General features: G+C 36.4%; 2 protein-coding genes, 1 non-coding gene and 1 pseudogene across 3 annotated transcripts; all 4 read left to right on the forward strand.

The window, feature by feature from the left end:
• Positions 1 to 12,342: 12,342 nt before the first annotated feature.
• On the forward strand, positions 12,343 to 15,103 carry LOC143645228 (putative monooxygenase p33MONOX pseudogene; annotated as a pseudogene).
• Positions 15,104 to 52,327: 37,224 nt separating this feature from the next.
• LOC143643651 (zinc transporter ZIP1-like) lies at positions 52,328 to 52,776 on the forward strand. The gene is made up of 2 exons (XM_077112253.1): positions 52,328 to 52,523; positions 52,652 to 52,776. The coding sequence occupies exons 1-2, from the start codon at positions 52,328 to 52,330 to the stop codon at positions 52,774 to 52,776; spliced, it is 321 nt and encodes a 106-aa protein (XP_076968368.1).
• An 8,420-nt stretch (positions 52,777 to 61,196) lies between these two features.
• On the forward strand, positions 61,197 to 118,228 carry IPO7 (importin 7). Its single transcript, XM_077113957.1, has 25 exons — positions 61,197 to 61,446; positions 75,686 to 75,767; positions 79,604 to 79,757; positions 80,354 to 80,512; positions 83,865 to 84,021; positions 85,520 to 85,609; positions 88,193 to 88,287; positions 88,398 to 88,482; positions 90,895 to 91,029; positions 91,671 to 91,770; positions 92,374 to 92,450; positions 92,635 to 92,751; positions 97,568 to 97,657; positions 98,067 to 98,232; positions 98,433 to 98,593; positions 99,746 to 99,874; positions 101,934 to 102,000; positions 102,084 to 102,209; positions 103,467 to 103,564; positions 104,862 to 104,957; positions 105,486 to 105,706; positions 105,816 to 106,021; positions 110,828 to 111,034; positions 112,460 to 112,576; positions 115,242 to 118,228. Exons 1-25 carry the CDS (start codon positions 61,363 to 61,365, stop codon positions 115,337 to 115,339), a joined length of 3,117 nt encoding a protein of 1,038 aa, XP_076970072.1. The 5' UTR covers positions 61,197 to 61,362; the 3' UTR covers positions 115,340 to 118,228.
• On the forward strand, positions 97,807 to 97,988 carry LOC143645408 (small nucleolar RNA SNORA23). Its single transcript, XR_013157117.1, has one exon. It is a non-coding gene; the product is annotated as a small nucleolar RNA SNORA23 (small nucleolar RNA).
• Positions 118,229 to 121,896: the final 3,668 nt, after the last annotated feature.

Here is a 121,896-nt window from a genome sequence, read left to right on the forward strand (position 1 = left end):
TCAGGGACTGTTGTGGCTTAGCTTTATGGGGCCTCCTGAGTTCCTGTTGTTGCTGAAGAGATCAGGAAGTGAGGGTGAGGAGGGTAAGGGGACTTCAGGAGGAAGAGAGAATACACCAGAGTGCTTCTGTGCCCCAAAAGACTTTTATCAAAGACCAGCTTGTTCCTTGCCTGTTTTTATTGTGCAATGATTGGAAGCACCCCAAGCTCTCACTCCTCTTGGTTATGCACTATTTACTGAACTGGTGTGCTGAAAGAACACAAAAGGTATTTGCTAGCGATTTTAATTGGGCAAATACACAAATAGAAGGTCAAGGCCTAAAAAGAAACACACCAAAGCAAAATTAGGAATGTTAGGGTAGTGGTATTATGAGTAACTTTTTCCTTGAAAATTTTAAAATTTAGGGCCAGGGTGGCTCAGTGGCAGAGTTCTTGCCTGCCATGCCAGAGACCTGGGTTTGATTCCCGGTGCCTGCCCATGCAAAAAAAAAAAAAAATTAATTTAATATTATTAACTCATCTTTTAAATATTCATCAAGAGAAAAGAGGCAGGGAGAAGGGGATAATCCTGCATCCTTGAAATCTAAATTTCTAGGACCAAGTGTACTGGAATGTATATCTCATAAAAACCCACCTTAGTCCATGAGTCACCAGGGAGCTTGGCAGAATACACTCATGGAATTAGTTATAAAAGTTCCCTTCAATGTACCCTAAAGATAATCTAGTCAAATTCTTTTTATAGACGAGAAAACTGAGACCCACTGAGTTCAAGTAGTTTTACATAAACACACAGCAAATTTGTGGCAGAGTGGAAACGAGAACTCAGGCTTATTTCCTTTTTTATCAAAGCAAGGAACTATTTAATTCTAACTACAGCTTTTCAAGCCCACTCAGTCAACTCTCTCTTTCTAGCCCCTTACACTACCATCTTTGTCATCCTCCAGCCAGCTTCTCACCTAACTCTCAGGTGAGATAAGACTAATGTGTCTCTACCCGCCGATTCCAAAGTACACAAGTCAGATTGTCCCAAGAACTCTCTTGCCACACTCTGCTCTAGTTCCTGGCAGCTGCAGGGCATTTCTTTCATTTGGCAAACATCCACCACTCATGTTAGTCTCCCTCCTAACAGGTTCTCACTCTATTTTCCCTTGCCCAGAAAGTGAGGAAACCACTGTCCTCTGACAGCTCTCTTCAAAGAAATGCTCATGTTTCAAATTTGATTTCCTTTTCTCAGCTTAAGTGAGGAACAGGCTACAGATTTTAAAACCAATTTGGGGGCCATCCTTTCAGTAAGTCCTGACATTTCTTCCAAAATGGGAGTACTTGCCCCTTGTTCCAAATTTTGGGGGCCTCATCTGAGACAGAGAAAACAGGAAAATCTCATTGAACTTTTATAATCACATCAAATTTCCCCCTAGTTTTCATTGTTTCTTAACATATTCCAGCTGAATTGGGGGGGAGAGTATTTAGTTTTTTATTAGGTTATATATTCTAACTAGAGAATGCATGCCCCATATGTTTTTTAGTTTGTTAGACCTTACTGTTGGACCAGCCTCTGTCTCCCTCCTTCTCTTTAACTGAGGCCATTCAATACCACCTGTAGGCTCAGTTCTGATCTAGTCACTGGACCTCATCCTGCCCAGAGGCAGGAGAGTTTATGGCACTTCAGTCCCACACTCTGGGGTTTCCTATCAAGACTATTGCTATTCTGAACTTATGTCCCCATTCTATCAGATAACTGACCTTCAGTCTCAATGTTGAAACTCAGCCCTGCCTTGGACTCCAAACCCAGTACATGGATTTCAGCCTCGTGCTTAGATACAGTCCTGCTACCTTGCACAGTGTCTTTATGTCCCTGTAACTTAGGCCTGTCTTGCTCCTTTCAATTCTCCATTCCTTGGGACAGGAATGTCCTGAGTTTTAACCTACTGGCTAGGGACCTACTATCTGCTGGCCAGACTTATTTGTCTGTCTGAAATCCTGTCAATGTCCTGTCTCAGAATTCTCTGTCTTCCATCAAGACAGCATAATATTTTCTGTTTGACCCCAGATGCCAACTGCTTGCCTATGCTACTGTTTGCTGTTTGTCATTGTGATACCAGATCCCAGCCTCTTTCTCTCAGTCTGCCCTAGGCTATCATAAGACTCAAGCTAAGTATGGACCATTTCCTATGAGTGGAATATTTTATTATGTAACTGCTCTGAAGAACAGCGCAACCCTTGGGACAAACCGGGAAAAGCAGAGCCCTCTGTAGAGAGCCCTTTGAGGACAGTATTCATGAGCAAGAGATCATAGACCCAGGGGTATAAGCCTCTCTGGCAACATGGGACAGAACTCCCAGGATGAACCAGGACCCAGCATCAAGGGATGAAGAAAGGCTTCTTGACCAAAAGGCGGAAGAGAGAAATGACACAAAATAAAGTGTCAGCAGCTGAGAGATTTCAGAGCTGAGAAGTTATCCTGGAGGTTATTCATATGCATTATTAGATATCCCCTTTTTTATGGTGTATTAAGAGTGGCTAGAGGGAAATGCCTGAAACTAATGAGCTGTGTTCCAAGAGCCTTCATTCTGAAGATGATCGTATAATGATATAACTTCTACAATGTGACTGTGTGATTGTAAAACCTTGTGTCTGTTGCTCTTTTTATCCAGGATATGGGCAGATGAATAAAATATATAGATAAAAATAAATAAATAATGGGGTGTGACAAAGGGAAAAATGAAGTGGGTAGATGGAAATCTTAGTGGTCAATGAGAGGGAGAGGTAAGGGGTATGGTATGTGTGAATTTTTTCTTTTTTCTTTTTATTTCTTTTTTGGAGTGATCCAAATGTTCGAAAAAATGATTATGGTGATGAATGCACCACTATGTGGTGATGTTGTGAGCCATTGATCGTACACCATGTATAGAATGTATATGTGTGAAGATTTCTCAACATACATACATTTATTTATTTATCGTTGAAAGGATATTTCTTGGCTGGTCAATAAACCAGAAGTCTGTTGCATTAAATCATCAGTCAATTGGTTGCATGTGTGGCTGATTACATTTGCAATCAACTAAGGCATGTCTGCCACCAATGAGATAATCCCACCAATTGAAGGCATTTAAGGAAGAAGAGATCTTCATATATAGATACATATATATATATATAAAGATATATATATATATATATATATATATATATATATATATATAAAAGAGATCATGGAGTCACCTGTAGAATATACTCAGGAATAGTCAACCTAGACAGAGACTATAAACTCCTGGGTGCTTATTCAGTGAAAGTATGTGTGGCAGACATTTGATTGCCCAGAATCCATGTCCCTTCTTCTGGTCTGACACCATAAATCTTTCTTCCCCATTCTCAATCCATAGAGCTCTGGTAAGGTTAATCCAAACACCAGCTTTAGCTCTGTTCAATTAGAACCACACAACCCCCCTTCAACACTGTATTGTTTCCGGGTTGTACACATGACACAACTGGGCCAATGACAGTCTTACCTGGGGATTTTTCCAGAGCTATCAAGAAAAGAGACACTTTTTGCTTGGGTTACTGAGTTGTTAGAATGTAAACTGTAGCTGTCTGGTGTCCATCTTTGTCACATACAATGCTGCCTGAGAATGAAGTCAACTCGGAGGAAAACAAAACTGAGAGAGGCAAATTCATTACAACATTGATCCAAGCTGAAAGCCAGCAACCCACCTGTAAACTAGTTGGTTCATTAACCAACATATTTACTTTTATTGTGTAAGTAGGTCTGAGTTGTGTTTCTATTTCTTGCAACAGAGAGTTCTGACTAATACAGCTGGTGAGAGAAACTGACTGGTATTTCCTTCTGCTTTCCCAGATGGGCATGCTTCTAGGGAGAAAGGACACCAGTGAAAAGCAAGACTGGAAAAAAATGCATCCAAGAACATACTGTTTCATTCATTCAACCTCACTTAAGAGAGGCAGTATAATATAATGAAAACTACTCAAGCATCAGAGCCTATCAAAGTCCTGTTCAAATCTTAAATAACTATTTTCTAGTTATGTATACTGGGCTATTTCTTAATACCTCTTATCCTCTATTTCTTCTTTTTTTAATATGGGGATAACATTATCCACCTCTTAGGATGTATTAGTCAGGGTTCTGTAGAGAAACAGAACCAACAGAAGAGATCTGTAAATATGAGATTTACAAAGGTGCCTCATGCAACCATGGGGACGGAAGAGTCCAAAAACTGCAGGGCAGGCTGTGAACCTGGCAACTCTGATAAGGGTCTAGATGAACTCCACAGGAGAGGTTGCTGACTGAAGAAGCAGTGAAAAAGTTTCTCTTCTTCCTTAAATGCCTTCAACTGGTAGGATTATCTCATTGGTGGGAGACATGCCTTAGTTGATTGCAAATGTAATCAGCCACACAGGCAACCAACTGACTGATGATTTAATACACCAGACTTCTGGTTTATTGACCAGCCAAGAAATATCCTTTCAGCAATAATCAGGCTAGTGCTTGCCTGACCAGACAACTGGGCCTCATAACTTGGCCAAGTTGATACCAGAACCTAACCATCATCCATTCCTTGTAAACTTGGCAGCTATACACATCACCTTGAAATATACTTCATTTCCAAATAGAACACAATAAGAAATGAATGTTTCCCCTAACAATACTCAACTGTCCTGTGTATAACTGGAAATGCACTACATTTCTCCAGAATAGAATACAAGTCCTTAGGTAACATTCACTCTTAAACCTCATATCCTATGATTTAAATACTATAACATGAACAATACAACTTAAATCACATGATAAAGAAGAAAACAAGATATTTGCTTCTGTACAAATGCAAACATATCCACAACAAAACAGGGAGGAAATATTCATTCAATCACAGTCCTCCTTTCTGTAACTGGTCACATGGTTGTAGTCCATATTTATCACTACCTTCTTCTGTTACCCATTCCATGTTCCCTTTACCCTCAACAAGCACTTCAGCTGGCCGAGGTTCTTTGCCAGGTGGGGCGACCCAAACTTTCGTTCCTGAAGATTATGTGTCAATGGTAATCCTACCCGGATTGGGTTGTTGCAGTTTTCCATTGACTTTAATCACAGGACATGGTAGTACTAAGAGATGCCCTAGGGGATCTCCTGTATTCCAGGAAAACTTCCTTTACCTCCATTGTATTGTTGAAGTCCTATTTCCCTTTGATAGTCAGGATCAATCACCCCAGACAGAACAGTGATTCCCTTTTGTGCCTTTTGACTCAGTAGCATGAGAAGCCCAAAGTGGCCAGGGGGTAGTCTTAACTTCTAGTTCAATGGAATCACTGTTGGGTCTCCAAGCATTCTTCCTTTTGGAACTAAGACCTGTAGACAGCAGAGCTGGTTTGAGGCACGGAAGGCAAACATTTTCCTAGTGGATCACTAGGTGTGATAATGAGTGGTGCCACTCCCATTTCTACCCCTTGATTCCTGAACCCATGAATCCTGGCTGCGGGAGAAACACCATAGAATGGATAATGGATGCTGACTCAGAGCATTTACAGCATCCGGGAGAAAACTGTCCCACCCCTGCAAGGTACTGTCACCTAGTTGGCACCATAATTGGGTCTTCAAAAGGCCATTCCACCGTTCTGTCAACCCAGCTGCCTCTGGATGATGGGGAACGTGGCAAGATCAGAGAATTTCATGAGCATGTGACCATTCCCACACTTCATTTGCTGTAAAGTGGGTTCCTTGATCAGAAGCAATGCTGTGTGGAATACCATGATGATGGATAAGGCATTCCATAACTCCAAGGAGGGTAGTTGCTGCAGAAGCGTTGCATGCAGGAAAGGCAAGCCCATATCCAGAGTATGTGTTTATTCCAGTTAGAACAAATCGCTGCCCTTTCCATGATGGAAGTGGTCCAGTATAATCAACTTCACCATGTAACAGACTGATCAACTTGGGGAGTGGTGCCATATCGAGGACTGAGCGTGAGTCTCTGCTGCTGGCAGATTGAGCACTCAGCAATTGCCATAGCCAGGTCAGTCTTGGTGAGCGGAAATCCATGTTGCTGAGCCCATGCATAACCTCCATCCCTACCACCATGCCCACTTTGTTCATGAGCCCATTGGGCAACAGCAGGAGTGGCTGAGGAAAGAGGATGACTTGTATCCACAGGACGGGTCATCTTATCCACTTGATTATTAAAACTTTCTACTGCTGAAGTCACCCTCTGGTGAGCATTCACATGAGAAACAAATATCTTCATGTTATTTGCCCACTCAGAAAGGTCTATCCACATATCTCTTCACTAGACTTCGTCACCAATTTTTCAATCATGTTCCTTCCAAGTTCCTGACCATCCAGACAAACCATTAGCAACAGCCCGTGAGTTAGTATACAAACACACCTCTGGCCAATTCTCCTTCCAAGCAAAATGAACAATCAGATGCACTGCTCAAAGTTCCACCCACTGGGAGGATTTCCCCTCATCACTGCCCTTTAAGGACATTCCAGAATGGGGTTATAGTGCTGCAGCTGTCCACTTCTGGGTGGTCCCTGCATATCGTGCAGAACCAACTGTAATCCAGGCCTGAGTTTTCTTTTCCTCAGTCAACTGACTGTAAGGAACTCCCTAAGAGGTCATAGCTCAGGCTGGGAAAGAGAGGTAATGTGGCAGGAAGGGGGCCATGGGCATTTGGGCCATTTCCTCATGTAACTTACTTGTTCCTTCAGGACCTGCTCAAGCCCTCTCTCTTATATACCATTTCCATTTTATGATGGCATGCTGCTTCACATGCTCAAATTTATGGCTTGGTGGGTTAGATAACACCCAACTCATGATAGGCAACTTAGGTCTCATGGTAATTGTGCCCATGGTTAAGTGTTAAGTCTCTAATAAGACCCAGTAGCCAGCTAAAAGCTGTTTCTCAAAAGGAGAGTAATTATCTGCAGCAGATCATAAGGCTTTGCTCTAAAATCCTAAGGGTCTGCATTGTGATTCTCCTACAGGGGCCTGCCAAAGACTTCAGAAAGCATCCCTATTTGCCACTGACACTTCCAGCATCATTGGATCTTCTAGATCATATGGCCGAAGCAGCAGAGCAGTTTGCACAGCAACCTGGACATGTTGCAAAGCCTCCTTTTGTTCCAGTCCCCACTCAAAAACTAGCAGCCTTTCTGGTCACTCAGAAATAGGCTGGAGTAGCATACCCAAAATGAGGAATATACTGTCTCCAAAATCCAAAGAGGCCAACTAGGCGTTGTGCCTCGTTTTTGGTTGTAGGAGGGGCCAGATGCACCATCTTATCCTTTACCTTTGAAGGGATATCTCAACATGCCCCATACCACTGAACACCTAGAAATTTCATTGAAGTAGAAGTCCCCTGTATTTCTGTTGGATTTATCTTCCATCCCCTGACATGCAAATGCCTTACCAATAAGTGTGGAGTAGTTGCTACTTCTTGCTCACTAGGTCCAATCAGCATGATATGATCAATATAATGGACCAGCATGATGTCTTGTGGAAGAGAGAAACGATCAAGGTCCCCATGGACAAGATTATGACATAGGGCTGGAAAGCTGATATACCTCTGAAGCAGGATAATAAAGGTATACTGCTGGCTTTGCCAGCTGAATGCAAACTGTTTCTGGTGGTCTTTATAGAAGCTATTGAGAAAAAAAAGCATTTGCCAGATCAATTGGTGCATACCAAGTACCAGGTGATGTTTTGATTTGCTCAAGTACTAATACCACATCTGGAAGAGCATTTGCAATTACAAGTCACCATCTGGTTAAGTTTATGACAATCCATGGTAATCCTCCAAGACCCATCTGTTTTCTGCCCATGTCAAATAGGAGAACAGCATGGTACTGGCACAAAGATAGAAGTATTGACGAATGGAATCAGATCAAGAGTGCAAAAATAGACCAGCAAAAAAAAAGAAAAAGAAATAGGCCACCAAATCTATGTTCAGCAAGGCTCCCAAATCCACTGAAGTGGGACAAAATAGCTTTTTCAATAAATGGGCATGGGAGGACTGGATATCAACAGCTAAAAGAATGAAAGAGGACCCTTACCTTACACCCTATACAAACATTAACTCAAATTGGATCAAATACCTAAATATAAGAATGAGTACCACCAGGCTCCTAGAAGAAAATGTAGGGAAACATCACCAAGGCCTAGTAATAGGAGGTAGCTTCCTAAACTTTACACCCAAAGCACAAACAACAAAAGAAAAAAATAGATAAATGGGAACCCCTCAAAATCAAATGCTTTTGTGCCTCAAAAGACTTTGTCAAAGAGGTGAAGAGGCAGCCAACTCAATGGGAGAAAATATTTGTAAATAATATATTGGATAAAGGTTTGATATCCTATATACATAAAGAAATATACAACTCAACAACAAAAGAACAAGCAACCCAATTAGAAAATGGACTAAGATATGAATAGGCATTTTTCTGAAAAGCAAATACAGATGGTTAAAAAGCATATGAAGAGATGCTCGTTTTCATTAGCTATAAGGGAAATGCAGATCAAGACTACAATGAGATACTATCTCAAACTTGTAAGAATAACTGTTAATACCAGTTCCATCTCCCTACCCCATATTATTGACAGCCCCTTCCAACATGAAAAAAGTAGAATGGGCATAGCCCAAATACCCTAAAGAGTGGGAGAAAGATCAAAGGTGATGGTGGTGTTATACAGAGAAGGTAGGGTTTAACAAACGAGTATGATTGCTGAATCATTATATTGATATTTCTTTTAGTCGCCAGTATCTTAGAGAAGCTAGAAGTAAAAACCTAAAATAGGAGAATTGAAACCCATAACAAATTCTGAAATCTGTTCTACAACTAATTATTGTGCTGTGCTTTGAAATTTATTGCTTTTTTGAATATATGTTATTTTTCACAAAAAAGAAAAAAAAGTCCATTGTGATTATAAAAAATACATATTCCTTCTAGCCTTCAGAAGGAAAAATCTGAGGCGATTGCATCGCAACTCATGACAAACTCTGGGATCTGTCCTGTATCTACTTGTTGAAGGGTGCTTTGAAAACTATTGCTTTTTCTTTCTTTGCTTTGTATATATGTTATATTATACAATTTAAAAAAAGAATGGCTGCTATTAAACAAACAGGAAACTACAAATGTTGGAGAGGATGTGGAGAAATTGGGACACTAATGCTGTATAATGGTACAGCCACTATGGAAGATAGTCTGTCAGTTCCTGAGAAAATTAAATGTCAAGTTACCCTATGAAACAGCCATACCACTACTCGTATATACCCAGAAGAGCTAAAAGCAGTGACACAAACATACATTTGCACACACATACATTTGCACACCGATGTTCATAGCAGCATTATTCACAATTGCCAAAAGATGGAAACAATCCAAGTGTCCATCAACAGACGAGTGAATTAACAAAATGTGGTATAGGGGTTGTGAGGGTAGTTGAGCAGTAGAATTCTCACTTGCCATGCGAGAGACCCAGGTTTGATTCCCAGTCTATGCACTTCCCAAAACAAACAAATAAAAGAAACCAACAAAAACAACCAAAGAAAAAATTCAACAAATGGTGCTGCAATAAGAGGATACTTACATGGAAAAAGAATGAAATGTGACCCTGTCATACAGCATACAAAAAAAAAAGTGGCATATACATACGATGGAATATTGTGTAATGTATAAATGATGTCCTGAAGCACATGACAAGATGGATGAGCCTTGGGGACATAATGCTGAGTGAAATAAGCCAGACACAAAAGGGTAGATATTGTCTGATTCCACTTTTATGACCAAGTAAAGGCAAAATCAGAGGCTTATAATACAGAATATAGGGGACTTAAAGATACACGGAAGCTGGAGATGCGAGAACAGTCAACTAATGAGTTGAACTTAAATGTAAGGGAATAGATAGAAGTGAAAGCAGTTCACTAGTGGTCTATAAGTAATATTATCATATTGAAGATGAGCATGATTGAAATGGGTTGTATAGAGACATGTGTCCCATCAATTAAACATTACAAATATAAATAAGCTCTTGCATGAACTACTTCAAAGGTATGAATCTTCTACAAAGAGTATTTCACAATATAGGGAAGGCTGCTGTTGCATGCCATGGCTATTTTTAGCAGGAAAACATCAACAGTACCACAGTAATACCAGGGGTAAATAATGGGGGGAGGGGAGTTGTTAAAGGGAGGTTTGGATTTTCTATTTGGTGAGGGTGTGTTTATCAGTTATTTTTCTCTTAAGAACAATGAAATTATCTAAAATTGAGAGCGTTGATGGACTGTTGATTTTTGGACATTATACATGATGCCCAATTAAAGGAGGTAGCTGAGGGATGCACTGAGAAGTAGAACAAAAAAGAGTGAAGTTGTGAGGCATGCAACTTTGTGAATAAACCTGTGGGACATATGGTAAAGCAAAATAAGCCAGAAAGAAAACAGCAAATATTGTGTGGTCTCATTTAGAAAATACTTATAAGAAAATTGGGGCCTATATTGTAAGCTCTTAAAGCAGTCACATTTAATCTGGAGCAGTGATTGTTATTTCTGCTTTTGGAGAAGCTGTTTTATATTTGTATAACCTGGTATTTAGAGATAAAAATGAAGTTGACCACGTTGGATTTAAGGTAATTCAGAACACAGGGGTAAGGAAGACATTATCTGTATTTTAGAACTTCACCTACTAAGTGAGATCAAAGAAAGGAAGGTTTATTTTGTTCAGTATCCAAATTTTCTGTAGCACATTATCTAACTCAACCTGTCTGGATAAATCATTTAAACAACACAAACACAGGGAACCCAGAATAAGAATGAGGGCCTTTAATCCTGTATATCTTAATGTAATGCCTGGATACATCCCAGCGTATATTAAGCAGATATTAAGCAGATAACCAAAAGGTACGGCAAAGTCCCTTGAGGGTTGGGAGAAAAAATATGGAACTACTAAACTTTAACACCAGGGAAACCCCTGATACTGTGTCAAACATTAGGGGCACCCAAATCAATAGGCCAATCCCTTGCTCTTGAGGCTTGCTCTTACAAAGCTTATGTATGTAGCGGAGAAGCTTAGCCTACCTATAGGTATCCCTAAGAGTTACCTCCAGAAGACCTCTTTTGTTGCTCAGATGTGGTCTCTCTCCCTCTAAGCCCATTGCAAGTGAAACCATTGCCCTTCCCACTATGTGGGACATGACCCAGAGGTGAAAATCTCCCTGGTGGTGTGAGATATGACTCCCAGGGATGAGCCTAGCCCTGGCACCTTGGGATCAACAATGCCATCCTGAACAAAAAAGGGAAAAGATGTGACAAATAAGGTATCAGTGGTTGAGAGAATTCAAAAAGAATCAAGAGGCTACTCTGGAGGCCACTTTAACGCAAACTTCAGTTAGACATTGCTACCTATTATAGCTTGCCAAACCCCAACCAAAACCATTCCTGCCAACCCTAAAGAGCACCTAGGGAGCTATATGAGATTCTACAAAGCTTCCATGCACTAGGGTAACTTTTCAGAAAACTACAACCTCCAGATAGGTCCCTAGACGAGATAAATCCTGAAATCCAGTTTCTCCAGAACATCAACTAGTTCTATTCCCTCATCCCATATTATTGACAAACCCTCCCAATATGAAAAAGTTAGAATGGGTGTAGCCCAAATACCCCTAAAGAGCGGGAGAAAGATCAAAAGTGGATGGAGGAGTTATACAGAGAAGGTAGGGCTTAACAAACAAATATGATTACTGAATCATTATATTGATATTTCTTTTAGTCTCCAGTATCTTAGAGTAACTAGAAGTAAAAACCTAAATTTGTGGCATTGTAACTCATCCCAAACTCTGAAATCTGTTGTACAACTAATTGTTGCAGTGTGCTTTCAAATTTACTGCTTTTTTGTATATGTTATTTTTCATTAAAAAGAAAAAAGGTCAATTGTGATGATAAATGCAAGCTATATGATAATATTTTGAACCACTGATTATACACTTTGGATGATTACACAGCATGTGAATATATAATATATGTCAATTTAAAAATTAATAGAAGGCACCAGAGAAGCTTTATCACTAAGGTTGCCAGCCACAGCCCATAAGCCTGTGCTCTACAGTCAGTACCCAAGACCTTCAATATTGCTGCTAGCACAGGGCTGCCCACAACATAGATTGGGTCCAGACAGTGTCTTGGGAGGCGTGGGCCCTTGGAGCCTCTTCAGTGTCGGAGGCAGTAAAGAAACAGAACTTCTGGATGGACTCTTCTCATGAAGCTTTGCTAATTTGCAGGAGCTGGACAGTATTCCTTATTACTAGCTGTCAGCATAATTGTCACATCATTTCACTGTGCACTTAAGCCTCGTGGGCCTCTAGGAGAGATGTTCCTGCCCATCAAGATGTACAGCTGCACTGCTGAGCATTCAGCTAGGATGATGCCACTGAGAACCTTATGACCGTGACTCCTCCATCAGACATGGGCAGCATTCCCTGGAAGCTAGCGATTCCAAAGTGCAAGTATCAGCTCCTTGCCACAACGGATGAAGGAAAGAAGGCCGGTGAGTCCTCCCCTGCCACGACCCTATCACTGGCCACTGAGATTATGGACAAGCTCCAGATGGTAAAGGCAAAAGCTCTGCACATCATCACGGAATTTTCTGATCATGAAACAGACGCAGGAGAGCACTCCACGTTTTGAGCAACAAGCAAGCCTGAGAGGTGCCAGCTACACACTCCACAAAGGTCCTGCCACCGAGGACACCAAGTACCTTCGAATGCCAGAAGCATTCCACAAACTAAAGTTCAGCATGGAGAAATAAGAAAAGAGAAGTAGACTGCACCTGCCTGTGCTACTCCAAGCAACACTCCCCATTCTTCCCCCTAAGCAGAAATCCGGACCTGAGTTCACTTGTGCTTCTTCCTCAGCTCTACCTGGCCGAAATTTCAAGCACCATGCTGAACACTGCATGCCTTTTTTATGCTGTTCGTTTTGCCTGGAATGCTACCCCACATTCCACTTCTTATCTGACCTAATCTTTTCATCCTTAAAGGCTTAGTTCAGTTGCCCTGCCCGGTCCCTTCCTCTCTCCTACCTTGCCTTTCACAATGTTTCTCCATTATGAAATCCCATAGAACTTTACCTATACCTTTCTTCAAACATGCAACATTTGCTTTTCATTTCAAATCCCGTGATTGATTACCCTAAAAAATCAAAATTTAAAATACAAGATGGCACAATGAATAAAATAATGGTCACATATATTCCCACCACCCAGAAACACCAACCCTCTTTTTTAACGGAAAACTTTAACTGCCTAAAGCAAAGGTGCAAGTAAACATTTCAGGTTATCATATAATACTACAATAAAAAATTCCAACAGTAAAATGAAATGCATTATAACTTTGCTTCTCTATAATATCTCTATGTTTCAGAATCACCGACTTTTAGCAGTTTACATTTACTTCCATAATTTTTAAAGAAGTGAAACAAAACAGATAAAGTTCTATGTAACCACACATTCTTCCAATCAGTCTTATTTCCCTTTTCAATATCCAGCGGCAACTGCACTGAGCCTAGTGTGTCTTTCCACTCCATTCTCTAAAATTTTATATGCATACACACATATATCAATGGTTTATATGTTGCTTCAAAATTTACATTAACAGTATCTTAATGTAGATATTATTTTTCATCTTCCTGTTATCACCCAAAAATATGCTTTTGATACCAAGTCAGGTTGATATATGAATATGTTACATTTTATTTATACGATCCTCTGTGATGAAAATTTAGGTGACTTCCACTTTTTTGCCATCACAAACAATGTTGCAGAAGACATCCTCATACTTGTTTCTTCGTACATGTGGGTGACAGTTTTGTTGAGGTACATATCCAAAAGTGTATTCACTGGGTCATGAGGTATGTTTCTCATCAGGTGCTTTTCATTTTTAAATCAAAGTTGGACTTCTTATAGTACTTCTGGATCCAAGAAAATCAAGGGATGTGGCTGGATATTTATAGAAGTGTCCTCAAACATTTTGTGATGACAACAGGACAGAATAAAAGGTGACTTCCAGGTTCTACACCAACCAGGACACTGTGATACATATACACAATTCTGGCAAACTCCTACTCAACCACCAAACCCTGCCACTCTCCCCCTCTAAAAAACAGAACTTACATGTAGGCTTCTTTGTGAAGTCTTTCCTCTTCCCTATATACTCACTTAGGTGCTCCCTCTCCTGTTCATTCCCCCCACTGGAGCTCTGGCAGGCAAGAACCCATGTATTACAATGCAAGGTACAGGGGTAGACATAAAATATTGAGGAAAGGGCATTCAGATGAGCCAGACGATGCTTAGCATTAAAAAGCAGGAGAAGGACTCAAACCAAAACGCAACTGGGAGGTGTTAGATATTCTTACCTATGGGAATGGCTTGAAGAACATAATCTGTAGTAAAAAATTTACCTAGTCATTGCGTAGAGGATTGAGCCGCAATGTGGCAAAACACGTCAATCACCGCAGTGACATGTTCAGAACTGAGTCCAAGATAGTTACACCGGTCACGGATAGAAAGAACTGTATTTCTTAAAGAATAGTAACAGCACCTGAGATTTGTTGGGCCTTTGTTCTAGACTACGCCACCACCACCACCGACATGTGGAATTTTCCCCATTTCGCTGCTGTGCAAGAGACTTAGCCAGAGTAAGTGAGTCTCTGGAGGTCACACACCAGGGCAGCGGCAGTGCTGAGCTTCCAAAGTTAGATCTCTAAAGCCCGGGGCTGCCCAGCGGATCTCGCTTCCCTGGTCCGAGGATATTCCCTTCTCTTGCAAGGCGGGGCAGGAATAGTTCCCTGTCCCGAGGCCTCAACTCAACTTACTGGAGTTCATAGACCCTTTATCAGGCTGCCGACCCCTTCCAGGGCAATCAGTTAGGGCCCCTAAGGGCGGAAGAAGGCGCGTGGCGGCGGCCCTGAGGGCAATGGGAACGCGGCTGGGAGTCGCGGGCGGCGGCCGGAGCCCAGCTGAACCTGGAGTGGAAGCGGCTGAGTCACGGCGGGGGCAGGAACGCGGCCAGTTTGGAGAGGCCCGGGGGACAACAGCGGCCCCTCCCCATTAGTGAGCAGTGACGCTGGGCGACCCGCGTCTTTAGGGCGGTCGGGAACCACAGCAGAAGACCGTGACCGGAAGAGCTGAGTCAGCGCAGGGGACGCGGGCGAGGCCAGCCGGGGGGTGGCGACGAGCTGCGGACGTCCGCTCCGAGCTGCGGGGCGCCGATCCCAGACTGTGCGATGACCGCCCGCCCTGGAGAGATGGGATTAGGCTCCTGGTTTCGGTGCTGAAATTGTATTTTGGAATCATGAAATGGCCCCAAACAGCAAATGCTATAGGGAAGCTTCAGTGGAAGCTCCTGACCTTGGAGTTTGAAGATCAGAGACTTGCCTAAAACCAAAAAAGATTTGCTTCAGTTCCAAGGTGCAGTAAATAACAGTTAAAACACTCGCGTGTACAATTATTCCTAATGTAAAAGCATGACTTTCTGAATTCCAAGAGAATTTCTGACGCAAAAAGGTCCAGTGAGATGGGTGCTTTTAGGGAACTCTCCAGAGCTCCCTGGTAATTTTGCTCTGAAAGGGACATGGACTGAATAGTTTCTCTCTCATTCAAATCCTGTTCCCTTCTTCTGTTTCTTTCCCCAGTTGCTTACCCTCTTCTACACTGAAGCCAGAATCCATTTTTGAATAATTATGCTTTCTTGTTTTTGTTGAGATTTCTTCTTTAGTCAACAAGCACTTAACTGAAAAAGAGATAAAGCTTCAATCATACATAAGACAGAAGCCAATCTGGTTAGGACTAAATACGGCTTAAAGAATGACAGTGTCTGTATTTTAGAACTTCACCTACTGTATGAGAGCAATGGAAGAGAGTTTTATTTTGTCCAAAACCTAAAGTTTCTGTAGCACACGATCTAACTCAACCTGTCTGGATAGTTCGTTTAAACAACCAAAATACTTGAAGCCCAGAATGGGAACAATACATCCCAGAGTGTGTTAGGTAGATAATTAAAAAGTATTGGCTTCGCTTCCGGGTGCCTGCCCATGCAAAAAATAAATGGGATGGAAGAAAAAAATGAAACTATTAGTTTTTCCCACCTGGGAAACCCAAAATAATCTCTCAGACACTAGGGAATTCCAAGTCAATAGGCCAAACCCTTGATCTTGATCTTGAGGTTGGCTCTTATGAAACTTAATTCTGTAGTGGAGAAGATAAGACTACCTATAATTATGCTTATGAGTTACTTCCAGAGAACCTCTTTTGTTGCTCAGATGTGGCCTCTCTCTCTCTCTCTCTCTCTAGGCCCAACTCTGCAAGGAAAACCACCACCCTCCCTACTACATATGATGTGAGTCTCCCTGGCAACGTGGGACATGATTCCCAGGCATGAGCTGGGTCCTGGCACGTGGGATTGACAATGCCTTCCAGACCAAAAGAGGGGAAAAAGTAACAAAATAAGGTGGACAAGAGAGTTCAAATAGAGGCCAGAGGCTATTCTGGAGGCTATTTTTATGCAAGCTTCAGCAGGATATTGCTAATTGCTACAGTTTTCCAAAGCCCAACCAACATCATCACACCCTAAAGAACACCCACAGTTCTGAGATCCTACAAAAGTTGCATGCACTAAGTTTACTTTTAAGAGATTGAAAACCTACAGATGGTTCCTAGGCCAATTAAGTCCTGAACTTCGAGGGGACACTTCTCCATGTACATCAGCCAGTCCCATCCCCCTATCCCATATTGTCGACACCCCCTTCTAAACAAGAAAAAAGTTAGAATGGACATAATCCAAATATCTCTAAGGATTGGAAGAAAGATCAAAGGAGAAGGAGGAGTTAAGGAAGTTAGGATTTAACAAATGACCATGACTACTGACTATTGATATTTCTTTTTAATCTCCAGTGTCTTGGAACAAGTAGAAGGAAAAACCTGAAATTGTGGAACTGTAACTCATGCCAAACTTTGAAATCTATTCTATAACTAATTGTTAAAATGTACTTTGAGGTATGGGCGGGAGTGCAGCTCTTGTGTCCTCTGAGACACTCAGAGGAGACATTTGCTTGGCTGGCCCTCATTCATTCACTTATTAGGAGACCTGCAGCCTGCGGTGTTCCGGTGTTCTGCATGACCTATGTGACCTAGTGTTCCGGGTCACCATCTCAAGGTTTAGCCTGAAGGTCAAAAGGTCTGTTTCCCACACTAGACTGTGAATAATAATGACACCTAACCTCTAATGCTGACTGGATCCCAGGTACTGTTGTAAGAGCTTTGACATACATGAGCTCACTTAATTAAATGCCCACAACCACTGTGTGAGACATGAAAACTGAAGCTCTGGCAGTCAGTAAGAGGACAAGGAGGCAGATTCTCACCATAGAGACAGAAGGTTCCTAGATTCCTGATGACTTCATAGAACCACCTCTTCTATGGACATTCTGCCTCTCAGCTTTTTTTTTTTTTCTGCAAAAGTAAAAGAATCCCTTTTTAAGCCACTCTTTGGTAGGGTCTTTGTTGCTTGTAACAATACAGTTCTTAATTGGGACACAAGCACTACCCGTGAGAAGCTCAAAGTGGGGAGAAAGGAGAGAGATTTTTTTCAAAAGACAATGAATAATCAATGGTTGCCTGGGGCTCAGAGCCAGTGTGGGAGGGATGAATGGTTGGAGGATGGGAAATTTGGGGGGTAGTGATACTGTTCTGTAATGGTAGATACATGACATTATGCAATTGTCAAAACCCGTAGACCTAATGTAAACTATGGACTTTAGTTAATAATAATGTATCAATAATGGTTCATTAATTGCAATAAATGTACCACACTAATGCAGGAGGTCAATAACAGAGGAAATACTGTGCAAGAGGACAGCGAATATATGGGAATTCTCTGTACCCATTGTTCAATATTTTTGTAAACCAAAGCTGCTCTAAAAATAGTCTGTTAATTTTTTAAAGGCATATATACAATGAGGAAAGTAGCATTAGTGTGATATTCTTCCCTAGCAGGTGCAACCTATAAATAAGTTAAACAGCACAAACCCAGTGAGGCAATTGGTAGCAGTGGAGATGTGGATGCTATTTGACAGAGGACCACTTCAGAGTAACGGGGAGAGACTGTGCAAGTGACACTCTGTAGAATTTTATTTTCTTGTTAAAATTTGGAGCGGTCCATAAAACCCTACTCATTGTGGCATTCCTGCATCTTAGTGGGCTCCCCCTGGGTATTCACAGGTGATCTCTTTGCAGAGTCAGGGACAGTTGTTCTTTTAAAATTTTTTTATTAATTAAAAAAAATTTTTTTAAACATAACAACAAACAAACGCAAGCATTCTTACCATATGATCGTTCCATTCTGCATACGTAATCAGTGGTTCCCAGCGTCGTCACATGGTTGTGTATTCATTGTCATGGTCATTTCTTGGAGCATCTGTATCGTTTCAGAGGGGGAAATAAAAAGAAAACAAAAAATTCATACATATTGTGCTGGTTTGGAAGGATGTATGTACCCTAGAAAAGCCATGTTTTAACCCTAATCCCATTTTGTAAAGGCAGCCATTTCTTCTAATCCCTATTCAGTATTATGTGTTTGAAAGTGAAATTAGATCATCTCCCAGGAGATGCGATTTAATTAAGAGTGGTTGTTAAACTGGATTAGGTGGAAGCATGTCTCCATCCATTTGGGTGGGTCTTGATTAGTTTACTGGAATCGTATAAAAGAGGAATCATTTTGGAGAATGAGAGAGATTCGGAGTGAGCAGAGAATGCTGCAGCACCACGAAGCAGAGTCCACCAGCCAGTGACTTTTGGAGATGAAGAAGGAAAACGCCTCCACGGGAGCGTCATGAAATCAGAAGCCAGGAGAAGCTAGCAGATGATGCTGTCTTTGCCATGTGCCCTTCCAGCTGAGAGAGAAACCCTGACTATGTTCGCCATGTGCCTTCTCACTTGATATAGAAACCCTGAACTTCATTGGCCTTTTTGAACCAAGGTATCTTTATCTGGATGCCTTAGACTGGACATTTCTGTAGACTTGCTTTAACTGGGATATTTTCTCAGCTTTAGAACTGTAAACTAGCAACCTATTAAATCCCCTTTTTTAAAAACCAAAAAAAAAAAAGTACTTTGAAATCTATTGCTTTTTTGTATATATGTTACATTTCACAATAAAAATGTTTAAAAGTGACCTACCGATCATACTATAAAAATTTTTCATAAAAAGAAAAAAAATCATACCTAATTGTAGTCACTAACCCAAAAACCACAATTATTTTTGTTGCTTTCCTTAGGTTTTTATTCACAAAGACAGGTTTTATATAGGTGTAGGAGAACTATTTTACTGTTTTCAGGTTATGTTATGTAAACATTTCCCCACATCTCACAGATTTTCAGAATCATCCTTTTACATAATTGTATTATGCTCATGACATAAATTACTAAACTACTTTCCTACTGGTGTGCTTGGAGATTGTTTATGGACTAAAGTTGGTTTATTTGCTTGTTTCTGATTGTCAGTCTTTCTCCTCTATTGGGAAACATTCATACTGGGCAAAATGATGGAACCATATAATGAAAAGTGGCTGCCAAACACAGCACTGCAGGAAAGCTTGCTTTCTTTTTTAAAGTTGGCATAGTTACCTAAATTTTTTTTTTTTTTTCCTAGGCAGGCACCGGGAATCGAACCTGGGTCTCGGGGCATGGCAGGTGAGAAATCTGCCTGCTTAGCCACTGTGGCCCACCCTAATTCCCTAAATTTAAAAAATATTTTCTCCCACTTTGATAATAGCAGCCTTTCTTTAATGCTATAACTGTGGCATGCATCTAAAAAGATAGACCTTCCCAGGAGTCAAACAGAAGTGGGATTCAGGGTTGTGTCTGGGACATTTTCAGATTTTCACCAAACAATTTGGTATTCAACCTAAGCACCACTATTGATTAGCTACATCCTTAGAGCAAGTTATGTGTCCTGTCTCAATTTTCGCATCTGAAAAATTGGGATAATAATAGTATTTTCATCACAAATTGTTCTGAAAATGAGAGATCATATTTGTAAACTAAATGCTTAGAATGCTGCCCACACATGGCAAGGGCTCAGTAAATGTCAACTTACAAATAAATGTTATTGTCTTTTTTGCTGTTAAAGAGAACAATGGCTTGCCTTGGGTAATGACAAGTAAAGCCATAATGGTTGTCAAGGCTAAAGTGCTGGGAATATTTCTCTGCAAACTCTTCCTATCAATTGAAAATTAGCTCAACACGTAAGTCTTTCTTTTCTTTTTTTTTTTTTTTACATGGGCAGGCACCGGGAATCAAACCCGGGTCCTCTGGCATGGCAGGTGAGCATTCTTGCCTGCTGAGCCACCATGGTCTGCCCTGTAAGTCTTTCTTAATCAGATTAGTGATTTCATAGTAAGAGAAAAAATGGATAAAGCTCAAAATATATATAATGTCACAAGATCTTTTGGGCAAAGTCTTATAATTAGAAACTTGGACCTGTGCAGGGCCGTGGAACTGAAGTTTGGGGAGAAGAAGGACAAGAAACTATGACTTTTCATCTTACGCTTTTCTAGACTACTTTCTAACCATGCGCATCTATTGTTTGCTTTTTCTTTTTCTTAGATGTGTAGCCTGAGCGTTGCTTTTTAGTCATTCTGCTTGATGGATATTCTGTCTGAAAACTACATAATCTAAGAATCCCGCATCTGTCTGGTTCCGGTGTATCACACACTGACATTTTGCTCTTAGACATTGTTTACAGCTGCTGCTATTCATTCATTCATTCAATACATATTTGTTAAGTGGCCATTATGTGCCAGGCACTATGCTTGGTACTGAAGACATTCTTCAAACAGCCAACCAAAATTTGGGACATGTTGTATGCCAGTGACATAGGGTAGGATTTCATTAAAGACTTCTCTGATTGTGGGTCCTTGAGCTTATTGTCAGAGAATCCAAGGAAGCTGTAATAAGAAGTAGCTTTCTTTGCAAAAGGCTGGGGCCTAGAACATTCTTTTTCAAACTCCAGGATCCTACACTTGTGAAATGGAGGCAGGACCAATTCTGGGCCCTGTGGTGATGAGGAATTCTATCCCACTGACACTGCTTTTCTGGAGCTTTGTATCACAGGGCCCCATGGTTGTTTTTGTTTTTGTTTTTTTTTTAACTTTTTTTATTAATTAAAAAAATTAACAAACAAAACATTAAGAGATCATTCCATTCTACATATACAATCGGTAATTCTTAATATCATCACATAGTTGCATATTCATCATTTCTTAGAACATTTGCATCAATTTAGAAGAAGAAATAAAAAGACAACAGAAAAAGAAATAAAATGATAACAGAGAAAAAAAAGATTATACATACCATACCCCTTACCCCTTGCTTTCATTTACCACTAGCATTTCAAACTAAATTTATTTTAACATTTGTTCCCCCTATTGTTTATTATTATTCCATATGTTCTACTCTTCTGCTGATATAGTAGCTAAAAGGAGCATCAGACACAAGGTTTTCACATTCACAGAGTCTCATTGTGAAAGCTATATCATTGTTCAATCATCATCAAGAAACATGGCTACTGGAACACAGCTCTACATTTTCAGGCAGTTCCCTCCTGCCTCTCCACTACATCTTGAACAACAAGGTGATATCTACTCAATGCGTAAGAATAACCTCCAGGATAACCTCTCAACTCTGTTTGGAATCTCTTAGCCATTGACACTTAGTCTCATTTCACTCTTCCCCCTTTGGTCCAGAACGTTCTCTCAATCCCTTGATGTTAATTCTCAGCTCATTCTAGGTTTTTTTCTCAGTCCCTTGATGCTGAGTCTCAGCTCATTCCAGGATCTCTGTCCCACGTTGCCAGGAAGGTCCACACCCCTGCGAGTCATGTCCCACGCAGAGAGGGGAAGGGTGGTGAGACTGCTCGTTGTGTTGGCTGGAGAGAGAGGCCACATCTGAGCAACAAAAGAGGCTCTCTTGGGGGTGACTCTTAGGCCTAAATTTTAAGTAGACTTGACCTATCCTTTTTGGGGTTAAGTTTCATATGAACAAACCCCAAGACTGGGGGCTCAGCCTATAGCTTTGGTTGTCCACACTGCTTGTGAGAATATCAAGAATTCAACTTGAGGAAGTTGAATTTCTCCTCACTCTCACCATTCCCCGAAGGGGGCTTGCAAATACTTTTCTAGTCACTGATCAAATCACTCTGGGATTCATCGGGGCATCACTCTGGACAAACCAACAAAATCTCATCTCCTACCTGAGATTCCAAGTACTTATGACATTCACTCAAACTATCTACATGAGTTATATTAGGAAATGCTCTAGTCAAAATATAAATTTTGTAACAAATAAACATTTTTTGCTTTAGTCTCACACATAAGGTGACATTTTAAAGTATTAATTATCATCTATTTTCAACACCCTGCAATAATGACATTCCTTTGTTCTTCCTCAGGCAAAAACATTTCTTAAATTTGTACATTGTACGTTTCACTATTATTATACACTCTAGGCATTCCTAGATTATACCATCTCAATCTTTACCATCTATCTTTCTTTCTGATTTCATTTATGTCCCCAGTCCTCCTCCCTCTATCATTCTCACATGCAGGTTCATTCAGTATTTTAACATAATTACATTACTGTTAGGTAGTATTGTGCTGTCCATATCTGAGATTTTATATTCAGTCCTGTTGCACAATCTGTATCCCTTTAGCTCCAATCACCCAATATTTCACCCTATTTCTATTTCCTGATGGTCTCTGTTACCAAGGAAATATTCTAAGTTTATTCACTAACGTCAGTTCATGTCAGTGAGACCATACAGTATTTGTCCTTTTGTTTCTGGCTAATCACACTCAGCATAATGTCCTTAAGGTCCATTCATGTTGTTACATATTTCATAACTTTATTCTGTCTTACAGCTGCATAATATTCCATCTTATGTAAATTTCACAGTTTGTTTAGTCAACTCTCTGTTGATGGACATTTTGGCTGTTTCCATCACTTGGTAATTGTTAATAATGCTGCTATAAACATGTAAATGTCCATTTGTGTCCTTGGCCTCGTGACCTTTGAGTAGAGACAGCATATACATGGGTCCTGTTTTTTAATCCATTCTGCCAGACTATGTCTTTTGATTGGAGAGTTTAATCCATTAACATTATTACTGCATGGGTAGTACTTTCTTCTACTATTTTGCCTTCTGGATTTTATATGTCATATCTAATTTTCCTTCCTTTTACCTTTACTCATAGTCTTCCTTTCTACACTCTTCTCCACACCTCTCTCTTCTGTCTTCGTATCTGTCTCTAGAGTTCCCTTTAGTACTTCTCGCAGAGCTGGTCTCTTGGTCACAAATTCTCTCAGTGATTTTTTGTCTGAAAATGTTTTCATTTCTCCCTCATTTTTGAAGGACAATTTTGCTGGATATAGAATTCTTCGTTGGCAGTTTTTCTCTTTTAATAATTTAAATATATTATCCCACTGTCTTCTCACCTCCATGGTTTCTGCTGAGAGATCTGCGCATAGTCTTATTGGGCTTCCCTTGTATGTGATGGATTGCTTTTCTCTTGCTGCTTTCAAGATCCTCTCTTTCTCTTTGACCTCTGACATTCTGATTATTAAATGTCTTGGAGTATGTCTATTTGGATCTGTTCTCTTTGGGGTATGCTGCACTTCTTGGATCTGTAATTTTAAGTCTTTCATAAGAGTTGGGAAATTTTCAGTGATAATTTCCTCCATTAGTTTTTCTCCTCCTTTTCCTTTCTCTTCTCCTTCTGGGACACCCACAACACGTATATTCATGCGCTTCATATTGTCTTTCAATTCCCTGAGTCTCTGCTCATATTTTTCCATTTTTTTTCCTATACTTTCTGTTTCTTGTTGGATTTCAGATGTTCTGTCCTCCGGTCCATTAATCCTATGTTCTGCCTCTCGAAATCTACCATTGTAGGTTTCCATTGTTTTTTTCATCTCTTCTACTGTGTCTTTCATTCCCATAAGTTCTGTGATTTGTTTTTTCAGACTTTCAATTTCTTCTTTTTGTTCCTTCCTTGCCCTTTTTATATCCTCCCTCAATTCACTGATTTGGTTTTTGATGAGGTTTTCCATGTCTGTTCGTACATTCTGGATTAGTTGTTTCAGCTCCTGTATGTCATTTGAATTGTTGGTTTGTTCCTTTGACTGGGCCATATCTTCAATTTCCTTAGTGTGATTTGTTATTTTTTGCTGGCGTCTAGGCATTTAATTACCTTAATTAGTTTATTCTGGAGATTGCTTTCACTTCTTTTATCTAGGGTTTTCTTGCTGGTTGAATTTGTTGTCTATCTGTTCTTTGACATTCTGTTCAGCTTTATCTGAACCTTTAGCTTAGGTTTTGTTTAACAGAGGAGAATTTTTCAGTTCTTGTTTTCTTGTTTCTTGCCCTGCTTGTGTGGTACCTTTCCCCTCCACACACTTAGGAGGGTCTGCTTAGATATTATAGACCCCAGCCAGATTTTCCCAGACCAAACTGGCCTCCTATCAGGAGGAAAGAGTCACTTGCGTCGGTTTTCCCTGAGCATGAGACCCAGCAGGTTGAAAGACTTTCCTGTGAAGTCTCTGGACTCTGTTTTTCTTATCCTGCCCAGTATGTGGTGCTTGTCTGCCTGCAGGTCCCACCAGCATAAGATGATGCAGCACCTTTAACTTTGGCTGGGGGTTTGTTGGAGACAGAGGAGAGGTTGTAGGCTGTTTTTTTTATTATTATTATTAATTAAAAAAATTAACTAACACAACATTTAGAAATCATTCCATTCTACATATGCAATCAGTAATTCTTAATATCATCACATAGATGTATGATCATCATTTCTTAGTACATATGCATCGATTTAGAAAAAGAAATAGCAAGACAACAGAAAAAGAAATAAAATGATAATATAGAGAAAAATAAAAATAAAAATAAAAAATACAAAAATATATAAGAAAAAAAAACAACTATAGCTCAGATGCAGCTTCATTCAGTGTTTTAACATAATTACATTACAATTAGGTAGTATTGTGCTGTCCATTTTTTTTTTTTTAGAAATCATACCATTCTACATATGCAATCAGTAATTCTTAACATCATCACATAGATGCATGATCATCGTTTCTTAGTATATTTGCATCTGTTTAGAAGAACTAGCAATATAACTGAAAAAGATACAGAATGTTAATATAGAGAAAAAAAATAAAAGTAATAATAGTAAGAACAAAACAAAACAAAACAAAAACCTATAGCTCGGATGCAGCTTCATTCAGTGTTTTAACATGATTACTTTACAATTAGGTATTACTGTGTTGTCCATTTTTGAGTTTTTGTATCTAGTCCTATTGCACAGTCTGTATCCCTTCAGCTCCAATTACCCATTATCTTACCCTGTTTCTAACTCCTGCTGAACTCTGTTACCAATGACATATTCCAAGTTTATTCTCGAGTGTCGATTCACATCATTGGGACCATACAGTATTTGTCTTTTAGTTTTTGGCTAGACTCGCTCAGCATAATGTTCTCTAGGTCCATCCATGTTATTACATGCTTCATAAGTTTATCCTGCCTTAAAGCTGCATAATATTCCATCGTATGTATATACCACAGTTTGTTTAGCCACTCGTCTGTTGATGGACATTTTGGCTGTTTCCATCTCTTTGCAATTGTAAATAACGCTGCTATAAACATTGGTGTGCAAATGTCCGTTTGAGTTTTTGCCCTTAATTCCTTTGAGTAGATTCCCAGCAATGGTATTTCTGGGTCGTATGGCAATTCTATATTCAGCTTTTTGAGGAACTGCCAAACTGCCTTCCACAATGGTTGTACCATTTGACATTACCACCAACAGTGGATAAGTGTGCCTCTTTCACCGCATCCTCTCCAGCACTTGTCATTTTCTGTTTTGTTGATAATGGCCATTCTGGTGGGTGTGAGATGATATCTCATTGTGGTTTTGATTTGCATTTCTCTAATGGCCAGGGACATTGAGCATCTCTTCATGTGCCTTTTGGCCATTTGTATTTCCTCCTCTGAGAGGTGTCTGTTCAAGTCTTTTTCCCATTTTGTAATTGGGTTGGCTGTCTTTTTGTTGTTATGTTGGACAATCTCTTTATAAATTCTGGATACTGGACCTTTATCTGATATGTCGTTTCCAAATATTGTCTCCCATTGTGTAGGCTGTCTTTCTACTTTCTTGATGAAGTTCTTTGATGCACAAAAGTGTTTAATTTTGAGGAGTTCCCATTTATTTATTTCCTTCTTCAGTGCTCTTGCTTTAGGTTTAAGGTCCATAAAACTGCCTCCAATTGTAAGATTCATAAGATATCTCCCTACATTTTCCTCTAACTGTTTTATGGTCTTAGCCCTAATGTTTAGATCTTTGATCCATTTTGAGTTAACTTTTGTATAGGGTGTGAGATATGGGTCTTCTTTCATTCTTTTGCATATGGATATCCAGTTCTCTAGGCACCATTTATTGAAGAGACTGCTCTGTCCCAGGTGAGTTGGCTTGACTGCCTTATCAAAGATCAAATGTCCATAGATGAGAGGGTCTATATCTGAGCACTCTATTCGATTCCATTGGTTGATATATCTATCTTTATGCCAATACCATGCTGTTTTGACCACTGTGGCTTCATAATATGCCTTAAAGTCAGGCAGTGCAAGACCTCCAGCTTCGTTTTTTTTCCTCAAGATGTTTTTCGCAATTCGGGGCACCCTGCCCTTCCAGATAAATTTGCTTATTGGTTTTTCTATTTCTGAAAAATAAGTTGTTGGGATTTTGATTGGTATTGCATTGAATCTGTAAATCAATTTATGTAGGATTGACATCTTAACTATATTTAGTCTTCCAATCCATGAACATGGTATGCCCTTCCATCTATTTAGGTCTTCTGTGATTTCTTTTAGCAGTTTTTTGTAGTTTTCTTTATATAGGTTTTTTGTCTCTTTAGTTAAATTTATTCCTAGGTATTTTATTCTTTTAGTTGCAATTGTAAATGGGATTCGTTTCTTGATTTCCCCCTCTGCTTGTTCATTGCTAGTGTATAGAAATGCTACAGATTTTAGAATGTTGATCTTGTAACCTGCTACTTTGCTGTACTCATGTAGGCTGGTTTTAATGGCTTCAAATTACCAAGCACTGGTGTCTGAATTCCTTGATGGAGGGATTCCACCTGGGTGGGCCTTCACCCCTCCCCTGGGGAAGGCACAGGCTCCAGATAAGCCCCCCAAAAAGCTCACTTCTGCCTATGCCTGGGGCAGTTGCAGCCTGAAAAGTCCTGCCGCTGTATCCAGATGCAGTCAAGCCTTTGTAGATACACAGCCACAAAAACCTGTTTCCTTCTTTATTCCCCCCTTTTTCTGTCAGTCCTGTCCCCTTGGTGCCGGGGCAAAAATGAGCAACCTCCGCTTTGATCGGGTTCACCTAAGCTGGGGGCCTATTTTTAGTAGTCAGAATTTGTTAATTAGTTCCACAGTTGGCGTTTGATTGTGCCCAGTCACTGCTGCTGGTAAAGTCCTTTCCTTTCCCTTCTGGGAAGTGGCCTGTGGGGGAAGGGCGCTGGCCGCCACAACTTTGGGAACTCACGGTTTTGGGGGGTGCTCGCAGCCGGTCCAGCTGGTCCAGACTGGGGTACGCTGTGTGTCTGGTCACTGACGTGGCCCCAGGAGCTGTTCTGTACTGTTTCTGGTTATTTAGTAGTTGTTCTGGAGGACGAACTAAAACGCGCATGTTGTTAAGCCGCCATCTTGACCTCCCCCATGGGTTTTTGAAATCTGTTCTATAAATTTGCCAGAGGATTCAAATCAATCCAATTAAAAACCATGTACTGGGTGCTTATATACTTATAAACACTGGGATAAGAATGGGAGATGAGCCAAAGGTGAAAACAATATAGACCTTGAAGCCCATCATCATTTTTTGGGAGTCTTAAATCTTCCTGAAGACAGTTCTGATCCAGACACTTCTCTTTTTAAAATCTTTAATGGGTCTCTTATGCTTTTAGATTTTTTTTTCATCTTGAAAAACACTTAATAAATTTTAGCTGAGTACCAGACACTATGCCAGTTGGTGATACCATTTCAGAAAATTCTCTACTGAAGGCAATGTTATTAGTGACATTTGAATCACCAACACAGCATGTGTTGTATCAGTCTGAATTTGTAACTGTAGCATTTATGACTTTGTTATATGTAGTTGCAAGTATCTGACTACTGCTTATGAATTCTAGCATAGCTGTGAATGAGCAATTACCTATTGAAATACAAGTTATTTATTACAAATACTTTCCTTTTATTTTATATTTTATCATATTGTAATTAGAGCACTACTGATTTTTAAAAATGAATGCAGGTAGTTTGTTAGACTATAACATCTAGAAACCTCATTTCAGGAGAGTAATGTAGAGAGGACGTTATAAAAAGGGGTCTGATAGGGTTAAGTATTATTCTATTCAAATAAATCCAAATGACTTACTCTAGCACTTAACGGCTGTCTGGGTTATCAGGTTTATCTTCTTTGCTACACCTAAGATCAGGCCAAATTGCTTTACTTGATATTTCCTGTTTTGGAGCAGTGCCTTCCACAATCCACATTGTGGATTGAGCAGCCAAACCCACTTCTAGAGCAGTTATCAATCTTACTAAGAACTAATTTCTGCCCCAGCTGTTTTATCTACCATGGATACCTCTGAAGAGGAAGGGGTCTGATATAATCAATCTCCACTAGTGGCTGGTTGATCTCCTCAAGGGATGATATAATATCAAGGGCTTACATCAGTCTTTACAGCTGGCAAATGGTCATTCATTTGTGGCAATAGACGTATCAGCCTTGGTTAGAAGGAGCCTATGATATCAGGACTGTGTGTAGCTCCATCCCTGCTATCATGGTCGCTCCATTAACAGACAGATTGTGCAAGTACTAGGGTGACTAAGGAGAATCTTGCTGACATACACAGAACAAGTTATACTGTCCACCTGGTTTCTAAGTGCATCCTTTGTATGTTTGCCTCTCTGGTGAACTTTACTCATGAGACACAAAGATCGACATACTCTGTGCCTATTTCTTTAAGTCCATCACTTCTCTAGAACTCCTTGTCCCCATCTCCCAATATTTCTTCTTCTAGGGCACTGATTGATTACACAAAGCATTCACCACTGAGAGTCCATGTACATCTACATCTCAGACATCTTATCTCTCCATACAAAGTGAATGAACAAACATACTGGTCTCAACTCTACCCACCAGAACTATTTTCCTTCACCACCGTTCTTTAGGGCCACCCTTGAGCAGAGCTGTAGTGCAACATAGTTCATTTTACATTAAAACCAGCATATTATGCTGATCCTTTGTGAACCAGGCCCCCATCATTGAAGTGAGTTGAGGGAGAGGTTTCAGTGCTGTACAGATAAGTGGCATGGACATTGGAACATCTGTTCTTGTAATTTATTTAGGCTTCTGATTCTGCTTAGACCCAATTACAAATGTAACATTTCCATCATACAATGGAATGCTTGATCTTATGACATGGTAGAGGTTACAATGCCCAACACATTATGGGAGCTCTGGCTGTAGTGTCACTGGCTCTCTGAGGTCCCAGTAACACACTAGGAGCTGTTTCTCAAACCGTTACAAAAAGGTCCAGATAGTAAATATTTCATAGTTAGGAGACCATGTACGGTCTCTGCCACATATTCTTTTATATATATATATATAAAACTTTTATATTATATATATATATATATCTTTAAAAATGTAAAAACCATTCTTAACTGTGAGTTGTAATAAAAGAAAAGCAGATTACAATCTGAATTTAACCAACAGGCCATAGTTTGCGGAACCCTAGAAATGTGCTGCAGCTTGCTTTTAGAGCTTGTCAGAGATACCATACAGCAGTTTTATCTACCAGGGATACCTCTAGCACTATCATATCTACAGAATCATATTGATTCAAGTGGAAAGACAACTATTTTTTGTTGTTAATACCTTGGACCTGCTATGTAGCAGGTTCCTGTATTGCTCTAGGTCTCACTCAAAGTTCGGAGTTCTCCTAGTTGTCTAATAAATGGTTACAACAGTATTTCCAAATACAGTTTATTCTTTCCCCCAAATTGAAAAAAGTCAGCCAAACAGTGCTTCTTTTTCTCTTTATTGTGCAGGTGAAGCAACTTGTCCTTTAACTTAGAAGGGTGCCCCAGACCATTGAACCCCGAACAACCTCACCAGTGTGGCTGTCCCTTAAATCTTCATGAGGTTCGTCTTTTGCCCTCTGGTCTTTATATGTATTACTAGAGCATTTGGGGAATTTACCACTCTTGCTCGTCAGATCCAATATGCTGTTTTCAGTGTATTAGACCAATGTGATATTTTGCAGAATGTTAAGAGATTAAGGTCACTGTAGACAGAGAGCAGGAAAATTGACACAGCCTTGGGACAAGACAGTAAGTATGTACTAATGTCTTTCCCATTAGAACACAAACTGCTTTTGTTTCTTACACTCTATAGAGCCATAGCCACATAACAGTTGGCAGAAATGTGTTGGTGTGTTGATATATTCCTTGTGTTCAAGCTTCAAAAGAGCCATCCCCATGGTAGCCCGATATTGTGAATGTAATTAATACCACTGATCAGTATACTTGAAAGTGATTCAAATGGGAAATTTTATATGTTACCAGAATAAAAGTAAAGAAAAAAAAACATAACATAAAACTATACAATGCAAAATGATCATGGTGATCAATACACAACTATGTGATGCGGTTTTGAGCCATTAATTGTACACCATGTATGGAATGTTTGCATGCTAAGAATGTTTGTATGTTTGAATGTTAAGTTTTATCAATGAAAAAATCTATACAATTCAAAGAGAGAAACCTAATGTAAATTACGAACTATATTTAATTATATAATTATAATAATATTGCTTCAATTGTAACAAAGGTTACCACACTAATGCATAACACTAATGATAGGAAAAATTGTGTGGGTGAGGGGGGGATACATGGCAACTTTGTATTTTCTGCATAATGTTTCTGTAAACTATAATTGCTCTAATAAAAAAAAAATTAAGGAAAAAAATTTTTAGAAGAGCCATCCCTGACAGGGTATGTGCACCCTGTTTCAGGTGTTCTTGCCAGACCATTGAATCTTAGTTGGGTGAGGGCATCCAAATCAATAAATTCTCACTTATCCAGCCTTATATTCCATGCCCCCACACCCTCAAGATACCCTTCTTTGGTTTTTGATGATACATATTAGCCAAGTTCTGTAATTTTTTTTTGGTGTGTAATCTATTTTCTCTTAGAGCAGGAAGGATATTTCCCCTTCTGAGCTGTGCTGAGACCCTGATTATAAGTACCAGCCTGGAGGCAATGAAGGGTGACAGGGTTAGATCTTGAGGAGGACAAGGGTCATCTTGTGATGCTTCTACTGCAGGTTAGGTCTTCTGCATGGTCCTCAAGTGTGTGTGTGTGTGTGTGTGTGTGTGTGTGTGTGTGTGTGTGTTTGTATGTGGGACTATTTTTGCTAAACGAGAGGATTTATAAGGATCTTTGGTTTCAAAATTCTCATGCTCATCCACCCAAAGAAATTTATCCCATCCAGGGTCCCACTTTCTTTCTAGCAAGACCTGACTTTGACATAAGGGATCTTGTGAGGCTTTGAAGCAATGCTACCTTTAGGATGAGAATTTGGGCTTGATTTTCAGCATAGTTTACCCTACAGGTTATAGATGTTGAGAGTCTCCTAAAATGCTGTCATAGAGGTCCTCTGGCCTTCGTAGTTTAGCTCCAGATGTCAGTTGGCTTCTCTGATCTTTTTTTTTTTCAATTAATAAAAATGCAATTATAAATTAATGCAATTAATAAAAAGTCAGCTCAGTCCACAATCATCATAATTATTGCCCCATGCTATTCAAGTGAATAGTTCAACACTTCCCTTCTACCTGCACCTCATTCCAATCAACCACAGGTGAGATTCCTAGTAAACGTGATGCCAGTGCATGTTAGTCATCAACAGCACTGAAGTTCTCATTACCATATAAATGGTAGGTGACACAATTCTTTTCTAAAGATCTGCTTTCTAAGACCATTTTATGCAACGACATTCTTAGCTTTTATGCAATGACATTCTTAGGTAACAAAGGGAGAAACATTTAATCTTCAATTCCACAAGGTTTAAATTTCCCTCAGCACTTCTGGGTTAAACATGAGCAAACACCCAAGCAGGTGCCCATGGGAATCCAAAATGGATATCAAAGAAGTCCTAAGGCATGAAGCAAGAGATAAATTGAACACGTGAAATGAGGTAATGTTAAGTTGGGACTGCATGAAACTGGTTGAATCCTACACAGAACTGGTTACTGTAGCTGTAGCCAAGAGGATTTGAAGTGGCCTAAGAGAGGTGTAATAGAACCACGAACTTGACTTCTTGACGTTTTGTTCTCTAGCTTAGATCCTTATTACCTCTCACCTTGACTACTGCAACTCACTTTTATCTGGTTTATCTGCTCTTAGTTGCATACCTTCCAAGTCTATCCTCATATTACTGCCAGAGTGACATCCCCAGAATAGGAGTAATTATCTGGTTCAGATAAAAACATGATGACAATAATGATGATGTCAACAATAATAATAACATGCCCTGAACATTTCCCAAATGCCAGGCGCTGTGCTTAGCGCTTTATTGCTATTTCTAATTTGGTTTTCACAACTCACTGAGATAAATATAATTTATTATTTAAATGTTCATAATGAGAAACTGTATCTCATTGAGGTTAAAGAATTTGCCAAAGGTCATACACCTGACATATGGTAGAGCTAAGATTCAAAGCCAGATCTTTTTTATCTGAGACCAAGTTCTTAACCACTCTTTAATACTGTCTTAAAATATCTTTACTTCTAGCACAAGTCTACCATTATTTTGGTATTTTTATATTTTGGACCTAACTGGCCTTTCCAAATTCATCTCTCGCTATTGTCCTCTCCTTTCCACTCCAACATGTCATGTGCTCTCATTACTGTACGTTCCTGCACCAACCGTGCCTTCTTCCCAGGCTGTTCTTCGCCCTTCCTCCATTCAGGGTATTATGCCTTACCCATCTTCTCAGTGCAAGAGATCACATCATATAGTCATCTGAAAAGTCTTCCTAGACTCCTCCTTGAAATGGATAGTTTTGACTTATCTGGTCTTTCCTCTGTTTTGCCTTATTTACTGTTTTTTTTTTTAAAAAGAGAAACAGGGCAGGCCACAGTGGCTCAGCAGGCAGAGTTCTCGCCTGTCATGTCAGAGACCCAGGTTCGATTCCTGGTACCTGCCCACGTGACAAAAAAAGAGAAACAATAGGGTTTTGAACACCTATACATGCATCATCAACATCAAAAAGTCAACATCTTGACATATTTGCTTTACCTAAACTTGTTTTTAAGTGCAATTTTATTGAGATATATTCATATACCATGAGATCCACCCAATGTAAACAATCAATGGTACACAGTATCATCATAGTTGTGCGATCAGCATCACAATGAATTTTATAATATCTTCATTTCGGGAAGCAAAAAAAAAAAAGAGAGAGAGAGAGAAAATCCAAAACATTCTGTACCCCTTATACCTCTATCATTGATCCCTAGCATTGTTGCAGTACATTTGCTACTATTGATGAGAGAATATTAAGATATTACTGTTAGTTATACTCTATAATTTATATATATTTTCCCCATATTCCACACTATTATTAATTCCTTGTAATAGTTTTGTGCATTTGTTCTAGTTCGTGAAGGAAATTTTTAATATTTGTACTGTTAATTACAGTCATCATCACCACAAGATTTACTGACTTATACTTTCCCATATTTTAACCTCCGGCTTTTCTTCTGTTGACATATATGGCTCTAAACTTCCCCTATCAACCACACATACACCCAATTCAGCACTGTTAATTATAATCACAAAAAATGTGCTACCATCACCTTTATCCATCTCCACCCATTTGAATCCAACCTAGTTTTAAAATGCTGTACATCTTAAGCACTGCTCCCCATTCTCTAGCCTCATTCTATCACCTGGTAACCTATATTCTAGATTTTAGGCCCATGAGTTTACGTAGTACAAAATTATTTCATATTAGTGAGATCATATGATATTTGTCCTTCTGTGTCTGACTTACTTCACTCAACATAATGTCTTCAAGGTTCATCCATGTTGTCACATGCTTCAGGATTACATTCCTTCTTACTGCTGAATAATATTCTGTCGTATGTATAAAACACATTTTGCTTATCCATTCATCTTTTGATGGACACTTGGGTTGTTAACATCTTTCGGTAATTGTGCCTTATTTACATTTTTCCTCTTCTTCCCCCTTTTTTTCTTTCTTATTTTCCTTTTCTCTTTTTGTTCTCTTACTTTTGGACCTCAGATGCAGAGTTGAGTTAATGATAATCTCAATTCATAGCACATTATCATCATTGGCCCACTTAAGACTCCCGTTTATACCCCTTCATCTCTGACTCCCATTATCCTCTCCTTCTAACCCAGGGCATCCACTTTAATGTGTTTGATATGTGTCCTTGTATAGTCATAGATCCTTCTAAAACACATAATATTATTTAGTGTGTATGCAGTTTTAAATGACATTTAAAATAACTTTAGTTTTTAAAACTATTTAAGATAAATAGAATTTCATAATGATAAAAAATTTGGTCATCAGGGAATAACCAAACTTTCATATGCAATGTAGAAAAAAATGATTGACAGAATTATAAGAAGAAATAAAAATCCATGATCATAGTTAATTTTTATTTTATTTTTTTATGTGGGACATGACTTCCAGGGGTGTGGAACTTCCTGGCAATGTGGGACAGAAATCCTGTAATGAGCTGAGACTCAGCATCAAGGGATTGAGAAAACCTTCTCCACCAAAAGGGGGAAGAGTGAAATGAGACAAAATGTCAATGGCTGAGAGATTCCAAACAGAGTCGAGAGGTTATCCTGGAGGTTATTCTTACACATTAAATAGATGTCACCTTGTTAGTCAAGATGCAATGGAGAGGCTGGAGAGAACTGCCTGAAAATGTGGAGCTGTGTTCCAGTAGCCATGTTTCTTGATGATGATTGTATAATGATAGAGCTTTCACAATGTGACTGTGAGATTGTGAAAACCTTGTGTCTGATGCTCCTTTTATTTACCTTATCAACAGACGAGTAAAACATATGGAATAAAGATGAATAAAAGGGAGAACAAATGTTAAAATAAATTTAGGGGTGAAATGCTGGTGATTGGTGAGGGGGAGTGGTGGGGGGTAATGGTATGTATGAATTTTTTTCTGTTTTTTTTTTATTTCTTTTTCTGAATAGATGCAAATGTTCCAAGAAATGATCATGATGATGAATATGCAACTATGTGATATTGTGAATTAGTGATTATATATGTAGAATGGAATGATAAAAAGTTATGAATGTTTGTATTTGTTTGCTGTTTTTTGGTATTTAAAAAATTTTTTAAATTAATTTTAAATTTAAAAATTTTTTTTACTTTTAATTTTGAAATTATTCCAGGCTTTGCCAAAATAGTACAAAAATTCCCATATACTCTTCATTCAGATTTCTCAAATGTTAACATTTAGCACATTTGCATTATCATCCTCTCTGCATATATATATATTTGAAAATAAGTTGTAGACGTGATGCCCCTTTACCTTAATTAAATACTTCTATATGCATTTTCTAGATACAAGGCCATTCTCATACTTACAATAGAACAGTGATCAAAATCTTGAAATTAACATTGATGCTATTATTTTGTTATTCTATATTCTGCTATACTATGTATTATGCACAACTTATTCAAATTTTGTTAACTGTCTTACCAATGGCTGTTATAGCAAAATAAATTTTTAAAAAATTTGTCCAGGTTCCAATCCAGTATCACATGTTGCATTCGGTTGTCTTGTCTTTTTAGTCTTTCCTAAATCTGAACAGTTCCCTAGACTATATTTGTCTTTCATGACTTCGACACTTCCTTCAATTTGGGTTTGATTGATACTTCATAAAAATTAGGTACAAGTTAAACATTTTGGCAGAAATACTACAGAAGTGCTTGTGGTGTCCTTCTCAGTGAATCCTGTCCAGAGGTACATGGGGTCAGTTTATTTACCAGTACATGGTCCCATTATCGGTGATGCAAACTCTGATCATCTAGTCTCTGCCAGATTTCTCCACTGTAAATTTAACATTTTTCCCTTTGTAATCATGAAGAATTTTGTGGGGAGAGTCAGATACCACATAAATACATTTATTTATTAGTTGAAATTTGTAAGGAAGAGCTTTCCCTTCACTCCCATTTTACTTATTCATTCATTTATTTATATCAGTATGGACTCATAGATTCACATTTTATTCAACAAGAATTATTCATTACTATCAGTATATAATATATGTGCTCTAATTTTCTCAGACTTGATCAGTGAAAGCCCCTTCAAACTGGTACCTGTGTCCATTCAATACATCCCATTGTTCTTTTAGCACTTTCTTACTTTTAACACAAGACGTAGTACTTTCCATGCTCAGCTCTGAAATCAGCATTTTCTCTTAGGGTCCCTGGTTCTTTTTATTTTAGAATTCAAGATCCAGGTTAGTTGAAGAAATTTAACTTAACTCTCTCAGTAATTGATAGAACAAATAAACAACAACAACACAAAATTAGTGAGGTCACACAGATCAAGATGGTGGAATGAATTGCTGCAGGATTCTGTCCCCAAAGAAGCCTTGAATGACCAACAAGAACATCATTTCCAAAGCTCCAAAAAGCAGGTAAAAGACTGCAGTAATAGCAAGCACCAAATCAAGAGAAAGGCGACTTAAAAATGGTTAGGATGTCCTGAAGCCCTGGCTGGCTGCTTTCCTATTCCCTCATTGGCTTGGTGTAGAGCCAGCTGCATTCCCAGTATGGGTTCCTTGTCCTGGTTCTAGACGGAGCAGAAGAAACCTCATGCACATACTGGGAATGTGTGTCTGGGCCAGTCTGTCTCATAGCAGCCTGAAGGTCTGGACCAGAACTCTCACCGCAGGCTTGCTGTCCTGGAGAACTTGTCCTGCATATAGAGGCAGCTCACAGAGCCACGCTACAGAATGCTGAAGGAGAACAGTCAAATTGCAGTTGCCTGAGGCAAAGATTTACTGGTCTTGAGCTGCACGGTACAGTGCCTAGGACCATAAGGAAACACTATTTCCTAGGGTAGATTCATATCCATGTAAACAGAGGAATTCCTAAGGCCATGTGTGCCTGCCCAGAACAAGATGCACGCACAGAAAGGACCATGGAGCACCCTATGCTTTTGTCTTGAGAGTCTCTAAACTCATTGTATGGCTAAATACTGAAAGAGAGCACTTTCACAGCCAATCAGTCTGCATTTTTCATAATTATATCTTGAATCTACCTTGGATACACTTTCATATATGGTGTGACATTCATATCCAGCTTTATTTTTCTCCATGTAAGGAGCCACTTTACCCCAAACCATCCATTAAATAACTGGTCCTTTTCTTGTTACTTTAGGATATGCTTTATCATACGTGAAGTTGTCATTTATGTAAGGGCCCATTATATGGCTTTCTATTCTGTTCCATTTGTCTGTTTCTGAGCCAGTGACATATATATAAACTTTTATCTACTTTTTTTTCCAACATGGGCAGGCACGTGGAATTGAACCCGGATCTCCAGCACGGCAGGTGAGAACTCTGCCACTGAGCCATCATTGCCCACCCTATATAGGCTTTTTATTGCTATGGTTTTATAGTATGTAAATATCTGGTTGCCTGAGTTCTCCATTTTTTGCTCTTCTTTTTTTTTCATTATTTAGAGAATACTTTATTAGTTTTTGTAATCAAACCCATGTAGATAAGACCTTATGCATTTAATACAGCGTGTTACCACCCTACAAATGAAAAAAAAATAAGTTTAATATTTCTAAACCAATATGGCTATCAATTTCTGTACAATGCCAACTCAACATGTTACAACTGGGATACTTTTTCCAAAGTTGACAGCACAGCTAAAGTTTCCAAAAATTCAAATATATATGTGTGTGTGTACATATATATATATATATAAAGGCCAATAACAGTATGTTATGCATCAATAGCAGCAACAGCTTTTCCAGGCTCTGCAGTCATCTGAACAAAATTATAGAGACACCGAGCACACTCCATTAAAAAAAAAAAGCAAAAAACAAAAATCCCAGAAAACAGCAAGTTCTGTTACTGTTATGATACTTGATACCATTTTCTATTAGTTTCTCAGTCATCATCTGGAAAGAAAAATTTCTAAAATAACATCATTAAAAACATGTCTGATATAGCATAGTCACTATTACATATCATAACGTAAGTACAAGTTATTTTACATCCATAGAAGTGTGATATAGTATTTCCTACATCTATAATACTAGAGGATATAATTAAAAAGGCATTATATGAGTCTTGATACTACTTTTCCATGAGAGGGCCCAAAGGTTGGTGTGACACAGCTCTGGGGAAGAAATGCACCTTCTTAGAACAGATTTTATTTAGTTAGCAGTAGAGTGCTAAGGACATTGCTCCTTATGAACATCAGCTAAAAACTGTTTTTAAAAAAACAAACAACAATATTTGATTCATACAAGAACATGATAGAGTGGAGGTGTATTAGCTAGGGTTCTCTAGAGAAACAGAATCAGCAGGAGATATCCATAGATTTAAAATTTATAAAAAGTGTCTCCCGTAACCACGGGAATGTACAGTCCAAGAGCTGTAGGGCAGGCTGCAAGCTCGCAACTCCAAGGTGCTCAATGAATCCTCAGGAGTGGCTGGCTGGACAACCCTGGGAATGGAAGAGTCCAAAATCTGTACAGCAGGCTGTGAAACTGCTGACTCTGATGAAGGGTCTGGATGAACTCCACAAGAGAGGCTGGCTGGCTGAAGCAGGAAGAGTGTCTCTTCTGAATCCTCCTTAAAAGCCTTCTGGTGATTAGATTAAGCATCACTCATTGTAGAAGACACTCCCCTTAGCTAATTACAAACACAATCAGCTGTGAATGTAGCCAACCTAATCATGATTTTAGTCCATGAAATGTCCTCATAGACAGGCCAGCACTTGCCCAACCAGACAACTGGGCACCACCACCCAGCCAAGTTGACACATGAACCTGACCATGACAGGAGGCAAGCAGGACTCAATCTAACTAGTATTTTGCTGAATCATGTTTGAATGATGAGTTTGCTCTTTTTTAAAAAAAATAATTCTTGAGCCTTTATTTCTCCATAATATTTTAGAATAAGTTTATTGAGTGCCTTAAAAGAATCAGCAAGGGGTGCAAAGGTAGTTCAGTGGTAGAATTCTCGCTTGCCATGAGGGAGACTCAGGTTTGATTTCTGGACTGTGCACTCTCCCCACCCCCCAAAAAATTTTCAATAAATGCTGCAGCATTAATGGGATAGTCACGTGGAAAAAAAATGAAATGTGACCCCCTCCATACAGCATATATAAAAAAAATCAGTGAAACTTTTGATAGGGATAATATTAAATTTAAGAATACTTTGGAGTGAATTAATTTTTTTCCTATGTTGGGTCATCTAGTCTATAAAAATTTCATGACTTATTCAGATCATCTTTAAAGTTCTTTGTAGAGTTTAAACTTTTTCTCAGTAACAAGGTGTGCTGATTTGAAAGGATGTATGTCCCTAGAAAAGCCATGTTTTAATCAAAATCCCATTTTGTAAAGGCAGAATAATCCCTATTCAATACTGTATGTTTGAAACTGTAATCAGAGCATCTCCCTGGATATGTGATTTAATCAAGAGTGGTTGTTAAGCTGGATTAAGTGACAATGTGTCTCTAACCATCTGGGTGGGTCTTGAGTAGTTTCTGAAGTCCTAGAAAAGAGGAAACATTTTGGAGATTGGAGATTCGGAGAGAGCAGAGAATGCTGCAGCACCATGAAGCAGAGTCCACAAGCCAGTGACCTTTGGAGATGAAGAAGGAAAACGCTTCTCGGGGAGCTTCATGAAACAGGAAGCCAGGAGAAGAAAGTAGCAGATGACACCATGTTCTCCATGTGCCCTTCCAGATGAGAGAGGAACCCTGACGGTGTTCACCATGTGCTTTTCTAAAATGAGAGAGACTGTGACCGTGTTCACCATGTGCCTTCTCACTTGAGAAAGAAACCCTGAACTTCATTGGCCTTGTTGAACCAAGGTATCTTTTCCTGGATGCCTTTGATTGGACACTTCTATAGACTTGTTATAATTGGGCCTTTTTTTCGGCCTTAGAACTATAAACTAGCAATTTATTAAATTCCCCTTTTAAAAGCCATTCTGTTTCTCATATATTGCATTCCGGCAGGTAGGAAACTAGAACACAAGGTTAATTCCTAAACATTTTTAAGTTCTTGGTGTTATCGTAGATCATTTTATCTTTTTTAGTTGCTTATTGTTGATATGGGTGAAATGCTGTTTCTTTTAAAAATGTTTTTATTGATGTATAACATATATAGTAGAGTGTACAAATCTTAGGTGAAGAGCCTGGTGTGTTTTGTATGTGTATTTAACTGTGTAAATTAGGAATTCTTTGCATATTCTGGATATAATCCCTTACTTGGATAAATACGTTGCAAATATCTTCTCTCATTAATTAGCTTGCTACTATTCATTCATTCATTTTTAATAAACTTTTAATTTTAGAACAGTTTCAGATTCCCAGAATTATTGCAGAGATATTACTGAGAGTATTGTATACCCCACACACAGTTTACCCTATCATTAACATCTCACATTAGTATGTATATTTGTACCAATTAATGAACCAATATTGAAATATTATTATTAAAGTCTACAAAGACTTTATTCAAATATCCTCAGCTTTTCCTTAATCTCTTCTTACTTTTTGGGATCCCATCCAGTATATCACGTGACCTTTAGTATTCACGTCTCCTGTGGTAGATGAATTATATATCCTAAGGAAGACAGGTTTTTAATCTTTTTTTTTATTAATTAAAGAAAAAAAAGAAATTAACACAACATTTAGAAATCATTCCATTCTACATATGCAATCAGTAATTCTTAACATCATCACATAGATGCATGATCACCATTTCTTAGTACATTTGCATCGATTTAGGAAAAGAACTAGCAAAACAACAGAAAAAGATATAGAATGTTAATATAGAGAAAAAAATAAAAATAATAATAATAGTAAAAAAAAGAAAGAAAAGGAAAAAGAAAAAAAAAGACAAACAAACAAACAGACAGACAAAAAAAAAAACCCTATAGCTCAGATACAGTTTCATTCAGTGTTTTAACATGATTACTTTACAATTAGGTATTATTGTGCTGTCCATTTTTGAGTTTTTGTATCTAGTCCTGTTGCACAGTCTGTATCCCTTCAGCTCCAATTACCCATTATCTTACCCTGTTTCTAACTCCTGCTGGACTCTGTTACCAATGACATATTCCAAGTTTATTCTCGAATGTCGGTTCACATCAGTGGGACCATACAGTATCTGTCCTTTAGTTTTTGGCTAGACTCACTCAGCATAATGCTCTCTAGGTCCATCCATGTTATTACATGCTTCATAAGTTTATTCTGTCTTAAAGCTGCATAATATTCCATTGTAGGTATATGCCACAGTTTGTTTAGCCACTCGTCTGTTGATGGACATTTTGGCTGTTTCCATCTCTTCGCAATTGTAAATAACACTGCTATAAACATTGGTGTGCAAATGTCCATTTGTGTCTTTGCCCTTAAGTCCTCTGAGTAGATACCTAGCAATGGTATTGCTGGGTCATATGGCAATTCTATATTTAGCTTTTTGAGGAACCGCCAAACTGCCTTCCACAGTGGTTGCACCATTTGACATTCCCACCAACAGTGGATAAGTGTGCCTCTTTCTCCGCATCCTCTCCAGCACTTGTCATTTTCTGTTTTGTTGATAATGGCCATTCTGGGGGGTGTGAGATGATATCTCATTGTGGTTTTGATTTGCATTTCTCTAATGGCCAGGGACATTGAGCATCTCTTCATGTGCCTTTTGGCCATTTGTATTTCCTCTTCTGAGAGGTGTCTGTTCAAGTCTTTTTCCCATTTTGTAATTGGGTTGGCTGTCTTTTTGTTGTTGAGTTGGACAATCTCTTTATAAATTCTGGATACTGGACCTTTATCTGATATGTTGTTTCCAAATATTGTCTCCCATTGTGTAGGCTGTCTTTCTACTTTCTTGATGAAGTTCTTTGATGCACAAAAGTGTTTAATTTTGAGGAGCTCCCATTTATTTATTTCCTTCTTCAGTGCTCTTGCTTTAGGTTTAAGGTCCATAAAACCGCCTCCAATTGTAAGATTCATAAGATATCTCCCTACATTTTCCTCTAACTGTTTTATGGTCTTAGCCCTAATGTTTAGATCTTTGATCCATTTTGAGTTAACTTTTGTATAGGGTGTGAGATATGGGTCTTCTTTCATTCTTTTGCATATGGATATCCAGTTCTCTAGGCACCATTTATTGAAGAGACTGTTCTGTCCCAGGTGAGTTGGCTTGACTGCCTTATCAAAGATCAAATGTCCATAGATGAGAGGGTCTAGGTTTTTAATCTTAATGCATGTTCCTCTGGGTGTGAATTTATTCATAAATAGGACCTTCTGTGGATGTTATTATTGCTTAAGGTGTGTCCACCTGAATCAGGGTAGATCTTAATGAGTGATACCAAAAGCATTATAAAGAAAAAGCCACAAAAGAGCCAGAAGCTAGAGATCAGCAGATAGCAGAAAAACAGATAAGGAGAGAGAGCTCACCATGTGACAGGAGGCAGCTAGCGAACAAAGGAACCCTAAAGACTGCCGCAAGCCAGCACCAGTATGCTAGAGTTTGGGGAGAAAGCATTACCTTTCCAATATCTTCATTTTGGACTCCTAGCCACCGAAACCGTGAACCAATAAATTCCTATTTAAGCCAATCTATTTAATGGTATTTGTCATAGCAGCCTGGCAAACTCTTGGTTGTGACATCTACTATTTTAAAAAACTTTTTATTGTGATATAGATTCATAGGAAATTATAAAGACAGCACAAAGAAGTCGTCTATACCCTTCACCCAATTTTCCCATTGCATCTTATGTAGGTATAGTACAATATCCAAACCAGGAAATTGACAGTAGTACATTATTTATGCATAGTTCTATGTCATTTTATCTCATTTGTAGATTTGTGTAACCACTACAGCAATCAACTATTGACTGAACTATTCCATCACCACAGAGTGAGCCCTCCTTTTACAACTACCTGCTCTTCCCTCTACACCACCCCTAATGCTTGGCAACCACTAATTTGTTCACCAGCTTTGTAATTTTATCGTTTTTTCACTATTGATTTTGAAAGCATTTTGTTCTGTCATTCTTTTCTCTCTTTTTTTTTTTTTTTTAGCCATTCTGATAGGTATGTAGGATTATTTCATTGTGGTTTTAACTTACATTTCCCTAATGGTTGAAGATGTTGAATACCTTTTCATGTCTCTGTTTGCCATCTGCATGTCCTTTCTGATGCTGTTGATTTTTTTTTGCATGGGCAGGCACCAGAAGTGATGCTATTGATTTTTTTGTTTTGATACTATTTTTTGTATATGGTAACATTGCTTATAAACCTTAGTTGTTCTACTTATTTGTCTGTTGATTAATTAGTTTTTTTACAACAGTGATCCTTTCATTTTCAAATAATGCCAATTTTATCTTATCCCTTTATATTCCATTAGAGGTTTGCCTTTTTCTTATCTTACAGAATTGGCCAACACTGCATTCCTACACCCACCTTATTGGATATAATTGATCAGTTTTTCATTTAGATTTATTTTACACTGATGTTGATAATAACAATGCCCAATAATTTAATTTTTTGCACTGTTCTTATCTGGTTTGGGAGTAAAAATTTACTAACCTCATCTGATGAGATAAGCAGATTTTCCCCCTGTTTTTGCAAGAGGAAAAAGACTTAGATTTCTTTTATTTTTTTTTTGTAGTATTGCTCCATGGATTTCTTAAAAATTTATTCTGTTACATTTACCCATAAATGAAAGCATGTTTGTCTAGTTTATCAAATATATTAACATAGTTATTGCTAATGCTTCATTTTAAAATTTCTGTTGTGTTTATAATTATTTTCTTATTTCATTCTGTATTTTGTTAATTTGTACCTTTTCTCCTTTTCCTGGATATCTTGCTAAATACTCAGTTTTCTTAATAATCTTTTTACAGAACCATTAAAAATCTTTTGTACTGTTTTTTATTTTTGTTCCAAATTTCATTGATTTCTCTGTCATTCTTTACATATTTCTGGTTCCAACTTCTTGCTATATGTATTTAAAGTGATCATACTGTAAAACATAGTGTTTTGGCTTAGTGTTTGCAATGTCAATATTTTTAAGTACTGTAAATTCCTTTATGATTTCTCTTTGACACAATGGTCATTTAATATGTCCTTACTGTCTCTCAGTATATATTTGCCTGGGTTATATTTTTATTTTTAAATATTGCATATTATTCTAGTTTGCTAGCTGCCAGAATGCAATATACCAGAAACAGAATGGCTTTTCAAAACGGGAACTTAATAAATTGCAAGTTCACAGTTTATAGGCCGAGAAAATGTCTCAATTAAAGAAAGTCTATAGAAATGTCCAATCTAAGGCATCCAGGGAAATATACCTTGGTTCAAGAAGGCTGATGAAGTTCAGGGTTTCGCTCTCAAGTGAAAGGGCACATGGTGAACACAGAGTATCTCTCTCATCTGGAAGGGCACATGGCAAACATGGTGTCATCTGCTAGCTTCTTCTCCTGGCTTCCTGTTTCATAAAGCTCCCCAGGAGGCGTTTTCGTTCTTCATCTCCAAAGGTCGCTGGCTGGTGGACTCTGCCTTGTGGTGGTGCTGCAGAATTCTCCCCTCTCTCTGAATCTCACTTTCTCCAAAATGTTTCCTCTTTTATAGGAGTCCAATAAACTAATCAAGACCCACCCAAATGGATGGAGACACATCTCCCCTAATCCAATTTAACAACCACTCTTGATTGGGTTACATCTCCAGGGAGATGATCTAATTACATACAGTATTGAATAGGGATTATTCTGACTTTATGAAATGGGATTTTGATTAAAACATGTCTTTTCAGGTACATACATCCTTTCAAACCAGCACACATATGATTTCCGATTACATAATAATTTCTCAGTAAATATCTGTTGAAACAATAAATGATTAACTTGTTGTTTTGCCCATGTAGTCTAGCACCATGTTGGCTTCTGTGGACCTAGATCCGTGTTTCACAAGTGATAATTATCAAAGAGTTCAGTGATGGATTTCCTAAAGCTTAGACTGTAGAAAAAAAAAAATCCATGGCAAATCATGGCAGGTAAAAGGGAAAGGTAAAAGGGAAACTTTTCTACTGTGAGTCTAACAAAAATTCCCATTTGCAGTTTCTCATTTGAGTTTAATAATTACCTAAATATTTAAGGTGATAAAAAGAGCACCAACCTTTCCAGGGTGGCTAAAAATTGCACATTTTCTTCTGTCTCCACCCATGTTGGAGTAACAGTGAATAGTGAACAATAAGCAATTAGAAATTGGACAAAATAGATGAAACACCTACTCTCAGATATTAGATAAAAAGCATCTCAGGATTGTGATCCCTGAGAGAAAGAAAACAAATGTGATAAGTACCACAAATTCCCCAGCTTTCTATCTGGAGGCATACTCTGGACTGTACGATAGGTAATGGGGATAAAATAGAGTATGGTGGTCTCACAGAGTCAAGAAGTGTTTGAAGTTGAGAAAGGCTAAGGTAAATGGAGGTAACAGGATAACATTTCAAAAATAAGCAGACTACACAGAAAATGAGCTCCAGAAATTCACATGTGGTCTTTCCTGAGTATTAAGATGCATATGCATAGTGCAGAACTTGAAAGGTTGGATATATAGTAACTCACATAACTCTGAACTGAACAGTTCCTAGATCTTTCACAGGATTGGAACAGCAGAGTTTCCACCAGCTATACTAAAGAAACCATGTTGATCACTCAAGGATTCAATAGAAACCAAAAAAAAGGCTATACCTTAGTAATGCAGCTAAACTAGTCTTAGAGTAAAGGCTAACTTAGACTTAAGAAAAATCCTTGAAAATATCTATATGAACCTGAGGTAACTTAATGCCTACCAAAACAAAACTCAATATTCATTAAAGAAAGACACTTAGGTTTGTTTATTTCTCTTACCTCCTGGCACGCAAAGATATCTGTCATATCACTAGCTGGATACAAACTTAAGGAACAGACAGCTCAGGGACTAAATCCCGGAGTTAACACAGTAGAATGTTAAAAGGTGCAGTATGAAACACAATGTTACAATTAAAATAAAACCAAGAAATGATGGCACATACAAAGAAACAAGATAAGAGCTCAGAAACCATCAGAGAAGAATACCAGATTTTGGATATCAGAGAAGATGACGTAAAAAAAAAAAGATCTTTGATATACTCAAGAAGATAAAAGAAAACATGTAGAAAGAACCAAAGAACATCAGGAAAATAATTAATGAACTATATGAGAATCTAAATAAAGAGACAAAAATTTTAGTAATGAACCAACAGAAATACTGGAGTTGAAGACCACAGTAATTAAGATGAAAAATTCCCTAGTAGGTTTTAATAGCAGATTGGAACTGAAAGAAGAATCAGTGAACTTAGAGACAAGACAACGGAAATGATTTAGGCTGAGAAGTAGAAAGAAAAAATAATGGAAAAAAGTGAACATATTCCAAGAGACCTTGAGATACCATCAAGCATTCCATACATATGGGAGTCTTAGAAGAAGAAGAAAGAGAGAAAGGGGCAGAAGAAATATTCAGGGAAATAATGGCAGAAAATGTCCCAGATTTAACAAGATACATGAATATACACCTTCAAGAATCCCCACAAACTCCAAACAGGAAAATCTTGGAAGAGAACTATTCCCAGATACATAGTAGTCAAACTGTTGAATGCCAAGGACAAGTAGAAAGTTCTGAAAGCTTCGAGAGAAAAGTAACATCTCATGTACAAGGGAGCCACCAAAAAATAAGGTACCAACTTCTCATTAGAAAACATGGGGACAAGATAGCAGTGGCAGGAAATGTTCAAAATGCAGGAAAAATAATTGCCAACCAAGAAATTTATATCCAGCAAGATTGTCTTTCAAAAATGAGGGTGAGATTAAGACAAACAGGTAAACAAAAGGTAAGGGAGTTCCTAGTCATTAGAACTGCCCTAACAAGAAATGCGAAAGGGAGTCTTTCAGACTGAAAAGAAAGGACACTAGAGAGTGGATCAAAGTGACATAAAGAAATAAAGACTTCCAGTACAGTTAATCACATGGGTAATTATGAATGCCAATACTATTGTATTGTCTATTTTGAAATGTAACACCATATTTTCTTTTTTCAGGTTCTAAAATGTAAATTCTTAAATGTAACAATAAATATATGGTTCTGGACATACAATGAATAAAGATGTAACTTGTAATGAGACAAAAACAGTGGGGAGATAGAGGGGTATAAGAACAGTATTTGTGTGTGCTATTGAAGATAAGTCAGTATCAAATAAAATGTGATTTTTACAGATTTGGAATGTTAAACTTAAACCCTAACAACAGTGAAAATATCTGAAAAATGGTCTACAAAAAGTTAAATAAATATTAAAGTAGGCATTAATGAAAGAATTGAGAGATGAAAAAAAGTATAAAATTTAAAAAGACCAAAGAGCAAAATGGTAGAAGAAAGTCCTGCATCATCATTAGATAATTTAAATGTAAATCGATTCATACCTCCAGTAAAAAGACAGATTGGCAAGTTGGTAGAAAAAAAGCATAACCCAATCATATGTTATTTAAATTCAAAGACACAAGTTGGCTGAAAGTGGAAGAACATAAAAAGAAACAAACAAAAAAACAAACGGAAAAACCCAAACACACACAAACTCCATACAAATAGTAACCAAAAGAGAGCTGGAGTAGCTATACAAATATCAGAGGAAATAAATTTTGAGACAAAAACTGTCATGAAAGACAAATAGCAAAAAAATATATTTTGCTGAGAGGTCAATTCAACAAAACATAAAATTATAAACATGTGTGCTCCTAACAGCAAAGCCCCAAAATACAGGAAGCAAATATTGACAGATATGAAGGGAGATATTGCTGGTTCTACATTAATAGGGAGAGACTTCAATATATCACTTACAGTAATGGATTGTATCTAGACAGAAGGCCATTACAGAAATAGAAGACTTGAGTGACATTTCAAACCAACAAGGCCTATCAGACATATTTCAACAGTTCACCCAACAACTGTAGCACACACATTATTCTCCCATGTACATGTATCATTCTCCTGGGTAGATCATACATTAGGACATAAAACAAGTCTCACTAAATTTAAAAAAAAAATGAAATCAAACAATGTATCTTCTCCAACCACAATGGAATGAAACCAGGACTGTCAAAACTAGGGGAAGAGCTGGAAAGTTCACAAATATGTGGAAATTAAACAATATACTATGAAACATTTAATGATTCAAAGAACAAATCACAAGGCAAATTGGGAAATACCTTGAGGCAAATGAAAATGAAAGTACAGTATACTAAAACTTATGGGAGACAGCAAAGGGAGTGTTGAGAGGGAAATTTACAGTTCTAAATACTTACATTAAAAAAAAGAAAGACCTCAAAATTTAGACCTAACCTCCAACTGGCAGATCTAGAAAAAGAAGAGGAAACCTAACCCCAAGAGAATAGAAAAGAAAGTACCAATTATAAGAGTAGAGATAAAGAAATAAAGAATTAAAAAAATGGAATCAGGGAGGGCCACAGTGGCTCAGCAGGGAAGAAAGCTTGCCTGCCATGCCAGAGGACCCAGGTTCGATTCCCAGTGCCTGCCCATGTAAAAAAAAAAAATGTAAAAAATAAAAAAAAAATAGAATCAGTGAAACCAAAAGTTGGTTCTTTGAAAAGATCATCGAAATTGGCATACCTTAGATAAAAATCAGAAATGATAAGGGGGGACATTGTTATTGACCCTATAAAATAAAAAGAATTATAAGAGGATACTATGAATAACCATATGCCAGCAAATTAGATAACCTGTGAAATGGGGACATTCATAGAAACATGCAAACTATCTACTCAAGAATGAATAGAAGATCTCAACATATGAATGACTAGTAAAAAGGTTGAATCAATAATCAAAAACCTCTCAAGAACAACAAAAAAAGCCTAAGACCAGATGGCTTCATTGGTGAATTTTACCAAATGTTCCAAGAAATATTAATACCAATCCTCTCAAACTCATCTAAAAAACTGAAGAAGAAGAAAAATTCTTAACTCGTTCTGTGAGTCAACAACACCCTGTGAGCCAAATGAAGATACCACAGGAAAAGAAAATTTCAGACCAATTTTCCTCATGAATATAGATGCAAAGAGTCTTAACAAAACACTAGCAAATTGAATCCAACAGCACATTAAAAGAGTTATACACCATGATCAAATGGGATTAATTCCAGTTCTGCAAGGGTGGTTCAACATAAGAAAGTCAATGTAATGCACCAAATTAATAGAAGAAAGGAAAAAAATCCACATAATCATCTCAACTGATGCAGAGAAAGCATTTGACAAAATCCAGCACCCACCCCTTCTTAATAAAAACATATAGAAAACTAAGAATAGAAGGTAGCTTTCTCAACCTGATAAAGGACATATATGAAAAATCACAACTAACATCATATTCAATGGTGACAAGCTAAAGGCTTTCCCTGTAGGATCAGGACCAAGACAAAGATGTCCACTGTCACCACTTTTTGTTCAACATTATACTGGAAGTTCTAGCCAGAGCAATTAGGAAAGAATAAGAATGAAAATGCATCCAAACAGGAGAGAAAAAAGTGTCTTTATTTGCAAAAGGCATGATCCTATTCATAGAAAAATCCCGCAAAAAGCTACTAGAGCTAATGAATGAATTCAGCAAATTGGTTGGATACAAAATCAACATGCAAAAATAAGTAGTGCTTCTATACACTACCAATGAGTCATCTGAAGAGGAAATCAGGAAAATAATTCAATTTACAATAGCAACTAAAAGAATCAAGTGTCTAGAAATAAATTTATTCAAAGGTATAAAGGACGTGTAAACAGAAAGCTACAAAATATTGCTAAAAGAAATCAAAGAGGACCTAAATAATTGGAAAGGTATTCCATGTTCTTGAATTAGAAGACGTAATCTCATTAGGATGTCCATTCTACCCAACGTGATTTACAGATTCAATACAATCTCAGTGAAAATTCCAACAGCCTTCTTTGCAAGAGTGGAAAAGTCAGTCATCAAATTAATAGGGAACGGTAAGAGGCCCCAAATAACCTAAACCATTTTGAAAAAGAAGAACAAATTTGGAAGACTCACATTTCCCAGTTTTAATGTATAGCTACAGTAATCAAAACAGCATGGTAACTGGCACAAGGACAGAAATATAGACCAATGGAATCACACTGACAATTCTAAAATAAACTCTTATATCTAAGGCCAATTGATTTTTGACAAGGGGGCCAAGTCCATTCGATGGGAAAAGAACAGTCCCTTCAGCAAATGGTGCTGGGAAAACTGCATATTCACATGCAAAAGAAGGAAGGTGGACCCCTACGTCACACCATATATAAAAAACAAAACAAAAAGAATCAATAACCTAAATATAAGAGTCAAAACTATGAAACTCCCAGAAGATAACATAGTGAAGCATCTTTAGGACCTTAATTAATAAAGGGGAAGCATTTCAAACTTAATTTATTTTAACATTTGTTCCCCCATTATTTATTTTTATTCCATATGTTCTACTCATCCATTGATAAGGTAGATAAAAGGAGCATCAGACACAAGGTTTTCACAATCACAGAGTCACATTGTGAAAGCTATGTCATTATACAATCACCTTCAAGAAACATGGCTACTGGAACCCAGCTCTACATTTTCAGGTAGTTCCCTTCAGCCTCTCCATTACATCTTGAATAACAAGGTGATATCTACTTAATGTGTAAGAATAACCTCCACGATAACCTCTAGACTCTATTTGGAATCTCTCAGCCATTGACACTTTGTCTCATTTCACTCTTCCCCCTTTTGGTGGAGAAGGCTTTCTCAATCCCTTGATGCTGAGTCTCAGCTCATTCTAGGATGTCTATCCCACATTGCCAGGAAGGTCCACACCCCTGGGAGTCATGTCCCACGTAGACAGGGAGAAGGTGGTGAGTTTGCTTGTTGTGTTGGCTGGAGAGAGAGGCCACATCTGAGCAACAAAAGAGGCTCTCTTGGGGGTGATTCTTAGGCCTAATTTTAAGTAGGCTTGACCTATCCTTTGTGGGGTTAAGTTTCATATGAACAAACCCCAAGACAGGGGGCTCAGCCTATAGCTTTGGTTGTACCCACTGCTTGTGAGAATATCAAGAATTCAACTTGGGTGATCATGCATCTATGTGATGATGTTAAGAATTACTGATTGCATATGTAGAATGGAATGATTTCTAAATGTTGTGCTAATTTCTTTTTTTTTCTTTAATTAATAATAAAAAAAAAAAGAATTCAACTTGGGGAAGTTGAATTTTCCCCTATTCTCACCATTCCCTAAAGGGGACTTTGCAAATACTTTTTTATTCACTGTTCAAATCACTCTGGGATTTATTGGGGCATCACTCTGGACAAACCAACAAAATCTCATGTCCTACTCAAGGTTCAATATGGATGAATCTTGATCACATCATGTTGAGGGAAATAATCCTGACACAAAAGAGCAACTATTTTTAGGATTTCATTGATATGAAATAATTAGAATAAGCAAATTTACAGAATCAGAAGCTACAGTTCAGATTACCAGGTGTCACAATGAGGGCTAGGGTATGGGAGTTAGTGCTTAATTGGTATAGAGTTTCTGTTTGGGCTGATAGAAAAGTTTTGGTAATGAACAGTTATGATGATAGCACACCATTATATATATAATTAACACCATTTAATGAATTATATATTTGAATGTGGCTAAAATGGGAAATCTAGGTTGTAAATGTTATTATAAGAAAATTTGAAATTAGAAGCATAAAAGAGAAGTTCTTCAACCTGATAAAGAGAATTTATGAAAAGTCTATGGCTAGTAGTGAGATGCTAGTGAGATCTGAAAATCAATGGTGCTACCACAGCTAGCATGGGGCCTTGGGGAGAGTCACAGCTCCTGGTATGGTGCCCTGAGGTGGTAGCCTCAGAGCCTCCAGTGCACAGGGGACTGGAGGCGAAGTTGGGGGCCCTGGTGCTCACCCTTATCTGCAGTCTGGTGTCCATCTGTGTGCTGGGCCATCCTGGAGCTAATCAGGAAGGCTTGACCTGCCTCCAGAAAACCCTGAGTCTCAGAAGTTGTTTCACAGGGCGGGGAGGGGGTCTTCCTGGCCACCTGTCTCCGGGACCTGCTGCCCTGACTGCCATAGATGATGCCTTAGCAGCCCTACGTGTGATTCTCCAGGTCTTCCTGCAGGGATTTATTCTGGCCATGGGCTTCTTTTGGTCCTGATGATGGAAGCAGATCACACTGGCTTACAAGGAGTAGTTGGGGCCACCATCCCGAGAGGAAGCGAGGGCTTTGCTGGGAATAGCACATAGTGGGCTGCAGCACTTGCATCATAGGCCAGGGGTCCCACAGGAAGTGGGGTCCCCGACAATACCTTAGGCCCTGTGTTATGGTCTTTTCTCTGGCCTTGCACTCTGTGTTCGAGGGGCTGGCAGTGGGGCTGCAATAGGAGACGGGGCTTGGGCCATGGAGCTGTGCCTGGCTCTGTTCCTCCATAAGGGTATCCCGGTTGTCAGCCTGTCCCTAAAATTGCTGCAGAGCCACCTGTGAGCACAGGTGGTGGCTGGCTGCAGGACCCTCTTCTCATGCATGACATTCCTGGGTATTAGGTTGGGTGCAGCTCTGGCAGTCAACTGGGCCATTGCACCAGCTGGCCCAGTCGGTGCTAGAGGGCATGGCAGCTGACAACTTCCTTTATATCACCTTCCTGGAGATTCTACCCCAGGAGCTGGCCACTTCTGAGTAGAGGATTCTCAAGGTCACTGTGCTCCTAGCAGGCTTTTCCATGCTCACTGGCCTGCTCTTCATCCAAGTCTAGGGGGCTCCAGAGAGAGGCAGAGGAAATTGGGTGTCAGGTGTCCCTGCCCCCCTCTCTCCCCAAGTGTGTGGGGAATAGACAGGAATGGGGAACAGAGGCACTGAGGACCAAAAAGTTCTCCAGGAGGTAGGGATGGAGACTTAGGGACTGACTGACCAATAAGAGGGAAGTGGGCAGATGAAAGCCTTGTCCCAGGCCTAAGAGACAAGAGATGGTCATGACACTAGAGGCATGATCAAAGAATAATAGGATTAGGGATGACTGGCTGCTAGAATCAGGGGTTGTACACTATACACAGGGGCAAGTTGATACTGAGGTTGGGCACCCAGCTGCTGTTGTGTAGATATATGAAGAGGAGATAGGACAGGAGTCAAGCGTCCTGTTGGTTCTAGCACATGTCAGCACTCTGACACTTGGGGTGACCTATTCTACTTTTCTTAGGTCCTACTATCAAATCTCCCATTTTCCTTACCCCAGGGGGGCCTGTGCCAAATAGTTTCTTCCTGCCAGTTTGGTACCTTCCCTGGCTTTTCCAGTCTTGCTCACTCCTCTATTTTTAAAGTGCAAAATGAATCCCTTCCCTCTTTCTCAAAGCACAGTGAAGGCACTGAACCCTGCCTAGTGCCTGAGCGGCTTGCTTCTCTTGAGTTTGGTCACAGATCCTGGAATAGGGCAGAAGTGTTTGCCGGGCTGGGGTGAAAGGAGGGTTAGCAGGATTGCAGCCTCCTACTGTTCCTATACTTAGGGATATAAAACATGGACTTGATGCCCATGCCCAGATGATAAACACTGAGCTGTCAAAACCTTTTTTTATACACTGCAGGAGCCCCGGGTGGGGAGGAGAGGCTCAACCCAAGGTTATCATTGGGAAGGGAGGGCTATGTATAAGGGTCATATTCTCTAGAAGCCATTTTACTGGCTGACTTGTTTTGGGACATATTTCCTAAAATAAAAAAGGCTATTGCTAATGAATGAAAAAAGTAAAAATATTTACACTTCCCAAATACCTGATTATAAATATAGATAGTTCTAAGGAATCTCAAAAACAACTAATAAAACCAATAAGTTAACTCAGCAGGTTTGCAGGATACAGGTCAATATACAACATAAATGTTTTTCTACACAAAGGAACTAATAGGCAGAAAAATGAAAAATTTAAATGTTATTAACTGTACTATACAAAATGAAATATTTAGGGATACATTTAACAAATTTACATAAGACCGAATATTGAAACTATTAACACTGCTGGCATACTTTTTTTTATTAATTAAAAAAAATTAACAACAAACAAAACATTAAGATATCATTCCATTCTACATATGTAATCAGTAATTCTTAATATCATCACATAGTTGCATATTCGTCATTTCTTAGAACATTTGCATCGATTTAGAAAAAGAAATAAAAAGACAACAGAAAAAGAAACAAAACGATAACAGAGAAAAAAAAAAGATTATACATACCATACTCCTTACCCCTTGCTTTCATTTATCACTAGCATTTCAAACTAAATTTATTTTAACATTTGTTCCCCCTATTATTTATTTTTATTCTATATGTTCTTCTCTTCTGTTGATACGGTAGATAAAAGGAGCATCAGACACAAGGTTTTCACAATCACAGAGTCACATTGTGAAAGCTTTATCATTGTTCAGTCATCTTCAAGAAACATGGCTACTGGAACACAGCTCTACATTTTCAGGCAGTTCCCTCCAGTCTCTCCACTACATCCTGAACAACAAGGTGATATCTACTTAATGCGTAAGAATAACCTCCAGGATAACCTCTCAACTCTGTTTGGAATCTCTCAGCCATTGACACTTAGTCTTATTTCACTCTTCCCCCTTTTGGTGGAGAAGGTTCTCTCAATCCCTTGATGTTAATTCTCAGCTCATTCTAGGGTTTTTCTCAATCCTTTGATGCTGAGTCTCAGCTCATTCCAGGATCTCTGTCCCACGTTACCAGGAAGGTCCATACCCCTGGGAGTCATGTCCCACGCAGAGAGGGGGAGGGTGATGAGACTGCTCGTCGTGTTGGCTGGAGAGAGAGGCCACATCTGAGCAACAAAGAAGCTCTCTTGGGGGTGACTCTTAGGCCTAAATTTTAAGTAGAATTGACCTATCCTTTGTGGGGTTAAGTTTGGCATACATTTTTAAAAGATCTAAAGAAATGGAGAGGTATACTATGTTCATGGATCAGAAGATTCAATATTATTTAGATACTAATTTTTCTTAAATTGGTATGTGGATTAAATGCAATATCTATCAAAATCCCAAAAGGCTTTTTATTTTTTACTAGAAATTAATGAGCTGAATTTTCCAAATATACTTTGATATGAAAATAAACTACAATAGTTAAAGCAATTTTAAAAAAGAGGAACAACTTTGGAGGATTTATACTACTTGATTATAAGACTTGTTCAAAAATCACATTAATTAAAGGCATAGCGATATTGGTGTAGAGATTGATAAATAGATCAGTGGAACAGAATAAAGTTGGGATAATTCCAAACATTTGGTCAATGATTTTCATCAAAGGGGCCAAGTAATTTACAGCACACTGGATGCCCGTATGCAAAAAAAATCTAATTCAATTCTTAGCTTATACCTTACACAAAAATTAACTTAAAATGCAGCACAGACCGAAACATGGTAATATGATAAGACTTCTAGATGAAAACATAAGAAAGTTTTCACAATCTTGAGATGGGAAACATTTCTTATATAGAACATTAAAGCATAATCATAAAAGATAAAAATTGATAAATTGGGCTTTATCAAAATAGAAAAAACTGTTTCTTGAAAGATCCATCAAGAAAATGAAAAAGCAAAGGCACAAACGGAAAGAAAATAATAATTCATAAATTTGATAAAAACATTATATCCAGAATATCTCACAACTAAAAACAGGAATGCAAAAATACATTATTTTTAAATGGGCAAAAAATTTAAAAAGACAATTTATAAAAGAAGATATACAAATAGCCAAAAAACACAGGAAAAGATGCTCAACAGCATTAGTCATCAGAGAAATGCATATTGCACACAATGACATGCATAATAACATCTTACCACTGGATAAACTTAATGACTTCAAATTGCAACTGTGGAAGATATAAATTAGTGAAATTCTTATAGATTGCTGGTGGGAATGTAAAATTGTACAACCAGTTTGGTAAACAGCTTGGCAATTTCCTATAAAGTTACATATACATTTACTATGTAAGCCAACCATTCTAGTGCTAGATACTTTCTAGAAGAAATGAAAATGTATGTCCACATAAAGACATGTACATAAAGGTACTTACCAATTTTATTCACAATAGCCAATAGCTGGAAATGTGACCCATGTCCTTCTACAGATGAGGGGATAGTGTTGTATATTGAATCACTAGTATACCATTTAGAAACAAGAAGGAGGGAACAACTGACACACTCAACATCACGTTATAATCTTAGAAACGTGTCAAAGAAGCTAAACATAAAATGTACTTAATGAATGATTCTCATTACTCTTGGATTCCATACTTGCCAATTTGCTTACTCATTAAAATTATTTGTAACCCCAAATCAATACTCCTGGTTCTTCCATTATCATTCATGGATGCACATGAGTGGTAAAAAAGTTGAGCTGCCTGATACACATATTCTCAAGCTGAAGTCAACAAGATGACACTCTGCCCTCTTGTTTCAGGTTTCATACTGTAAACATATGTCCTTTTTGTGGTATGTTTAGTGGCACTTTTCATGCATCTTTGTGCTTTTTCTTGGTGATTTGTCTGTTTAATATGGCCCCCAAGTGTAATGCTGAAGTGTTGTCTAGTGTTCCTAAGTGTAAGAAGGCCATGATGCACCTTATGTTGAATTGTGTTTATTATATCCTCTTCATTCAGGCATGAGTTATAGTGCTGTTGACCCTGAATTAAATGTTAATGAATCAACAATACATATCAAATAAGGTATCTTTAAACAAAACCACACAGAAAACAAGGTTGCATATTGATTAGTTGATGAAAATGTGACTAGAGACTCACAGGAAACAAACCCTGTGCTTCCCCTAGGAGTGATTCAGTATTTCCTAGGAGTGATTCAGTGTTTACTTGTAACTTAATAGAACATGACTCTCAGGAATAAAGAGAGCAGACTGTATATGAAACTCCAGGAAGGACAAATCTCATCTACAGTTATGGAAAGAACATCCAAGACCAACATAATGGTCTTGGCCTGGACATATGTTAATTGACCCAGAAGAGATAATGAAGAGGATTGATTTAGATATTCATTGATTGTGTTGTTGTCACAAACCTTTGTGAAAATTCATTGAACTGTAAACTTAAAAACTGATGCCTTAGGGGTTGCAAGGGGAGTTCAGTGGTAGAATTCCCGCCTGCCACGTGGGAGACCCAGGTTTGGTCCAGGCACTTCCCAAAAAACAGACAAGCAAAACAAACCGATAAAACAAACAAAGAACAAAATTTCAACAAATGGTGCTGCAATAACAGAATACTCACATGGAAAAATAATGAAATGTGACCCCACTATACAGCATACAAAAAAAAAGGGTGCCTTTTATTGTATGTCAATTATATCTTAGTGAAATTGATCTTTACATTTAAAAAAATTGCTTAGAGTATAAATGGCAATTTTGTGTAAATTTGTGCATTTTAAAAGAATTGCAATGATAAACAGTCTTCATGTGACAATGTTCAAATGCAAAATTGTCTTTTACCTTTCCTTTGCATATATTAGATTCTTCTAGAATCAAGTTAATGTGCAGACTCAGAGCAGCTGGGAAGGATGCTCCACAGAGTGTCCCCATTTCTTTATTTCCTTTCTTTAACCTTCTTCCTTTCCCTCTTACCCTTTCTTCCTAGTCCTTTTCTGAACACCAATAACAATTTACATTTTTACCGAGCTTTATAGTTACAAAACAGTTTGGAACTTCGTTTAATCCTCAAAATAACATTAGGTGCTTGAGATAGGATTATTTACTTTTTTACAGGTGGGGAACAAAAGAAAACTGTAAGAGCCAGTGAGATAAAAGGTTTTGTCCAAGACAGCACAGCTTGTACAATGCCTCAGAATAGATTTCGTATCTCTTTTCTTAGTTTCTATGTCTCTCTCTCTCTTTTTTTTGCGTGGGCAGGCACGGGGAACCCCCGTCTCAGCATGGGCATGGCAGGTGAGAACTCTGCCTGCTGAGCCACGATGGTGCGCCCTCTCTCTCTCTTTTGTCTCTTACATCTGAATTGTTTAGAATATAAATCTTACCAAGGCATAAAAAGAATTCCATCTATTACAAGTAGAATAATTACTTTTGTTGGCAATTAAATTTCATGAAAAAATTAATCTAAAATATTTGGGATATTTGAAATAAGGTTTATAGAGGAAGTCTAGGATGTGGGGTTCCATTAAATATGGGATGTCTTGACAAAGTCCAGTCACCTCAGACAGCTCAGCCTGGACCTGAACCCTTAATTCCTAGATAGTTATTATAAAGGGCCTAGGCAATGATGTCCACCCACAAAGTCTCTAATAGGAGCTGGGATGGGAAGGCTAATTCTTTCCACTCCCTTATAAGTATAGCTATTATGGTTACCACCTGAGCCTCCTTTCTTCTCTCTCACTTGCATTCTGATGTGCTTCCTCTTCATTGAAATTCAGAACTATTATTTACAAAATCTGTGAACCCAATAGCCTCTGCATTTGTCCTTTATCACTTTTTTATTTTTGTCTAATCACATCCCAGCTCAAAACAGCTCTGAAATCTCATTTTATACTTCTCTGAGTTCTTCTGCCTAAACTTGACCAAGGAGGCATAGTACTTATTTTGGCTGTCACAGGAGATTGAGATTGGGGGGTGCAAAGACCAATCACTATGTGAACATAGCACTTTTTCATTAATCCTTACTTGTTTGTCTATTGAGCATCCACTAATTTCTATGTCTGTCACAAAAAGATATGTTCCCTGCCCTAAAGGAACTCATATTGAACTTTCCAGTCGTATAAATCACATTCTTTTTGTCAATAGCTTGACAAACTAAAACTAAATCTGGAAATTGGCTGTGCTAATCATAGCACTAACTGAATGGTCCTAGGGCCAATCTCCTTTTGCAGAAACAAAGACTCTAGCTCCTTAGACAGGGCACAGCACCAGTAAGTTCTGTTCTTTCTGAAGAAAATGAGACACAGGCTCTATGTCCATTGTAGATCTACAAGGCTTGCTGGCTCCCAGTTTCCAGCACTATAACTAAAACTCCACTTTTTTTTCACCACCCTCTCTTCTCCTTTTCAGCCTCAGGGAGAGGGAATTAAAAATTTTTGGACTACTTTCTATGTCCCAGGTGCTTTTACATATATTGTGCTATGCTATAATCTTCACAATTCCATGATGCCCAAATTAATTCTGGAATCTAAAATAGACATATATTAATGTGAGGAGGGCTGGTTGTGGAGTTATAAAGAACTGGGTTTTAATTCTGGCTCAACCACCTACAAGTTATTACCTGTTAATTCATTCATTTCTTTGTTTATTACCAGTTAATTCATTCATTTCTTCGTTTCTTCGTACTTATTGAACTAGACATTCAAGCTCTATGGTAGGAGGTGAAGATACAAGGTGAATATAAAATAATACTTGTTTTCAAGGACCTCACAGTTGGGGGATGAGGCAGGGAGAGGAAAGTTCTTATACAGATCGTATCAATACAATGATAGAACTATCCACAGGATATCATCACAAAAACACTAGGAACTTACACAATTTAAGTAGCCTATTGAGTCTTCGATTTTTCTTTTGAAAATAGGAATTATTATACCTTTCTTCTGGGCATAGTAACTGGTGTATAAAAGGCATTAACATTGTAAAGCTTACCATTCCAGGAAAAGACTTACGTACCCTGCTCCCTTTTATCATTTTAACAAATTAAAAAGGATAAGCTATATTAAAAGAAATGTTTTTGAAGATTTACAATTCATTTTAAATATATCTATTTACATAATTTAATTCCAACAATAATAGAAATAAAAGAAAATTACCCCAAATCTCAGCATTCTAGAAAGTAATTTTTCATTTGCTAGCCTTCTTTATCAGCCTTTACCCGTTACAAAACTGAAGTCCTTATATAAATGCTTTAATATTACTACAAAGTCTATCGCATCTATAATTTTCAATGCCTGTTAAATGTTTAATTGACTGGATTCTTGTTATTCACTTAATCATTCCCCACATTGTTGCCATTTCCCTTGGGAGGCAGAGCGATTCAGTGGAAAGAATGAAAACTTTGAAATCAAGAGAGTTCCTAAATTTGAAATCCTATGTGAATCTCTTAATATCTAAGTGACCTTGGAAGGAGGTAGCCTTCCTGAAACTGATTCTTTAACTGTTTTAAAGAAAGTGAGGTTTAATAGGGATTATGCTTTTACTCTACAATTAGAAGGAATTTATATAAAGTCATGCGGATACTCAATTAAAAAAAAGACATTAATTCCAGTATAAACTTTCACACCTAAAGCTTATTTAATCTTTTGTGTTCTTTCCTTAGGATAACGTATCATAAATGGTTTACTGTGTCAAATATTTTAAATATTTTTGTGGCATTTAGAAACAGATATCAACCTGTTTTTTTAAAGGTTTCCTTCAATTACAAGGTTACTAGCAATGAATAGCACCACACATTGCATCAGATTCACCTCTGGTCAGCAGCCTAGCTAAATTATTCTGTGAAACTTATGCTATTGATTGTTTAATTTCCATTCTGTTGAGTTCGAACACTTTTCGTTTTCGAAAGGCAAGACGTATCGGTGGAAGAGACAGACCAGAGGGCCACGTGAGCTGAGCATAATGCATTTGTGGACTACATTTCCCAAGGTGCTCTACGAGGGCGCCGGCAGGAAGTGGCCGCAGCATCTCCCGCCTCTACGCGGGGACGGAGAGGTTCTATCCGGGGCCTTGGCGCTTCTCTTTCCTTTCGCGCCGGTTGCCGCTGCGGAACGCGGTGGGTCCATGTGCGCAGTGAGCGGCGCTATTCCTGGCCCATTAGCACCCGAGCTCCCGGTTTGTCTGAGTCCGCGCAGCTATGGACCCCAATACCATTATCGAGGCCCTGCGGGGCACCATGGACCCAGCCTTGCGTGAGGCCGCGGAGCGCCAGCTCAATGAAGTAAGGACGCCCGGCTGGCGGCGGCGGGCGGGCAGGCGGACTGTGGCAGGCCGAACCCTCGGGGCCTGGCCAGAGGCGCGGTCGGCGTGGCTGAGGGGCCCAACTGGAGAGGTGGGGCGGGGACCGGACGACGAGTGCCACGCCGGGGCGTCTTAGTCTGCTGCGGTGGCAGTGGTGGCGGCCAAGGCAGCCTTTGCGTCGGATCTAAGCTGGGCCTCTGGCTGTGGTCGAGGCATGAGAAGCCGGCTGGGCGGGCGTAAAGGGCTGGACACATGGCTGGCTCGGGTGGCCGGCAGCCCGCTGGCTCCTTCCCAGCTTGTTCCTCGTGCCCGGGAGGGGGCGAAACTCGCTGGGAGGTATTTCAGACGTTTCCGGGAGCACGCTTGCTCCCGGCTTTGGACGGATTCTGGGGGGGCTCTTGGGAACGTAGAGCTGGGTCATTGGCTGCGCCTGTCAGCCTTGTCACTTCACTGGGCTGATCAGTGGATTGTCTCTCGGGCAGAACTACCCAGGCTGAGATGCCCGGGAAAGCTTTATTTAACGGCATCCCGTGTCTCTTTGTCAGGGTGGGGGTAGTGCGGGACACCTATATGAATCTTATCTTCTCACACAGTAATAACGCCTTAGTGGGGGAGGCAGGTTGATGTAGTAGAAAGAGTAGGCTAATAGCACCCCTTCAGGTATAGTGACACCACTGATATGCTGAGCGACCTTGGGCAAGTCGCTTAACCTCTTGATCTTGAGTTTTCCCCATTCATAAAATTAGGCCACAGGGTTGCGGTGACTGTCAAGTGCGATGTTAAATCTGAGAGCCTTGAAACATTAGTTCCATATCGACTCAGATTTGCGTTTGAAACATTAATTCCATATCGACTCAGATTTGCGTTCGCTGAGGTCTGAATTCTCTCCCCCCCCAAAAAAAATAAGGGGATTACCCCTTGGGAAACAACTTTTTCATGGACATTTTATTGTACTATCTTTAGCTTTATTCTTTGTTTCAGAACTAATGCAACTTCATATATTAATAATTTTGTATTTTTAAGTCTTAAGGCTGCTGAAGTGTCACATACCAGTCAGTAGCTGTCTTTTAGTACACTATTTATTCTGCTAGCTTTAGTGAGGTTTCATGTACAATTTTTTTTTTTTACTTCAGAAGGAGTCCTACATTAAACCTTATGTAGACTTACTAGAAGCATCAGGAATATTCCTAATTGAACACTTTCAGTATCTTCAGTGTACAGTGCTGTACTAAAGATCCACAAGAATTTTTTAGTTTGACCACCCACAGAGCTTAGACAAATTTAATGTGAAATTATTTCAAAATAAAAAGTTAAAATCTCTTTAATATGTAAATGAGACTGTTTTGGCATACAAAGATTAAAGATTGCATGTTCAAATTCTTGGGCTCAAAGTCATCTTGGGAGAAGCTTAGCTTTCTTTAGTATATAAAATAGTTGAATGATTTCCTACTTTGAACCATTGTAAACTATTGAGAGAATTGTGGATCACTTTTTGTATTGATTAATTTTGTGGTATACACATTTAAAATGAACATTACTTTGCTAACACAGAATTAGGTGGGTAGAAGCCTAGCAAACTTACAAGTTTAGTCATGGTGATTTTTACCATGACTCTGCTGTAGTAGTACATTATTTTGAATAAATGTAGTTGCAGCTAACTATTAATTTCAAAAATTATTTGAAAAAAAAGGTGGTTCCTTGTAGGAAAAATGGGTAACTAATACTTCCTGTTAATCTGAAATTCATTTATTTATCAAAGAAGTATTGTCTAGTTGTACTTGTCTAGTTGTACACACTAATGTCTTGAAATAGAGACTTGGGGTAAGGATTTCAGAAGTTAGTTATTGAAAAATAAAAGTAATATTTGAAGTATGTTTTTTTACTTAGCCGTTAATCTGCTGTCAGGGTTTCAGAATACTCTGGAATAGCATATGATACTAATCTTTTCTGTCAGAAAATAGCTATTTACATTTTCTTTTTGCATGGGCGGGCACTGAGCTATTTACATTTTGCAGATTTCTTTCAGTTTTTATACCTAGATTTTTTGGTAATTTTTCCTAAGGTAATTGTTGTCTGTTAATCACAATATTTACTCATCTCTAATCTTTATTCCATTGTCATGCATTGCTTCCCATTTCTCTCACATCTTCCATTTGTACAGTTTTTGAGCTTTGAGTTTCTTGAACTGTGATAGAACTTTAATTTAGGAAGCAGGCTTCTGATAAATCTCAAAGAAGCTTGAATATAGTAAGCATGAGCAATTAACATTTTATTTCTGGCAGATTCTTGCTTTGGGGAAGATTGGATGAAGGAATCATCCCATGATGTCTCATCCTACTGAAACTTTATTTTGGTTCATGAATGTATTTAGCCAAGTCAAGTAACCATTGAGTCTGTGTAAAAATTGTAAATGGTATCAAAGTATTATAGTGCAGATAGCTAAAAATAGTGCTACCTTTGCACTTACTGTTTCATCTGCTTGGAACCCTTTTCACTGAGTTATCTCCCTGACTTGTTCTCTTATTTATCACTGAGAAGTTCCCTGACTATCACACTCCCTATCTCCCTTTATTTTTTATTTTTATAGCACTGACTTATCATAATTGTTCTTCTACTGTAATTTTTTAAGGTCAAGAAGTTTTGTCTTGTTATCACTATTCTTTGATTTGTCAGTGTTAAACTTTACTGACTTCTTATAATTGATAACAGAATTGGCTTTAGCTCTCTTATACCACCCCCACCCCAAAGATGTTTGGGGGTATTTACATTTTTTATATTACATATAGAAAATATTCACAAACTCCCATTAGACTATTTGGGACCACAGTATGGAATTTTTGGTGATGTTTTCATGATTTAGTATTCCTCGCTGACTATAATATGTTGTGTAGTTTTATGCCCTTTTTTGAACTGCTGTTATAATTTTGGAACTTATTGTCACTTCTCAATTCTGAATATTTTCATGTAGCATACTTTGCCTAGAAGCTTGGAGAAAGGGATTGAAAAGTATGCATTCTTTTTTTATTAATTTTTAAGTTAAAAAATGTATAACAAACACAAACATTATTAACATATGATCATTCCATTCTACATATATAATCAGTAATTCACAATATCATCACATAGTTGCATATTCATCAGCATGATCATTTCTTAGAACATTTGCATCAATTCAGAAAAAGAAAGAAAAAAATTCATACATTCCATACCCCTTACCTCTCCCTCTCATTGATCACTAGCATTTCAATCTACTAAATTTATTTTAACATTTGTTCCCCCTATTATTTATTTTTATTTTGTATGTTTTACTCATCTATTGATAAGGTAGATAAAAGGAGCATCGGACACTAGCTTTTCACAATCACACAGTGACATTGTGAAAGCTATATCATTATACAATCATCTTCAAGAAATATGGCTACTGAAACACAGCTCTACGTTTTCAGGCAGTTCCCTCCACCCTCTCCATTACATGTTGACTAACAAGGTGATATCCATTTAATGCATAAGAATAACCTCCAGGATAACCTCTTGACTCTGTTTGGAATCTCTCAGCCATTGACACTTATTTAGTCTCATTTTGCTCTTCCCCCCTTTTGGTTGAAAAGGTTTTCTCAATCCCTTGATGCTGAGTCCCAGCTTATTCTAGGATTTCTGTCCTATGTTGCCAGGAAGGTCCACACCCCTGGGAGTCATGTCCCATGTAGACAAGGGGAGGGAGGTGAGTTTGCTTGTTGTGTTGGCTGGAGAGAGAGATCACAGCTGAGCAACAAAAGAAGTTCTCTTGGGGATGACTCTTAGGCCTAATTTTAAACAGGCTTACCCTCTCCTTTGTGGGGTTAAGTTTCCTATGAACAAACCCCAAGATTGGGGACTCAGCCTATTGCTTTGATTGTCCGCACTGCTTGTGAGAATATCAAAAATTCTCCACTTGAAGTTGAATTTTCCCCCTTTCTCACCATTCCCCCAAGGGGACTTTGCAAATACTTTTTACTCACTGTTCTGATCACTCAGGGGTTTATTGGGGCATCACTGTAGACAAACCTACAAAATCTTATGCCGTACTCAAGGTTCCATGTACTTATGGTGTTCAATATGTTGTCCACGTGTTATATTAGGAACTGCACTAGTCAAAATGCAAATTTTGTAGCAAATAAACATTTTTGCTTTAGTCTCATACATAAGTTAAAATTTTAGAATATAAATTACCATCTATTTTCAACACCCTGCAGTAATGACATTCCTTTGTTCTTCCTCATGCAAAAACATTTTTAAATTTGTACATTTAGTCACTCTCATTAGAAAAGTCTGCATATTCTTGAAAATATAATAGAAAAAAACTCCCTTCACCATTGGATTTTTGAAATTTAATTTAAAGTTTTTTTGCAACTGAAGAGTTGTGTACTATTTGGTCCATCTTGGGAAATTATTTGACCCCTGCGTTCCAGATTACTTATGGGTAAAATGAAAATAGTAATAGAATCTACATTGTTGGGTTACGTGGATTGAGTGAGGTGATGAATGTAAAAAATTTGACATTAAGTAAGTCTCTGTATTATTTTAACTACTAAGTTTGTGCCAGTTGGTTAGCATAAATTCATGGTTGCATACATTTCCTACATCAGTCTCCCGCTTCAGTTGAACTTCTCAGTGGAAACTGATCAACACTAATAGAGAATGATCACAATTGCATATTCTTTGGACGTTGGGGTTGCTAATAAGTAGCTTTACCATAACACGAAAATTTGGCACAATTATGAATAATGCCTAGCACGTAATAGGCTCTTAGTAGTATTTGTTTAATGAAGAGAAAAATGAGAACTTGAATAATAGAGATAAAAAGAATGTCCAATTTGTTTTAACCGATTGGTTACTTCTCATTTAAATGCTATCTATCCTTTGGACATTAACTTGTATGTATCTAGAAAGTAGAGTTTTTTAAATAGTTCAGTTTAGGTAATCTAAAATATGTGATATTTGGTATTCATTCAGTAAATAATTGTTTATTATGTTCCAGAGAATGTTTGGTCTTTCTTTCACACATGTGTACACTTACACACAAACACTCGGAAATACTTGAGTTTCTTCGTTTGAAAGATAAAACATCTCTGAAAGTTTTAGCAGATTTATAAAACCTGTTCGCTCTCTGGTTAGCTTCCACTGGTTTTCAGTGGAAACCTTTCTATATGTGAACCTTTCTATATGTGAACTCTTGCTGCTTATGCCTCCTGTTAAGCTCTTATCAAGTACAGCTAGATTTTTCCTATCCTTAAATCTCATCAAGTCTCCCTTAAATGCCATAATTTCCAGGAAACTTTTTCCCGTATTCCAGTTTATATTGAAATTTCTCTACACTGAATGTCTGGTACTACGTGAACTCACAACTCATCATATTAGTAACTAACCTTTTATTCTCCCTTAAATTTTATGTTAACTTTTAATTTAATTGGAACTGGGTGATTGCAGTCTTTTCTGTTATAAAAGTTCGTTCATTTTGAACTTGTTTATCTCAGTGGAAATAAAATCTTTAGATTAAGATCTATTTATTTTTAATCTTGGAATGTTAGCTGAGCATAGACACTCAACAAATACTTGTTTCCATTACTTAAAAATTTTTTGAATGCCTATCGTGTGTCAGATACCATCCTTGATGCTAGGGGTTCAACATTATACACTATAAATTTATGGCTTTCTTGAAGCTTATATTTGATTTAAAATTTTAATTGTAATGCCAGAAAAAAGTTTATTCTGAATGATATTTTTCAGTCTGGTTCATTATAACAGTAAACTTCTGTGTGCTAGATACTGAGCTAAGTTGTTAAAAGTAGATGCAAATAAAAACATGATTCCTATCTTTCTGGAATCCCTGGTCAACATGTTACTGGCAGTCACTATGTATGTGATGAGGGCTATAATAGAGCAGTGTATCAGGTTTGGATGAGTAAGCTCCAAATCTGACTTTGGTTAATGGAGATGTGATTCCAGCATCAGTATTCCCTTCTCCTTGTAGTTGTAGCAGAGAGCAATGCCCTAAGTAGAATTAGTAGGCTTAACTATAGCCATTTAAGTCTTCACACTATGCTGTATCTCTTCTGAGTTCTTCACAAATGAAGATTACGGAAAGTGATATGCATTATAAATGGTTAATTTGATTTAGTTTTATTAAAGGGCTTATGAGATAATTATTAAAAATCTTAGATTTGGAAAAGTACAAAATGGTATAATATTTATAGGACAGTTTGCATGTCTAGAAATTGAGCAAAATATCGATGAGTTATAGTGTCTATTTTTGAAAGACAAAGTAGTCTGTAGTCCAAACAGATAAAACATTGCTTAACCAGAAATATTGCAAAGCATTTACTATTCTGAATTTGGGAGTGGACAAGACCCTGAATACTTCTTTGACTGTTAGACAGTTAGTTATTCAGTGACATGGCATGTTAAAAATCAGAAAAAGTTAAAATCTCAGTTAATGTTTGTAAGAGAACAGTATCTTTTTCAGATATAGTAGATAAATACTGTTTATTTCTATTAGTGGTATATTCATGAAGAGGTTGAGTTAAAGGTGTTTTTTTATTTTTTTGGTCCCTAATTTATAATTTTTAAAAATTGTTAGCATTATTTAAAGATTGTTATTTAATGAAAGGCAAAGAGCATACAGGAAAGAGCCTCAGAATGGTCCTGATTTTTCTACTACAATGACATAACCTCACTATGCCTTACATTTCATTTAGGTAAAATAGATACATGCTTTTGTCAAATTTCATTAGTAAAAAGGAATGATTAGAAAGTCCTTGGTTCTTGAAATTACCTGGTAGTATTCATTTGATGTAAAATCCCGTATAAGTTGTTTAAACTGCTGTAACTAATTGAAGGCCTCTGATTGCATTTTGCTGGAGAGAAATAATAAAAAGTTGCAGTCTTGAAGGGTAAACTTTAAAAGATTGACATTAGGTGATTACGTTGATAGAAAATGAGAGAAAACTGATTTTAGAGGAACCATGCATTGAAGTTTAAAGTTTAGTTTGAAGCTCACATAAACATTGAGGAAGAACTGTCTAGCAGGCACTTGGGAAAGGGGAACTGAAGTTTAGTGGAGGATGCAGTGATAGAAAAGTGGTTTTCTTATGTACGTGTTTTATAGAGAGGGAGTATAGATATCAGATGTGGGGAGGACTGGACCTGAACTTTGGGCATACCCATAGTTGGGACTTTTGAGAAACCTATTGGAAAGAATAATTATGCACAAAAGTAGGAGAGAGGCCAAGAAAAGAATTTAAAGTGAAAAGGTTAGTTGTGGGTAATTTGATTTCCTTTTTTCTTAGTCAAATTTTATTTATACATTTCCTACCAATGAGCATGAATTACTTTCAGAAGTAAAAAGTTATTAGAAAAAGGAGGTGTTGACATTCTTCTAAATGAGACAGGTTAAGTAAAATGAAGACTTTTCTGGGAGTTAAAAGCCTTTAAAATATTGTTATATTTGGGGAAAGCAATTTCCAAGTACAGGGTTAATGAGTAGAATATTAGTAAAGGGGGGAGGAATAAGAGTGTAGGTTAAAAAGATAGCCAAAGCAGGGGAAAATTTTTTCCTTCTTTGGTAAGATTGAGATTTCCTGTTTTAGAGATTTCAACTGGAAGGAAAATTTGTATGGGATAGGTAGAGGTCCCAGGTTGTTTGCTCATGCTGTTGTCTCATGCTGTTGTCCGTTATACTTTTGATGTTTATACTTCTGTGTTTTTTTAAGGCAATGAAAGTGACTTAAAATAATCAAGTACCAAAATAAAGTAATGCTTATTTCCATAGTTCAATAACTTTACTGATATAATAACCTGTCACACAGTTCACCTGTTTGAAGTATACAGTTAAATGGTTTTTATAATATTCAGAGTTACACAACCATTACCACAATCAATAACATTTTTATTAACTTAAAAGAAATCCCATATCCATTAGCATCATTCTCTATTTCCCCTCAACCCCTTCAGCCCTAAGCATCAACCAATCTACTTTCTGTGTATATGGATTTCCCTATTTATGTAAATATAATTATGCAATATGCCTTCTTTGGTGATTAGTTTCTTTCCCTTAGTTTTCAAGGTTCATGTTGTAGTGGGTATCAGTACATTGTTTTTGTTGCCAGATAATATTGTAAGGATAGGTCACATTTTATTTATTCATCACTTGATGGATATGTGTGTTGTTTTGTTTCATTACCTGTTATGTATCATGCTGCTGTGAATATTTTGGATACAAGCAGTTTATTTATTTATTTATTTGATGGAGGGATAATTTACATATGGTACAAAACTCAAATACTTTGTGCAGCTCAGTGAATTTTTACCTAGATACATTTGGATGACCACTACCCAGATCAAGATATATATAGTATTTCCACTGGCTTGGTAAATTCCTTTGAAACTATTCCCAATGCATACTCTTCCTCCACCATGTTATCAATATTCTGACTTTTGTTACCATAGATTATTTGAAATAATAGAATCACATAGTATATACTCAAGAAACCAGCTTCTTTTTTTAACCTGTTTTTTGAGATTCATGTTGTTGCTTGATTCTGTAGTGTTTTTTAAATGGCTGTATAGTATTTCGTTGTATGAATATACCATAGTTTGTCCATTTACTTGTCAATGTACAAGTATTATTGTGGACATAAGTGCTCATTTCTCATGGGTACATATCTGTGGGTGAAGTTGCTAGTTGTGAAGTAGTCATATGTTAGAGACTGCCCATTTTCCAAGGTGTTTGTATCATTTTATACTCCACTCAGCACTATATGAGAGTTCATTTGCTTTACACCCTCACCAGTACTTTAGCGTATTGTGTATGTTTTTTTGGGTAGATGTCTTTTGTCTTCTTGTACTAATATCCTTTTATAGTCTGCTTGTACATATTCTTTGTACATTTTTCTTTTCAGGTGTTAACTTTTTTCTTCTTTTTACTTTGTCTGTACTGATTGGGATGGGTATATAAAAGTTTTTAATTTGTACGTGATCCTCAAACTATTTTATGTTTTTTAGCCTTCAGTGTCATGTGTATAGGCTTTCCCCACGAAAATGTTAAAAATACTTACCTTTGTTTCCTTAAGTACTCTTATGGTTTTATTTTTATATTTAAATCTTACGTTAGATGTTGATAAATTCAAAATCCTTTATCCATGTAATATTTATGGACCTGTTCTGCTGTAGGAAAATAAAATGAATGACATGATTACTTTTAACTCACACAAATGTAAGTTATGTATGTGTCTAGCCAACAGAAACAGTGGTGGTTTTAGTGGCTTTGTTGTTTTAACATGACTCCTAAATATAAACCAACAACTTCAAATATGGCTTCAATCAAAGAAAGCAGTCTTTTCCAACTTGGGAGGAAAAACTGCAGGGTTATTCAAGAGACTAATGTATATATAAAACCATGTGTGCTGTATTGTGGGGGTGATTTAAGGGAACCAAAGGATAATTTAGCCAATATTCAGTTATGCCTTACTGACTTTAGAACATACTCATGAGAAAGATGAGATTGTATTGCGTATGAATATGTAAAATAACATAACATTTGTTATACCTTGATACTTGTTAAAATATTTTCCATGAGTTACTTTTATTTACCCCTCAGCCATCCAACTTAGATTTGCTGAATCAGCTTGCTCAAGGTTTAACAAGCTCTGAAGTGGCATAATCTAGAGTTACAACCAGGACTGTCTAGTTCCCAGCAGTTTGTTCCACTAGTTCACAGGCTGGTGCAGGAAATGAGATTTACAATGTGATTTAAATGGCCTGAAAAGTGCCATCGTGATACTACTGGTGGTAGTGTTCTTTATGGGCTTATAGTGTCATTTGTGGGCTTGTCTGTTTCTTAAATATAAATAAACTTCTTACACTGTACCTCCCCCTAGGTGATCGCGTCTGCTTCCATGACATTCATTTATTGATTCTTTCAACTATTTATTCAATAAACTTGTTGAATATTTTAGATGCCAAATATATGAATTACTGGGTATACAAACAGTAAAGTCCTACCTCTCGATGTACTTAAAGTCTAATTAAGGGAGAGGCAGACATGAAACCAGTTGACAAGTAGTATAATTACAGATATGTGATAAGTGTTATGAAGGAAACTTAAGGTTTATAATGTATAAGCTCAGACCTGAAGAATGTGAAGCTTTCAACCAGTTAAATAGGACAGAGCATAAGAGAGAAGTTGTAGGCAGAAAGTCACAGCATGTGCAAAAACTCTGAAATGGCATAATATGTTCTTGTTGAAAGAATTTAAGTCAGGTGAAGGGAAGGCAGATTGTGTGTGTGTGGGGGTGGTGAGAAAGTACCTTAAAATGAGACTGAAGAAATAGACAGGGCCTATAGCCTTTGGGAAGGAAGAACTTGGGTTTTTATTGCAAGTACAGTAGAAAGTTGTTGAAATGTTTGTTTAAAGGGGATTTTTTTGAATTAAAAAATATATATAACAACCAACATAAACATTCTTAATTTATGATCATTCCATTCTACATATATAACCAGTAATTCACAATATCATCACATAGTTGCATATTCATCATCATGATCATTTCTTAGAACATTTGCATCAATTCAGAAAAAGAAATAAAAAGACAACAGAAAAAAATTCATACATACCATACTTCTTACCCCTCCTAAAGGGGATCGTTTTGCACTTTAAAACATCATTGACTGCTAAATGAAAATAATGGTTGGGGGGAGCGAATAGTTCAGTTAAGGAGGGTGTTCACTGGACCCAGGTAGTGTTAATGGGAATGGAGAAAGTGGCTATATTAAATAAACATTTTGAATTTAGGATTGACGGGACTTTATTAAATTGGTAAAAGGAGGGAGGTGTTAAAAATGATGTTTAGGTTTCTAACAAGAACGATTGTGAGGGTGGTGATGGAAAAGATTGGGGGAGGTGGTGTAAGAGAGTAGAATAGCAGGTTTTAGAGGAAAAGATGTTTCAAATATAAGTTTGAGAAGCCTGTGAAATAATCAAGGAAGCATGTTAAATAGGCAGTTCTGTTATGTAGTGATCTGTACTAGGAATATGTATTTGACATATAGATAATATTTAAAGTTAAGGGACTGGATGAGATCAGTGGGGTGTGGAAAAGAGATGACCAATGACTGAGTCCTGGTGAATTTTAGCATTTATAGATTAAACAAATAATTAGAAACCAGTAAAGAAACAGGACTTGAAGGAGATAGACCAGTAAAAGTGGTATTCTGAATGCTACAGATGAAAGTATGTTTCAGTAAGTGAATTATTATCTGCGTTCAGTGCCATTGAGATTATCTAGAATATTAGAAAGGATCAGAACCTCCCCTTTATGTGCGCTTAACCCCTCCTTTTCAAGTCACAAGTTTAGGCATTCTAGGGTGCTCTGACACATTTCCCCTATCTTGGATTGTAAAATCTCCTTTTGATTGTTCCAGAGTGTCCCCTACTTCTTCCATTGTACTTTACTTCAGTTACCTGTTTGGTTATTTTTTATTCCTTCATTAAATTGTAAGTTTCCATGCGGACATGGACCCTGGTTGTCTTGTTCAGCCCTGTATTGTAAGCTCTTGGCACAGTACCTTCCAAGAATGCTTTAAATGAATGTTTTTGGAGTGACTGAATGAATAAAATATTACGCTAGGTTCTAACGTGGAAAACTTTTTTATATCCAAAAGTTAGCTTTTCTGTAAGAATGTGTTTGTAGAATGTTTGGAAAAATAAGTTTGTAAAGAGGAAACTAAAAGATCACAATATTCATGTGAAAATTTTGCAGAAAAATAATACAACTTGAGATGGAAGGAGACTAAATTCTGTAGTAGTGGTTTGTTAGGAGAGAGGATAATGAAACTGGGAAAGCACAAAAAGGGCTTTATCTTGCATGCTTCAATTCTTTTAAGAAAAAAAAACGAGAAGCAAATACAATAAGTTTAGGAATCTTTACATAACCTTTTTTGTACGTTACTGAAAGTGATCCAAATGCATGATACAAAATTTGGAAAATAGAAAATGTAAAAAGAGCAGATACCCTATAATCCTACCAACCTAGAGATAACTACAATTGGCGTCTTTGCATTCAGTTATATATACATTGCATTCAGTAGTCATATAAACATATTTATTAAATTCTGCTTTTTCTGGTACATTAACAGCTATTGGCTTTTTAAAAATCTTTTTATTGGCACATCTTCGCTTACATACAGTCTGTACATAGTGTATAATCAGTGGCTCACAATATCATATAGTTGTGTATCATCACCATGATCATTGTTTAGAATATTTGTATCACTCCAGAAAAAGAAATAAAAAGAAAAAACTCATATATCCTATATCCCTTACCCTTCCTTTTCATTGATCACTATTATTTCCATCTACCCAATGTATTTTACTCCTTATCCCCCTATTATTTTATTTTTGTCCATATTTTTTTATTCATCTGTCCATACCCTGAATAAAAGGAGCATCATTTTCACAATCTAACAGTCACATTGTAAAAATTATATCTTTATACAGTCGTTTTCAAGAATCAAGGTTACTGAAACACACCTCAACAGTTTCATGTCCTTCCCTCCAGCTTCTCCAAAACACCATAAACTAAAACAGAATATCTATATAATGAAATAAGAATAACCTCCAAGAAAACCTCTCGACTCTGTTTGAAATGTTTCGGGTACTTCTCTCCAGTTACTCCAATATACCATAAACTAAAAAGAGATATCTGTATTATGAAATGAGAATAACCTTCAAGATAACCTCTCGACTCTGAAATATCTCAGGCACTGAAATTTTATTTTGTCTTATTTCTTTCTCCCCCCCATTTTGGTCAAGAAGGCTTTCTCAATCTCATTATGCCGGTCCCGGCTCATCTCAGGAGTTATGTCCCATATTGCCAGGGAGATTTACACCCTTGGGAGTCATGTCCCATGTAGTGGGGAGGGCAGTGAGTTCACATGCTGAGTTGGCTTTGAGAGAGAGGCCACATCTGAGCAACAAAAGAGGTTCTCTGGAGGTGACTCATAGGCATAATTTTAAGTAGGCTTAGCCTATCCTTTGCAGGAATAAGTTTCATAGGGACAAAACCCATGATCGAGGGCTCGGCCTATTGATTTGGTCGTTCCCACTGCTTGCAAGAATATCAGAAATCCTCCAAATGGGGAGGTTGAATATTTCCTCCTTTCTCCTCAGGTCCCTAACTTAGTTAAAAATTCTGTACATATTCAGCAACTGCTTCCCATTCTCTACCTTCGTTCTATCTTGTAACCTATGTAAGTTTCATAGGGACAAAACCCATGATCGAGGGCTCGGCCTATTGATTTGGTCGTTCCCACGCTTGCAAGAATATCAGAAATCCTCCAAATGGGGAGGTTGAATATTTCCTCCTTTCTCCTCAGGTCCCTAACTTAGTTAAAAATTCTGTACATATTCAGCAACTGCTTCCCATTCTCTACCTTCGTTCTATCTTGTAACCTATATTCTAGATTTTATGTCAATGAGTTTACATATTATAATTCATATTAGTGAGGTTATCAATATTTATCCTTTTATGTTTGACTTATTTCATTCAATGTAATGTCCTCAGGGTTCATCCATGTCATCGTGTGCTTCAGGACTTCATTTCTTCTTACTGCTGAATAATCATCATGAGTATATACCACGTTTTGTTAATGCAGTCATTGGTTGGTGGACACTTAGGTTGTTTCCATCTTTTGGCAATTGTGAATAATTCCACTATGAACATCGGTGTACAAATGTCTGTTGGAGTTCCGGCTTTCAGTTCTTCTGGGTCTAAACCAGGTTGAGGGATTGCTGGCTCATAAGGCAACTTTGTAATTACCAAGCTGTTATATTTTGTGATTTAGTTTGTGTCCAGCCACTTAGCAGAACACCTCTATGGAGAAATTCTTTCTGAATTGGTAAAATAGGTATCATAGAGGATATTGTTTTTGAGCGGCTGCCACCAGTGTAGGTTAAGGTTGGTACTTGGTATGGAGGTTTGCAGGCAAATGCAAAATGTTTTACGAATTGGATCATCAATTTAGTTTGAATTTGATGTGGAGGAGTGATGAGAAATAAGGCTAGAACCAATTTGAGGAAGACATTTTGTGTCAGCCAAGCAGTGGTATAGAGAATTGACGTTCTTTGGATCTAGTTTTAAATATATTTATTTGCAGAAATTTAAACTGTATTTCTTTCTTTATAGGCACACAAGTCTCTGAATTTTGTTTCAACGCTGCTTCAGATTACTATGTCAGAACAACTGGATTTACCGGTGAGACAGGCAGGCAAGTTTCCTTAATGGTTTTCTTGAGTATATGCAAATACATTGTTTAAAGCGTTCGTAGTTGAATGGACAAGTATTTTGTGGTTGCCCTTACACAATTTCCTTTCTTGAAAATTGGTTTGTCCTCAGTTTTTTAATGCAAAGAGCGAGTGCCTTGATATTTGTGGTAGAGTTTAAAGGAATGTGATATTTCATTGAATTTAAAGCGAATTTGGAAAGAGAATTGATGATTGTATATATTCTCAGTTTCATTCCCTGATGAGTGGTTCTAAGACTCAGTCCCTTTATTTATAGTTATTTCTTATCCTTTTTTGCTTTTACTGGCTTTTTAAACCATTTAATAGTACTATTTCTTAGTCATGTTCAAGATGTTAATTCTTTGAGTATCAAATAATGAAAATATAACAGTACTTCTGAATGTTGTAGTCTACAAAAGTAATGCAGTTCACATCTTTAATTTCTTGTTTAATTTATTTGCAGATATATTAATTTTGTTATAAAAAGTATAAAGTCCAGGTATTTTCGCCATTACAGAAAGATCAGTTATATTTTGGTGTTGTTTCTTTCTATTTTTCTTTTTACCCGTTTTGTTTAAAAAAATAGACTTTTTTTACACTTTTTATTAATTAAAAAAATTAACAAACAAAACATTTAGAAATCATTCCATTCTACATATATAATCAGTAATTCTTAATATCATCACGTAGTTGCATATTCATCATTTCTTAGTACATTTGTATCGATTTAGAAAAAGAAATAAAAAGACAACGGAAAAAGAAATAAAATGATAATAGAGAAAAAAAAAACTATATGTGCCATATCCCTTACCCCTCGCTTTCAGTTACCACTATTTCAAGCTGAATTTATTTTAACATTTGTTCCCCCTATTATTTATTTTTATTCCATATGTTCTACTCTTCTGTTGATATAGTAGCTAAAAGGAGCATCAGACGTAAGGTTTTCACATTCACAGAGTCTCATTGTGAAAGCTATATCATTGTTCAATCATCATCAAGAAACATGGCTACTGGAACACAGCACTACATTTTCAGGCAATTCCCTCCAGCCTCTCCACTACATCTTGAACAACAAGGTGATATCTGCTTAATGCATAAGAATAACCTCCAGGATAACCTCTCTACTCTATTTGGAATCTCTCAGCCATTGACAGTTTGTCTCATTTTACTCTTCCCCCTTTTGGTCGAGAAGGTTCTCTCAGTCTCTTGATGTTAATTCTCAGCTCTTTCTAGGGTTTTTCTCAGTCCTTTGATGCTGAGTCTCAGCTCATTCCAGGATCTCTGTCCCACGTTGCCAGGAAGGTCCACACCCCTGGGAGTCATGTCCCACGCAGAGAGGGGGAGGGTGGTGAGACTGCTCGTTGTGTTGGCTGGAGAGAGGGGCCACATCTGAGCAACAAAAGAGGCTCTCTTGGGGGTGACTCTTAGGCCTAAATTTTAAGTAGACTTGACCTATCTTTTGTGGGGTTAAGTTTCATGTGAACAACCCCCGAGACTTGGGTCTCAGCCTATAGCTTTGGTTGTCCACACTGCTTGTGAGAATATCAAGAATTCAACTTGGGGAAGTTGAATTTCTCCCCACTCTCACCATTCCCCGAAGGGGGCTTGCAAATACTTTTCCAGTCACTGATCAAATCATTCTGGGAGTCATCGGAGGATCACTCTGGACAAACCAACAAAATCTCATGTGCTACCTGAGATTCCAAGTACTTAGGACATTCAATCAAACTATCTACATGAGTTATATTAGGAAATGCTCTAGTCAAAATCTAAATTTTGTAACAAATAAACAAAAAAAAAGACATTTTGCTCCTTTTATTTAATGTGAATATTAAGCATTTCCCTTTTCTCTACAGAGTATTAGTCTTCAAATTCATATTTTACTGGCTAAATAATTTACCATAATATGCCATCTGCAATGAATCATTTCTTAATTGTTAGAAATAGAATGTAAGTTGTTAGATCTATTTTGTTTACAGTTGTATTCCCAGTTCCTAAAATATTGCCTCTGGTACACTGTAGGCACTCAGTAAATAGATGAATGAGTATGCATTATTGGTTTTGAACTGGCATAAGTAGCATTGTAATGAAACATTTTTTTGTGCCTAGGTAACATAGTATTTTCACTGGATCCTGATCAGCAGTAGAACTTTTTTTTTAATTTCTGGTTTTGCAGAAAATAGTCACTTTGATTATTTTAGCTGCCATTTCTCGAGTTAAGAAATGGTACTAGTAAAGTACCCCCCTGCCCCCCTTTTTTTGTATGCTGTTTCACAGGGTCATACTTCATTATTTTTCCATGTGAGCATCACGTTATTGCAGCACCACTTTGGTTGTTTTTAGATAAGAATCTTTCCCTTATCTTTTCACATTTTTAGTAAGAAATTAAAAGTGTTTGGCATTAAGATGGGATCTTGACACCTTTTAGGAACTTGGTTATGTATTAACAAAATTAAATTATACTGGGTGGGCAGTGTGTCTCAGTGACAGAGTTCTTGCTTGCCATGCTGGAGAGCTGGGTTTCATTCCCGGTGCCTGCCCATGCAAAAAATAAAATAAAATAAAAGTAAATTATACTAGAAAATTGTATAGGAGTATGTGTAAACACCAGAAGCATTGAAATTGTGGAATTGGTCAAGGATTTTAAGCATAAAAACAATTTAAAAATTATATCCTTAGAATAATTGAACGATACTCCATGGTACGTGGCATATGGTAGTTTCTTCTGCTGAACTTGAATGATGAGTTCTTTATGTTTTTTGGTTGAAGCAATCTGGACAGCACATGAATCATGAGAACCTTGCAGTGCAGTTCTCAGCTTATGTTTGTTAAACAAATGACAAAAAAACCTTTTTAAATATTGAATCAAAATTATACAAATAAATAAACTGATCCATTATGGTGGGAAGAATACTATGAAGCTGCATCCCAGAGATAGAGGGGCTAAATGAGGTCTTAATTTTTATCTTGTTTTGGGGCTAAAGAATCAAAATTGTGGAAGTAGTGTTAGTCTGGAATATGTCAGATCCACATACAGAGTCAGTGCTGTTACTATAGTATATTTACTATAAAAGTTTATCTCAGAAAAAAAAGTTATCCTCAAAAGGGATAGTATAACATGGAATCTTAATCATTTTTGAAGTAAGATGGGATATTATTTAAATTCCTAAGATAAAGCAAAGCAGGGTATATAAATCCCAGCTATATCCATTATCCTTGTTTAAATAACTGTGGGATTCTAGGTAAGCATTAATTGCTCATCAGTGGAGAAGAAACAGTTGTTTGCAGAATTTAGAAATTAATTAATTTGGAATAGCTTTCTTATGCATTGGTGATAGTTTTTTTTTTATTTGCTTTTAATTAAAAATTTTTTCTCATTTATGGGAGGGCTAAGTGAAAAGTATTATTAGTCTAAATTTTGCTATATAATCGGTGTGAATGGAATGTTAAATAGCAGTGTACAATTATAGCGGTCTGATTGCTGACATAGAAAATAATCTATGATTTTTGAACAGGAAATTCTTCCATAAAATCATGTGAATTTGAAGTGATACATGATTAAAATACTTAGATTTATATACTATGAGTTTTTTATGATAAATAACCTTTGTTTAATTACTTTAATTGTAGACACTGGTTTCTAAATTTCTGTTTTGATTATTAACTTTTAAAATAGAAGAATAATAGAATTTCTTTTGTAAAAGAAGAATAGTTTTACTAACAAGGATTGGTCTGAGAGAATAATTGAGGTGTGGATACTTCAAAGGAATATTCATGATGCTTTACAGTAAACGTTTTGTTAAACTGATCTATATTTTAGGTGTTATCTACTTGAAAAATATGATAACACAGTATTGGCCTGATCGGGAAGCAGCACCAGGGGATATATCCCCTTACACTATTCCAGAAGAAGATCGGCATTGTATTCGAGAAAATATTGTAGAAGCCATTATCCATTCTCCTGAGCTCATCAGGTATATTTGGTTTTTTTAACTTAGCCGTTGTTAATTTGTTAGATTGTAATTTGCTGGGGTTTTTTTCTTTTTCATCTTTATAGAACATACAATCCTGTCATTTTGTAGCAGAAGCTTAACCAACAAATGTTACAGAAGAATGCCTTTTTGATCTATGTTCTTACACATTTGTAAAACCAAAAGCTTTCTAAACTATATAAAACTTGAGTTTGGATCACACTGATATCAGATGAAACGGTGAAGAAAACTGTGGAATGCTGTCATGTCTTTATATTAATTATATAGTATCTTTGTTTAAAAGTTTTTTTTAAATATGATTTTGCTGAATTTTAAATGAGGCTACTTATGGGACGTTCTTAAATGACGCTTATCAGTTAATGATGTCAAAAGTAAAAAATAAAGACTAAAACACCTGCATTTGTGAAAATACTGGATTTTGCAGAATAACTTAATTTTGAATTACCTGTTTTCTGTGTACATTAAATATCTGATGGGTTATTTGGAATTAGTTTTGGTCTATGCTGTCATTTCTGTGTATTGAGTTTTCAAAATTTTATCCAAGTGGCATTTCTTTCTTGTTTATTTTTGGCTTTCAGGGTACAACTTACTACATGCATTCATCATATCATCAAACATGATTATCCAAGCCGCTGGACTGCCATTGTGGACAAAATTGGCTTTTATCTTCAGTCTGATAACAGTGCTTGTTGGCTAGGAATTCTTCTTTGCCTCTATCAGCTTGTGAAAAATTATGAGTAAGTGTCTCTCCCTTGTCCTATAGAGATTTATTTATTTATTTTTTGCGCTGTAGTGTTTTGAGGCCTAGGAAAGGTTAGGAAATTTAAAGTAATTTTGTTTGATCATCTAAAATTACACCTGGTATGTACTTTAAAATTAGTGAATTGTTTTCCTATTTCGATTAATATTTTCTTTTTGAAGTAGCATTCTTATTCTAATACTGCAGTTTCCTCTTCTGTAGAGATAGTTCAAACTCATTGTCTCTTCATAAACCAAGTTATCTCTAAGGTAGGCTGGGCTACTCAATATGTGCTGATAAAAGACCTTTAGGAAAACTTCTTAAAAAGCACATTGAACTCTTTTATTTCTGGCTTTCTGTGAATTTTTTTCTTAATTTGGGTTCTGAAATAATGTCCAGAAAATACAATGGAATTTCATATAATTTTTAATGCACTTTTTAATTTACACTCACCTGTTTTCTGTGTTTGCGTAGTTGAGAGAATTATAGTTCATACATGTTATTAGTATCAGTAAGAAAGATTTTGGGCCAAGGGATCATTTTAAATCTGGGTTTAGGGATCAGAAAAAACCTTGGAAGTTGAGCTCTAGTACTAAGGGTGGTAAGCCAAAATGTTTCTGGGATTTTTCTCTTCGGCATGTGGTGAAAATAATGAAACCGGTAGGTAGTTGAAAGTTTTAATATGGAAAAAGGCATAAGGAAGACTTTTACACTATGGTGGTTACTTTATTTCCAGTACTGACAGCTACACAGATGCCTTTGTGAGCCCTCTAATTCTAGGGCTGGGTAGTTAGCCTCCGATACTCTTTGGGTCCCATCTCAAAGTAGTTGATAGACTGCTGCTTTTGTTCTGAGCAGGAGAGAAATACACCATTTACAGCATTGGTACTGGTGTTTTCTTGTGTTCCCACCAGCTACCCATCTTCCTGATAAGGAATGGTCCAGCTGTTGCTCCAACCTCTGTCAGAGTGCCAGTTGTTGTAGTGCTGGTAAGTGAGTGACTGAAATTAGAGAGATTAACAATAACATGTCATTGTCATTGAGGAGGTTCAAGTCTCTCCTGTTCTATAATCTTAGCAGGAGAGAATGTGACAGGGATTTTTTAACAAGAAATACAGGAGGCTGCTACACTTGGAATTCCAGTTCAATACCGCCAGTGTTCGATTGTGGAGCACAAGGCGTTCAAAAGGGATCTGTGTGGACTGAAGCATTTCTGTGAAAATGGAGAAATTGAAAGTTGTGGTTGCCTTCAGAAGCATAGTTCCTCAGGAAATGCTTGTCAGTTGAAGGAACACAGAAGGATTTGAAGAGGAAGGCATGTCACATGAAGGAGAACGTACGGAATAGTGTGAACAAAGAAAGAGAGGTACAGAGGTGGAATCGAGACACTTGGTCTTTTGGGTAGAAAGGAAACCACTCAATGGTATGGATAATTTCTGTGGAGAAGTTGGGACAATTTTGGACTAGTAAATCGGGAGAATTTGGATTTGATTTTTTTAGATAGTGAAGAACCACTGAAGGTTTTTTGTTGTTGTTTTTTAAGCATGTCTTACCAGTTTGGCAAACTGTATCCTTGTGGTAGTAGAATTTTATTATTATCACATTTTTTATGCTTTCCAGAACTGTCTGGGGCTCTTGGGTCTTAAGAGCTAGTAATTTGGTATCATAAACTACTTTCATACCCATTAGCTTAGATTGACAACTGATAGGATTTGTTTCATATTCAGCTAACCAAAGTCTTAGTATTATAGCATCAGAGAGTCAAAATAATAAAGCACATTGTAGTTTATATAATCAGACTGGAGAGTGCAAGCAGCTTTTTTGTATAAATTATTATTATTGACTCATGGGTACAGACAAACTTTTAAAATGTCTGTTAGGTATAATTTCATAGCATATTAAAATATTTAAAAGATCTATCAATTGTGTTAATAGTCTTAAGGTCATTATTAGTGTGACTATTTCTCTTGGTTTTTTCATTGTCAGTTCACTTTGGTTCTCCTTTTACACAGCAGGGAACAAGAATCTAACTTTTAAAAACATTTTTTAAATTGTGAAGTATAACATAGGCAGAAAAGTGATAAAATTTCAAAATGCAGTTTAACAAGTAGTTTTTGAGCAAATTTCAAAGTGTTGTATGGGTGTAGTTCCACAGTTTCAGGTATTTCCTTCTAGCTGTTCTGATATACTAGAGACTAACAAGAAATATCAATGCAATGAAGAATTTAGCTTTTTAAGAGAGTCTTCCTTTACCTTCTTAAAATGTGCTCAGATAACTCAATTCTTAAATACATTTCCCCTCTTGAAGGAGACTACCAGAAGATAAAATTGAGACCTGGTAGGGAAAGTGAATTTGAAGCAGTTTTAAATAATCATCTATTTTAAAAAGAGAAGTTGTGGCTTTTAAAATAATGACTCCATAACCACTAGTCTATGTTGTACAAAACTACTCTGCCTATTGAATTTTATTTTTCATGAGTAGGCATTGGAAATCAAACTCGGGTCTCCAGCATGGCAGGCGAGAACTCTGCCTGCTGAGCCACTGTGGCCCACCCTGAATCATTAATAATGGAAGCTGGAATTGCTTTTTCATAGTTCTTACCTATTGATTTAATTTTTAAAACCAGTAGACCTTTGTCAATTTTATTGTTTAGGAGTTAAAATGCTTAGAAATCCATAAGTAGAAATGTCGCGAGCAGCTCAGTGAAACCTTATCCACAATTCTTGGAGCAAAATGTACTACATATTATTTTTTTATTTTATCTGCTATAAAATATGTGAATACTGACTGCAAATGTATAAATGAGAAAAAGAATATTTTCTGCTTTAAAGTTGTCAATTTTCCTTTAATGGTGGTGGTGTTTAAATTATATAAGCATAGTAATATATAATGAATTTTGCTTATTCAGTAGCTGTTACTGTTAAAAAGTCAAGGAATTGTAGCTCCTCACTTGTATCAACATTTACAATTACATACTGTATCGTGTAGTGCTTATAAGAGGGCAGGCTCTGGAGGCCGATTTCCTATGTAAATGTTCATACCTAGATGCGTAGTATTTGGAAAGATATTTTACCTCTCTGTGCCTCAGTTTCCTCAAAAGGAAAAAAAAAGTTCAGATACTAATAGATGTCTTGAAGAATGTTGAGCTCATGGTAATTGTTCAGTATATGTTGGATAACATTCTGTTATTACTTGAGGTTTTTCTGAAGCGGCTGTTGTTTGTGGTTTTCCAATAAAAAGTTGGCTATGAAATTGCTTCTATTTTTTTGAACCGAGAGAGGTAGTTTTAATATATATATATAATTGAGACATGAATTCTTACAGAATTAGTTTGTATTCCTACCTAAAGGTACAAGAAACCAGAGGAACGGAGTCCATTGGTAGCAGCAATGCAGCATTTCCTGCCAGTTCTAAAGGATCGTTTTATTCAGCTTCTCTCTGATCAGTCTGATCAATCTGTTCTTATCCAGAAACAAATATTCAAGATCTTCTATGCCCTTGTTCAGGTAATTTTTGTAAAGTATTTTTATATATTAAAAGTCTTCCATTTGCCACATGAAAAATTAACAGAATTTTAGCATTTGAATAATAACTATTTTTTGTAATCTATATTAAGTGAATGATTTGCTAGGAAAATAGAAATTGGCCAAAGTATAAGCACATTAAAAGCTAAACAGGGGCAGTAGTGCAGTGGTGGCTCAGTGGCAGAATGCTTGCCTGCCATGCTAGAGACCCGGGTTTGATTCCTGTTGCCTGCCCGTACCAAAAAAAAAAAGCTAAACAAGCACAACTTCCCCCCAATATCTAAACAACTAATAAATTTTAAACTGTAAATGGTCAGTCTCATGTTGTCTCAAATCATCCAACACCACATAGTATTAATAAAATTTTCTTATTTTACCTTAAGAATTCATGACTCTGAAAATCAGTTTGATTATAGTTTAAATCTAATGCATGATTTGATATGCCAAATATACATATTGTCCCAACAATTACAAAAGCTATTCCTAAACTTAACACAAAAATAGTAATGTGGACTTGATTTATTTTCCGTCATTTCTATATATTCTAATTCTTCATGGGGATAAAGTATATCCTCTAAGGAAATGTGGAATGTAATTGCTTATCAATTGACAGAATTTGATCAGGATTCAAATTCTGGTTCTTTATGTGATATTTAGCCTTAAAAGGATTGGTCTCATCTACTGTGACCTTTGGTTCAGGTTATAGCATTACTTACTTAAAAAAAAAAATCTCTACTTTTGTGACCTTTGGCTTCATTTCCACTAAGATTGTAGCTAGCTTGATTGTTAGGTTGAATTTTATGTCTTTGCTAGATCTTTAAAGGCTATCTATTGTTATCTCCTAGTTTTATTCTAAAGGCACTTTAATGCCACCCTATTAGCTCCTTATATAATTACTTTGTAAGTGTAAGATCAGAACTTTTAAATTAAAATAATAATTCTTTTGTAAACTGTTCTAGGGCAAAATAAAATATACCTTCTTCCCAACTCATAGACCCCTGTCTCACTTGTGAAAACAGATATTTTAAAATTCTAAATAGTATATTGATATGATTTATCCCAGGAATATAAAAATGGATCTGTATTATAGAATCAGCTTTTGTGATTAGTTCTTAATCACATTAAAAGAGACCTGTAAAATCTTCATGGGTGCCAGATAAAGCATTTGATAAAGTTTAACAACCATTCCTGCTTTAGAAATTCTTAGAATTCTTAAATAGAAATATAATTAAAAGATATTCACTAGAAATTTACATAAATACCATAACTTAAAGTGAAAATAATGAACATTCCTTAAAAGATGGAAACAAGACAAGGATGCCCACTGTCACTGCCGGTTTTCACTAATGGAGATAACCGTCCAAATCTAAAAGAAAATGTGGATTGAATGAGTCACTTTTTGTAGGTGTTATGAAGAGTGAAAGAAACTGGAGTGTTTTTGGTAAGGATTTTTAAATACTGATTCTGGATTTTAATTTAGTATACACTACCACTGGAACTGATAAACCAACAGAACCTGACTGAATGGATAGAAATTTTGAAGACTGTTGTGAACAGGGATGTGCCTAATGTAAGTTTCCATATACTCTTATATATTGCTAAAAAGATCATTTAAAATACTATCTTTTGGGGGTAATAAATAATATTTCCTATAAAAATATTTATGAACTTTTATAATTTGTAGTGCATATTTATCTGATTACAGAGATACCATTTCATTGTTTGCATATGTGCCTAATCTAAGTGAGAAATAGTGATGGATTGATTAATATATTATTTAATTGATTATATAACTCTAATCCTAATTCTTCTGTTTCTTCTCAGTTCTTAACTAAGAGCCCAGAGCTGGATTTTTTTTTTCCTGTACCATATAAAATCAGGACTTTGTTACTTAGCACTTTATAAATAGATCACTAGATGATTTATTTTTTATTTTTTATTTTTATTGACAAAACAAAAACAACATATAGACATGAACATTCTTAACATAGGAACATTCCATACTTGGTGTATAATGGCTCACAATATCATCACATAGTTGTATATTCATCACCATGATCATTTCTTAGAACATTTGCATCACTCCAGAAAAAGAAATAAAAAGAAAAGACTCATACATACCATACCCCTTACTCCTCCCTCTCATTGACCATTAGCATTTCCATCTACCTAATATATTTTAACCATTGTCTCCCCTAGGTTTTTCTATACCCCTTACCACTCCCTATCATTGATTACTAGTTATTTCAATCTACCCTGTTTTAACATTTGTTCCCCCATTATTTATTTATTTACAATCCTTTTTTTCTACTCATCTGTCCATACCGTAGATAAAAGGAGCATTAAACAAGGTTTTCACAAGCACAGTTACATTGCAAAAGCTATATCATTATACAGTGATCTTCAAGAATAGATGATTTACTTTTAATCATTGCCACTTTTTGTGTTCTTTTTATTTTGATAACATATAACAAAATGTGCCATTTAACTGTTTTAAAGTGGATAATTCGGTGGCCACTTTAAAATGTTGCCCTACCATTAATATCATCTATCACCAAAAACACACTCATCATCCAAAATTGAAACAGTGTACCCATTATAAGAGGAATTGACAGGTTCTGAGTACTGAATGTACTTGAATGCATTACATATCTTGTTTTATTTAATCCTCAAAAAGAAAATCCCTCTGAATTTTATTTTAAACTTAGATGTGGAGTGGCTCAGCAGGCAGAGTTCTCGAAGCCTGTCATGCCGGAGACCCAGGTTTGATTCCCAGTGCCTGCCCATGTAAAAACAAACAAACACAAAAACTTAGACATGGAAAGGTTAAGTAATAATGATAGTAGCAATGTGAGTGTGAGTGAAGCTAGAAAGCTATCCTTCTGATTTGTAGTTACTGCTTAAAAATTTTTTTGTGCTGAAGAAATGAATGAAATATTTCTTCCACTCCGTAGGAAACTAGTTTGATGTAAGTTTTTTTGTACATATTAAACAGGTATTAAATAAAACTTTTTTTAAAGTCTTATATACATATTCTTCATCTTTTTGTGGTATCATTTAAATATTGTGATATGCATGGGTTAGAAATAAACAGTTCAGTGAGCTTTGACAGTTATGTGCACCCAGCCCAGAATGCTCACTCGTGCCTTATTCTATCTAGTCATTCATCCTTGTCATCACTGTTCTCATTTGTAACACCAGGGTTTTGCTTGATGTAACATGCTACTTCTCCACGATGTATGTAATAGTTACTCCTTTTTATTGTTGGGTAGTATCTCATTGTATGGATACGCTGCAACTTACATTTACACGTTGATGGACATCTGAGTGGTTTCTGGGTTTTGGTTCTTATGGATAAAGTTATTATGCACATTCTATGTGACCCTTTTTGTGAATGAACACATTTTCATTTCTTTTGAGTAAATACCATGGAATGGAATTTTGGGTCATAGGATAAATATATATTTAACTTTATTAAATAACTTCCAAAATGATCTCCAAAGTGGTTGTACCATTGCTCTTTCTGGCAATATGTGAGAGTTTCGGTTGTTCCACATTCTTATTAGTTTCCTCATCATAGCTTAAAAAAATGTCATAAATGTCTTAAATTAATAGTAATGATCCAACTCATTCTAATAATGGTTAAAAAGTAGTCTGTTGAGGATGTTCCATAATTTGACCATTCCTTATTAATGAATGTTTAGGTTCTTGGCATTTTTGCTGTTACAATTATTATTGGAATGGATATTTTCATGCATACATATTTGTGCATTTGTTTTCATATTTCTGAGACTAGATTCCCTGAATGGACTTTCCAGTGCCCTTTCATTATGAACTCTGCTGTTTTTGACTAACCTGTCATAGTCAAGGCCTTTATATTATTTGGATCTTGATTAAAAGCATGTATAGATTTGACCAATAAATGTTTCAGTTCAACTCTATAAGAATTTTAAAAAACATATCCTTTGTTAACCAAACAGTGAGGGTTCCTCTTAGATTTCAATAAATATTATTATGTGTCTAGCCTTTTATTGTGAAAGGCTGACATTGGAGGAGCATTTACTTTCTTGGTCTCACCTCATGCTGTTCCTCCTAGATTGCAACAGTACTGAATGACATATCTTACTAACTTCAGATTAATGTCTCTTTATAGGAAACACTTCAAGTTGAAGAAGATGATAGACCTGAGTTACCATGGTGGAAATGTAAGAAGTGGGCTTTACATATATTAGCAAGGCTATTTGAAAGGTAAGCGCCTCTCCATATATGAGGACATATATGTGTTCTTAAGCTTTTGCTTTTACTGGTTCTGGTATGAAGTATTATGAGGAATCAGTGGGCATTTTTATTTTCTTTAGGTATGGAAGCCCTGGCAATGTTTCCAAGGAATATAATGAATTTGCCGAAGTATTTCTGAAGGCATTTGCTGTTGGTGTCCAGCAAGTAAGTCTGATAGTGTTTAAAACAGAAACATATCATTATTAAGTTAATTTCTCTCATTTATTTTTATTTTCTTTGGCATCTAAACATTGCACATTTAAACCCTATGAAAGTCTTCAGTATCTTTTAGTCTCAGGACTTCCTTACACTTTTATTTTATTATGGACCTGTTCTAGTTTGCTAGCTGCCAGAATGCAATATACCAGAGACGGGATGGCTTTTAAAAAGGGGAATTTAATAAGTTGCTAGTTTACAGTTTTAAGGCTGAGAAAATGTCCCAATTAAGACAAGTCTATAGAAATGTCCAATCAAAAGCATCCAGGGAAAGATACCTTGGTTCAAGAAGGCCAATGAAGTTCACGGTTTCTTTCTCAAGTGGAAGGGCACATGGCAAACACAGCATCATCTGCTAGCTTTCTCTCCTGGCTTTTGGTTTCATGAAGCTCCCCTGGAGGTGTTTTCCTTCTTCATCTCCAAAAGTCGCTGGCTCGTGGACTCTGTGCTTTGTGGTGCTGCTCTTTCTGAATCTCCCATTCTCCAAAACGTTTCCTCTTTTATAGGACTCCAATAAACCAATCAAGATGCACCCAAATGGGTGACATGTCACCTAATCCAGTTTAGCTACCACTCTTGACTAAATCACATCATATGGGGAGATGATCTGATTACAGTTTCAAACATACAGTATTGAATAGGGATTATTCTACCTTTATGAAATGGGATTTTGATTAAAACATGGCTTTTCTAGGGGGCATACATCCTTTTAAACCAGCACAGGACCCTAATAGGATTTCATTTGTATAAGTTATATCTAATAATATTTTCCATAATAGAAATTATAATGAATTTTATCAACATTAATCCATTTAAAAATAACAAAATCATTATGTGTTACTATAGAAAACATAGTTTTTAGGAAAAATAACTATTTTCCAGAATTTTTACCAGTATGAGTGGCATTGTTTGTTATACATTTTTGCACTGTTTGATGTCTGACTTAGGAGAAAGCAGCTGCATACTTTCCTACTTAGGCATTCAGTCTGTTGTAGTTTGTCTTGAGTTGATATAAATGAAGAAAATTTACCTTCACAGAATGTTTTGATAGACTGTTCTGATAATTGTGAGAATTCCTTGATAACACAACAAAATTTGACAAATAACTGTTTCTTAAAGTTTAAAATTAATTGAAAAAAATTTTTGAGGCGATGGGCAGGAGGCTGGGTTTAAATCAGCAAAATTCAGAGCAGTGGAGAACAGTGGAGAGGGTACAGGAAGTACAAGTGGCTATACATTGGTAAAAGGTTTCTGGTAAAATATATTCACCTGTAAAGTGGGCATAATAATATACCCTGTGAGGCTGTGGCTGTTTGCATGCACATACCATGTTTAATAAATGTTATGAAGTTATTAGCTGTTGATTGTGTATGTATGTTCATTTTTTTTTTAATCATATCCATTAATATCAGTCTCAGGATGGAGAGTCCACATATTCCAGAATTTTAGTTTTTGCTTACAAGCTCCAATTTTAACATCAGTACAAATATTGTCATTTATTTTCCTTGAAGTACCATGTTCGTTTTGTTCATTTTTGAGAAAATGATCTGTCCATATGCGCAAGTCTCATAACATATTTTGTCAGTTGTTCTTTCAAGTATATAATAGTTTCATGGAAAAAGTGACTCAATTTTTTTTAAAAAAAGTGACTCAACAGTTGCACAAGTGCTTGTCTTCCAAACATTGTAACTTGGCAAGCAGCTAAGTGCTGTGAAAGTATGCTTCTCATTTAATAATTTTCTTTCTGGTTCATTAAGGACATTCTTAAGTAAAACTTGTTCTGCGAGTATGTGACTGCTAGCTAGTACAGTTTAGAAGTTTTACCACCATTACTTTTATATCATTAGTTAAATGTCAATACAGTAAAAAGACAGATAACTTTGTCTTAGCATTATTATGCAAATAGTTTTTCCCTCACAGACTAAAAGGATCTTGCAGTCCGCCAGAAGTCTGTAGACTACAATGAGCATTGCTGTGCTGCAGTAACGTGTAGAATTAGATCTCTTGACAGGCGTTAAATAGGTAGATGGATGGTTTGGGTGTGGATTTCCTAGAAGATGATTTTAATAAGAAAGGCTGTCTCAAGATATGGTTCTGTGTTCAATGGGTAATATATTCTCTCTTCTCTTTGTGCTTAATCTGAAACTAGTCCTTTCACATAATACTGCTGCAAGTTGTTTATTGTTTAAGTGCTTTGGAAATAAGTTTATTTAAAAAATTATTTTCTTTATGAAAAAAATGTAGTTGTTAATTTCAGGGGATGACGTGAGCATTACGTATGTCAGATGGTTTTGATGGCTTGCATGTAAGTTATTAAAATTTCTATTTAAACTGAGTTTTGATTGAAATTATTTTTCAAAGGTTTTATTGAAGGTGTTATATCAGTACAAGGAGAAGCAATACATGGCACCTCGAGTTTTACAACAGACATTAAATTATATTAACCAAGGAGTTTCCCATGCACTCACCTGGAAGAATCTGAAACCTCACATACAAGTAATAATTTTCTATTTGAAATAACATTTTTCTAGCAGATAGTAATAAAAGCAACATTAACTGCCATAAAGTTTGAAAAAATATTGCTTTTTTTTTAAGTTATTGTATTAGCCTAATTCTGACAGTTGTTTTGAGAGTATAGAAGAAAGATGAGATATAATACCCTCACGTAAAGTTCTGATAGGTGTTTCGTGAATATTAATTTTAATTTAAAAGTGTTACCTTAGCATTTGCATTTAAGCCCTTATTCTTTGGTTATAATTAGTTTACAGTTTACTCATTTAGTTTGAAGTAACCAAAGGACTTTGTTTCAGCAGATTTTTTTCCCCAGGATAATTGGCTTATCTGCTTTTTCTATAAGGAATTTTTTTTTTTTGGAGATATCGGATTTGAGGAACTAAACTTTACTGCCTCAGAATACTTTATTTCTTAATTACTAGTTGTAGAGAGGGTAAGAATATTTAGTCTGATCTTCGGTCTGAAAATATGTTGACATTAACAATGCTTAACTGAAGTTTCGGTAATTAACTTTAAAATACATATTTTAGGATTACTTTTGTTTTCAATTTGGAGGTTTTAAGCAATTAGTAATATTTTATTGAAGACTGACTTGAAGTTTTTGCTTCACTTTTAAATTGCAGGGCATTATCCAAGATGTTATTTTTCCATTGATGTGCTATACAGATGCTGATGAAGAACTTTGGCAAGAGGACCCTTATGAATATATAAGAATGAAATTTGGTAAGAAACTTCTACTTTTTAGAAACAAAACATAAGTAGGTGAAAAGATTGAGACTGGATATGTATAACAAATCTAGTGGGTATTAAGACCTGACTGAGCTTTGGTACTGAAAAACTTCTTTGTTCAATATATTTTATCCGTTGTTTAAATCTTTTTGGGTCTATTCCTTAGAGTACTTATAATGATAATTTTTGTTTTTAGCAGACACATGTACATTAGTTTTACTAAGTTAAGATTATGCTTCTGGCACAAACTAAAGCTGTTAGAAGTTCAACATTACACTGAGACTAAGCTATATATTTGGATCCCTGTCAGTCATCTATATATGGGAATTGAGAAAGATGCATGCTAGAAGCTAGTTGCATGGAATCTCTGAAAGGAACTAAGGAACTGTAATTTGGCTAAAGTTTCTGTGTAGAAAAGAGATGAAGAATTGTGCAAAGTTATATGGAGATCTGGATTCATTTTCATAATGTAAAGATTAGTAAAAACCTAAGTACCTTACTTTTTAGAGAGCATCGTTTGTAAATTAGATAACATTAGACTGTTTTAGAGAAGTTAAAATTGTTGTTTTCTGTCTTAATTTTGAATTTGTTCTCCAGATGTGTTTGAGGATTTTATTTCTCCTACCACTGCTGCCCAGACACTTTTGTTTACAGCTTGTAGTAAGAGAAAAGAGGTAAGTTATTTAATGTATACTGATTTTCGTATGTTATTCTGAATGTAATTATTGCTGTATTATTTAAAATTTGTTCAAATATACTGTCAGATTTTATTGTCAGTTGTATGTCATTTTATTATTGATTTTTTGTGTGTGTGGTTTGTTATGATTCCTGATTATCATTTTTTTTCTTTTGATGTAGGTATTACAAAAGACTATGGGATTTTGTTACCAGATTCTTACAGAAGCAAATGCTGATCCTCGAAAAAAAGATGGAGCCCTGCATATGATTGGCTCTTTAGCTGAAATACTTCTAAAGGTATTATTTCTTTTGTGTATTTGTATATGTGCATGCAAGAAGAGTACAATTCACTGGTTCTCAGTATATTCATAGAGTTGTGCAATCATTACCACTATTTATTTCTAAAACATTTCAGTCGTCCAGAAGTAACCCCATACCAGTTACTCCCTGTTTAGTTTGCTAGCTGCCGGAATGCAATATACCAGAAACAGAATGACTTCTAAAAGGGACAGTTTAAATCAGTTGCTAGTTTATAATTCTAAGGCTGAGAAAATGTCCCAATTTAAGCAAGTCCATAGAAATGTCCAATCAGAGGTATCCAGGGAAAGATACCTTGGTTCAAGAAGGCTGATGAAGTTCAGGGTTTCTCTCTCAAGTGAGAAGAGCACATGGTGAACACAGAGTTTCTCTCTCATCTGGAATGGCACATGTGAACACGGTCAGGGTTCCTCTCTCAACTGGAAGGGCACATGGTGAACACGGCGTCATCTCCTAACTTTCTCTCATGGCTTCTGGTTCATGAAGCTCCCCGGGAGGCATTTTCCTTCTTCATCTCCAAAGGTCACTGGCTGGTGGACTCTTCTCGTAGCTGCATCATTCTCTGCTTTCTCAGAATCTCTTATTCTCCAAAATGTTTCCTCTTTTATAGGACTCCAGAAATTTACCAAGATCCACCCAAATGGGTGGAGACATGTCATCACCTAATCCAGCTTAACAGACACTCTTGATTAAATCACATCTCCAGGGAGATGATCTGATTACAGTTTCAAACATACAGTATTGAGTAGGGATCATTCTGCCTTTATGATATGGGATTTAGATTAAAACATGGCTTTTCTAGGGGACATACATCCTTTCAAACCAGCACATTCCACCCTCTGGACCCTAAAGAAAGACATGTTTTCCCCATACACAAAATGCATTCATCCCATAACAATATCAGAGAACCTTAAACCATTTCAGTAACATTACAAATACAATGCAAGGTTAAAACCAATACAAAACCTCAAAGTTCATTCATTATAAGCATGCTCTGGCTTTGGACTTTTGAAAACTCATAACAAGTTATTTGCTGCCAACATACAAAGGAGAAACATTCATAGGATGCATGTACACATTTCTATAGGAAGGAAGGAACACTGGGGTCACAGGACCCATACAGTTTCAAAAAACCGGTAGGCCAAGTCCACTAGGTTTCAGAGTCTGATCAGGGCTTCTGAAAGCAGCAGTCCCACCTGTTCCAAAGACCTACACAGAAGCCTGCCTCTCTCCAAATGCAATCTTGGAGGACACTGGGGAGATCACCTTTTTCTCGGCTCTCCCCTCTCCAAGCATTGGGGCTGCACCCAGGCTCTCTGCCATTTCCGGGGCACATGCTCACCCCTCCATGTGGTGGCAGCCAGGCTCTCCCCAAACCCCGGGAATGTGCTTCACCCTCTCCAGGGCCTGAGGTGGCATGACTCTTCCACTGCAACCAGGTGGAAGACCCATCCTCTGCCTTCGGGTCAAACTCACCCTCTTCATGGGCTTGGGTGGGTCTGCTCTCCTGGCCCGAGGCTTCTTGACTTCAGACCTCAGCCTCCATGGTTTTGCCTCTGAAGTTATTTTTCCTCCAGTGTGTCCCTTCTCTGAATCCCCCAGTCCAGACTGGCGGTGGCTCTGTTTATACATGTCCCACAGCACTCTCACTGGCTTTCTATGCAGTAGCCTTGGACCATGCCCATCAGACATAAGGAGTTTACACAAATCCTTCCTGGATAACTCCATGTCCAATCCTGGCTTTCTCTGAAATGGCTGACTGGTTTCACATTTGGTCAAGTTCTCACATCGAGCACTATTCTCTGGGGTCTCCCTTCCAAGGAAGCCCAGAATTCTCCAGAACATCAGCTTCTGGTTTCTTTGTACCCAAGAGTTCAATTGTCGGCTTATCTCTTTCCTGTCACATTTCACTGTAAGCTGTGAGGAGAAACCAGGCTGCACTTTCCACATTTAATTTGGAGATCTCTAATGCTAAATATCCAAGTTCATGGCTTTTAAAATCTGCCTTCCAGCCAAAGCCAGTCAGTTTTGCCTGATTATCTGCTGTTTTAAAACAAGGCTTGCTTTCCTTCCGGTCTACAATAGCACGTGCCTCATCTCTGTCTAAAGCCTGGTCAGTCATATCTTTAGAGTCTACATTTCTACCAACAATCTCTGCAAAGCATTCTAGGCCTTTTCTATCAAGCTTCTCACAGCTTCTCCAGATTCTTTCCCTTATCCATTTAAAAAGCCATTTCAACATGTTTGGTATTTGCAAACCACAGCAGCAGCAGCACCCCACTCCTCAGGTACCAAAATCTGTTCTAGTTTGCTAGCTGCCGGGATGCAATATACCAGAAATGGAATGACTTTTAAGGGGGGGTATTTAATGAGTTGCTAGTTTACAGTTCTAAGGCTGAGAAAATGTCCCAATTAAACAAGTCTATAGAAATGTCCAATCAGAGGCATCCAGGGAACGATACCTTGATTCAAGAAGGCCGATGAAGTTCAGGGTCTCTCTCTCAAGTGAGAAGGAACATGGCAAACACAGTCAGGGCTGGAAGGGCACATGGCAAACACGGCGTCATCTGCTAGCTTTCTCTCCTGGCTTCTGGTTTCATGAAGCTCCCTGGGAGGTGTTTTCCTTCTTCATCTCCAAAGGTCACTGGTTCATGGACTCTCTGCTTCATGGTACTGCAGCATTTTTGCTGTCTCCAAATCTACTATTCTCTAAAATGTTTCCTCTTTTGCAGGACTCCAGCAACTTACCAAGACCTGCCCAAATGGGTGGATACATGTCGCCACCTAACCCCGTTTAACAACCACTCTTGATTAAATCACATCTCCGGGCAGATGATCTGATTACAGTTTCAAGCATACAGGATTGAGTAGGGATCATTCTGCCTTTATGAAATAGAATTTAGATTAAAACATGACTTTTCTAGGGGACATACATCCTTTCAAACCAGCCCACTCCCCATTTCCTTACAAACCACCCAGACCTAGGTAACAATTTATCTACTTTGTGTAGATTATTTTGAATATTTCATTATTAATGGAGTCATCTAAACTGTGGTCCTTTGTGGCTGGCTTCTTTCACACAGCATATTTTCAAGGTTTATCCACGTTGTAATATGTATCAGTACTTCTTTTTTAATTGATACATGATATTCCATTGTATGAATGTACCATTTTGTATTTATCCATTTATTGGTTGATGTCGGTTGTTTCCACTATTATAGTAATGCTCTTAAAAACGCTTATGTACAAGCTTTTCATGGACATGTTTTAATTTTTTGATAGCTAACCTAGTGGGTGTGAAGTGATTTTTATATGCATTTCCCTCTGGCTAATATGTTTATTTGCCGTTAAATGTATGTTTTTGGGGGGATATGTATTCAGATTCTTGGCCCATATTTGTCTTTTTATAAAGAGTTGTTATATATTCTAGATACTAGAGCTTTATCAGATTTTCATGATGTCCTTTGAATTTCAAAATATTTATAGTTTGATAATGTCCAGTTTATCTATATTTTCTTCTGTTGCTTGTGCCAAAGGTTTTTCTTTTCCTCTTGCAGGAGAGTTGTAAAGTGTTTTTAAACTTAAAAGAATGACCTTTTAAAAAATTAGTAAACATGATGCATTCATTTACGGCCTTCAGAACATCATGCTTTTGTGACAGAAGTATTTTGCAAATCTGGTAGTAAAATAATGGCTGATTGGGTTCGGTTTATATTTAGAAAGCAAATCGTAATTGTTCACATTGTACACTTGTTCATTATAGATAAGATCTGAGGTTTGTTTTCATTTCCAAGTTTATAAATGGTAAAAGTTTAAGTAAATATTGTCATGGCACCTTTCCACTGCCACAAACATTGCTCCATAGAGGTCATCACTGACTGAGTTTTTTGGTATGTGCTTTTCAACTTTTTCTATACCTTTCCACCGCTCATCTCTTAAATTTATAAGGTATAAATTAAAGACAATCTGTTACTATACCTGGCTGGGGCTCTTGAGTGAGTTTTTTTGGTACATTCAGATATATTATCAGTTTTTAAATTTAAATTTTATTTTGAAATGGTTTTCAACTTGCTGTTAGGAAAATTGCCAATTTAAAAATTTCCCCTTAATTTTTACCCATCTTCCCTTTTTGTTAATATCTTACATAGCCATGGCACAATGATCAAAATCAGGAAATTAATGTTGATATAATACTATTAACTAATGTACAGGCCTTTTTCAGATTTCCCAAAATTTCCCACTAATGTCTTTTTTTTCTGGAGCATGTTCCAATTCAGGATCACACATTACATTTTCTTGTTTCTTTAGTCTTCTCAATTTATGATTATTTGTAAGTTTTTAATGTTGGGATGTGCAACACAACAAGCACCTCCTAAAAGCATCATGTTATCATTGAAAAAATACACTGCTTTTAGATTTTTGAGAATATCTTTTTAGATATTTGATATATAACCTCGAAAATAGTATTTTTTTAAAAATTATGTTCGGTTAAAAACTTTACAGAAAGTTTTTTTTTCCATTATAAAAATTATGTATGGTAGGAGGAAGAACCCTGCTATACTCAAATACAGTTGCTACTAAGGTGTGGCATAATTACTTTCTAATCACATAGAGAAATATGTAAACATGCATTCAATGTTTTTTGATGTCAGTGTTCTAGAGTGAGAGGATTGGTTGTGTATCCTGGATTTAGGCTCATAATAAATGTTGTGACATCAGTCATTTTTAACACTGGTTTATTTGTTTGGAATTTGAAATGATTGTAGTTTTATTTTTAAAATATTTATATTCACAGAAAAAGATCTACAAAGATCAGATGGAATACATGCTGCAGAATCATGTATTCCCCCTCTTCAGCAGTGAACTAGGCTACATGAGAGCAAGGGTATGTTTTAAAGCTGCATTAGTTTATGTTTTTCCATATTGTAATGTATGAATGACTTGTTTATATGGACCTTTATACTGAAACTTTTAAGTTCACTTTAAAAGCTGTATTTCATTTAAGACTTGTTTTGTGTAAATTTTTAAATGGCTGCTTTAACGTGTGCATAGTTTTCATCTATGTCTGGTAGTGGTTTCTGTCTGTGTTTTACATTCAGATATTGCTATCCACGCAAATGTCATGCAGCCAAAGAGTAACTTGGGAGCATAGTACTGGTCTAGTGTTGTCTCTGGATACATCCACCACTGGCCAGCCTCCAAACTTCCTTACATGGAGCTTTGGGAATAGAAATGTAACATGGAGGGATTTAATGTAAGCTATCTTTAGTAAATTACTGCATATTTTTGAAAAGGCTTGCTGGGTCCTTCACTATTTTTGCGAAGTGAAGTTCAAAAGTGACCAGAACCTACAAACAGCTTTAGAACTTACCAGAAGATGTCTGATTGATGATAGGGAAATGCCTGTGAAAGTGGAAGCTGCGATTGCACTTCAGGTGTTGATCAGCAATCAAGAAAAAGGTAAAGGACTTCTATGTCAAAAATAGTAGAATGTCTTTACACTTAATTGTATGAGACAATTCTCATTGTCTGATACCTTGTCTTCCTTTATATGTGAAATTATTTCTTTTTTACTTTTTGGGGGGGTGATATCTCAGGTTTTAAAATGTGGCTGTTTTGGCCTTCTTAGCTGTTCAACTGTTTTTCTTTTTTTCTGACAGCTAAGGAATACATCACACCATTTATTAGACCCGTAATGCAAGCTCTTCTTCATATTATAAGAGAAACAGAAAATGATGATCTTACGAATGTAATTCAGAAAATGATCTGCGAATATAGTGAAGAAGTTACTCCTATTGCAGTAGAAATGACGCAACATTTGGTATGTTGATTTGAACCAGTGATTTAGTCAGATGTTTCCACAAGTTGCTTGCTTGCCAGACTTATTGTGTATTTTTTCACAGCGCTTACTGTATAGCAGGTACTACTATTCAGTCTTCACACAATCCTATGTAAGAATTATTCCTGTGCCTCGTTATTCTCTGGGACACAGAAAGGTTCATTAACATGCTGAGGAAAGTAATTTGTGGGGTTGAAATTCACACCTCTGTTGTTTGCCTTCATTGTCCATGTTCTCAACTTCTATCTCATACTGCATTTTATGACTGCTTTGAAGTTTCATGGAGTAATTTGGATCAACCTAAAGTTGAAGTAGCAGATGATAGTTACATATTTATCTAGATGAAAATTCTTTAATACTTATAAAATAGTTATAAAATAATTAGCTTTTAATTACTATAATTTCTCTCAATTTTGATGATTAGTGATGGACATAATATTTGCACCGAGCTTTAAATAGCTGAGAATTAGCAATGTAAATTATGGGTAATGGAAAGTATGAAAAAATGCCTAGGATAATTCTTTACAGTGATTTGTTTGATGCGATTTATATTCCATCTAATTTCTGTTACTTGCTGTGTTTTATGAGTTAAAGGTAAAAAGAGGTTTGTGTAAAAATATATTAACAGCTGATTTTGATGCAGGTAAAGACATTTGAATAGAGTAACATCCGTTCACTGTATATTGCATTTATAATACATTAAGATAATATTACTGGTTATGACACTTCAGATGTTTGTTTCAAAGCAAATCAATTTAATTTTACCAAAGACAAATCAACTTGATGACTAAATGTTTGATTTGGGCATTGTCAAATATTACCCAGTAATATTAATGAAAATATGCATAATACTAATCACTCACTGTGTCTCTCCTTATTTAATTCTCATCATATCTCTGAAGTCCTCAAATGACATACCAAGAAACAGGTCAGGTAATTTGTTTAAATTCACCCACAGTGACAGAGCCAGGACCATTTGATCACAGAGTCTAATCTTTTTAAATTATCAATCTATATTTGGAGAAATTGATTTATGTTTATCTTAATGAGAACTTGTAAAACTTAAAAGTTTTAGACCAAAACATGTTTTTACTGCTTTAATGGCAAATATAAGATATATTTTTTTGAATCTAGGCAATGACATTTAACCAAGTAATCCAAACTGGGCCTGATGAAGAAGGAAGTGATGACAAAGCAGTTACTGCTATGGGAATTCTGAATACGATTGACACGCTTCTTAGTGTAGTTGAAGATCATAAAGAGGTAAGAAAATGATCTGTTGTTGTACAGGTTTTAAATATATAACTCTCTGCCTTAATTTTGTAATATTTAAGTTAATTCACTTTTTAAATGCAATTTTGTGATATACTCTCATATCCTTTAATCATCTAAAGTGTACAGTCAATCACAGTATCACATAATCATGCATTTATCACTTCAATTTTTGCACATTTTCATTATTAAAAAAATACATTTAATAGTAAAAACAAATATAAAAATGAAAAATAACACCCAAAACATTTCATGTCCCTTATCCTCTGCTATTATTTATTTTTGCTTTGTCCTTATTTTTTTACTTATCTGTCCATACACTGGAAAAAGCGTCAGTCACAAGGTTTTTACAATCATACGGTTCCACTGTAAGAGCTATATAGTTACAAATCAAGGCTACAGGAATACACTTGAACAGTTTCAGTTGTTTCTTTCTAGGTATTCTAATCCACTAAAAACTAAAAAGGGTTATTTACATAATGCATAAGAATAACCTCCAAAATTACCTCAACTCTTAAATCTCGGTTTTGTTTCATTTCTCTCCTTTTTGGTCAAGAAGTCATTCTCAATCCCATGTTGCCAGGGAGATTTACACCTCCAGGAGTCATGTCCCATGGGGCAGTGAGTTTATCTGCCAAGTTGCCTTAGAGAGAGAGACCGCATCTGAGCAACAAAAGAGGTTCTTTGAGTTTGACTCTTAGGCATCATTATAAGTAACCTTAGCTTCTCCTCTGCAGGAATAAGTTTCATAAGGGCAAGCCCCAGAATTGAGGAATCAGCCTATTAAATTGGTAGTCCCCAATGCTTGCAAAAATATCAGATCTTCCCCAGATGGGGAAGTTAAATATTTCCTCATTTCTCCCCAGTTCCCCAAGGGGACTTTGCAAATGCTTTTTTTTCTGTGCACGTATTACCCTACAACGTATTAGGGCATTACGCCAACCTTACAAACCAACAAAATCTCACTCCCTATACAAGATTCCATGTAATTACAGTGTTTGAATAAACTGACTGTACAAGTTACATTAGTGTTGTAACAAATATTAAATTTTGCACCAAGTAAACATCTCTTCCTTTTAAGTTAGTTACTTTTGAAAAGATTAATAATTTCATAAACACCTTAATGTCCAGAATATTAGTAGAAGAATTAGAAAGCAGGTATTTGTTTCAACATCTCTTCATGTTTGGGACTCAGGGTTTTTGGGTTGCTCAAAGGTTTTCCTTCTCAAGTCCAGAGGTGTGGCAATACCTATGAATACAGTTTTCCGGTTTTTCTTCTTTTCCTTTTGTCTTTTGGAAAGGTAAACTAAAAAAATCATGGATTTTCTTTTTAATGAAATATTTCAAACCAAACAAAAATAAGTAAATAGGAAACTATAACCAGTACCTTTTAACCACCATCTTACTTTATTTGCCTTAAACTGTTTTACAAGACAATTGAAGTCCCCTCTCTATCACGTCCTAATCTCATTTCCCTTCCCTCCTTCCCCAGAAGTAACTATTCTCCTGAATTTGGTATTTTATAATTCCTAGGAAGATTTTAATACTGGTAATAAATATATTATCTATTTACCATATATAGTGTATATTTTCAGATTATCTGCAAGTTGCCTTTTTAGGAAAATATTTTTGTATTCTGAATTATAATCGGAGGGAATGGACAGGATAGTTTTTCCCCAGTTACTGACATAATAACTTTTCACTTATATCTAGACTGAATTAATTAATATTTACACATGGACTATATATAGCTGTCTTCAGAGTGGTGTGTGGATCTTTTTTTTTTTTGATAGTGCTTGCATTTTTCCTGAAAGTTATTTTTCCCTTTTAAGTAACTAAGCGATGTGTCTCATTGTAATGTTACTTCATTACATTTCAATCTCAGTTTGGCTCACAAATTTATAATATACAGGTCATTTCAAAATAAAGATTTAAAACAGTTTAACAATACTGGCTTTGTATTTAAGTACAGTGAATTACATTTTCATTACTTTAGTAATTTCATTCTGTGTACTTCAATTCTTACGTTTTTTTTTTTCTTTTCTTTTAGATAACCCAGCAGCTTGAAGGAATCTGCTTACAGGTCATTGGTACTGTTTTACAACAGCATGTGTTAGGTATATACTTCTGATTGTGTTAAGAATTTTCTGCAGTTTCATATCAACAAGCATTGTCCTAATGATGTGGTGTTCCCTTTTAGAATTCTATGAGGAGATCTTCTCTTTAGCACATAGTTTGACATGTCAGCAAGTATCTCCACAGATGTGGCAACTACTACCCCTTGTATTTGAGGTCTTTCAGCAAGATGGCTTTGATTACTTTACAGGTAAGTAAGAGTGTAGAAATATGACTTTTCCATTTTGAATAACTTTTAGCACATCATTTGATCCTATATGCTTTTTAAATTATTCCAACTGCTTCATGGTTTAGATTCATTATCATGATAGCAATTTATATTCCAGGAAGGTTCATGGCATTGATTTCTGGTATATATTTTATTTTATTTTATTTTTTTTAATATTTTATTAATTGAAAAAAATTGCAAGAAACATAAACATTCCCAACACATACGCTCAGCAATTCACAATATCATCACATAGTTGCATATTTATCATCATGATCATTTCCTAGAACATGAGCATCAATTCAGAAGAAAGAAATAAAAGACAACAGAAAAATATAACAAAAAGAAAAAAAAAATTTTTACACGCCATACCCTTACTGATCCCTTTCATTGATCACTAGCATTTCAAACTAAATCTATTTTAACATTTGTTCCCCCTATTATTTATTTTTATTCCATATGTTCCTCTCATCTGTTGACAAGGGTAGATAAAAGGAACATCAGACACAAGGTTTTCACAATCACACAGTCACATTGTGACAGTTATATCATTATACAATCATCTTCAAGAAACATGGCTACTGGAACACAGCTCTACAGTTTCAGACAGTTCCCTCTAGCCTCTCCATTACATCTTGGATAACAAGGTGATATCTACTTAATGCATAAGAATAACCTCCAGGATAAACTCTTAACTCTGTTTGGAATCTCTCAGCCATTGACACTTTGTCTCATTTCACTCTTCCCCCTTTTGGTCAAGGTTTTCTCAATCCCTTGATGCTGGGTCTCAGCTCATTCTAGAGTTTTTCTCAATCCCTTGATGCTGAATCTCAGCTCATTCTGGGATTTCTGTCCCACGTTGCCAGGAAGATCCACACCCCTGGTAGTCATGTCCCACGTAGACAGGGGGTCTGGTATATATTTTAATTTAGTTTTTCGTTTGAGTTATTGTTTTTTATTTATAGCCTGTAACACTCATTCCCCTGCCCCTAAGTCAATCAGTATCTTTATCTCCATATAGATATAAATGTGTGTTTGCATGTGGATATAATCTTAGTGCATAACTATTAAATACAGAAGAATTCACTTTAATAATAGGTGTCTGTATGTATTATAAGTGAACAAGACTTTAAAAGTGATGTCAAAGATTTGCTTTTGTCTATGAAAACATTTTGGGAAATAAAGAATAAAGTATTTGTATTAGAACAGCTATATAACTGATGCTTTTTATTAATACAGATATGATGCCCCTGCTGCATAATTATGTAACAGTTGATACAGACACACTTTTGTCTGATACCAAGTATCTTGAAATGAAATACAGCATGTGCAAAAAGGTAAGTAATTCTTAGATAATATCAAAGTATTTTATGGTGCTTTTGGTATAAAATGTTTGAAATTATGGAAATATATGTGGTGTACGATACCACATTGTAGCAAACATTATGTGGGTCTGAAAGACTTAAGAGCTTTACAAGTCATAAACTAAAAAAAGCTTTCAGTTAAAAAAAGAGAGAGAGCTTTGATCCCTGGATGCCACGAAAATGGTTTGACAAGTATTTCTCTTCCCTCTGCAGTCTGACATTTCGTTGGCATTAAGTATTCTTAATTGCTAGACCTCTTAGAGTTTTCCTTCACCTACTTCTTTGGAATTGTAAAAATGAAAGGATGAAGGATGTATTTGAAAGTTTTTTTAAGGAAACTGGAATGATTAAGATGTGTTATATAAAGACAGACCTTACAAAATGAGGGTGTACAGTAATGATTTAGAAAGTAGCAACAGTAATATTTGAGGGTTTGGTTTTTTAAAAATCAAAAATACTCGGCCTACACTTTGGGAGGAAAAGTTGAATTGGAGTTTCATGTAACAAGAACTATGTTGTTTTTACACTCTAGGCTCTTCTGCATCTATATCAGTATTCTTTTGAGAGGGTGGGGAGTGCGTAGGTAACATATCAGTTAATTCTTAACTGCAAGGCAACTGAATTATCTGCTTTTTTTTTTAATCTATCCTACTTCTCCCGAAATGGTTTTGTATGACAAGTTTTATGTGGAGCCCCTTTTATTTAAGAAACAATACAGGAAACAATTTTATGATAGTTTGAATGAAAGGCACTCAACAGTCTTCATATTCTCAACCCCTGGTCTATTGTGCTAGTCATCTTTGACGTTCTTCTCTTCTGCACACATTCTGTTATACCATAATCATCTAGTTCCGTTATTGATTATATATTGACAATTATGCTTTTTATGTTAATACCCTGGGGACATCGGGGCTCATCTATACTATCTACATTCGCATTTCAGAACACTACTCTGTTCACTTAAACAGTCTTTCGGCACTAACTAGCACATCAATTCCGTGTTCTTTATTTCCTGTTTATGCAGCATAAGAAGTGAGTAGTCAGTACACCATGAGTCAGAATGGCATTGATCAAGTGTACTGAACTACTAGAATGTTGGAATATGATAGATAGGCAGAAACTCTAAATATCTATGATATTAGCATTCCTATGAATTAGAATATTTTAGGAAAGAGTCTCAGCTTCTACACTGTGTGGGGAAGAGATGGGTTTTTCTGCTTTAGAGGTTTTATGGAAGCTTCATTACAATTTTATGTTCCATGTTGATCAGGTTCTGACAGGAGTTGCAGGAGAAGATGCAGAGTGTCATGCAGCAAAATTGTTAGAGGTCATCATTCTACAGTGCAAAGGGCGTGGCATTGATCAGGTCAGGAAGGCCTAAGTATTAATGATTCATATTTGAAGATTCAAATAGGAAATCCTAACCCCTTTACTTTTGGAGGGGGCAAAGTGGGAGCAAACCAAAATATAATAATGATCATATGTGCTATGATATGTATGGAAAAATGACTGGTGAGTTTTATGACTACGTGTCATTAAAAGGTAAACTTTGGCTTAAGATTTTTTTGTAGTATGTTGCGAGACATAGGTTGTAGTATGGCTTGCCATGTTGTCAATTTGCAGTAAAATAGCTTTTGAAAATTAAATTTCCGTGGTCAGTTTCAGTAGGAATATTATGATTCCATGATTCATATTGTGGTGAGGCTGTAATATCTTACTGAAGACTTTACTTTTTCTACACTGACATTTCCCAATAAAATACCTCTTTTGAGACTAAGATAAAAGCTATCCAAACCTTTAATGTGGGGCTAAAGGATTACTTGAGTTATATTGGTAGGGTAGATAGAATGCTGTTAATTACAGTTTCAGAATATTTTATGGTCTTTTTTTACAGTGCATTCCCTTATTCGTTGAAGCAGCTCTAGAGAGACTGACTAGAGAAGTTAAGACAAGTGAACTTCGAACAATGTGCCTGCAGGTTGCCATTGCAGCTTTGTATTATAATCCACACCTACTGCTCAATACTTTAGAAAATCTTCGCTTCCCTAATAATGTTGAATCGGTTACAAATCATTTTATTACACAGTGGCTTAATGATGTTGATTGTTTCCTGGGGTAAGTGACATAAATTGGATCCTTGGTTACTATAATTTTCTGTTGAATTCTACTGATTACAAAAGAGAAAGTAGAAATAATCTTTTTTCTCTCTCTCTTTTTTTTTAAGTCTTCATGACAGAAAAATGTGTGTTCTGGGTCTCTGTGCTCTTATTGATATGGAACAAATACCACAAGTTTTAAATCAGGTTTCTGGACAGATTTTGCCAGCTTTTATACTTTTATTTAATGGATTAAAAAGAGCATATGCCTGCCATGCAGAACATGAGAATGACAGTGATGATGATGATGAAGCTGAAGATGATGATGAAACAGGTAAAGAAAATATCATAGAACTTAGCTTGTTTTCTTGATTTTTATTTCATTTGTTCGTAGAAGGACTTCCTTATCTTTCTACTGGACTGAGCTACACAAAATTCCAACTATATCTCTGATACCTAGAACAATTCCAGGGATATAGTATCCAATAAGTAAAGGTTTGTTCATTCTGCATGTGTTCATCACCAAAAACACAAAGATGAATGATCGTGTTAACTTCTAGTTTTCTAGTCTAGTGGGAAAATAATTACACCACCAAATAGTAGTACTAGGTATAATAAAATTTTTGTTGTTGTTTTTCTGTTAGAGCAGTTTATAGGTTCACGAAAATATCATGCAGAAAGTATACAATATCCATATATCCATATATCCCCAAACATACCGGTTTACCTGTTATTAATGTTTTGCGTTAGTGTGGTAAATTTCTTAAAATTGATGAAAAATTATTAATTATAGTCCATCATTTGCATTTGGCTTCACTCTTTGTGTAATAGAGATTTTCGATGCAAGGTACTGAGTTCATGTAAGGGAGAGCGATTTTTCATAGGGGAGAGAAAAAGGATGGCTCTACCATTACTGTATCTTTTAAGTTGGTGTAATCAGATGTGTTTCAGTAGTAGGTTGTGAGGATTAAATGCTAGAATCCTTGACACTTGACATAATGCTTGGCACATTGCTTTCTTAACAATGGTATACATATTGCTACTACACTAATTATTAGAAGAGGTATGTTTTCTAGTATTCGCTGGGTTTATTGCTAACATTTATTAGAACTAAAACCTCAGAGTACCTTCATTAAAAAATTAAGCAGCTAAAAAGAGGGTTGTGGGAATGTGGAGTAAGAAGCCAAAACAACTTGATCTGGTAGGAACTTCCTGAATCACTTAGTTTGAAAGTCTGGAGTGCAACATTGTGCAGCATCCAGGGAGACCTGGAGGAAGAAGCTGGTAAATGGCAGTTAGTATCGATGAATTTCACACTCCATGCAGTGGCTATGTGGCCCCTCTTCCACATAGCAGCCCAGGATCCTGGTGCATATTGTTGGTGTTGGGATGAACGATAAGGACCTAGCCTTCCTGAAGCTGGGGATTGTGGTCTGATCACTAGTATTGATCAGCTGCTTCAGATAGAGTTGGTAGACTGTCTGAGAAGGCAACCATTGTTCCAACTCACCACCAGGAAAAAGTGACAGAGGACTCTTAAAGAAGCAGTATGTACAGTATTATTTTCCTCTTTTTCTACTCTCTGAAAGGAAAAATAGTTTGAAAAAGTGACAAATTGGTCCCAGCCCTCAACAACAACAACAGGAGACCCTAACTACCCCAGAGGAGTGGGAAAACTAGATTTCTAAAGTAATACTGAGAATGTTCAGTTCTCAGCCAAAAGTTATAAAACATACAAACAGAAAAGCATGCACCTTTCACAGGAAAAAAGGGAATTGTCAAAGAACAATCATTGAAGCTCATATATTTTAACTAATATAAATCAACTGCCTTAAATATATTGAGTGAGTTTAAAGAATCCATATACAAAGAACTGAAGGAAATCAGGAAAACATTCTCTGTACAAAATTATTTTAAAAAGGTAATATACGCCAGTAATGACCTACTTGAAAAGGAAATCAAGAAAATTCCTTTTACAATAGCATCTAAAAGAATTGAACTCCTAGGAATAAATTTAACCAAGGAAGTGAGCGACTTGGACACTGAAAACTATAAAACATTGCAAAAGTAAAGAAGACCTATAAATGGAAATATATCACATTTTCATGGATTGGAAGACTTAAATATTGTTATAATGTCAATACCAGCTAAAGAATCTACAAATTTAATGTAGTACCTATCAAAATTCCAGTAACCTTTTGTGCTGAAATTTTAAAAATCCATCCAATAATTCATATGGAATTTCAAGGGACCCTGAATAGCAAAACACCCTTGAAAAAGAACAAGATTGGAAGACTCACTTCCTGATTATAAAACTTAAAAAAAACCGAACTAAGAACTTAAGGTAGTTTTTAAAAATAGTGTGGTATAGTGGCATGAGGATAGACATGTCATATAAGATTTCTTTGTCTCTTAGAATAGAATTGAAAATCCAGGGGTGCATCCATATAACTGTCTAGTTGATTTTTGTCAAGTGTGCCCAGTTTACTCAATGATGAAAAATACTATTTTCAACAAATGGTCCTGGAACACCTGGAAGTCCACATGGAAAAGAATAAGTGTGCACACCTACCTCTCACTGTAAAAAAATGATTTAACTTGTTCAGTGACCTGAATTTAAGCTCTAAACTAAACTCTTGGAAGCAGGCATAGGCAAGTATCTTCAGGATCTTGTAGCAAACAATGGATTTTAAAATTTTGCTCAAAAAGCACAAGCAGCAAAAAGAAGAAAAGATAGATAAAATGGATTTCATTATTAAAGTGAAAAGGCAATTACAGGATAGTAGAAAATATTCGAAAACTATATTTGATAATGGTTTAATACCAAAAAACAGAACCCTATTATACTATGGCCAAGGATTTAAGTAGATATTTTCCAAAGAAGATATTCAGATGAAGATTTCAGTATATAAAAATGTGTTCAATATCATTAGCCATTATAGAAATGCAAATGAAAGGTACAATAAGATATGAATTCATCCCGCTAGGTTGCAGAGAAATAACCTCATACATTTTTGGTTGGAACATTAAATGGTGCAGCCAGTGTTGAAAATAGTTTGGTGGTTTCTCAGAATGTGAAACAGAATCACCGTATGGCCCACTAAGTCCATTCTTACATATATACCCAAAAGAACTGAACCTTGGACAGATAATCTGAACGTCCATGTTCATCAAAATGTTATTCACAATAGCTAAATATGAAAGTAACCCAAGTGTCCATCAACAGATGAATGGATAAACAAAATATGGTATATAGCCATATGATGGAATATTATTCACTCTTTAAAAGAACTGTAGAGCTGGTAGATGGCTACAGCACTGAACCTTGAAGATACTATGTTGGGTAAAATAGACCAGAGAAAATGATAAATATTGTAAGATTTCTTGTTTGAAATAGTGTAGGGATCGTAGGAGGAGGGAATGAGGAATTATGCTAAATGAGTATGAGTTTTAGTTTAGAATTATGAAAATATTCTGTAAACAGAATTGTAGTGAAAGTTGCCTAGTGTTGTCATTGTGGTGAAAGTGAAAGAATTGTCCACTTAAAATGGTTTTTATGTTACGCATATTTATCACAACTAAAACAAAAATTTATTTTTTTAAATCAAGTTGATTAAATATTGACTAATATGTTTGACTAGTGAGATGTTTTATTTTAACGAGTACAAACCAATTGAATGTTGGTTAATGAGTGGTTGTTGTTTAAGAAAAATATTGTAATCCTTCCAAAATAAGATCTCTATTGCCATTTTGTCTCTTTGTTTTTAGACAAAATGCCATTTAAAAAAACTCATAAAAAAGGACAGCTTAATTGAACATCATAAGTACATGGAACCTTGAGTAGGGCATGAGATTTTGTAGGTTTGTCCAGAGTGATGCCTTGATAAATCCCAGAAGGATTTGAACAGTGAATAAAAAGGTATTTGCAAAGTCCCCTTGGGGGAATGTTGAGAAAGGGAGAAAATTCAGCTTTCCCAAGTAGAGAATTCTTGATATTCTCATAAGCAGTGGGGACAACCAAAGTAATAGGCTGAGCCCCCAATCTTCGGGTTTGTTCATATGAAACTTAGCCCTGCAAAAGATAGAATAAGCCTACTTAAAATTAGGCCTAAGAGTCACTCCCAAGAGAACCTCTTTTGTTGCTCAAATGTGACCTCTCTCTCTCAGCCAACACAACAGGCAGACTTACTGCCCTCCCCCTCTACATGGGACATGATCTCCCAGGGGTGTGGACCTTCCTGGGAATGTGGGACAGAAATCCTAGAATCAGCTGGGACTCAGCACCAAGGGATTGAGAAAACCTTCTTGACTGAAAGTAGGAAGAGAGAAATGAGACAAAGTGTCAATGGCTGAGAGATTTTCAGACAGAGTCGAGGGGTTATCCTGGAGGGTTATTCTTATGCATTAAATAGATAGCACCTTTTTAGTTAAGGCGTAACAGAGAGGCTGGAGAGAACTGCCTGAAAATGTACAGCTGTGTTCCAGCAGCTGTGTTTTGTGAAGATTGTATGATGATAGAGCTTTTGCAGTGTGACTGTGATTGTGAAAACCTTGTGTGTGATGCTTCTTTTATCTACGTTATGGACAGATGAGTAAAACATAAGGATTAAAAATAAATTAATAAGGGAACAAATGTTAAAACTTAGTAGATTGAAATGCTAGTGATCAATGAAAAGGAGGGGTAAGAGTTATGGTATGTGTGAATTTTTTTGTTTTCTTTTTATTTCCTTTTCTGAATTGACACAAATGTTTTAAGAAATAATCATGATGATGAATATACAACCATGTGAGGAAAAAAAAAATCTCACGAAAAGGTATCTATGGTTGTAACTTACATCATTACTTGATTAGAAAATAATGCCCAGAGCCTATTAAGGGTTGAATGTCATATTATGAAATCATTATTCGTCTTTAGCTTTAAGAATATGTTAAATCATGGTTGGGTTTTTTGGACTTTCATGAAATTTAAATTTTTATTCATCGCTGAGTATTTAAACACCAATTCTTGGTACTGTGTCTTGAATTTCTTCCATTATGATTTGTAATTTACTGGCAGTGATTGTGATCATTGTCTTTTTGTGGCGTGGCAAAATATTTTAGTTATAACAAAGAAAATATATATATATATATGATTTGACAGAGGAACTAGGCAGTGATGAAGATGATATAGATGAAGATGGGCAAGAATATTTGGAGATTCTAGCTAAACACACAGGTGAGGATGGAGATGATGAAGATTGGGAAGAAGATGATGCTGAGGAAACTGCTCTGGAAGGCTATTCCACAATCATTGATGATGAAGATAACCCTGTTGATGAGTATCAGATATTTAAAGCTATATTTCAAAGTAAGTTAGCTTAATTTGTAATTTAAGTAGCTCTATATAATCTGTTGTTTTACTGAACTAGTCTGGGGATATGAGATCGTTATTTCCTAATTTTGTATTTATTTCATTTGTAAATTTGAAACTTGCACATTATAAGAAAACAGTGCCGTTCAAAATGGTTATGATGATAATTCCTACTTCTGATATCTAGTCCCTCAGCTTTCTTCAGAAGCAGCCACTGTCACATGTATATTGTTTAGGTGCATGTTTGGATATCTATTTTACCGTTATTTACTTGGATTTTTTATTTAAACAAAAAAAATAACATTGTGTTCCACCATCCAGTTTAAGAAATTAAAATTACTACTATGTTTGAAACACTCCCTTGTCCCCCATAGTTAATTGCTGCCCTAAATATTAATTATTCCTATGCATCAGGAACTTAGAATTAGAACAAATTTTGGTAGCCAAGGCTTTTAGTCTCACAAGGCATGACAAAGTAATTATGACACAAAGTTGTGGAAACATGAAAGAATGGTTTCAAGGCTACATGATTGAGAGGCATAGAACTACTGATCTGTTCTGCCCTTACTTTTGTATTTTATAAGCTTAAACACATATCAGTTCCTAAAAAGGATGGTTTATGATAGAGGGTCCTTATACAGTAAATGCAATAAAGTAGAAATAGAAAATCATGTGAAAGTCAAGTTTTTGCCGAAACATACCAGTAACTAGCTAGTACATGAAGAATCAGTTTATATTGTTGGCATTAGTGTGTGGGGTTATATGTCAGTTATCTGTGCATATCTTAAAGGAATATTGCAAAGTTTAACAGGTGATCTTGTGACTTGGGAAAATTTGTTTTCCATATCTTTACCTTGAGTTTGGCCATTATTTTAGGCTTTAATATAAAGGCTTTATGGTGTAATGTGACTTATTATTCGAACACTGCAAAAACTACCTTTCTTTTAAAAAAAATAGTTTTGAGAAGGCAGGGCATTTATTTTGTCATTTGCTGCTTTTCTGCATCTTCTTGATGATTTTATTTTACTTTTTAATTTAGGGATTTGAGATTTGTTCATCTTCAAGTTACTTTAGTTTAATTTTCAAGCTGGATTAATTTCATCTCTAAAGTTCCAGTTATATAGTATTTGTAATTCTGTTAGAACATATTTAAATAATAAAAATTGATTTAGCATCAGAATACTTATACAGATATGAACTATTATAAAGCTAAACTTGAATTAATTTTTGCCCTCTAACTTTCATTTCTGAATAGATTTGAGTTGAATTTCAAAGAGAAAGAACAAAATATAAGCTGTACTGGGGAGAATATAAAATAGGTCTGAATTTCAAGTGCCTTGCAATGGATTAAGGGGAACAGGATCTGACCAGGACTCTTTTATTGTTGTCTTTTTCCCTGGTTTTCTTATTTTTTTATGACAGCTATTCAAAATCGTAATCCTGTATGGTATCAGGCTCTGACTCATGGTCTTAATGAAGAACAAAGAAAACAGTTACAGGATATAGCAACTCTGGCAGATCAAAGAAGGGCAGCCCATGGTATGTTAATTGACTTTAAACTCTATTTAATTTGTTTAATGACTCCATGCAGCTTTAAAATTTTATATGAGTGATGGGATTTTCTAACTCTAATTTGAAGGATTTAACAGAAGAATTTAATTTTGGCTGCAGTTTATTATTTTGGTCCTTATTCTAATTTTAGATAAAGACTACTTTTAAGTGTGGAGTAGCTTTAATCAGGGTGTTTAAGTACATGGTAGTGAATTGATAGTAGAGAATTCTTTTTAACCCATAAACTATGTTAAAATTATATAAAGAGTGTGCCTTTTTGCTCAGAAGTATTTTAAAGAAAATTCCAGACATCATATCTTTTCATCCCTAAATATTTCATTATGCATTTCAAAAAAGGACATCTTAGATAATTACAGCCTACAGTTTTCTATAGGTAAGAAATAATGAATGTAATATTATTTTTGATTATCATTTAATAGCCAGTCTGCATTCATTTTACCTTGCTTAAAGGAGCACTGTCCAATAGAAATATAGTGTAAGCCATTTATGTAATTTAAAAATTTCTAGAAGCCACATTAAAACCAGTAAAAAGAAACAAGTAACATTTAGTGATATCTTTTATTTAATTCAATATATCCAAAATATTTAACATGTTATGAATGTAAAATTGTTAGTGAGATATTTTGCTTTTGTTTTTTTGTACTGTGCCTTTGAAATCCTGTGTGTTTGTATTTTAAACGGCATGGGAGTTTTCATTGTACAATCTTTGTGGGTTTTTTCTTTTTACGTGGTTAAGGAGATTATATATTTTTTCCACAAATCATCATATAGCAGTGCATTTATCATCATAATCGACTTTTTTTGTGAAAAATAACATGCAAAAAAAATTTCAAGGCATATTGAAACATTAGTTGTAGAACAGATTTCAGAGATTGGTATGGGTTACAGTTCCACATTTTTAGGTTTTTACTTCTAGAGCTCTAAAATACTGGAGAGTAAAATAAATATATAATGTTTTAACAGTCATACTCATTTGTTAAACCCCTACCTTCTCTGTATATCTCCACCATCATGTTCGATCTTTGTCTCACATTCTTTAGGGGTATTTTCAGCTATGGCCATTCTAACTTTTTCATGTTGAAAAGGGCTATCAATAATATAGGATGGGGGATGGAACCAGTTGATATTCTGGAAAGACTGGCCCCTCTGCATTTCAAGACTTATCTGGTCCAGGGACCCATCTAGAGGTTGTAGATTTCTGGAAAGTTACCCTAATGCATGGAACCTTTGCAGAATCTTATATAATGCCCTAGTTGTTCTTTAGGATTGGCAGGAATAGTTTTGGTTGGTGTTTGCAGGCTATGATAGGTAGCAATGTCTAACTGAAATTTGCATAAGAGTGACCTCCAGAGTAGCCTCTTGATTCTATTTGAGCTCTCTCAACTACTGACCTTATTTGTTACACTTCTTTTATCCCTTTTGGTTAGCATGGCATTGTTGATCCCACGGTGCCAGGGCCAGGCTCATCCCTGGGAGTCATCTCCCATGCCACCAGGGAGACTTTTACCCCTTGATGTCATGCCCCACATAGGGGAGAGGGCAATGATTTCACTTACAGATTTGGGCTTAGAGAGGTCACATCTGAAAAACATGAGGTACTCTGGAAATAACTCTCAGGCATACCTATAGGTAGACTACACAGGATTAAAGGCCTTCATCTTTATTCTGAAACCCAGTGTATATTTTTATACCTTAAAGAATATCTCCATTTGGACTAGCCACTTCTCAAGTGCTTTCATGTGACTAGTGGCTACTGTATGGAGTAGTATGTATCTAAGACACACCATTTTTATACTTGGTTTGTTAAGAGACAACAAAAGTTTTCCTGATTGTATCTCTAAGAGTTTTAATCTAAATTAGTTTCTCCCACTTTTATTCTTCATGCTATTAATATGTTAGAGAAACACAGATGTTCTGTGGAACATTTAACATTATATTTGTGGTATTTTAGCTTGTATATTTTTAATTGTTTCTTCCTTCAGCCTTTCTAATAAACAGGAAAATAGATTTGCAAGCTTAAGAGTTAGAAGAGAAGAGAGGGAAGTTTCAGTGTGGGAAGAGAGGTTAGGTAAGACTATTTAATATATGGTCGTATGTGTAGTTCGTGTTCTTTAGGAAAAATTCATATATAGACATTAGAGAATAGTGTAACAATACCCCCCCAAAAATGATCTTTTAATGTGTAGTAATCTGCAGGTATAACAGAAGCAGCTTTATAGGTCTTAATATCATTAGCTAAACTAGCTTTATACTCAGTGGAGGGTCCTGAGTATAAATAAGCACAACTTTCTTCTCAAGTATTTTATATTTGGATTTGCCTCATTAGATTTTATTTTCTTTGGAGACAGGATCCTTCTGGCATATTTTACTCAAAAAGGAGTATTCTTGAACAACAAGAATACTTGGGTGGTAAAAGAGGACTATGAAGTCTACAGCATACAACAGGAGGATTTATTTTCTTTATATGCCATGCCCTCCTGCCCTCTATATACATTTGGAAGAAAGCGGCTGACTTTTGAAATTACTGGTTTCTATTGGTGGTTAAGCTGTTAGGCTTGTTAATGACAATCCTTTCTTCCCCAAAGTAGTAAGATAATAGAATGTCATTTAACTCAATTAATTTGTTTTCTAGAATCCAAAATGATTGAGAAGCATGGAGGATACAAATTCAATGCTCCAGTTGTGCCCAGTTCTTTCAATTTTGGAGGCCCAGCGCCAGGGATGAATTGAGTTATCACTTTCTTTCCTGCTGTGTGATTGTAGTGAAGAGCTTGTGTTCCTCCTAGTAGCGGTTCCAGAACTGGTTCATGTTATCTACTCTAAACTAATTGATCAATAGATTGGACAGCAAAACCCAGGAGGTGGGAACTGATCATGCAACCTGGCACTGGAAAACATACCAGAGGGATTTTGTGGGGGAGGGAGGGTGACTTGGGGGGGTATTTTCTTTATTTTTTGAAGAAAGTAAGATCCCGACTCTGAAGCTTCAAATGACACTGTGGAAATCTACAAACAAGAGGAGATGTCATGAAGGCAGCTTTTCTTTTTCTGAGGAAAAAATAGGCATGGGCTACAGGACTATTTAAAACGTCTCATTTACAGTATAAGCTCAAAGATAGTTGTAATTTTTACACCTGTGAGTATTTGTCCAATTTCTGTCTCTTCTTCACCATTGGGTATCTATTCTTTATATGTAAATAAGATAAGGTAATCTGATAGCCTTATTCAAACATCATCATTTTCATTCATCAAAGATTGTTCCTACGTAGATTGGACATTTATTGTAGCACTACATAACTGATTTAAAAATCTGTAAATGAATTAGCACTTTCATATTGAAACAAGCCTGCTAGCCTATGCATAAAATAGCAAAATGTTTGCTGTTTATAAAAAGAAGGGATGTAATAGGGCGGGGGTCAGGGGAAATTTCAAGTTAATTTAATGATGAACTAGCAGTTTTGTACCTGGTGACTTTGTGGTGAACTCACCTCTGATAGTGACTTGAATTCGGTATGTAAAAGGGGTTAATGATATTTCATTGCTGCTAAAAAATGGCAACATCCTCTGTGTCCTATGTTTTTTCTTAACTCTCGTGTACAAGTTGGAAATTTGGATACAAGACCATACTGTAACAAATAAGAAAGGCTATCTTATCTGAAGCATGTAAATTGGATATAAAGTTCTACTCTTAAAAGAGTAGATGGATGAGTGTGGCTAAACATCTATATATGCAGTCTATTAAAAGAACTTAATTCGGCTAAAATGTCTTTTGACTTGATTGCAGCGTTTTTCCCTAATTATAAATTTTATTTTTCCTCATTGGCCTGTTTTTATCTTGTACCTAGAAAAGGTACACACTTAAAATTGATATTCAACACTTGCCCACTCCCCATTCTTCATCTTCCCTTCCCTTTATGTTGATTGTGGTATCTGATCTTAAAGAGAGGCTGAAGGCACATGCATTCCCTCCAAAACCACTATTGATACCACTGCAAAAACAAGCCAGCAGCAAGACAATATGGAGAGGTTGGTTTGTCTCCTCTCTACTACCTGCATGTTAAAAAATAAGCCTTTATTGATCTCAAACAGCTGTCAGATCAGTCATACATTGGGTTATTTTTTATATACATATACACAAAATGTTTCAAATTGAAAGCATCTCTTAATGGATTAAAAACTACTAAATGCTGTTGTCTAAAACAGACTAGAAAATTTATAACTGTAAAAATGAAACATGCACATATTGATATTTAAAATGCAAAATTAAGAAAACCCATTGGTGTTGTGTTTTTCTTGTACATCATTAAGCCACTTCTGTTGGCACTTTGGTTTTCTTTTTTATCATTGAAGGAATGAAAGGATTTCCTATATTTATGAATTTACTACTAAAATCTTGGCAGAAAAAAAAAAAAGAACCTAAAATATGCGGGTGAAAACTTAATCAAGTGTGTTTCTACTTTTCCCAGAGTTGGACACCATCTGTATACCCTAGATTGCGTAAGGGGATTTCATTATTATATAAATAACATAAAAAGTGGATAGTTGTATATATGCAACATTGTGTACAGAGGGGAGATATTTGAATAGTATTATAGAAGAAACAATTGTCTTCCTTTACTTTTTATCCCCTAGCTAATAGCTAGTCTACTTTTTAAAATTTCATACTTCACTGCTCTTTGAATTCTAATTCAATTTTCACCTCTTGTTATTGGAAAACCATATCTAATAAAGGTTTTAGTTATTCCCCAAGCACAGTATGAAAATTCTTGTTTGCTAGAGGTTTTGTTTAAAGAAAATGTATTAGCATGTCTTTGAGAATAAGTTTTGTTGTCTCTTATATCATACAATCTGAAGTAATCTCCTAGAGTACATTTTAGAACCCTGTTTTCTAGGGATTAGGATTTCATATGCTTCAACTTTGGTTTGTATTTAATTTATAAATTCTAACTTGAAATTAGTCCTTATAACTAAATTATATTTTTAGTATTAAATAGAGTTCAATGGTGGTTTCTATTGCATCACATATAAGTATTTCCTTAAATTTAACATGAAATTATAATTTCTTATAGATCTTGAATCAGTTGTCAGTGTTTCTAGATAAATTTGCAGGACTTTTAGAAATTTTTGAGAGTATTCACAAACTTGTAATTAGTTGTATGTAGATTTTCTAACTTTCTTAATTTATATAAGTTAATTTGATTGTGTGTGGGTTTCAGGATTTCTTTGTGTCTGACATTAGTATAAAACTTATTATTTTGTAAACAACACATCTATTAAAAAAAAACCTTATCCATTTATCAGTATTAAATAAAGGAAATCTGTTTCTCTGCAGGTGATTAAAATGGTGACTGCTAATCTACACATCTTATCAAGGTAGTGACGTCTATACTCACCTCTGTTAGAGAACCTAGAGTAAGATCAGGGGTAGCCAAATTATAACCCTAGGACTATATGCTGCTATTCAGTCCTAGATATAGCCCCTGAATTAAGAAGAAAAAGTCATTAAGAACTGTCAAGCCATGTCTTTGGAAACATCTAGCACAATGCCTTAAGCATAGGCATAAGTGTTTGTAAAATGAATGGCCTAAAATTACATTAAAACATCAGTTGTAAAACTCAGTTCTGTCCTATGTAATAATTTAAGTTTTGTGATCATTTATCAGTGTCCCTTCTGAATTTTAGCCTTTACCTTTGATCAGGCTGGCCATCCTTGCAATAACACTTCATACTTTGGCTTGGCTAAGACAGGTTGCATATCAGCTTAAGTGGATATTAAGTTCTGTGTCCCTTCTCCCACCTCCTGGTGGGGTAGGGGGGTTGGGGGAGGAACATTGTCACGGTATTTTGAAAGTGCTCTTGAACATAGTACTAGACTCTTACTCTCTGTTGGAGGAAAAGGAAGAATTATTTAAATAAATGAATTATTTAAATAAAGTTTATTGCTTTGCATTCTGGCTGTAACATAATTAGGCTTTAAGTTCACCTGGATAGAGACTGAAGTTAATAGTAGCTTAAACAGCATGCTTCTCCAAAGGCTGAAATTCTGTTACCTGAAGTGATCCAGTGCCACCCTGGGCCTGTCCCTTGTATATTGTGCTTTACATGGTCCAAGGCAGCTCACCAATATGTAGACTTTGAAACAAAGAACAGCAGTAAAAGAGACATGCCTCTGCTGTTTAAGTAATAATACAGCAAGTTGTACACATTACTGCCTCCCACATCAATGGTTAGAACTTACTCATATGAGCATGCCTACTGCAAAAGAAGCTGGTTTTTATAAAGGGAAGCAAGGTGTCCAGTTGGAAATCCTGTATTTTTAACTACTGTGGGAAGTTATTTCCCCTCCAGGTTTTCTTAAGCATGGGTCATAATTCCCTTATATCTTATTTAATGATTCTCTCCTGGGTAGATGGACAGTTGTCAATTGCACTTAGTATTTATACCTTATATTTAAATGCTTCTTCTCAGAGAGCCTTTTAAATTTCTTTCGAAATCCTTTTAAACATTCAGCAAACTAGGAATAAATGGAAACTTCCTCAACCTGATGAATGGCACCTACCCCAAACGAATATAATAGTGAAAGCTTTCTCCCTAAGATCAACAAATCAAAGACAACCCCTTTGCTACTATATTCAATATTGCATTCCAGGTTCTAGTAAGGACAAATAAGAAAAAGAAAAAAGCCATCTCTACTGGGAAAGAAAAAATAAAAGTTTTTGCAGCTATGATTGAGTAAAATTTAACAAGTGCATAGCTTAAACTGAAAAGTACAAAATGGAAAGACATCCTGTGTTTATGGATTGGGAAACTTGTGGAAATGGCAATATTCCCCCAAATTGGTCTACAGGTATAATGCATTCCTTAAAAAATACCAGTTGCCTTTTTGCAGGAATTAAGCTGATCTGAAAATTCATATGGAATTCCAAGGAACCAAAATAGCCAAAGCAAATCTTGAAAAACACTTGATCAAAGCTAGAATAATCAAAACGTGGTACTGGTATGGATTCAGTTTTCTCAAGTAAACCCTTACATTTAAGGCCAACTGATTTTCAACAAGGGTGCCAGGGCAATTTCATGTAGGAAAGAATAATTTTTCAACAAAGGCAAGTTGAAACTTTGCCTCATACCTTATATAAAAATTAATTCATAATAGATCAACCACCTAAATGTAAGCTTCAAACTTCAAAACTCTTACAAGAAAACAGGCATAAGTCTTTATGACTTTGGTTTTTAGTTATGACACCAAAGCACAAGCAACAAAAGAAAAAATAAAAACTCAAAGGATCTGAATAGATCTTCAAAGAAGATACACAAGTGGCCAATACCACATGAAAAGATGCTAAATATTAGTCATAAGGGAAATACAAATCAAAACCATAATGAGTATCAGCTGATGAAAGGATAAATAAGTACATCCATTAAATGGAATATTATTTGGCAGTAAAAAGGAATTAGACACTTTTATATGCTAGACAGATGAACCTTGAAAACAATTTAAAATAGCCAGATACAAAAGGCCACATATTATATGATTCTATTTATACGAATTGTCCAGAATAGGCATATCCACTAACAAAAAGTGGATTACTCGTTGCCATTTGCTGGGGAAGGAAGAATAGGGAGTGACTGCTAATGGATGTCGGTTTCTATTGAGGATGATGAGAATGTTGTGTTTTATGATATATGAATTTTTGTTTCTAAAATCCCATCATCCTATCAGACAAACCTCAGCTGATGCCAAGTTTAGAGAAATAAAACCTGGACTTTTACTTTTCTGTAAATGTATTTTTATGGTATCTTTCAATGTAATACACAATATTAGGAATTTAAGTCTGATCCAGATTTCTCCCTAAATCTTAGTCTTTCTATAAAATGGTATCAGTTGTTTTGAGGACAGGAGTTTTGCCTTGAGAAAAAAACACTAAGTCCTCACTTTGAGTTGTTTTCCCACAAAAATGTTAAAATCTGTTCTTTCACCTAGACTGGCCACTACATAACTAGGCTACTGAAACACTGCAGACTTACTATGTTTATTAATGAAACTATTGGTTTTCCTTTTGTCTTTAATGCCGTATTTTGAATTTAAGCAAAATTAGAGGCCAAAATGATAGCTACAAACTTACAGGTAGTTTCAGGTGACTTTAGGAAACTTAATAGGCTTTAGATATTTGTAACATTCAGTAAATTAAGAGTGCATTTCTGTCCAGTTTACCATAATGTTAATAAACATTAACCACAGTTGCTAAATCTTGGTAGCTCTCTATGGAGAGGAAAGTTGAGTGATATTTTCAAAGATGTGGGTTTATCAAGTGGTCTAACCACTCTAACTCAATGTTAGTTGGTAAAATGAAAAGATCTTGAAATGAGAATTGTGAAATTAGCTACTAACATTAGCAGTTGGTGTAATACCTATGCTATGTGGCCAAGCATATATACTGACAACTATATTTCTGAGATTGGAAAGGAACATTTTAAATAATCAGATGATGCTTCCCAAAAGTATGTTCTAATTAAGACCTGATTAATTAGAATTTCAACAGATACGTCACTTTCAGTGCAGCGGTTTTGAATCGGATTAAAGTGAGTTAAGTGACAGACCAAGGCGTATTAACTCTAGGCCCATAAATCCTATGAAACTGCAAACTTGTTAGTACATTTTTCATGGCTTTCATCAGAATCTCAAAGGAGTTATTAAAATCTCAAGAACCAGGCAGTGTGACGGTGGCTCAGTGGCAGAATTCTCGTGTGCCATGTTGGAGACCCAGGTTTAATTCCCAGTGCCTGCCTATGCAAAAAAAAAAAGTCTTAAGAACCACTGCTGTTAATCATAAAAAGTGAACTGGGGAAGTAGGCTAACATTTATTAAGCACTTGGACAGCATCTAATTTCTGACAAGTACTATACAGTTTGTTCATTTACTTTTCATATATCCTCCGGATCACATTGTTAAAAAAGTGATTCTACTTCATGCATGAGGAAACAAATTCTGAGACCAGAATAGAGCAAGCCACTGATTCAGTTTTAAATTCTCTAGATGTTTACAAAATCTGCAAGTACATTGTAAAAAAAATCAAATGTATTACAGAAACAATAAGCTAGTCACCTTTAATCCCTGCTTTCAGAGAATCACTTTGAAGAGTTTAATGCATGTTTTTTCTATAATGTAATATATATTATAATCGATGTGTATCATTATACAAATATGCCATAATCAGTCCCCCAGGTAGTTTTGAGTTACCGAAGGAAATGCTTCTGAAAACATAAGTTTTTGAAGAAGGCTAGAAATA

This window comes from Tamandua tetradactyla, chromosome 8 (assembly GCF_023851605.1).
Source record: "Tamandua tetradactyla isolate mTamTet1 chromosome 8, mTamTet1.pri, whole genome shotgun sequence".
Taxonomy (NCBI): Eukaryota; Metazoa; Chordata; class Mammalia; order Pilosa; family Myrmecophagidae; genus Tamandua; species Tamandua tetradactyla.

What these genes read in the sequence shown, in the direction of transcription:
- LOC143643651 (XM_077112253.1), top strand. Translation starts at nt 52,328, where the DNA reads ATGGGGCCTTGGGGAGAGTCACAGCTCCTGGTATGGTGCCCTGAGGTG. An exon ending in CTGCCTCCAGAAAACCCTGA is followed by an intron (nt 52,524 to 52,651) that starts GTCTCAGAAGTT and finishes GTCTTCCTGCAG; the next exon opens with GGATTTATTCTGGCCATGGG.
- IPO7 (XM_077113957.1), top strand. Translation starts at nt 61,363, where the DNA reads ATGGACCCCAATACCATTATCGAGGCCCTGCGGGGCACCATGGACCCA. An exon ending in TAGGCTACATGAGAGCAAGG is followed by an intron (nt 97,658 to 98,066) that starts GTATGTTTTAAA and finishes ATTTTTGAAAAG; the next exon opens with GCTTGCTGGGTCCTTCACTA. An exon ending in GATGTTGATTGTTTCCTGGG is followed by an intron (nt 105,707 to 105,815) that starts GTAAGTGACATA and finishes TTTTTTTTTAAG; the next exon opens with TCTTCATGACAGAAAAATGT.